Here is a 144,179-nt window from a genome sequence, read left to right on the forward strand (position 1 = left end):
CATTTGAAGTGTATTCTTTTCATTATCAGTATGAAAAGCCAATATGAGATTGTGCATCATTTTCAATCCATGTATGTAAGTTCTTGAATGTTTGAAAAGCATCAAATTTGTTCTTCAATAAATAAACCCAACACATTCTAGTGTAGTCATCAATAGATGTCATCATATATTTATTTCCATTTGTAGAAGAAACGGGCATTGGACCACATAAATTTGAATGAATGAGTTCAAGTTTTCTATGTGCTCTGGAATGTGAATCATGAAAAAATTGTTTGCTATGCTTTCTTAGAATGCAAGCATCACATTGCTTAAGTTTCCTAGGAATTGTAGGCAAACCAGTAACACCTTTTTTCTTCAACAAGCAGAGGTTGTCATAGTTCAAGTGTCCAAATCTAGCATGCCATAATAAACTTGATGAAAATGTACCTTCATCATAATGAGAATTGTATGAGAAATGTTCTGCAAGAGCAGAGATACCTTGCAGCTTGAGAAGCCTTTCTTCTTCTATCCCCGTCATGACAAGTGGGTGATCTGCTGCTTTTCTCACCTCAACCTTGCCATAAAACATATGAATGGAGTATTCTTGCTGGCGGATGTGGACTAAGGACAGCAAGTTTCTCCTCAGCTATGGGAGATATAAAACATCATGCAGAAGAAAGTCTAGAAGACCAAGAAATTTAAGCCTGATGTGTCAAGCCCAGATGGCTTGAGTTTTGATTTTTTTGCAAAATATACTGCTCCATCAACATTGTCAATAAATTCTTCAAAAAAATATCTTCTAAAGGTCATGTGGCAAGTTGCTCCTGAATCAAGCAACCAGTCATTTTTCCAAGAAGCAAGTGAAGTATTAAATAAGTCTTCATTTACTCCAATATTACAATGTGCCACAACATAATGAGCAGATTCAGGTGATTTACCTTTCTCTTTGTCAGTAGTTTTACCTTTGGGTTGGTTTCTTTCCTGCTCAATTCTGTCCCAAGGCAACTTGCATGTGGATGCATCATGTGATCCATCTCTATTGCAACATATGTAATGCAAATCTGACTTTTCTCCTTGAGAGTGTCTACCCCCCTGCCTCTGAAATTTCTTCTTCCTCTTCCTCTTCAACCACCTCTTCCTCTGGAAGAATCTTGAGCAAGATTCTTCTCTCTATGTGCAAGACACACATCCTCTTCAAAAGACTGAGGAGTTGTCTTCTTCCCAAAAGCTTTCTCTCTTTCAGCAAATTTTTCACAAGGGAGTCAAAGGTAATTTCTTTGAGGTTTCCATTTGCTTGCAATGACTCAAGATAATTTGAGTAAGTGGGATAAAGTGCCTTGACAAAAGCTATCAGAGGAATGTGCAGTTCAACATTAGTGACTTTGATATCATGCATAATAGATTTTACTTTTGATGCAAGAACAGGAGGATCATCATTTTGTAATTTAACGCTGAACAATTTAATCATGAGTTGAACAACTTCAAGTGCAAAGTGTGAGTCATAGAGTTCCTTCAATTTTTGTAAGGCTTCGAAAGAATTTGAAAATGGCGAAATATGGCGACTCACCTCTTCATTTACTGATGCTGGAATCAAGGCATAAGCCTTGTTGTTCTTATTTCCCAAATGGTGAATTCCTTGTCTGAGGTAGGTTGTTCTGGTTCTTTGTTTTCGTCTCTAACACACACTCTTTTCCACAACACATTAAAAATGAGAGTGTGTTTGATTTTCTGTGACCATTCTAGATAATTCTCCTTGTCGGTGAGAACCACTCCCACAATAGATATCAATGAATGCATTTTAAAAATCTGTGTACTGTAAAAATACTTATGTTGCCAATGTATAAAATTTGTACTTTTGGTGGTAAAAAAACAATTATAATATGATATGTATAGAGCAGAGGTATTACTGGGGGAGGGTATATTTGGGAGAGGGAGTATGTAGGGGAGGTATTAAAAAAATCAGGGGTATATGGAGGAGGGTCAACGTATTGATCGAACAGTGGAAGGGAGGTATTTACTATGCAATGGAGTAGAGGCAACGCATTTGTATGGTGGGACTGGAGTTGCGAGTTAAGAGGGAGCGGAGGGAGCGCTGCGAGTTAAGAGGGAGCGGAGGGAGCCCTACGAAGTTTTATAACAATGTGGAGAAACTGGAGTATCAACGGAGCAACAACAGGAGTATGGAAAATGGGCCAAGGAGTATGGAAAACGAGCCGAGGAGTATGACGGGGACTCAAGGCATGGCGTTATGCCACTGAGGGTGTGGTGCAACGGGGAGCCACAGAGGGTGGTAACCGAGAGTCGAACCGTGGGGAGGCACAGCGAGTGGTATGGCGGACACTGCAAAATAAATAGACAATCAGGCTAGCGAGGAGGGTGTTGAATTATATAACTGAACATATATGGAGGAGGGGTCGAGTAGCAGCGCAGTGTCGTAAGATTTTAACGTAGCGTATGGAGTGATGTGAGCCCTTTTTCAGTCCCTTCGGTATTTTTTTAATTGACCTGTGTAGCTATGAGAGTATTGCAGTGATTACTCAGAACCCTTACCATCTTTTATCGCTCCTAATTCCTTTGCCCAACTCGTTCCCTTCATTCCTTCTGCGGCAATGTACATCATTTCTTTCCTCACATCATTGTGTTTGACATCGCGGCCAGAGGGCTCTTCTTCTATTGAAGAAGGTGGCTTCCCTTCTGAAAAAAGGAGCCTCCCTCCTACGTGCTCTGTCTCCTATTGAAGAGGGTAAGGGTGATCTGTCTGAAAAAGGAGGTAGTGTTAAAACAAATGTGGATGTACACCAAAATTATCATGCGGAGGGAAGAACTCAGGGAATGATAACAAGCAGAGAAATTGACAGAAATGACAGATTTTGGAGTTGCCAGAAAAATGGCATAAGGGAGTTACTGGAGCAAAAAACTAAAAATAGTGGTTGGCTCTGATACCATGTCAAACCAGGAGGTAACTCCTCAAATGAGAATCTGTTTATTCATTTGGGTTGTTCATAGTTATATACATGAGGAAGTGACTCTTGAGTTTCATCTCTCGACGACTCTTCATATTCTCTTATTAATTATTTACACTATTTACAATTGTTCACCCAATCCCTATGATTAGGTGTCAACATATATGATAAATGGGGTTTTTACAGATCACAAATAATTACCATATGAACTAAAATTATAAGATTTAGCAATTGATATTACCCCTCAAATTGATTATTATTTATGATAATATATAATTTATATATTGTTTTCGTTAAGTGTAACCATAATATATACATTAAGTGGACCTACTAGTTAAGGGCATGCATTTTCTTCTAAGAGGTCACGGGTTCAAATCCAAATGGAGGTAGAGTATAGAGGCAGGTCCTTCGTCCCACAAACAAGGGAGGTTCCTAAACAATTTGCAGTCTAGCTTGACCATGACCTTAACTTTAAATTATTATTATTATTATTATTATTATTATTATTATAACTCTTAGTTACATTATGTAACCAAAAATATGTTTCATCATAGATATAAATACATATAAAGGTCTTAGAATTGATGTATGCATGTGTATTTTTCAAAGATATTGAAGCACTTACGGATCAGATGCCTCAAGCTATTTGTTGAAATTTTAAGGCCTAGAATTATTTGTAATGTTCCCCTACTAATATCACTAATTTAAGTTGCAGAAAACTTTCAAATTTTCTTCCAACGAACACTAGTGCCAATAATTCTTAAAAACTCCTTTTGAAACATTTTGAGGAACACTTCACATGAAGACATTTCGTCAAATATATTGTGTGCAAACAAAGAGACTACTATGGTAGAGACGTTTTTTCAAATTAACATTCAAATAAATATTTAACCCTCATTTACAAATAGCATAGTAAAACTCCAAGTGTACAAACAAAGAGGACTACTATGGTAGAGACATCTCTTCGCACACTTAACATGCAAATAAATATTAAACCCTCATTTAAAAATAGCATGAAAAAACTCCAAATGTGAAAACAAAGAGGACTACCATGGTGGAGACATTTTTTCAAACATTTAACATGCAGATAAATATTAAACCCTCATTTACAAATAGCACAATAAAACTCCAAATAACTCAGCGAATATTTATAAATCGTAATTAGCAAATCACATGTTGCATTATTCCTTTCTTGGCTACAAATACAATGGGTTTGGAACCTGTAAGCGGCTATGGAAAAAAATGGAGCTGAATAGATGCATGAGCAAAGCACTACACTAAAGGTATTAACTTGGCCTCTCCACAAATAAAATTCGACCTCCACAAGGAATAATTTAGCCTTAGCAATAAACTCAAACCCTAGCAAGTAAACTCGACCCCAACAATTGATTCAACCTCCTAAAACTAGAATTTGGCTTCTAGAAGGAAGTATTCAACCTCAGCAAATAAACTTGAACCCTAGCAAATAAACTTGGCTCAGCAAAATGAACTCAGCCCGGAAAAATAAATTCAGCTCAGCAACATAAATTCGGCCCAGCGAGAGAAATTTGGCCCAGCAAAATAAATTCGGCCCAACAAGAGAAATTCAACCTGACAAAAAAAAATATGACCCAACGAGATAAATTTGACCAAGTAAGATAAATTTGGCTTTTACAAATAATTCAACCTCCAAGGATTAGGGCTCAGCCTCCTTAATTTAATACATTCTTAAGAATTTGTTTTCAACACCTACTCTAATCAAACTCAATCTCCACAAATTGAATTTAGTGTCCCCAATCTCAATTAAATAGAGTTGTTGCAATGATAAATAATTTCTCCTTTAGCTCCCGCGATCTCTTGCAAATGAACTTCTTAGTCTGAGCACTTGTGAGGAATCTAGATGATCACTCCTTTTTAACCAGCTAGGGTGAATAGTTTCACTATCGAGATTTGAAACCAATCTTGATTAGCTAGGGTCAATGGTCTCTCCACCTAAACTAATCCAATAGCCCACTATATCAATTTTACAAATATCTAATACATGCCAAGAGTGTGCTCCAATCTTTCTTTTATTGACATGGATCATTAGAATATCATGGGTCCATATCATGGGTTATCCGAATAAGTTAAATTTTGCAACTAGGGCCAAACTCCATGTGGGTCTTCTTATTCATGGCAGCTGATATTTTTCTCGGATTCCTCTCGTCGAGAGGTGTAGGATTGATCTAAAGATCATCCAATTCCGACAAGTATTCATGGAGATATGAATTTATTTGTGTTATGTGACAATTCATCAAGGTTGGCCCACAACCAAATTGCCCCCACTCATCCTCAACGTTAAACTATAAATAGAAGAGGTTTGCAAGTCATTTGAGACACACATTCATTTCTCTTGTGATCTCTTCCTCTCCACTTGTTTGGGTCTTAGTGGAAGGAAGAGTCACTAAGAGTATACGCTGCCCTAATATGAAAGTCCTAACGCAGTCTATGGAATATCATAGAGAAGCATCTACGCTGCCCTAATAGAAAAGCCTAACACAACCTTGGAAGAAGCCTAAGACCTCTATATTACAGTCCTCTTGAAGATCCTACAGTAGCCCTAATAGCAGTCGTGATGGAGAACCTTCAACGTTGTTCTAAAGACTTTAATGTAGCCTTGGAATCACAGTAAGGAAAGGCATAACGTAGACACTAAGACGTTTTCCTTATATGCCCTAACGTTGTCCTAAAAGATACCTCTATTCGCAGCAAGGAGAAGCCCTAGTCATCAGCAAGGAGTGGGTAAAAACACAGGTCTATAAAAAACATCTAGATGTTGATTTAGGAGGGTCATATCATGCCCTAGCCGCAGAGAATAAGAGGGCTAATGACTATATAAAGGAGGCCTAAAAAGACAGGTTCTAAATGCTGTCAAGAGAGCTCCATATACATTGTCCTAAGGTGGCCTTAATCAGCAGCTACAGAGTTGCCCTAGCTGTTGTCTATCTAGCCCTTAAGAAGGGTCATGTAGCATTGACAACATAGTGATAGGGTGCAGTAATATGATATGATGGGACAACATAGTAATAGGGTACAATAGCAAGAATGTATTGAAGTGCAGCGTGAAGGATGCAACATGTGTATGATGGGTGCAACATAGTGCACAGTGATGGGTACAGCGATGACTAGGTGCAAGATAGTGCACAGTGATGGGTACAGCAGTGAATAGATGCAACATAGTGCACAGTGATCGGTACAACAGTAAATGGTACAGCATAGTGCACAGTGACAATGGTGCAGCACAGTGATGCATAGTGCAGCATGATGATGAAGAGCAGCGTGTTGGGTACAGCATGATGAGGTACAACTCAGTGATGGTGCAGCATGTTGCAGCACAGTGATAGGTACAGCAAGGTGATGGAATCCCCTGTGTTCGGATCAACTACCTCATGTGTCATCTTCTTAGAGAAGATCTCTGCTCTTATTATGACAAGTCAAAATGTTGACTTTTGATGTATATGTATTATCTCTCTCTGTTGAACTATTGAAGAACATAAGAAGAATTGATCAAGGGTTTCCCCACATCTTGTGTCCTCTTGTCTTGGCTTGTCTTTTGCGATTTATGTTTATGTTCTATCTGCATTTTACTAGGATGCTAAATGTGATTGCTAATTGGGAATTGATATTGAGCTAATATGAAAAATTGAAGTAAATTTGCTATCAGCATAGAACATACTTAAAATTAACATAATACCATCCCTTTTTTTTACGTTTTTCCCCTCAATAATAATATAAAGTGACTTTATAAAAGTTTCTTATTTTTCTCCATGATCACTCTTTAATTTAATTAATTTAATTACTCACTATCAGTTCTTCATGTTGCTCTTTAAACTTAATTGGCATTCTACATTATATTAATGGATCCCCTTTTTTCCCTAACCTACTGGAATAGAATAGGCCACTGAATCGGTCTTAATCATTGACATTCAAAATAATTTTTACAGTATATTAATGGATCCCCCTTTTTCCCTAACCTACTGGAATAGAATAGGCTACTGAAAAGGTCTTACTCATTGACATTCAAAAAAAAAGCGATATTACATTTTATTATTTGTGATCCCATAAATGAATATTTGTATGATAAATATTGATTTGAAGTTTCACTGTTCGAGACCAAGAACGTGTTAGAAACACATCACCACTCACCAAAAGTGCTTAAACTAAGATCTTGTGATACTCGTGAAATCTGATTTTGACAATCAGAACAGAGTGGGGGAAGACCGTGAAAATCGGGCTTATATAACACTCAAAGACGCCTATAAAATTTATTCAACAATGTGAATGTTGAAACGTGTATGTGGAAATTGAATAACCGAATTATGGCTTGAATAAGTTCTTCTTTGTTATTCCATAACATATCAAAGATGTTTTGCATTAAAAGTTCCAACGTTCTTGAATATTATGCCAATGTACTTAACAGGATATGAGCATGTAAAACTAGTATTCCTTGTAAAACTCTAAATGTGATTGACGTAACTTTCTTGAACAATAACGTCGAGTCAATTTTTTGAAAAGATTTGGAGGCAACATGAGCATTTTGATATCCGTTCACACAGTTTGTTCACTTTGTATTCAACTAACATCATGCCTTAGCATTGTGCAAGTTTCTTGCATGAGTTTACTATCATTTTGGTTTAAGTTGTCAAAAGTTTGTATTGAGAAGATTGTTGCATACTTTATCATCAAGATCTAAAACTTGCGTCATGAAAAATGCAAATGTAACATTTTAAATTACTAAATTAGGCGTGGAGAGGAGAGGAGTGTTTGCTACCAGTGATACACATTCTTATAATGAATATAAAGTATTATTGCAAATTATAGTACAACAATTCTAGACAAATACTTGTTTTCATTTTTTGCCTTGTTGAGATCCTACTTAGATGCGGTTCTCAAATTCAGACGAAGCTAAACAATTGGAATCACAAATGGGCTTCACCCTATTATGTTCAATATGAAGTCTCTCCCTTGTATTATCCTTGCCAATTGAAAAGCTCTTTTCTTAAACATGTTCATACACGCATTTGAACAGTAAGAGAATTATGTTCCATTCTCACAAGACTGCCATGAGACACCATGTCCACCAAGAGAAGTATCTATTTCAACTACAGTATTGAGAACATACCATATGACTGATCTAACAACTAACGGTTACCGATGTAGAACACAAAGAGTAAAAGGTTATCCAGCATCAAAAAACTGAAATCAATGATTTGAACATATTGGCAATTTGGGCTTGCTAACAAATATGGTTGCCACTACTGAATCAACATGAATGTAACATTGAACCGATCCATCTTCATGGACTTGTAGCTATTAAAAAAATTAATATAAACATAAAGCAAGTGCCAGGCTACCTTTTAAGCCTATTACTTACAAACTAAATCAGTGAAGATCGAAATTACCTTCCCACATTGGATTTCTTGCAAGTAATTTGGGGCATTAATGTCGGCAACCTAACAACTTATAAATCGATTATTAAAAAATAAAGAATCAAGTAATAATGAAATAAAACATCAAAGATACCTCTGTGGTCCTGAAAATGTGGCAATGGACCTGAAAAATAAATTTCATTGACACCACACCTATATGTGCCTCACTCCTTGGCAACTCGTACAAGTGACCCTGCAGGGGTTTGAACAATTTTGAGGTGGCCAGAACCTATCAAATCTCGCAGATGAAATCTCATGTCTAGTTGTGAAAATCTCAGGCGCCTTTTCTCTAAAGGTGACAACAACATTTCTTTGTACTTCCTCCGATTTAAAAAAGACTGGAGCTCCTTTCGACCCTGACAAGAAGATAGTTCATGAAGCATCATATAACCCTAATAAAGTGAAACAGCAAGAGGAAAATGAAACAGCGAGAGGAAAATGAAACAGCGAGAGGAAAATTGTTGAAATTGCAAAGTTGAGGTCCCGTTTAGAAAACAATAAGGTAAAGATTATCTTCTTTTGCCTCGCTTAGTATAACATGCCATCCATCTGAAGTGAGAAAGGAAAGGCCAAAAAATACCTGACTCAGGCTCTTTAGCAGCAATCCAATGTTTGGGATCGAAAACCAATATGAGTTTGAATCAACCAGCTGACGAGTCTGCGTAGAAATGAGAAACATGTTACAAAAATTCAAAGTAATCATTAGTCAAGAGTCAAGATTTGGGAAAGCCTGATACCCTTCCAAAAGGCACAAATCCTCTTTCAAACCTCACCATAATCCGTACCACTAAATGGCACACGGTATGCTCAGATACTCCCATGCAAAGTGCCTAAACGCATTTACCTTCACTAGTCCTTGGTATTAGCCCTTAAAAAGATATCATTTCAGGTAATTCATATTGTTGTTATTCACTTTATCAAAATATTTTGGTACAGGACTTGCTCAATGATATACTTATTTTATTTTATACTTGGTATATCATTCTTTCAGGGATCACTTAATGTCAATTCACCTCAGCTCAGATACTCCCATGCAAAGTGCCTAAACGCATTTACCTTCACTAGTCCTTGGTATTCGCCCTTAACAAGATATCATTTCAGGCAATTCATATTGTTGTTATTCACTTAACCAAAACATTTTGGTACAGGACTTGCTCAATGAATACTTATTTTATTTTATACTTGGTATATGATTCTTTCAGGGATCACTTAATGTCAATTCACCTCAATTCTACTGTTAATTTGTTTTCTTAATTGCATTAGTTTACCACATACGCAAATGAAGCCTTCACAGAATACATTGATTAATATATGAAACTACCTTTCACACATGATAAACACACTATTGTTGAAGCCCCAAGCACTTATATTACCACAGAAATATCGACATGAAAAATGTCTTTTGATCTACATATGGATATATTTTGACAGTCGCTCAGAAGCCAAGGCACAAATGTCACCATACCATATTATGTTAAGGAAAACTCCCTTTGCTAAAGATCATTTCCATGTCAATCTTGGTCAAATAACAAACTCACAACAATTTTTTTTTCAATTTGAAATAGGCCTTACTCTCTTCAGACCCAAGAAAGGAAATTCCCAATAGTTTATCTCCAAAAGGAAGTTTAAGCCAATATCACAGGGCTAATACTCTGCTGTTTTATCTAGTTCTCAAAAGTGCTTAATAATTGACAATAGTTCAACAAATTGCAAATCCAATAACTGCAGTCATGTTGAACTACAATCCACTTAGCGGTGGCCACCAGAGAAAGGAAATTAACAGAATGTTTGGATTCCTTAGAAGGTAATCAATCATTCACTTCAGTTATTATATACATTAATGACAAACAAAGCTTAAGTTGGTGAGACTGCTTTGAACTAGTTTTAAAAAAGTGATGTCCACTCCATTGATTCTCTACTGAAGATGCACCAGCCTCAACATTCTGGGAAGCAACAAACTAAGCACGACATCTTTAACCACATTGAAGAAAACATAACGCATGCATCTAAACACACGTTATAGCAAAAATAGATCTTTATGGTTCAAACAGATATCAAGACTGGCACTACTTTGATGTAAGCCAACCAAAACATGTTAGATATTAAACCCGAAGGTAATAAAATCTTCTATGATTAGTGCTGCAACTGCACTCGATTTGCAGTTGCAACTCGTTTTTCCAGTGTCCATTTCCTTAAAAGATCCTTCAAGGAAGAATCCTTAATTCCATGAATCCCAGAATCCTAAAAATTTGAGAATCTTTAACTGTAGCCAATCCCACCTAGACTTCTTGTAACCTGGGAATTTGAATCCTAAACATATGAATGATATTTAAGTTTTTAACACCATCTAGTTGCACGTGAACTATTTTTTTATTTACTATCAAAGTAGTAGTAGCTTACACATGATTGAGAATTGACGAAGGTTGCCACTATTTGTTTGAAAGACCAAATGATATTACCTGGAAACCTCTTGGAAAATTAATGTACGCCTAGTTAACTTCACAATCCTTCGAAGAATTCCAATTTCGAGAACATTCAACAAATTACATGGAACACCAAATCAATAATTCCTTAAACACATACAATGCACACACTCATGCTAACGGATGAAGCTACACAATGCCCTCAATATCATCTACCAGAATCACTTTCTAGACCTATTGACTGCTTACAATCATCATTGGACATTAATATATTGCCATATACACTCCCCGCAGGATAGTGCCTTCTGTACTTCCGTGAGGAAAAGTTGTAATTCACAAACTCATTTAACCACTGTCAATTATAAAATATCTTTCTTTACAATGACCTGTTTACACTAAAACATTAACTTTACCAATGCCTAAGGCCATCCAACATTGCTCCTTAGCCTACACCAGCTGGGCTCCAGAACCTGTCACATTGAGGGCTCCTAGGAGGACTAAATCTGCTGATGAGGGTCACCACTGCAGGAAACCTATTCAAAGATGCATTACTAGTTGCTTCCCTTCTACTAGGAGTACATTGACCCGCAATATTAGGACCTCTTCTACTTCTTCAGCTTCCAACCCGACTACCATCAGGAATGTTTTGATGCCTCATCTAGGATTACTCCAAAGGGCTATCAATCTAGACCACTCACCAGAGGAAATTAATTGGTAGGCACATGGTTTTGACATATGCACTGCAGATTTAGATAAGCAGAGCTAACTCCCCCATTGTCCTCTTGTGGCACTCGCACCTTATTTTTAGTGTATGTCCCTTTACTAGCTCTCCTTCCCTTTACAGGGTTTTCCTCTCTAGGAAAACCTACATGTAAGTCACATATTTCATGTTGTTTTATGTACTCATTTTTCATGTTAGTGTAATGTCCCCGATTTTGATTTTCCGCATTATAGACAATTTTTGAAACAGGAGACATTTCCGGCATTGGGACTTAGCAAGAAAAAGGAAAATTATAGCCTTAGTGGAATGTGGGGCCACAAGGAAAGAGAGTTTGACCCGAAGGAGGCAACTCACACACGTGAGAAGAGGAGGAGAGAGAAGAGGTGCGAATTAGAAGAGAGAGAGAGTGGGGACCACAAGAGAGACAAGAGGCCAGCAAATTAAAATTTAATAGAGCTTGAGGGCCTCACTTTTGGGGATTCTTGGTCATTTTAACTCCTTAACACAAGTTCTCTTGAGTTGCTTAGCCAAACTACTAGTGTTGTTTAGAACAAGGAATTTCCAAGCTGGAATTCCACCTCTACCTTCGGTGAACTTCGAGTATCACCCTAGGAGGGTAAGGAGTCCATCCCATGGCTTCTCTAGGAGCTACATTGCAGACTATTTCCATCTGGTGCATACTTTTCCGATGGCGCAGAAGGACAATTCGTGGGGCTGAATAGAGCCAGCAAGAAGTCGTGGTTAGGCCCGAGATTTTGCAGGAATTTGGAAATTCAGCCATAAGAAGGGCAAGTTTTCCTTTTCAATTTGCAGGACCGGAGGTGCAGCATTTTGGAGGGCTGAATTGTCCCAATTTGGGCCTGCACAGGGGTTATTGGGCTTCTTCAGCGCAGTCATAGAGAGCAGGTGATTTTGGGGAAGAGTTGGCTCGGAGAGATAAGGAGATTTGGGGAGGAGAAGTTTGCAGATAGAGGAGGAGAAATTTCCAGCCAAGAATTTTGGGGCTTTCTACAGCAGATTTTCTTCTTACAGCTCACACTGGCAGTCAGTAGGGCCATACACACACTTCCTGGGGTCACCAGGTGAAGTTGGAATCAACCCAAAGGATTTCTGGGTTTTTGTTAGTTTATTGAGAGGAGGCTCTAACTAAATTTACAGAATTTTCCGGGTAGTATTCGGGCCAGAATCCTACATTCTTATAGCAAGGTGTATTGCTAGTTAACTGGGAAGTTCACATCACTTTGTGAGTTCATTTCGGCTTGGATTTGGGCCAAACACTTTCTAGGTATTTCTGGGTTTTAAGAGAGGAGCATTTCGCTGCAATTTTAGAGTGATATGGGCGGTCCTATTTCAGTAGCCAGCCAGCAGCAGTTTATTACCTACGTTTATCTACATCAGCTTTGCAGAGCATTCCATCACTCGTGACAGCCATACATTTATGGGTTTTGCTCAGCTTGCTTGGCAAGCCCAAGTTCCATTATTATATCTCTGATGTACTCCCTTTTCATGGATTAATAAAATAAACCAGTGATTTGCTACTAAATTTTTAGTGTTATTAACTTATTTGTATCCAGTTATTTTGTGGTTTATTGTTGTTGTTTCAAGTTCATTTTTTGCACATTCACTGTATTTCCCTAAAAGGAACATTACAATGGTATCAGAGCATGATCTTGGTTAGTTGTGGGGAAGCCAGCGAGATCATGGAAGAGTTAGGTATGCATGCATAATGTTTGGTGGAGCCATAGATAGACCAATGATGCGAGGGAGAATACAGGAACTCTGGGACGGGATCCACAAGAACGATGAGATGTCGACATAGTTGAGGAAGATAATGGACTAGTTCCATCTTCATTTTTGTGATAGAGACTCTAGAGGTGTGCATGCCATGGGGGTGAAGCCATTTACACCATGTGGGGAAAGTCAACAAGTCAAGGAAACAGACCTCCTCAAAGGGAGTGGACAGGACGAGAGCAGTTACATGATGGGACCAAAAGGAGATCTTACTTTAGATTATGGGGCCTAGGACAGAGGTACACTAACTACAAGCTTGAGGAGGAGGTTGAGCATGAGGCTAAGGGCACGCAGGATTGTGAGGAGCATGTAGATATACCCAGAATGACACAAGAGTCACCCTTGTTGGAGATTCCTTTGATAGCTCTGACTGACACCTTGGGGGAGAGAGTAGAGCATACACCCATAGGGCCATCCGCTGACGAGGTGCCAAGAGACACACAGATGTCATCCATTGTTGAGGTATCCATTGATGAGGTGTCTAGGGTCGTGTCCAGGTTTTCAGGTGATAGCAGCCCACAGTATGTTGGTGAGGTGCCAAGAGATATACCCATTAATGAGGTGTCGATAGGTACAGAGGGATCCAAAATTGTGACAAATATTTTTGACGATCGCTGCCGACAGCAGATTCAACAGCGTAGGTCCAGCCTTCTAGCATTGGGGAAGAAGGCCAAGACAATCTGGGAGGCCATTCTACAGCAAAATGATGAACTGGAGGATATGAGAGCGGTTTGTGCCAAGTGGCCAAGCTAACTCGCGTTGGGGAACGATTGGCGTCCCTAACGATGCTGCTAGATGGGGCTTGCAACATTGTTGGCTTGCCTATGCACGTTGGTGAGAGAGAGGTTGTGTTACCTAGGTAGATTATATGTGTTGACTAGACTAACGAAACGAGGCAACATGAGCTGCGTAGGGTGCAGCATTCGCAGGATGGAGGGCTTGTTCCGTGTATGAGTGTTCGTGCATTCGATCCCTCTCTTGGGATTGGATGGCAAGAGATATTGAGTTGGTATCTGGTGGAGCCAGCTAGGTGCCTGGATATATCCATGGTTGGGATCATAGTCCAGCAGGGGCCGTGGGTTACCAGAGGAGCCCGAGGGCCAAACTGTTGTTGATATCTGGGTGGAATTCCACGCCACAACATGGGCTTGGTAAGTGACGGTATTAGCATTGCGATGGATCCAGTGACCGAGCGCCCACACACTTTCAGATCTCCATAAGCAATAGTGACGGATTGGATTGACAAGGGAGCAGGCCAACTCTGTGGGTTGTCCGGGCATGTTGGGTGTACATGGGACTGTAGGATGATCAGCATACTCTAGCATGAGTATGTCGGAGGAGGTGGCATTGCCAAGCCACCAGACAGTGCGTTGTTTGGGACCAAGGACTCTCCGCAATTAGTTGGGACACAACGGTCACTAAGGAGCAGCACAGTGGTGGCATCGCCAATGGAACATAGAGAGATTCACCTCTCAGGTCTCTCAAGGGGAATTTGGAGGGGAGATCCATACATCAGAGGGTATGGTGATGCGATAGTGGAGTTCGTGATACCGGTAGGGTGTGGACTGACACATACTGCCTCAACCTTAGACCAGGGCATCCAGTGGTGTGTAGGATTATGCAGCAATGAACAGTGGCCTGTGGAGGAGCACAGAGTGTATGGTGGAGTGTCGTGATATGTGGGCTTGCACTATGGAGTAGGAGGAGAAATTCACACCACCTCAATTTTCTGCATGGAGTGACAGCTAATATGTCACAGGAGGGGTGCCAGCGAATTCGGGATGATGTGGCAGCGGGTAGTGGTGTTCAACAGTGCACAGAGGTGTACAACTGGGTGCAGTCATGTGCCAAGGGGCATGGAGGTGCAGGGATACTTAGCCGTATGCAGTGTTTGTGTTGTTGGCCCGTGCGATTTTGGAGTGTTACCTCCAAGGAGATCACTTGATAGGGACGACAGGCATGCCATTGGGTGTAGCTTACCCAGGATTGACAGGTATGCAGATGAGAATCATTTGATGATATCCATAGGGATTCACATGTTTGTTTCTCCTCCACATTACTTGCAAGTGCAAAGGAGTTGGGTGTTGCCCATTGATGCCTTCGTCGCGAGTAGCAGGATGCGGGAGGCTCATTCGAGACAGTTGAATGGGACATAGAGTATCCAGAGAGAGACTTCCCAGTGGTGTCATTTGGTCAGGGCACGAGCTAACAGGTACAGCCTCGGTTAGTGCATGGTTTGTTGCAAAGGTAGAGTATGTTCCACTCCTGAGTTCACACTTAAGGAGGTGACCGTGATTGAGCTACAAGATGCACTTTTGGCAGGATAGCCCGAGGCGTTATGTGAGCATGAGGTACAGGGGATGGTAGTCCTCATTGGCAGGAGGATGCCTAGGCTCCAAGGAGTATCTGGGCACATCATCTAGAGATGGAATAACAAATTTCGTTGTGTGGTTTGGCAGGAGCAAAGCAGTTTGTCATACACGAGACAGATTCTTGATGCTCTATGCCCATCTATTGGATACAGACAAGGGTCAGAGACGAGGCACAAAGGGGTCCCAGCAGCAGGCAATGAGGATTGGGAGTTGTGGACCTCCACTATGGCTATGGGATCCAAGGATCCATATGATTGGTGGGACACTCCATTTCTTAGTGAGTACGATCAGGATAGCAGGTGATCTGGTTCATTCTCAGGGTGACACATGGGGGATCACCGAGGTCTTAATCATATGGTGAGGCAGGTTGTTGCTCAGGATTAGGGCCAGCCATGGGGTGATAGGCTTTGGCATTGTTAAGTCTCCTTGGCAAGTTGGGCATAGCCTCAATCATCACATATATTATGGTTGAGAGTTACAGGAGAGGAGGCTCTGGTACGAGCATGTTGGGCAGTCAGTCATGACTGAATGTTGCAGTGTAAACAAGGCAAGTTCATTATGTGACAGGCATGGGATCTTGGCATCGCATTATGTGATAGTTCAACTACCCTTAGGGGTGAGTTTGTTACTATAGGGGGAGATCATCTAGCTCTTCCACTAGATTTTAGTGATTCGTCATTGGCATGGGGGACTTCACCAACATGGAGGAATGATCTATAGGAGGAGATCAGGAGGAGCTCATGTGGGCGAGGGATCATCCCCACAAGGGTCGGATTATATCTTTAGGAGTTCACCCTTGGAGTGTATGAGAGGGATGACTCAGTAGAGTAGTTGCACAAGGAGTTGGTCGAGACTTTATATTATCATGATGCTCTACTCACTGACGGCATGCGGAGGCCTTTGGGTGCCTATACCAGGTTGGACAGTGAGTGGAGCAAGGGGTGCTTCACATTGATCAAGATGGCTTGGGATCCTGGTATCGAGGGACTTTTTAATGACAAGATAGTGTTGGGGAAAGAGATGAATCAGTGGCACAGCTGGGACCCCGGTATCATTTGCAATAGCCATTTGGATCAACAGATAGAGAGGGCGCTTGTTCAGGCATTGCTTGAGGACAAGCAATTTTTGGCAAGGAGGACTCTAATGTCCCCAATTTTTATTTTCCGCATTACAGACAATTTTGGAAAGAGGAAACATTTTCGGCATTGGGACTTAGGAGAAAAAGGAAAACTATAGCCTTAGTGGAATGTGGGGCCACAAGAATAGAGATTTTGACCCAAAGGAGGCAACCCGCACTAGTGACAAGAGGAGGAGAAAGAAGAGGTGAATTTGGAGAGAGAGGAGCCACCAAGGAAAAAGGGGGGTGCAAATTAGGAGAGAGAAAGAGAGAGTGCGGACCACAAGAGAGAGAAGAGGCCAGCAAATTATAAATAGAGCTTGAGGGCCTCACTTTTGGGGATGCTTGGGCAGTTTAACTCCTTAACACAAATTATCTTGAGCTGCTTAGCCAAGACTACCAGTGTTGTTTAGCACAAGGAATTTCCAAGCGAGAATTCCACCTCTACCTTCGGTGAACTTTGATTGTCACCCTAGGAGAGCAAGGAGTCCATCCCAAGGCTTCTTTAGGAGCTACATTGCAGACTATTTCTAGTTGGTGCGTACTTTTCCGAGGGCGCATAAGGAGAATTCGTGGGGCTGAATAGAGCCGAAAAGAAGTGGTGGTTGGGCCTAAGATTTTGCAGGAAATTCACCAATAAGAAGGGAAAGTTTTCCTTTTCAATTTGCAGGACCGGAGGTGCAGCATTTTGGAGGGCTGAATTGTCCCAATTTGGGCCAGCGCAGGGGCTATTGGGCATCTTTAATGCAGTCATAGAGAGCAGGATATTTTAGGGAAGAGTTGGCTAGGAGAGATAAGGAGATTTGGGGAGGAGAAGTTAGCAGATACAGGAGGAGAAACTTCCAGGCAAGAATTAAGGGGCTTTCTACAGCAGATATTCTTCTTACAACTCACACTGGCAACCAGTAGGACCATACACACTTCTTGGGGTCACTGGGTGAAGTTGGAATCGGCCCAAAGGATTTCTAGGTTTATTGAGAGGAGGATCCAGCGAATTTTACAGAATTTTCCGGGCAATATTCAGGCTAGAATCCTACATTCTTATAGCAGGGGTATTGCTAGTTAACTGGGAAGTTCGCATCACTGTGGGTGCAGTTTTGGTTTGGAGTTGGACCAAACCCTTTCTGGGTATTTCTAGGTTCTGAGAGAGGAGCATGTGGCTGCAATTTCAAAGTTATCTGGGTGATATTCAGAGCAGAAACTCATGTTTCAGTAGCCAGCCAGCTGCAGTTTATTAACTAGGTTATCTACATCAACTTGGCAGAGCATTCCGTCACTCGTGACAGCCATACATTTATGGGTTTTGCTCAGCTTGCTGGGCAAACCCAGATTCCATTATTATATCTTAGATGTACTCCCCTTTTATGGATTAATAAAAGTAAACCAGTGATTTTCTGCTATATTTTTAGTGTTATTTGTATCTAGTTATTGTGTGGTTTATTGTCGTTGTAGTCATTTCTTACACACTCATTGTATTTCCCTAAAAGGAACATTATAGTTAGGGATGCCTCTTACACATCCCTCTTTGACTTGGATATTATTTAAGCATGTGCAGGGCTTTCATAGCTCAACATTAAGATCTATTAATTTTTGAGGGAATAGTTGCATAGAGGATCAAGGCATTCAAGCATGACCAATCTCTCATGAGTAATAATCATAATGCCCAATTTCTCTAGTTTGTTTGACTTATTTTGGTTTTCAGTGGACATTAATACAAAGTTCTATCAAAAATTTCAATTCCAATATACACTCTTTGTAGTTTAGTTTAGGCAATTGGCCATCTACCCTATTCAATCTACATCTTTATCGCTATAAAATACTAACTTGAAGGATCTCCAATTATATACTCTTCCTTCCATATTTTTCTTCTCTAGTGCAATATCCAAAATTCAAATGCCTTGCTCTATTTGTTAAAGGAGAGCCACTTTTTTTTTGAGTGACATCCTTCATGGTCATGCAAACATCTCAACAAGATACAAGTATAATCCATAGGCTAGTGATCACAAATTTACACGTTCAACAAGGTTACGCTATCACAACACCCTATCAGTGGTTTGGTTTAATTGATCGATCACTCAAATTCTCCAATGGAAAATATCCTTGTCCTGTCATCATTGGTCATGGTTGCATTCCCTATTCAAAATAACCATTATGAGGGGTGTTAATGTAATGTTAAGTTGCCCATTTTTTATCACATCTTTCCCAATTGTATGTTAAGGGTGAATGTTGGAATGCGATATTTACTTGCTTAAATATATGAGTGATTATTTGTTTATGTCTTTAGTGATCCACTTGTGGTTTCAAGGTGTTAGGGTCCAACCCTAACCCCCTTATTTATGTAATAGGGTCAAGTTGTAGTTATAGTAATTATAGTTAAGTAAAGAGTCAATAAAGCCCATATTAATAATTGTAAGTGGTTGACCCGCATTTAAAGAAGGGGCCACAATTAGTTGCAAATGGGCCATGGTATTAGATAGATGGTATTAATAAGAACCATGGTATTGACCCATGGTATTGCATGTATGAATCCCATATAAAGGATAGAGACTCCCCTCGAGGAGCATCGTGTCTTATTTTGTAATTGAGCCCAGCTCTGTTGGAGGTTGCCCACTCGAAGAGGCAAGTGAACATTGCTTTCCTTTCTGAATAATAAAATACTTGTTGTTCTTTCTTATTGTTCTGTGTTCTGGGTATATTTCTTCGCATGTTTGGTATTCTGGTATCTTCTCGCAAGTCAAGAGCATAGCAAGTGGTATCAGAGTGCTTTCAAGGGCCGGTGGGATCTCCATTTTTAGAAGAAAAAAAATTGGCTAGAGACGTGTTCTGGTGTCTTTAAACCACGAGATCTGTCATTGAGCGCATAAACCTGCAGATTTGGGGAGGCATGCACACAAGAAATACAAGAGGTGGTCACGTTGGTTGGACTCCCTTGTAACCCCTGTGGGTACCCCTTCGAGTAGTAGCACATTAGACAAAACCGCGCACGGACTGTCTTCCAAGTACCCTCTGGGTATATCGGAAGCCCCCCTAGGCTCTCTTGAAACCTCGCCATAGATAAACCGTCGGTCGTCTTGCTGCTACAATACACTGAGAACAACACTCGGGGAGATTACTCGCGCGTATGATACAGTAGTCGAGTTGTACGACTAAGGGTACGGGTGATCCTCCTTGGTTAGTGCCCTAAAAGAATGGGCCGAGTACTACTGTCAAACCCTTATGTATATTGCGATCTGTAGCACCTGACAACTCCTTGAGACCATAGTTCCCTTGTCTCTCTCTAGATCATGCATCCTCTTTGCCAGATCCAATCTAGCAGGTGGGGTTCTGTCGCAGCCGCAACAATCAGTTCTGCCATTCAGATCTATCAGATCCACCATTCAGGTCTAGCAACAGGGGTTCGATCACGGCCACATTCCTACTCATACTCTGCAGCTAAGGGTTAGCCGACAGATCAGACTATTTGTGTGGGCTCCTATACTTGGGCGCGATTCTCGCAGGACATTGGGCAGAATTGACTTGCAGTATTCCTAAGCGAGGAGTAAAACTCCTTTCGGAGTAAGAAAAAAAAAAGTTTAAGTCTGAGAGCCTCCCGGGACGCTTATAAGAGACTTAGCCCATAAGAATCAGGTCGACGAGCTGAGCAAGGTGGTACCATTCAATTGTTAGCATCAAAAATTTCGGGCGGTCCCAAATTTTAAGTGCACCGGATCGGTGCATGGTACAAACCAAAGCTCAAGCTATGGCCAATGAGAAGATCGACACCCTTGAACACAAGTTGGACGCAGTACTGACGTCGCTCAAGACCTTAGCTGACACACTCACAAAGGGCAAGTCAAAGGAACACTCGAAGGCATATGCTTTCAATGAAAACATTGAGGGCGAGTCTAGCCATTCTCTTCACCTCTTTGGCAACCACCAACAGTCCCAGACATGACCACCCAAGCTGGACATGTATAAATTTGATGGCTCTCATCCAGCCACATGGCTAGCACAAATGGAGCAATATTTCACACTGAATCACATCAGAGATGATGCGACTCAGCTTAGTGTGGGTAGCATGTACTTGGATAATGAAAGATGGCAATGGTGGCAGTGGCATCAACGTTGCTATGGAAGGCTCGTGACTTGGCAGACATTCGCAAAAGCTCTTACGGATCGCTTTGACCATGAATCTAACTTTTTGGGTCGTCTTACTAAGCTCCGACAGACAGGAACAGTGAACGAATATATTACAACCTTTGAAGCCTTAGCCTTCCGCACAGGAGGTCTACATGATCAGTTCTACTTGGAATGTTTTGTCAGTGATCTCAAAGAAGCCATACAAGCCCACGTCCGACTGCAACACACAACCTCATGGCTGGATGCTTGCAAGATAGCTCGTGAAGTAGAAAGTGTGTTAGCAGCCCAGTCCAATTGCCCAAATTTCATAGCCAAGGGTCGCCCCATCCAGGCTCAAAGCACTACCCAAACACTCAAGGTTCAAAAGGTGTCACCAGCGGAAATGGCGGAAAGAAAAAAGCAAGGATTGTGTTACTACTGTGATGAGAAATACTCCCCCGAGCATAAATGCAAGGAGCCCAAATTCTTTCAAATTGATGCCACTGATCAAAGTTCAACAGAGGAAGCCCCACCACTTGAGGAACCAGAGGAGGAAGATGAGGACAACCAGCCAGACAATGTACCTAAAGAACCAGTTATCTCGCTTCATGCTTTGGCAGGGATTTCTTCTCCCCAAACTCTCAAAATCAAAGGCTTTATTAAGCATCGCCCTGTAGTAGTCTTGATTGATAGTGGTAATACACATAACTTTATCCATCAAAGAGTCGCTGAAGCAGTGCATTGTTTTGTTAGAGCAGTCTCTAATTTCTAGGTCCAAATTGCTGATGGGGGGACAATGAAATGTGAAGGCCGCTGTGAAAATGTCAAACTTCAAATGGGGGATTATCAGTTAAAGACCCACATGTTTTCCATACACATGGGAGGGTGTGACATTGTCTTGGGTGCCGAATGGCTTCGCACACTTGGACCAATCACAATGGATTTCCAAGAGTTAAATATGAGCTTTAAACAAAACAACCACACACATACCCTCCGCGGACTCCAGGTGGGTGCTCCCTCTATCATCAGCGTGCATAGGATGGAAAAATTGTTAAAAAAGGGCCACCATGGAGTTATAGCCCAATTTAATGCCATCAAGGCCTTCGAACCCACTTCTCTTCATATTCATCATGAGATGCAACAGATCTTAAACAACCATCTGTCGATCTTTGAAAAGCCTCATGAGCTTCCACCCTCGAGAGGGGAACATGATCATAGCATTACTTTGGTCCCAGGGGCCCAACCACCAAATGTGCGACCATATAGATATATGTTCGCCCAAAAGAATGAAATTGAAAAAATCATCAAGGAACTCCTGGAAGCAGGCGTCATTCATCCTAGCATTAGTCCTTATTCATTGCCTGTGGTCATGGTGCTCAAGAAAAATGGGGAATGGCATATGTGTCCAAACTTCAAGGCCCTCAACAAGTTGATAGTCAAAGATAAATTTCCCATCCCAGTTGTCAATGATTTGCTGGATGAACTAAATGGGGCTCAATTCTTTACTAAGCTCGACCTTCGCTCGGGCTATCACCAAATTCGCATGAAAGAAGTAGACATTCCAAAGACTACTTTCCGAACTCATGAAGGCCATTATGAGTTCCTGGTCATGCCATTTGGTCTTTGTAATGCCCCATCCACTTTTCAAAGCCTCATGAACCACCTGCTCAAACCATATCTCAGAAAATTTGTCCTTGTTTTCTTTGACGACATCCTCATCTACAGCCGCACCTAGGCCACACATCTTCAGCATGTAGATCTGCTCTTGCAAATGCTCCAGAGTTAGGGTGGACCCCAAAAAGATCCAGGCAATGCAGGATTGGCCTCAACAAAAGACCTTGAAGAGCTTGAGAGGATTTTTGGGTCTCACAGGCTACTATCGCAAATTTTTCCGCAATTATGGTCGCATTGCTAGACCCCTCACTCACCTTCTCAAGAAAAATTCATTTCTCTGGAATGATGAAGCACAACAGGGATTTGTAGCTCTCAAACATGCCATGTGTTCCACTCCCGTATTAGCACTACTCGATTTCACCAAATCTTTTGTGATTGAATGTGATGCTTCAGGTACGGGTATTGGGGCAATCTTAATGCAGGAAGGTCAACCCTTGGCCTTCACTAGCCAACAACTAAGTGGGACAAATCTAGGACAATCTACCTATGAGAAGGAGATGATGGCCATCTTACATGCAGTTGATACCTGGCGACCATACTTATTAGGACAACGTTTCCAAATCCCCACAGACCATCAAAGCCTTAAATATTTTTTGGAGCAACGCCTATCCTCGCCACGACAAAATAAATGGCTCACCAAAATGTTGGGATATGATTATGAGATAATTTACAAGAAAGGGCGCGAAAATGTCGTAGCAGATGCGTTATCACGCCAATTTGAGGAGGAAAGCACCTTGCTCGCAATGTCCCTTCCCATTCCAAAATGGATTGAAGAGGCTCGCAAGAAATGGTTTTCACATCCTTTACTCTCCCAACCCATTAATAAATTGCAGGCGGATCCAAATTCCACAGCGGGCTACTCTTGGCAAGATGAGATTCTTTGCTACAAGGACAGAGTCGTGATATCAGCAACATCCACCATCAAAAGTCGCATTTTGGCGGAGTTGCACTCATCTCCCACTGCAGGCCATTCAGGCTTTCAGAAGACTTATGCTCACACTCGACGTTCATTCTTTTGGACAAGCATGAAAAAGGACATTCTTACTTTTGTAGCTGAGTGCGACGTATGTCAGCGCCACAAAGGAGAAACAGTCAAATCCCCAGGCACATTACAGCCATTGCCCATCCCGGCCTCAATTTGGATGGAGGTTTCTATGGACTTCATTACAGGTCTTCCGAAGTCAGGCAACAAGTCAGTCATCATGGTGGTTGTGGACAGACTTTCTAAGTATGCTCATTTTTGTGCCCTACCCCACCCTTTTACACCGACTTTGGTAGCTCAATCTTTCATGGACCAGATCTTCAAATTGCATGGCATGCCCACTTCCATTGTGTCTGATCGTGACCCAATCTTCACCAGTAACTTTTGGCAGGAACTCTTCAGGCTACAAGGTACCCAACTACAACTCAGTACTTCCTATCATCCCCAAACTGATGGTAAAATTGAAGCAGTCAACAAATGTCTGGAGACCTACCTTAGGTGTTTCACTTCAGAAAAGCAACATCTATGGGTACAATGGTTACCTCTAGCCGAATGGTGGTATAACACTATCATTCCACCACCAAAATGACTCCCTATGAAGCAGTTTATGGTCAACTCCCTCCTTCCCCTACTTCTTATATCAAGGTATGCTCGAAGGTACAAGCAGTGGATCAACTCCTATAGAACCGCACAACCATGCTGGCCCACCTCAGAGAGAATCTACATCAAGCTCAAAACCGCATGAAGCAACAAGCAGATCAACATCGTTCAGAACGCCAATTTCAAGAAGGGGATCAAGTATTTTTGAGGTTGCAACCATATAAGCAAACATCACTCAAAGATAAGGGTTATCAGAAATTATCTCCAAAATTCTACAGACCGTATCAAGTACTTCAGCACATCGGAGAAGTCGCCTACAAGCTAGCTTTGCCACCCTCTGCAAAAATCCATCCAGTCTCCCATGTCTCATGCCTCAAGAAAGTGATTGGGAACTGTTGACCACTGGAGTGGCACCTGATGATTATGTGAAGACTCCATGCCCAAGGATGATCCAGAGGACACTTGTACCATCAGATATCATCAGTCAACAGAGTTTTTTAACTCTACTTCTATCTTCTCATCATCTTTCTTGTACCCAGATTCCACACCCTACGGGGAATTGTAATAAGTGATACTAGTTATGATGAGTTTTGAATTTGTAACAGGCCTAGGATGTTGGGACTCGATCAGCAAATGAGTACACCTTGGAGTGTTTTTTTTATCCGGTTAATTATCCCTTCTTTTTCAGAGGCGGATAATTTTCTGGATTTTTTCACTCATGTTTTACCCCAAAGCCGGGGTGACGGTTTGAAGATTGAGCCCCTGACACATCTTGGTGTCTAGAGTCGATGTATATTACCATACTAGATCACACAAAATGTTTCGTGGAATTTGGCTAGGTCTAAGTAGGATTTTTTAATAATTAAAAATTTCCCGCAAAACGGGATTTTTTTAATTATTTTCTATGTAATGGTGTAGATAAGTGGCCTTAGGAAATGTCTGGGGTGTATGACTACTCGAAATTCATCTTCAGAGGCCCAGCATTATCCTAAGACCCACTTTGGGGGTCAAAGAATGACTTAGAGCCCCTCAAAAGCCGATTTTTCAAATGACAGTGGCAAAAATGAGGAAAAAAATCAAAAAATTGAATAATTGGAAAAATTTAGAAATTTTCCATAGTCAAAATAAATCAAATTTTGACATGGAAAGTTAAAGGAATATCAAGGGTGATGCAGTAGCAATGTGGGGCCCACCACATGAAGGAAAATCAGTCAAAGTTCCAAGTGGCAAGTCAAATGATCCAACGTTAAGTTAAAGAGGCAACGTTGAAATATTACATATGGCTAAAGTTCAAATAATTTTATTTATTTCAATATGTTGGTGCAAATTAAAGTTTGAATGGGGACAAAACTGCCACATGGGACAGACTTTGTCTCCCACTTGTCCCCCACTAAAACTCATGGAGCAGTGAAGTTTATACGCAGCAGTTTATGCATATTTTAAGCTCACAGATTTGGAAAAGTTTGAGTGGGGACAGAACTGCCACATGGGACAGTTCTTGTCCCCCACTTACTCTCACTTGTCTCCCACTCACATACATATCAGCCCATGGGATCAGCGCAGGGATATGTTATTGCCAGCGAAAAAGGATGATACGCAGTTCAGTCCAGCTCCACGCAAATCAGCCAATACGCAGATTTTCATAACAGCTTACACAGCAGTTGGTTGGCTTGGCTGTTTGAGGTGTCAACAGCAGTTTAGAGGCAGCCAAACACACAACAGATTTGAGGATATTCGATGGACAGCCAAGGAATCAAGTTTTCTGCCTACAGCCAGTCAGCTTGCCACTTGTGATTTGATTTTCTACATTGGGATTGTCAATCCATCTCCACTTGTCATTGGAATTTTCCTTGGGATCATCTCCCATTTTCTTATTTATATGAGTCTTGAGCTCTCATTTGTCATCGATAGAATGAGCTGTTGGGCTTGCGGAGACACTGCTAGATTTTGTACTCAACTTTTATATAAATAAATAAAAGTCTTTGGGGTTACTAGCTTCTCTTGTGGTGCATTCTTTGGTTGATGAGGTATCCCTGTGTCATTTAATGTTATTATTCATTCGATTATACATTGCTATCTAGTTGTTTTTTTTTTGTGCATTTGCCTGAAGGCATTATTGTCCAGGGAGGAGAGATTTGCAGCTATCTCAAATCTCCTTTGGGCTTGGTATATTTTGTGCTCTTGTTGTAGTTTGTCATTTTCGGTTGAATGACAAACTCAACTTGGTCTCTATATGCCAAGTCTCTTTTGCGCTAACAATTGGTTTGCAGGCATTTTTGTGTTTCAAAGGATAGGTTGCCAACTCTATTGGAGTGTGAGGACTTCTTCGGTTGGAATAGTCACCTCCAAAGATATCAAAGGTCCCACAAGTTGTTCAAGCCAACAATCTCATAAGACATCAAAAGATTTATTTAAGAGGAGGTTTCCTGAGCCCTTTGTTTATTTTCTATCTTGAAAAATTATCCCATATTTTCTTCTTTCATTTGTGTGTATATTGGTTTTATCTAGCATTTGAGGCTGTATTTTTTATTTTTTTTTTATTTTTTTTGCACGCTAACTCTTTTGCTTGCTTTCCTACAGGTGTTCCTGGAAGCAATTCAAGTTTAAAGAAGAAAGCTAAAGCATAAGCTAAGTAACCCTTTTCCGTTGGGAAACCCAAGTCAAAGGTTATTTGGGCTTTCATTTGAAAGCATTTGACTTCATTCTAAGCAAAAATAAAATAAAAAATTTCATTTCTCAAATAGCAATACTTTGAAGGCACTGGTTGTTTATGTATCTCATGCTTATCTTATGTGTTTATGGTTATTGCTCATATCAGGTTTGCTTATAAATCTTAAATAAATAATCTATTTAGCTCTAACAATTCTCCTAGAAACTCACATCTTTGTTTTTAACTTAACTTTCCATTAGGGACCGCCCCCCTTAGCTAACCTAGGAGATAGCTCAAACGGAGAGAGTTGGGATTAGTGTGACAGCCCCTTCTCTGAGTTCCCTGCCACCAACCACACCTTGTGGGGTTGAAGGCTTTTCTCACTGACCTGTAGGTAGGTGTAGGCGGCAGGGTCAACATCTTTGGCGCCGTTGCCGGGGACAAGCTTTCTTGTACCTGGGAAATCGACTAACCTTTTGGTTTCAGCATTTTGAACTTTAGATTTAGATTCTTGCTCAAATGGCGACTCCACTCAATCCAAATTTTGCAAGAGTCTCTACTAGGAGAAATTCAAGTGGTCTAGTTAGCCCCTCTCCTGATCCTGAAAGGGTTTTTAGAGAGAGGTTGAATAGACTTTCTCGTAGTAGAGCTCTTGCTAGTCTTGGGCAAGAGGCTATTTCTGATATTCATTTGCTTTTTCAAGAACAAGTAGAGCCTAGCATCATAAATGATCTTTTTGCTCCTTGTGACTTTACTAACATAAATGGCTATCCTCACAATATCCCTGACAAGGCTATTGAAAAGTTGCCTTCCTTTCAAGGTAACAATGCCATTAGTGCTACATCACATGTGAAAAACTTTAATGTTTGTATCTTTAAATGGTGTAACACTGCTAATTATGAGGATGTGAAGATGAGGCTTTTTGTTTTATCTTTAGAAGAGGATGCTCTTGATTGGCTCACTGAGAAACCTGCTAACTCATATAACTCTTTACAAGCCATTCTGACTGCATTTTTAAATAAGTTTGGAGAGAAGAAGGAAAATAGGCATTTGATCAATGCCATTAGCAACATGAAGAAAAATGAGAATAAGACCATGGAGGAGTTTAACAAGAGATTCAATGAATTAGTAAAAAGCATGCCTGCTACTGTTAAACCTCCTGATGAATTTCTTTTATGCTCATATCTAGATGCTTTTGGGGTTGACACTGCCTATGAGTTGAGGAGGAAGGAGCCTACGAATCTGAGTGTAGCTCAATCTGAAGCCTTAAAGATAGAAAGGGCTAGAAAGCAATCAGGAAAATCTGAAATTCCTGGTTTCAATAGAGGGCCATCGAAACCAAACGATTCCATAGGCAAGTCCAAAGAAGAGACTACGCATGATCCTATTAAGGAGTTAACCCAACTCATCAAGAGTATGGAGGCAAATCACACCAGTCAAATGAATGCTATCCAAAATCAATTAGTGGCCATGGAAAGAAATCAAGGTGGGAGATTCCCAAATAGAGTAAATGATAGATGGCAAAAAATAGGACCTCCCAATGACCATAGGCCACCTAATCCACTCGAGTCTACAAACTTAGTTGATGATTCCATGCCTTATTGTAGACCTTGCGATGACATACATGATGAACTCACTTGTCCTTATGCAAGAAGGATCCAAGAAGGAGATATGATGGGAACAAGTGAACAAATCAATGTAGTTGGAAAAGAGCATCATTTGTCCTTGGAAAATTGGATGGGAGTTATGGAGAGTAGTCAGAAGGTAAATAAAAAGACTCCATCCTCCTATAGTATAAATAATTTTGAAGATTTGGATAGGATCACTGAATTATATGGAGAGAAGCCTTCATCAACTCAAATTTTAGAGATAGCCAAGAATAAAGAAAGAAATCATAGTAAAACTTTCACTCCACCCACATCGAAGTTGAATATTGACTTGGGAGGATGGATTAATAATGCTAAGATTTTAGTTCCTGTCACTGAAATCATGAAGATTCCCTCCCAAAGATATAAATTGTTGAAAGCCATTGATGCTCCCAATGGAAAAGAAATGTCTAATTTTTCTAAGGATAGATATGAGGATGCCCCTATCACTCTGCAAAGTAGTGATATGTGTAGAGATAACAGAGACCACCAACCCTTTTTCATAACTATGTTGGTCAATGGAATGCTTTTACACAATTGTATGTTTGACTCTGGGGCATCATCTTGTGTCATGACTAAGAAAGTCATGAATCAGTTAAATTTGAGGATTTCTAGACCCTACCACAACATTTGTGCAATGGATTCAAAGATCATTGAAGTGTGTGGTTTGATAAAAGATCTTCAAGTCCACTTAGCTGTACATCCTGACATTATGATCACCATGGATATTGTGGTGATTGATGTGCCTGATGCTTGGGGGATGTTATTGTCTAGAAAGTGGGGAGCTGATATTGGGGGTAGTTTGCAAATGGATTTAAGTTATGCTACCATCCCTAATAGTGAGGGCATCATGGTTAGATTGGATAGGGAATTGGAGAGAAAGTTTCATATAGAAAATCCCAAGGAGCCTCATAATGAAATTGTGTATGAATCTGATAACTTGGGAAACTATGCTATCCTGGCTAATTCTTTTCCTCCTTTGGAGGAGGAGGTTGATTGTAAAAAAGATGGAGTTTGGCACATGAATTTTGATGGTGCCCATTCTAGGTATGGTAAGGGTGCTGGAATTGTCCTTACCTCCCCTCTTGGTCACATATTCAAGTTTGCCTATAGACTGGAATTTGATGCGACCAACAATGTAGCAGAGTATGAGGCTCTATTGTTGGGTCTTGAGTTGGCAAAAGACTTGAGGATAAAGTTGCTTAGTATCAAGGGGAATTCTGATCTAGTCATTCTTCAAACTAAGAATCAATTTGCATGCAAGAATGATAGATTAAAGAAGTATCGAAATGCTGTTTGGGATAATATGGAATATTTTGATGCATTAGACCTTCAAGCAATTCCTAGGGAAGGAAATAAACAAGCTGATGAGCTGGCTGTTGCTGCATCTACATTACAACTTGGAGAGAACTTGGTGGATGATAAAATTAAGATGGAAATTATCTTTAGGCCATCAATTCCTGACAATCTAGAGCATTAGCAAATCTTTAATGATGAAAGCCAGGTGGTTCGTTTTTTAAATAACATGGAGGAATTTTCTGAATTTAAGGCTGGCTACAAAGAGGAAGGATCTGATTATGAGGAGTGTAATGTGGTGACAAATCCTACTCCTAGGGAACGTGTAGCCTTGGAGCAAGTGTTTGACAGACATGATGCATCAAAGAGAAAAGATGATAAGAAAATTGGCCCAGGGGAATTCATTGAAGTGAATATTGGTACCCCTCATGACCCAAAGGTTATTAAAATAGGCAAGGGTACCAATGAGCAAGAAAGGAAGAATTTGATAAATTTACTTCATGAATATAGAGATGTTTTGGCTTTTTCATATGATGAGTTGAAAGGTTATAGGGAAGATGTTATGGAACATACTATCCCTCTTAAGGACGAAAATGCCAAACCCTTTAGGCAGAAACTTAGGCAAATCAATCCTAAGTTAGCCCCCTTGGTACAAAAGGAATTGCAAAAGATGCTTCAGGCTGGTATTATTGCTCACACTAGGCATTCCACATGGTGTTCAAATTTGGTTATTGTGAGGAAGAAGAATGGATCAATCAGGCTATGTGTAGACTTTCGAAATCTTAATTTAGCATGTAAAAAAGATAATTACCCTTTACCTAATATGGAAACATTATTGCAAAGGGTAACAAGATCTGGAATGATGTCTTTGTTAGATGGATTTTCAGGATACAACCAAGTCTTGGTGAAAAAGGAGGATAGGCATAAGACAACATTCACCACACCATGGGGTACTTTTGAATATTTAAGGATGCCTTTTGGATTAACGAACGCTGGAGCAACTTTTCAAAGGGCTATGGACTATGCCTTTAAGGGTTTAATTGGGAAATTTCTTGAGATCTATCAAGATGATTTAACTGTTTTTTCTAAAAATGGAATTTCCCATATAAGCCACCTAAGGCAAATTTTTGATAGGTGTAGAGAGTATGGAATATCCTTAAATCCTGCTAAATCTATTTTTGGAGTGACTGAAGGGAAGTTGCTTGGTCACATCATTTCAAAGGATGGGATCAAGATTGACCCTGAAAGAGTTGAGGCTATTCAAAAGATTCCTTTGCCTCATAATATTAAAACTCTTCAATCCTTCTTAGGAAAGATTAATTTTCTTAGAAGGTTCATTCCAAATTATGCTGAGATTGTCAAACCCATCCAAACCCTCTTAAAGAAAGATGTTAAGTTTGTTTGGGGAAATGAGAGTAGAAAAGGTTTTCGGGAAATAAAGGATTCTATTGTCAAAGCACCTGTTCTAATAAGCCCTGATTATTCAAAGGAGTTTTTGATTTTCTCGTTTGCGTCCGAAGATACTATTGCTGGGGTGTTGCTTCAAAAGAATAATGAAGGGCATGAGCAGCCTATTGCTTTTATGAGTAGGTCCCTCCAAGGGTCTGAGTTGAAGTATAGCACCATGGAGAAACAAGCTTATGCTTTAGTCAAGTCTCTTAAACAGTTCAGAGTTTATGTAGGGTATTCTAGGATAATTGCATTTGTTCCCCACTCTGCTGTAAAGGATATTTTAGTCCAAGCTGATTGCTTAGGAACTCGAGCTAGGTGGGTCTCGAAGATTCAGGAGTACGATTTGGATATTAGACCTACCAAGCTTGTGAAAGGCCAGGGATTGGCCAAAATCTTGACTGAAGGAAATGAGAAAGCAATAGGAATGATTTGTCAAAATGATTTGGAATTAACTTCATCAAAACTTCAAAAATTGGGTCAACTTGAATGGTATAAAGACATTATTTATTATTTGCAAAATTTATCATGTCCTAACCATTTAGTTAGCCATAAGAGAAGAGCATTAAGGCTTAGAGCAACTAAATATTGCATTATGAAGGATGGTCTGGGTTGGAGAAATCCGGAGGGGGTAATACTTAGGTGTGTTGATGAAGTTGAAGCCAAAAAGCTTCTATCTGAGTTTCATTCAGGATTTTGTGGAGGGCATTATGCTGCTAAGACTACTACCCACAAAATCTTGAGGGCTGGTTATTTTTGGCCATCTATTTTTGCTGATGTGCACAAGTATGTTAGAGGTTGCCAAGCTTGTCAAATATTCACTGGGAAGCAGAAGTTAGCCACTGCCTCTTCAGCCTATGGTCGTGGAGGCTCCCTTTCAACATTGGGGGCTGGATTTTATAGGGAAATTTAATGAAAATTCGAGTAATGGCTGCTCATGGATTATAACTGCCACTGATTATTTTACTAAATGGGTAGAGGCCATCCCTACAAAACACGCCACCGAAAAAGTAGTGATAGATTTTCTTGAAGATAAGATTATCACTCGTTTTGGTGTCCCTGCCAAAATAACCACCGACAATGCCAAGGCTTTTAGCTCTGCTGAATTCTCATCATTTTGCTTTAAGTATGGCATTGTTTTATCCCATTCATCAAACTACTATCCTCAAGGTAATGGCTTAGCAGAGTCTAGTAATAAGAATTTGATAACCATAATCAAGAAGATAGTAGGGGATAACAAACGGGCATGGGATAGTAAAATTAAATATGTTTTGTGGGCTGATAGGATTACAAAGAAGAGTTCTACTGGGAAGAGTCCCTTTGAGTTAGTTTATGGCTTGGATGTTACCCTTCCTGTGCATTTGAGGTTACCAGCTTACCAATTGCTACAAAGTTTTACATCTGATAAAGATTTTGTGCAATGCAGGATTGACCAAATTGTAGAATTGGATGAAACCAGAAGAAGAGCATTTGAGCATTGTTGTAAAAATCAATCGAAAGTAAAAATAAATTTTGACAAATCATCTAGGAATAGAATGTTTTCTAACAATGATATGGTTTTGCTATGGGATCGCAGGAATGAAAAGCCAGGAAATTATGGTAAGTTTGATAGTTTGTGGCTTGGACCATACATTATCAGGGAAGCAGCTGGACAAAATTCCTACCATTTGAGCACTTTGGATGGAGAACCACTCGAGTTACCTGTGAACGGCCAACTGCTCAAAATGTTCTACAAAGAAATTATCTGATGCCATGGGGCATCTTTTTGTATCATATTTCTAACCTTATCTTGTGTCATTTTTGTTTAAGTAGTTTTATTTCATGAATAAATTGTCATTTATGCTCTTAGAATAAATTTCCATTTCTTCGTTTCTATACTTTATTTCATTTGATGATATTTTGAATGGATACTGCTGATATATGTCTTTTGTCAGTGGATGCAGATTCCAGGTTCTTGCACACTATCACTTCATATCTAGCATGCATCCCCATATGGAGCCAAATGTTGACCACTGGAGTGGCACCTGATGATTATGTGAAGACTCCATGCCCAAGGATGATCCAGAGGACACTTGTACCATCAGATATCATCAGTCAACAGAGTTTTTTAACTCTACTTCTATCTTCTCATCATCTTTCTTGTACCCAGATTCCACACCCTACGGGGAATTGTAATAAGTGATACTAGTTATGATGAGTTTTGAATTTGTAACAGGCCTAGGATGTTGGGACTCGATCAGCGAACGAGTACACCTTGGAGTGTTTTTTTTATCCGGTTAATTATCCCTTCTTTTTCAGAGGCGGATAATTTTCTGGATTTTTTCACTCATGTTTTACCCCAAAGCCGGGGTGACGGTTTGAAGATTGAGCCCCTGACACATCTTGGTGTCTAGAGTCGATGTATATTACCATACTAGATCACACAAAATGTTTCGTGGAATTTGGCTAGGTCTAAGTAGGATTTTTTAATAATTAAAAATTTCCCGCAAAACGGGATTTTTTAAATTATTTTCTATGTAATGGTGTAAATAATTGGCCTTAGGAAATGTCTGGGATGTATGACTACTCGAAATTCATCTTCAGAGGCCCAGCATTATCCTAAGACCCACTTTGGGGGTCAAAGAATGACTTAGAGCCCCTCAAAAGCCGATTTTTCAAATGACAGTGGCAAAAATGAGGAAAAAAATCAAAAAATTGAATAATTGGAAAAATTTAGAAATTTTCCATAGTCAAAATAAATCAAATTTTGACATGGAAAGTTAAAGGAATATCAAGGGTGATGCAGTAGCAATGTGGGGCCCACCACATGGAGGAAAATCAGTCAAAGTTCCAAGTGGCAAGTCAAATGGTCCAACGTTAAGTTAAAGAGGCAACGTTGAAATATTACATATGGCTAAAGTTCAAATAATTTTATTTATTTCAATATGTTGGTGCAAATTAAAGTTTGAATGGGGACAAAACTGCCACATGGGACAGACTTTGTCTCCCACTTGTCCTCCACTAAAACTCATGGAGCAGTGAAGTTTATACGCAGCAGTTTATGCATATTTTAAGCTCACAGATTTGGAAAAGTTTGAGTGGGGACAGAACTGCCACATGGGACAGTTCTTGTCCCCCACTTACTCTCACTTGTCTCCCACTCACATACATATCAGCCAATGGGATCAGCGCAGGGATATGTTATTGCCAGCCAAAAAGGATGATACGCAGTTCAGTCTAGCTCCACGCAAATCAGCCAATATGCAGATTTTCATAACAGCTTACACAGCAGTTGGTTGGCTTGGCTGTTTGAGGTGTCAACAGCAGTTTAGAGGCAGCCAAACACACAACAGATTTGAGGATATTCGATGGGCAGCCAAGGAATCAAGTTTTCTGCCTACAGCCAGTCAGCTTGCCACTTGTGATTTGATTTTCTACATTGGGATTGTCAATCCATCTCCACTTGTCATTGGAATTTTCCTTGGGATCATCTCCCATTTTCTTATTTATATGAGTCTTGAGCTCTCATTTGTCATCGATAGAATGAGCTGTTGGGCTTGCGGAGACACTGCTGGATTTTGTACTCAACTTTTATATAAATAAATGAAAGTCTTTGGGGTTACTAGCTTCTCTTGTGGTGCATTCTTTGGTTGATGAGGTATCCCTGTGTCATTTAATGTTATTATTCATTCGATTATACATTGCTATCTAGTTGTTTTTTTTTGTGCATTTGCCTGAAGGCATTATTGTCTAGGGAGGAGAGATTTGCAGCTATCTCAAATCTCCTTTGGGCTTGGTATATTTTGTGCTCTTGTTGTAGTTTGTCATTTTCGGTTGAATGACAAACTCAACTTGGTCTCTATATGCCAAGTCTCTTTTGCACTAACAATTGGTTTGCAGGCATTTTTGTGTTTCAAAGGATAGGTTGCCAACTCTATTGGAGTGTGAGGACTTCTTCGGTTGGAATAGTCACCTCCAAGGATATCAAAGGTCCCACAAGTTGTTCAAGCCAACAATCTCATAAGACATCAAAAGATTTATTTAAGAGGGGGTTTCCTGAGCCCTTTGCTTATTTTCTATCTTGAAAAATTATCCCATATTTTCTTCTTTCATTTGTGTGTATATTGGTTTTATCTAGCATTTGAGGCTGTATTTTTTATTTTATTTTTATTTTTTTTGCACGCTAACTCTTTTGCTTGCTTTCCTACAGGTGTTCCTGGAAGCAATTCAAGTTTAAAGAAGAAAGCTAAAGCATAAGCTAAGTAACCCTTTTCCGTTGGGAAACCCAAGTCAAAGGTTATTTGGGCTTTCATTTGAAAGCGTTTGACTTCATTCTAAGCAAAAATAAAATAAAAAATTTCATTTCTCAAATAGCAATACTTTGAAGGCACTGGTTGTTTATGTATCTCATGCTTATCTTATGTGTTTATGGTTATTGCTCATATCAGGTTTGCTTATAAATCTTAAATAAATAATCTATTTAGCTCTAACAATTCTCCTAGAAACTCACATCTTTGTTTTTAACTTAACTCTCCATTAGGGACCGCCCCCCTTAGCTAACCTAGGAGAGAGTTGGGATTAGTGTGACAGCCCCTTATCTGAGTTCCCTGCCACCAACCACACCTTGTGGGGTTGAAGGCTTTTCTCACTGACCTGTAGGTAGGTGTAGGCGGCAGGGTCAACAGGAACCATTGCCGAATTCAAACCAGTCTACCAGAATTGGATGAAGAAGGTTCAATCTGGCTCCAACCTGAACATGTTCTTGACACGCGAGAATGGCACCTCCGCAGCCACACGATCAAGGAAGTCCTCGTCAAGTGGAAAGACACCTCTCCGAAAGATGCGACCTAGTAACCAGCCACTGTCCTTCAGCAGTTTTCGCAGCTTCAGCCTTGAGGACAAGGCTATTCTTATGGGGGAGGGCATGTTAGGGTCCAACCCTAACCCCCTTATTTATGTAATAGGGTGGAGTCATAGTTATAGTAGTTATAGTTAAGTAAAGAGTCAATAAAGCCCATATTAATAATTGTAAGTGGTTGACCCGCATTTAAAGAAGGGACCACAGTCAGTTGCAAATGGGCCATGGTTTTAGATAGTGGTATTAATAAGAACCATGGTATTGACCCATGGTATTGCATGTATGAATCCTATATAAAGGATAGAGACTCCCCTCGAGGAGCATCGTGTCTTATTTTGTAATTGAGCCTAGCTCTATTGGAGGTTGTCCCCTCGAAGAGGCAAGTGAACATTGCATTCCTTTCTGAATAATAAAATACTTCTTGTTCTTTCTTATTGTTCTGTGTTTTGGGTATATTTCTTCGCATGCTTGGTATTCTAGTATCTTCTCGCAGGTCAAGAGCATAACACAAGGGTTGTCCTATTTCGACACCTTTCCTTCTTTGTGTCCCCAAAGTCATTCTTAAGGGGGTATGTTAGTGTTATAGTAAGTTAATCTTGTCTCGATGACTTGTGACCCTTTAATGGGTATCATGGTCCCAAGGGTTATGCTTGTAAATCCTTAGTGGTTAGTTTATGGTCACATTGGTTGTTAGTGTGTAGTTCTAGTGATCCCACATCTAGGGTTAGGGGCTAGGCATAATGTACCATAACACAAAGAGATCTCAACCTCATTTACAATCACCAAGGCTCAAATCAATTTATCATTTAATAACATTTATTGTAATGTATTACCTATCTTGGTACATATATACTCATGTATAAGATACATACGCAAGCTCATCTTTATCATTATGTCATGGATTTAATCATAATGTTAATGCCCTTACTTTAACATTTTATTCCCTTTGTCTGATAAGAGTACTTATCTAGTCATCGAGATAAAACATTGACATGTTAATGAATTAAGTTCAAATCCTAACAAGCATAAAACCTTGAATTATAAGCTCACCAAATTTGACAGATTCCATATAAAACATTAGTTTAAAAAAATAGTAGTAAATTATATAGTCTATCTCCAATAAGAAAAATATGAAACCCAATGCATATACATTGGTTGTTCACTGAGGGGCTACATAGCAATTATTAATTTCTTGGAAGACAATGAGCATTTAGTCAACTTTTGAAGACAATCCTATGTTATCAAGATTTTTTTTTAATTAGACTTGTGATGTGACTTTCTTTTCTATGTGGTTCATGGACCCCAAAGATTAGTGACTACTACGTCCATGGAAATTTTATACCAGCCAAATCCACCCAAAGGGATCACTTCATGCCAGCTCAACCACGGAGCCTAACCCCAAGAGTGTCGAGAGAATTGAACCCATAGCCAATCAATAGCAAAGGTGATTAACGTCAAAATCAACCAATTGAGGTAACCCTCAGGGCTCACGATGTGACTTATATACAATAGAAAATAAATAAACATTATTAAATATCACTAAGTTAGGTTATTAACTAATATTAAAATATATAAATAATTAATAGAAGGAAAGAAGGGGATCAATAAAGGACAGTGCATAATTTTTATTACAGATTATATTAGACCACTCATTCCAAATTGGGCATAACAGTGGTATCAAAGCAATGGTGATGATGTTTCTTACAGTGGTATCAAAGCAAGTGTGCCACACCAAGGGGGATATGAACTGATCACCTACCGACATGGAACAAGCCCAATTCCCAACATTGGAAACAACCAATTGAGCTAACCCCTGGACTATCCAATTATTATATTTTATGTATGTTAAACTATTCTAGTAATAGTAATTGTAGTTATGAACATCACATCAATAACAACCATTTAAGAATGTACATATCGTCAATCCTATAAAATATTTTTTTTAAGCTTAGAATTATATATTATAATGTTCTCTTTAAGCTTGACTGGGCCTAATGGTTAAGAGCATGTTTTTCCACCTAAGAGGTCACAGGTTCAAATCTAGTGGGGGATAGAGTATGTACACCTTTGTACACTTTAGTAGCCAAACCACAACGTGGAGGCAGGTCCCTTGTGCCATGAACAAGGGGATCTCATACAAGAATTTGGTGTCTATCTTGGCCATGACCTAGGTTTAGATTTGTATATTCTAGTGAACTTTTGAAGTGCACATAACTCAGGCACACTGCATCTCTTGCTTTTTCAAATACTTATAATTTATTTAGATTTTAGTATAGCTAGTGAATTATTTATATTTTTATTTTGGACTGGTCAAAATAGCTTTTTGTTATAATTTTACTGATTACTTGTGTTCTGATCTTTAACATTTAGTTTCTTATTGTTAAATTTCAAATAAAACTGCAAGCGTTAGTTAATTGTTAGTTTGTAAAGATTGTTCTTTTGTTTTTACTTTTATTTAGCTTAAGTGTTTTCTTAAATTATAGAAATCAGGGTACTGAATTTCTTACTTACATTTACATTTAACAAAAAAAAAAAATCCTTAGGAAATAATGATAAATGACCAAACATTCCAAGCAAATGTTATGAACATAAATTATGTAAAAACAGATAATAAATAATAACCATAATAATATATATATAATAATAAATAATAAGTAAATTAACTAATGGTTAGTTAGTTAATAATGAAAAGGCATGTCTAAAAGACATGCCTGTTCGTGAAAGGGTACTTACCTGGCTATATATATAGGACCCTCATTCTCATTTGTACTCATCATATATCAATTCTTTTATACAATATACAATTTACAATTATTGTCCTACGATGGATGTCTTTGTCTATGAAGTATTTTAAATATTTCCGCTGCGTATACGACTTTTGGTCATTACATTGGTATCAGCACTGTTTGATCCTTTGAACGTTCAACCACTAAAGAGAACCAGTCTGATCCGGCCTTTGGCCATTAATCCTTTGTCAACCTTGTTGTCGTCACAATTGAAGCGTTTTGCTACACAAAGTTGGAGTTTCTTTGTTTCGTCATTCAAGGCTTTGGCCATTAAAAAAAAGGAAGGAAAAAATAAGATAGTCAAAGAAAAAAATAAAATAAAATAAAGATTTAAAAAATATATATATAGTCCGATGTAAATTTTGAAATTGAACATTCATATATATAAAAAGGTTGTACATTATTGATAAAAAGTGCATGATAAACTTAAGAGGGAATCTTTCCAAATATCTTTAAAACTATATGTAAGAGAAGGAAGAGTAGATAATATTATCTTGATTCTTCATTAAGTGGTTTACAAACCTGTGGTTTTAGCAACCCATGATAATTGTCCATGGTATTTTCAAGGTAAAAGAAAAACAAAAGGAATACAAAAAATCTATATGTGAATGATAAGTTTTATTTTTTACATAGAGAAAATTAACCGAGTCAAAGGCACACAAGTGGACATATATTTTATATTATACCCCAAGGAGGTGAACAGCCACATTTCACTAGGGTTATAACTTTTCAAAAAGGAAAGAAAAGAAAAAAAAAAGTTATAAATAAAAGATATGTAAAGAGAAGTTTTATATTATAAAGGGGTATTTTAAAAAAAAATTCAAGTCATAAAATTATTGAAAATATATATAAATACAAAGTGGGTATTATTATAGAAGGTTACTTAAAAGATCCATATATTAAAGTATATTAAGGGTTAAATTTAGAACTATAAAGAGAAATAAGGATAACAAGTTATACCATTATAAAAGCATTATAATAAATATAAGGTGCAGTTTATTTAAATAGTGGAGCTATATTAACTTATTTTAAAGTGGGAAAAAATATATAATTGAGGAAAATAAAATTAAAGGAATTTATAAAGGTGTTCAAGTTTATCAAATAAAAGGGCACTTATTTTAAAGAAGAAGTCCATTTTTGAAGAAAAAAGTGAATGGAGCCTAATTCTAAAATGATGAAGGAAAGATGATTTTCCTATAAGGGTGTTTTAATCACACATAACAAGTTAATTACATTAAGAGGGACTATCCAAGGGAAAAAAGTTAATATTGCTATTAGTACAAGTCGCAAGGAAAATTACATCAATGTTAATCTAACAAATCAACTATTAATTCCAGAGTCAAACATAGGAGAAAGGAGATATTTGTGGAAAAAAAGAATATGAAATTAATGATTTACAAGTGACCATTGATCATTATGAGTACATATCTCAATTTAGTGTCGTAACTATGCTTGATGAAGAGGTTGACATAATTCTCGGTCGAATTTGGTTCAAAGAATTAAGTACGTTCATTTTAAACACTGAAAAAAATTATTGATGTTCCCTTACCAGAGGAAGATAGTGACATTCCAAGACATGACAACGAAATCAGAACTGATAATGCCTTCATCAAAAGATCTTAAGGATATTTCGAAACTAATGTTTCAAGAGATTCCAGAAACAGTATCAAGGAAGCAAAAAGAACTTGAAGAAGTCATATCCAACAAAAATAAAGAAAATTTGTGTTTGAAGGAGCATAATAAAAAACTACTTACGCAAGTGAGAAAATGTAACGCTAAGAAGCACAAATTAGAACAAGAAAAAGAAAATTTTGACAAAAAATTCAACGGAAGTCTATCAAAGAAAGAAGAGTAGAATTTATGCTTAAAAAACCTTAAAAAAACATTATTAGAACAAATCAAGTGTTTAAAAGACGAGAAGCTTGAAGACAAAAATAAAGTTGACTCAGAAAATGAAGAATGCTTACGTCTCAAAAATCATAACCAAAATCTGCTCAAACATATTAAAAAACTTAAGGACAATAAGAAATCATTGAAGAATAGGTTCGAAGAAATTGTCACAAAAGAAGCATCAAAATCGCTAGATGTAGTAGTCCAAGTTGGGGAAGAAGAAACAAACATTGATCCCACTAATCTCACAGTTCAGGAAAATCCAAATCCTACTGAAGTAAAGACGTACTCAGAGGTTGTCGTTCAAACGATGAACACTCCAAATGAGGATTCAGTAATCAATTCAACAACAACAATGCCTGAAGGAAATCAAGAAATTGCCATAAAAACGTTAAAGGAAGTTCAAACAAGAAAAACTCCTTATCTACATCCGAATCACAAGAGTAGACACCTTAATCAATCTACAAAACATAAACAACAAACTTATGTTCCGAAGAATACTGAAGTGAGCTCAATTCAATCTACTAATAACAATTCGTTACAAAGTTCCAGTGATCAGAAGATTCCACAGAAGGTTAATCTAGGCTGGTCTGATCCATTCTCAATACGACAATTTTATATATCACTTCAAGGATCATATCAACTTGTATCGACAAAGATGAATGTTCCGAGACGAGAAGGCATTTGTAGCAAAAAAAGAGATCAAGCAGAAGACATTCGTAGCAAAAAAAGAGATCAAGCCCTTTCATCAACAAGCTTTTTGAAGGAGGAGGCAATGTTATGAACATAAATTATGTAAAAATAGATAATAAATAATAACCATAATAATATAAATACAATAATAAATAATAAGTAAATTAACTAATGGTTAGTTAGTTAATAATGAAAAGGCATGCCTAGAAACATGCTTGTTCATGAAAGGGTACTTACCTATCTATATATATAGGACCCTCATTCTCATTTCTACTCATCATATATCAATTCTTTTATACAATATACAACTTACAATTATTGTCCTACGATGGATGTCTTTGTCTACGAAATATTTTAAATATTTCCGCTGCGTATATGATTTTTGTCGTTACATATATTTTTTTAAGCTTAGAATTATATATTATAATGTTCTCTTTAAGCTTGACTAGGCCTAATGGTTAAAAGCGTGTGAGGTCACAGGTTCAAATCTAGTGGGGGATAGAGTATGTACACCTTTGTAGACTTTAGCAGCCAAACCACAAAGTGGAGGCAGGTCCCTTGTCCCATGAACAAGGGGGTCTCATACAAGAATTTGGTGTCTATCTTGGCCATGACCTAGGCTTAGATTTGTATATTCTAGTGAATTTTTGAAGTGCACATAACTCAAGCACACCACATCTCCTGCTTTTTCAAATTCTTATAATTTGTTTAGATTTTAGTATAGCTAGTGAATTATTTAAATTTTTATTTTGGACTGGTCAAAAGAGCATTTTGTTATAATTTTACTAATTACTTGTGTTCTGGTCTTTAACATTTAGTTTCTTATTGTTAAATTTCAAATAAAATTGCAAGCATTGGTTAATTGTTAGTTTGTAAAGATTGTTCTTTGTTTTTACTTTTATTTAGCTTAAGTAAATTCTTAAATTATAGAAATCGGGGTACTGAATTTCTTACTTACTTTTACATTTAAAAAAAAAAATCCCTAGGAAATAATGATAAATGATCAAACATTCCAGGAAAACTACTTGAGGTCAAGGCTGATGTACAACACAATGTTGCTGCAATATGTTAACAGTAAATTTGTGACAAACCTTACTAATCTAAAGAATAGCCTTGATGCAAGTACTGATAATTTAAAGACCTAGATAGAGTCCACAAGGGAGCAACAAACCCAGCTAGACTTCATGATACATCAATAACATTCAAAATTAAGAAATGGATGTGGTCAGACATTATTAAGAAATGTTAGATTGGAAAACCTAGTAACTACAAAAACCTCCTGTATCGAAACAACCTAGTAACAACAAAGATACAATCCCACAAAAACCACCTACAAATAAAGAAAAACAGAAAATAGATATACAAAATTGTCAGATAATGTAGGAAAATTACAAGGAATGAACTTATCAAAAATAGAAATAAGAACATTTACGGCATGCACAAGCTAATTGAGACTTTTAATTTACACTACATACCAGAGGGGAAAAAGATAATGATAACTATTAACGACATTACACATTGATGTTGAGGCATATCAATGGTAGCAATAGATAACATAGAAAACAAAGTAAAATTATAAATATACTTGGAATATCTTTAAATTACATCCTACCCATCAATGCCTTCTTACCTACTTTGACCAATCGTTTTACCAGAAATTCCTTATAATCCTGTCCCCTCTCATTCACCATAATCCCTTACTATCCACTTCAACCAATCCTTTGACTAGAAATAAGGGAATAACCTTAAATCTGTCCTTCCCTTTATTTATGAAACTGATGACCCTATTGAGCAAAGTCCCTAGGCTTGACTCCGCATAAAGACCCATTTTAGCCAAAGGGTCATAGTTGCATAAAAACCCATTTTGGCCATACGGTCATAGTTGATTTTTTACTAGAAATTATAGAAATTATGTGCATTTTTCCAAAGTTGGCCAAAGGGTCATAGTTGATTTTTTACTAGAAATTATAAAAATTACGTGCAAATTTTATATTTTTTGTATGGAAAAATGCACATAATTTCCATAATTTCTAGTAAAAAATCAACTATGACCCTTTGGCATGTTGTTGTTGCCTTGCACACACACCTAAGTTAGTGATAGAAGACCTTAACCCCACAAGGTGTGGTTGGTGGCAAAATCAAGAGATGGGGTTGTCACTGTAATATTCCTACTGGAAATTTACAATGATAAACAAAGCAAATGCAACAAATTCAACACAATAAAAATGTGCACATATCAGGGAACCAGAAATGAGCGAGAAACACGCCAAAATGGGCCAATTTTATTATATAGTTGAAGGAGTACAAAATAGATTGGAGTGAGTGCACTTGGGCTTGCTTAGAGCAAGCTACAAGCCCCAAGTGGATGAATATCAGCTGCCCAAATGATGTAGAAAGCTCCCCAACAAATGACTGCGCTAGCCCTTGAAGAAGTACACTATTGGCTGGGTTGGGACCTCTATTTGACTCCTCAAATATGCCCAGAAAATTCTACCAAATTATTTTTAAGATCCTCGTCAAAAACCCAGAAAAACCCAGATAGGGTTTGCTCTAGTTATGACGCTCCAAAATTGATCCCAAATGAAAACTTCGGCGACCTCCTAGGACCACAAACCTGTAACTTGCACATTACAATACAACGTTTTGGGAGCAGGTGCAATGGGCGTAGGGTATCACCCATGTTTTTTGTAACAGTAATATTCCATTCATAAAAGTAAATTTATGCTAAGTGCAATTCTAATCTATATGCAATCTATTCTAACATGAGAGCCTGAGATGATGATAATAGCTATGCAAAAGGAATATGTAATGCTAGTATACAATGCATGAGCTAAGTATAGTCATATAGCCAATGTAACCAGCATATCATTAGATCAATATAAAAACACTTGTCCTTATGAACCATCATGAGGCAGAGTACCCAAATATCACATTTTCCATCGCAAGATTTACTTGACGAATGGTAAGTGTGGGAGGCAGGAACATATGGGGACTATGTATCAAGGATCATGGATGAGGAGGGAAAAGAGGAATCCAATTTGCGACACCTTCCCTGCAACGAGAGAATGGAGAATTCAATGACCAAGCTCATAAACTTTCAATGAAGAGCAAGAGGAGATAGATGGCTCATTCATATCCACAATCACATCATCCAAATTATCGAGGAAAGAACAAGGTGTGCTACAATCATCATATCTTGGAAGAACCATAACCCCCTACCTTCAGGTGGGCAAGCTCACCCCTCCTTCAAACTAGGGTGGTGACTTTCATCACATGCCTCCTCTTGGCTGTCATCATCAATGGTACACTGAATGTTATGTTGGTCAAACATGAATAAAAACACTCTCTCACTAACATCAAGGGGTTGAGGATCCTTCTCAATCCTCGCTATATATGGGTTGTCCATTGATTACCCGAGATGGTCATCAAACTTTTCTTCAACAATTGTAGCAAGCTGAACATCGCTTTGAAACATAAAGAAGATGCCCTTCCATTCGTTAGGATAAAACTCATGACTTGGCGGGCATTGAGAAACCTCATCTTAATTAATGTGGTCATCATCTCTCGGCATTTCCATAGAACTCTCTTCTTCTTGACCATCATAGTTGATTCCCCAACCAGCAGCCCAAAACACTTCCATAGATTCATCATTTGCTTGCCCATCCAGGGGACAATAATCTTCTTTGTTTGTGACTTCTTTAGGGTCACCCCAATCGTCCTCTGCCACATCTAGCTCTAGGATTTCTTCGGAAATGGGGTAACACTGTCAGTGGTTTTGTTGCGGATTTCATTGTCTTTCTTATACAACATCACACAAGATGTTAATTGCATAGTTCTTGTAAGCGAGCTCTAGGAGAAGGATGTCTATAGGATTCTCTTCATGTTTATGCCACATTTCATTGAGCTCCTTTCCTTGCTTACTACATAAATTCAATAGGAAAGTCTTATCCGTTCACTCCTCGACTAGCTGCCTGCAACACTACCTATATTCATTCAAATTCTCTTGAAGTATTTGGAGATTTTCAGGATTTAAAACCTCATCATCATCTTGGTCATCATAGGGAAGATCAAGTACCACTTCTTCATCACAAGAATCCCCCAGGGTTTCCCTTATGCGGTCCACTAGGACAATGTCAATTTGCTAATGGCTATGACCCTTGCCGATATTTGCAACTTCACTTTCTAAGGAGCCCCCTTCATCAAAATCCTTACCATGTGTTGAGAAATCAATGCTAGTAGGAATTAGGGTTTTGATTCCTCTTCTTGATAATTACTTGTGAATTATGTTGCCTTTTTTTACTTCTTTATTAGATTATGTTTCATCAAGCAATTACCAAATTATATGTGTATGAGGATCACAAGAACAAGAGACACAAGATGTAGGCGGATAGCCAAGGCAAAACCCCTATGAGGGGAAAACCCAGTCAAAACTCTTCCTTCAGTAGATTCAAAGACAAGATGAGATAATTCAAGACTCTTTGACCTAGACATAGACTTCCTCCAACCACCAAGTCATCCCTTCTTTTCTCTCCAAGTGATAGCTTCCCAGTAGCAACTTCAATCTAGAACTTCAACCTTACAGCAATAGAATTTCGACCTCCCTGCAACAGAACTTCGACCTGCAATAAAATTCAGATTTTCGACCCCTGCAAATGCCTAGTAACTTTGCACGTGTGAGAGATAGATGGCCCAAAACTTCGATTTTGTCTTCCCCTGCAATCTTCTTCCTTCTCTAGGAATTTCGCACTTTTTCTGCCTCTCTTTCTTGTGTATCAAACTTGTTGAGTGAGTGGTGCAAATGGATCGAAATGCCTCTCTAAATATAGCCTCTTATGTGGGTCGAATTGCCCTAATGTAGGACAACTTCATCAGGATAGGGCCAACTTGGTGTGGAGGTGTCAAATGACCTATTGGACTCAACAATAATTATTTTTACATGATACAAAAGCCCAAGAAGGGTCTAATAAAATTGACAATGACTCTATTGACTCAATATAAAACCTAGAAGCCTAAAATGGAGTCTTTGACCTAAAAATGAAGAACCAAGCATGAAATCCATGCTTTAATAAGTCACTTTTATTAATAATAAAATTTCTTTTGACAAATAAATTACATTATCCAATAATGAAGACCGAACCTAGTTACATTCTTCAACACTCCCTCTTAACTAGGGAGGTATTCATATATATATACAAGTACATGGAAGATCTCAAAAACACATGGACTACGAACAGTTCAGGCACAATCAAAGCCACGGACTAGATACCTGACCAGGGTTATCTATCCAGGTGGGACTAAGATGGACTAAAGCTTTCAGCCAGTCTAGGTACCATCAGGCTTACTAACTAACCATCAACCCAGGGATCTAGGTGTGTATCCAAGGTCAGAGCTCCAAGACCAACGCCACCCTCCCTCTTCGGGATCAGGACATCAAACACACAAGCCGGCCAAATGTCCTCCCAAGCATCCGCCATTAGATTCATCTCTCCTTATCAACTGAATTCGCAATGTCAACCAATCCAAGCATGCTTCTAAAATACTCAAACTTCTTATTCGGAAGAGACTTCGTCAGCACATCAACTACCTAGTCATTTGTTGGAATATACTATAGCTTTACAACCCCATCTTGTACAAAACTTCTAATGTAGTGGCACTTGTTGTTGATATGCTTTAAAGCAACTCCTTTCTTACATGCAAGTATTTGGAGTTATGTGGCAAGTTTAATTTAGTTGTTTAACAAATTTGCTTTCTTTGGGCTGCAATTGTCTCACTATAAGCTCATTTGTTATCTTGCTTATTTATTTTCCAAGCATACTTTACAAGCGAGCATTTACTTTTCTTTAACTTCATCTCATTTCCCATTGCTATAAGTTTATGGTTTGTGGCATTTACTTGGAGCAATTTACAATTTCATTTGCTTATGAAGCTTATGTTTATGTGTCTTGAACAATTTTGAAGTTGTATCATTGTAAGTATCTCCAATTTACTTGAGGCAGTTCCTCTTTTGCAAAGAAAACATACTTGCATCACTTTAATTCATTTTCAAGCTAATCTCCTTTTCCAATTGAAGTTACATTTGCAATTTACTTTGAAAACTATCTCATTTCCATTATATTGAAGCATTGCAAATCTCTCTTGGGAAAACTTACTTGCATTACATTTAGGCATTTTTAGCTAGTTTGCATTTTAACTCAATTAACCTCCAAGCATAAGCTTGGTTGATAGACATCATAGGGAAAAGACTTTCTTGGAAAATTCTTCCAACTGGTACGAAGTAAGGTAAAGAGTTTGTGACCCTTGCAGTTATGGAGGTGGTTTGTCCCCTTGTAGGCACGAAGGCACACGCTGGCTCGTAAGATTGAGGGGAAAGGTATCGTTAAAGACATCACCATGTCATCAGCCCCTCTTACTTACAGTCACCCCAAATTTTACCCTTTGGCAAGAGTTCAAGAGGAAAATCTCTCACTTAGAATAGGCATTTAGCTTAAAATTAACCAAGATAATTGCATCTAACCTTAGTTAAGTGTATTTCATATTAACACACTTTACTTTTCAAACGATTTTACTTGCAATTTATTTATATACTTGCCATGATCAAAATGCTTTGAATTGATTATTTTGTAATATCTCATTTGGGCAAGAACCATATCTTTCATTTTGCAAGTGAAGTTTTAGCTTGTTTCATTTTGCAATTTATTTTATATTGCTTCTTTACATGCTCTAGCATTGGGAATGGTTATACTTCAAAAACATTTCTTTGAAAGCAATTTTAAATCTTGCAAGTGATATCATCTTTTCTAACATCTATTTGATTGATAGGGTTACTTGTGTTTCACTTTGAAACATTTCATTTTTGGAGCAAGTGTTATTTATTTTGAAGTAAAATTGAAAGCACTGGTCATGTATGCTTATCTCTGATTTATGTGTTAATGGTTACTTCATTTCATATTGCTCGTTATATTTTCTCATAATCTCAAGTAATCCAAATTGACCTTTAACATCTCCTAGAAACATCACATCACCTTTTAACTTAGTTTTTCATTTAGGGACCACCCCCCTTAGCTTACCTAGGAGAGAGGATAAACAGGTAGAGTTGGGAAGAGGTGACAACTGCATCTCTTAAATTCGCCACCAACCACACCTTGTGGGGTTAAGGGCTTTTCTCACTGACTTAGGTGTGTGTGCAAAACGGCAACAACATGACCAACACTGACCTAATTGACTTTTGACATTTTGACTAGCGTTGACCAACAACAATGTTTGACTAGGTTTAACTGGTGATTTGACTTAAATGCTTGGCACATATTTCTAAACAAATTATGATTTGTAAACCTTGCTGAAAAGACTTTCTCCTAACAAAAGATTGTTGGGTTTTCTCCCAAATTGGGTTTCCCAAGGTAAAAATATTATGTCCATGGCTATCTTTCTATGATCTTTATTGTTTTCGATGCATTTATAGTTGAAATTTTATGTGTGTAATTATTCAATATTATCAATGTAATGAGAAATATTGTTTGAAAATTCATTAGGAAGTAATTATCAGAAAAGAAAATTGTATTCTACTTCACATGTTATAGAATTTCAACACCTTCAACCACTAGATCAAGTATGGCATGAAATAGAATCAAAATCCTTACTAAGGAACTTATTGTAGGGCCTAGCAAGAAGGATTAAAATTTTACCCAAACCAACAAAGTAGAGTGTGCAAAAAGAGTCTCCAGAAGTCCTCCTTCCAAGTGACAAAGTTTCCCTTCAAATGGATCAATCTTAGTAACCTTGTGGTGGCCTTAAGTAATCCCAATAATTTGTTTAATGATGTCGAAGAAAGGACAGCTTCTAAGTCAAAAACATTTACCACATAGATCATTAGGGGACTTTTGAGGTCTAAAATGGGCCTCCTAAGAAAAATGTACAACCAAAATAAACTTTATAAGAACCAATAGAATTCAAGATGATCATGTCAACCATGGGGGATGATTCACCATTTTTGGAGTAAAAAAGTAAAAAGATTAAAAAAAATAATAATAATAATAATAATAAAACTACTTTTTCAACTTATCTCCATATTGGTTTACTAAAATTTCAAGCGAAAACACTCATTAGATGCATAATTTGATCCCTCATCCAAGGAGTACCCATGTTGCATACTTTCGATGGACCCTGCTACACGAAAAATGAGAAATACATGAAAAACGTGATTGCAAATCACGTTTTTTCATGTATTTCTCAGTTTTTGTGTAGCAGGGTCCATCGAAAGTATGCAACATGGGTACTCCTTGGATGAGGGATCAAATTATGCATCCAACGAGTGTTTCTGCTCAAAATTTGAGTAAACTAATAGGGAGATAAGTTGAAAATACGAGTTAAGAAAATAGTTTTTTCTTTTTTCCATCTAAAATTTGATGATGTCATCTAATCTTATTTTATTATTTCCACTATTATTTTATAATTTCCTTGGGAGGCCCATTTTAGACCTCAAAAATCCCCTAATGAAGCCCTTAAAACCAAAAATGCTCCAATAAAGATATTTTTATTAAGCTCCAAGGAGCAGAGTGCTCTCACAATCCAACCATGAGACCAAATGAGGAAGCAATCCTCTATTGTAGAGTGAGATCTAACTTCCTTTGCAAAAAAATATCATTATTTCAATTGATTCCTTACATCTAGCCTAAGAAAGTTAATTCTAACTAACTCCTAAAATTAAGTAATCTAACAGATCATTAAAATTAAAGCGCTCAAGCCACATGTACAATGAAACATGGGTAAATCCCTCAAATAGAGGGGTTGATCCACCAAGGAAAACATAAATGGTCAAAACCACCAACATCTAGCCTCCACATCTTCCAAGGTTGTTGTAGATGGTCAATGACACTTGAAAGAAAGTGGTGCAAGACTCAAAACATGGTGAATGGTCCTCTTAATCCAACAAGGTCTACAACATCCCCTTTCATTAGTACAACGACCTAATGAAAAGGTGAGAATGTTTCATCAAAAGTGACAGCACCATGCTAACAGCTCCAAAAATCACATGAAATAATGGTCCAACACCTCTAAATCATGTCCCAAAGAGGACCCATTGTCATGGCTTGGGAAAAGGAACTCCATGAAGCTTATGAGATGCTTCTACAATTCAATATTTGGGTAATAAAACCCCATCAAGCTAAGTGACGTCAAAATACAATGAAGAAATCCTCCCTGTACTTTCTGATTTATTTCTTCCTACTTGTTCGGTTAATTAACAAGTTATTTACCATGTAAACACTGAAAATAAATACAAGTACAGTCTCAACACATACAGATCATCAACTGAAGAAAAAAAAACAAGCACACAAGTGACACCGTTATATTTGGACTAATGTCCCCGAAAAAAACCCAATGCGGGAAAATCAGTGTAGCTATCTGAAGGTTTTATTATTAAGCAGTTTCAGAATACAATCTGGGTGCCAGAAATGGCTCACCCAATAGAGAATGCTCTCGGCAATAGTACCTCTCAGTCGGAGACAGACATCAACCCTAATCTACCCCACGAAATCTCCTAGCGTCAGCCTCTCTGGCCCAGCGTCAGCCTCTCTGGCCCAGCGTCAGCCTCTCGAGGCTCTGCGTCAACCTCTAAAGCCTCTGTGTGTCCCACACTGGCCCTCCTCGGGCTCTGCACAGCTCCTGGCTGCCTCTGCGTGGCCTCTGGCTGCTTTTGCGTGGCCTCTGGTGGCCTCTGGCTGGCTCTGCGTGAACCCTCTCCCGGCTTCTGCGCTGATGCTCCCAGTACTATCTCTGCCTCTCTACTACTGCATTCACTGCCCCTCAGCTGCAACTTTGATCACTCCTTCGATTTCCTCAGCAAGCCCTGCCCCAGAAAATCGAATTCTTGATCAACTCGGTGTGTTCTCCAAGTGACCCTCAAGCCTCCTCTTATACTTTCCTCGTTGACAATTCAACGACTGAGATTAAGTCTCTAATCAACGGCTAAGATTAGATCTAGCTTGATCCATGACTTTTGGACCATTTTAACTCAGTTTTATATTAATTCACATTAATATTTTATTTTCCCTAATAAGTTTAGACTTAGGGACTCCATTAAAAATATTAATTATTTTAATATCTCCCAAACTGGTCACATTCTGCCCAAATCATTTCTGGGTATTGGAGATCTCATGTGCTTTAGCCTCTCCCCCAATTTTCATGGCTAGAGCACATTCAATTGTACCCCAAATCAACATTCCCTCTTAGCAAGGACTGTGCTCTAGTAATACTCCTTACTAAGCATCACCCTAATCATCCGGCATCGGTCCTTGTGCTAATGCTAGGCCTGCTGCCCAACATCCTTTGCACTGTTGCATCATGTACTGCTACCCATGGCCCTGCCACTGCCACTACTGCATCTGTACGGCAGCTCCCTCTGCATCTGTGTTGCTGCCCATGGCCCTGCCACTGCTGCATCTGCACTGCAATCCCTCTCATAATGCTACATCGTGATGCCCATAGCATTGCCACTGCTAACTGCTGCATTGCAACTCAGTTACTGAGAAGTAAGTAACTGATCTCCCAACTCTGACATCTGTCAGTCCTGCTACTCCTCTTCAAGTGGCTCCCATAGCAAGGTATAATCCAAGAGGTTGGGTACCTCGAGGATCTTTCCCTTCATCGCATGTAGTTTGTCTGACTACAGCTCGATGTCTCCCCACCTCTTCTCTCGAGGTGCATGAGCACTCATGGCACAGCCATCCTCTGTCTCCACTTCTTTCTCCGCCCTTGCTGGCGCAGCCTTGGTCTCAGAAGCCTCTCCCTTGCTCTTCTTCCTCGAACACTGGCTCGCATAGTGACCCAGTTCCCCACAGTGGAAGCATTTGACCTTGGAGAGGTCCTTCTTCTTCTGTTTCTCCTGCTTTCCCTTAGATGCTAGGGCAACATCCTCCTCTTCCTCCTTCTTGATTCTGACCCCCTTGCTGCTACTTCCCACCTTGGTTAGCCTTTTGATCTCTTCTTAACAAAGAGCCACCCACAGTTCCTCCCAATCTGGAAGGGTCGACCTACCCAGTATGCTCTGGACAAATACCTCCCAATCCTCTGAGACTGCATTCAATGCGGTCCTCACCATCATCTCCTCATCTGGCATGGCCCCTATGGAAGTCAGCGGATCCCAGATCTTCTTCAATCGACCGAGGAAGGTATCTATCTGTTCTCCCTTCTGCATATGATATGACCGTAGTTGATTTTCCAGTAGCATCTTCCTCTGCATGGAAGTATGCTGATACAATTTCGCCAAGGCCTCCCACATCGCATTTGTCATGTCCTTTTCGGCAATATGTGGTACTACATGGTCCTTGACCCCGTCAAGGATGATGCTCTTGGCCCTCGCCATTGCCTCCTGTTACTTTTCTTTCTCATCCGAGTCATCTAGGACTGCTATCGTGTTTAAGGCGAAGTGCTTGAAACTATTCCTGTCTAGAACGGACAAGATCCTGACCTTCCAGACTACGAAGTTTGAGGCTCCGTCCAGTCTATCCTGATCTCTTACCCCATTCACTGCTATTTCGCTGCTCCTCTTCCGACTCTTCTGAGTCTCTCTACTTCCCTCCTGGAAGTTCTCGGTGTGACTCCCTTTGAGCCTCGATTTCCCTCCTGGAAACCCCTCTGCCAATGTCGAGATGCCCCCACTCTGATCGTTAGTGCAGCTGCACCACTAATTCGGATTTCTTGGCTAGAAATCCTCGGCAACAACTCCCTCCTCCTTGGTCTTGCCCTGTTAGGTACTATTCTAACTACAGTACCCCACCAAATTCACTCTGCAGCTTAACCACAGCCTCCTATGCCCCAGCAAATTGAAGGTTAGAGCCTCTAGTCTCTGCGCAATCTTGGCACCAGCAAAATCCGCACCTCCTGGCCACGGGCGTCAATCTTTCCTCATTGAAAAAGATGACCAAGCAATGCGTAGGTCAGGTCTGCTCCTCTTGCCACTGCGTTGATCCTCTTCCCAGCTCGAACTGATGATGCAGGGACTGCATCACCCCTTCCTTGCTGCTTTTCCACTAGGAATAGCTTCTGTCACTCAGGACAGATGTTTCTGCTGCTGCTGCTCTGCTCGGCTGATGCCCTCAGTTATCCTGTGATCTGCAACCTCGTTCTCATACCATGTTGGAATTTCTAAGTCTAACTATTAGAAATCCTTCCTGTACTTTCTGATTTATTTCTTCCTACTTGTTTTGTTAATTAACAAGTTATTTACCATGTAAATACTAAAAATAAATAAAAGTACAGTCTCAACACATACAGATCATCAACTGAAGAAAAAAAACAAGCACACAAGTGACACCATTATTTTTGGACTAATGTCCCTGGAAACCCAATGCTAGAAAACTGGTGCAGCTATCTGAGGGTTTTATTATTAAGCAGTTTCAGAATACAATCTGGGTGCCAAAAATGGCTCACCCAACAAAGAATGCTCTCGGCAGTAGTACCTCTCAGTTGGAGACAGATATCAGCCCCAATTTGCCCCATGAAATCTCCCAGCGTCAGCCTCTAAGGCCTACGTCAGCCTCTCTGGCCCTGCGTCAGCCTCTGGGGGCTCTACGTCAACCTCTGGAGCCTCTGTGTGTCCTACATTGGCCCTCCTCAGGCTCTGCGCAGCTCCTGGATGCCTTTGCATGGCCTCTGGCTACTTCTGCGTGGTCTCTGGTGGCCTCTGGCTGGCTTTGCGTGCTCCTAGTACTATCTCTGCCTCTCTGCTATTGCATTCACTGCCCCTCAACTGCAACTCTGATCACTTCTTTGATTTCCTCAGCAAGCCCTGCCCCAAAAAATCGAATTCTTGATCAACTCGGTGTGTTCTCCAAGTGACCCTCAAGCCTCCTCTTATACTTTTCTCGTTGACAATTCAACAGCTAAGATTAAGTCCCTAATCAACGGCTAAGATTAGATCTAGCTTGATCCATAACTTTTGGACCATTCTAACTCAATTTTATATTAATTCACATTAATATTTTATTTTCCTCCATCAAAAATATTAATTATTTTAATATCTCCCAAACTGGTTAGATTCTGCCCAAATCATTTCTGGGTGATGGAGATCTCATGTGCTTTAGCCTCTCCACCAATTTTCGTGGCTAGAGCACATCCGATGCTACCCCAAATCAACAAAAGAAAGTGGTGCAAGATTCAAAACATGGTGAACAGTCCTCTTAATCCAACAAGATCTCCAACGTCCCCCTTCTTTAGTACAATGATCTAATGAAAAGGCGACAATGTTTCATCAAAAGTGACAGCACCATGCTAACAACTCCAAAAATCACATGAAATAATGGTCCAACACCTCTAAATCATGTCCCAAAGAGGACCCATTGTCATGGCTTGGGAAAAGGAACTCCATGAAGCATATGAGATGCTTCTACAATTCAATATTTGGGTAATAAAACCCCATCAAGCTAAGTGACATCAAAATACAATGAAGATAATCCTCATTTTTTCAAAATACTTCATTCAAGCTATGTCCACATCACATAAGGCATACCAAGATAGTGACATATCATCCACCTCACCCTTCCAAGTCACCGAAGAACCCTAGCATCTGCCACAAGTGTTGTAGGTGCAAATCAGCCCTCAAATGATGTCATAATCAGTCCAACAAGGACAATGATTCATATCCTTCCATGTGGCATGCTAAGGAGATGCCCAAATGTCCATAAGTAGCCCCAAAAATTCCTTGAAAGTGGGACCAATTCCTCGATATGTATGAGGTGTCTTGAACAACATGAACTGCCTTGGGAAATGTATACCTACCCAAAAAATCAGAATTCAACAAGATCATAAAGGGGGGCTATGCCATGCTACAAACTGCTCTACTCACCAAAATTTACTAGGGTACCACTGCGAAAAGCATGGGTAACAAGCCCCATGAAGGATTCGCATGGTTGGAGAGCACCCTATATGGATGAGGAGCATTGTGCAGATTGGAGGAGAGAATCAGACCATAATTGGCATGTGGTAGCTTGAATTCTTGTTTTGAGGATTGGAGGTGGCTCAGGGACACCTAGGGCTTCAATAATATTCTTACAAGGGTAACTGACCCATTGGAGTACATTGCTTAGGATGACCAATGAAGTCCATGGAGCCTTGTGATGGAGTGATGTCGACTTGCTTTACATAGCTGCAGCACCTTGGAACATGACATATGTACTTTAGAGTGTGGCATCTCACTTGTGTTGGCTTACAAGTGCTTGTAAGGGCAAGACCCACATTGTATTGTTGGCCTCCCTTCTCATATAAATAGCGGAAGGAGAGAGTCTTTCAATTCATATATGTCCATTCACTCTCTTGTATTCACTTGTGTTGAGACGTGATCTAGATAAATGTGTGCACTAGCACCTCTCTTCTCTAGAGTCTTTGTAACAAATAAAATATATATAAATAATGTAAAATAATGTATATGATAATAAGCATAAATAATTATTAGTTAACTAGTAATTAGGCTGAAGAGGCATGTCTAAATGAGACATGACTCTTCATGAAGAGACACTTGCCTGATATATAAGCAAGCCTCTCATTCTCATTTGTAAATTCATTATCATTCTTATTCTTATTCACACATTTAATATATAATATTTGTATCCTCATGGATATCTTGATATTCCAAGTCTTTTGGAGTAATTAATTTGTAGAAGGAACTTTGTTCACTTCAGTCTTCACATGTACTCTCTCTCTCTCTCTCTCTCTCTCTCTCTCTCTCTCTCTCAAGTCACAAGGATTTTTCAGTCTTCTAGGAGTATCTTCAAGGCCTAGAGTGAAGGGCATATCTCTCGGATACTGGATATTAAGGTTTTGTGATAAAATTCTTTGGTGGAATTTTCAAGAAGAAAAGGAGGAGAGGACGCCTTGCCTTGGAGGATGTGTTGATTGATTCTTGCAAATTGGATCTTATTGGTTGCTAGAGGTGCTAATCTGCCCTAGCTTGGGATTGGAAAGCTGAGAGGATTTGCACTATCCTTGACAAAAGGCTTTGGTATCTACACATAATATATATATATATATATATATATATATATATATATTGAAACTTGAAAAGAAAGCATTATAAATAAATGAGCAAGAACATTTAAATGACAATCATAAATGTCAAGCAATGTTCCACCATCACTTATATTGGGATTCTCATCATCAGTATCACCCTTTGGAAACACGGTTGAGAGCACCATCAATGCATGTGTCAAACCACAAAATCTCATCTGCTAGCTTTCTTCAAGCCGTCGAACAAGTCCCCAAGCGAGGCCTTCAAGTTTAGAATAGAAAGGATCAGTTCTAGAAAAAGCACACTAGATAAAAATCTCTTTGCCTAAAAGATCTCCTCATGGAGTGATCAACCTGCTCTACTAGGTCATCATAGGTTGTTCTCATAGGTAAACATAACCTGACGATCTATGTACAGTTCAATCACCTTGTTGCTGCTATTTTTAGATGTAATGCCCTAATTTTGCACTTTCTCAAATCACTTAAATTTTATCAGTTTTCTTTGCCATCATTGTATGACCCCATCCATGTATAGCACTTTCTAAAAATAGCAAGTCTAAAGACAGACTTTCCCTGATCACAACCAAAATTCAAACAAATGTTATTCTCCAAAAAGGGCAGAGAGATTCATGCTTAGTTTCCAAAAACATTAAAGCTTTTTAAAATAGAAGCCTTCCCAAAATAGCAGATCCAAAAATCAAAGGTTAACCTTTTGGAAAGCCATCGTATGGGTACTCAAAGCTGCAATCCATCTAAAAATAGTAAGTTTCTAAGGATAGAAACTTTCCCAAAGTAGCAAACTCTCAAAATGGAAAGCACCCTTTTGAAACAATCACCCTCCCATGCATGTCATCATTATACCAGAGGCCTGAAGTCTTTTGAAACAATGACCCTCCAGTAACAATCAATATTAGAAGTAGAAGGTTATTATTATCTACCATCTATGTTGGAAGAAAGTGTTCAACAGTCATTTAGATGAAAATTGAACAAGTTATTAAAATTCAACTAGAAGGTCATCATCATCTGCCATCTATGTTGGAAGAAGGCATTCAACAGTCAACTAGATGTACATTGATCAAGTTATTAAGACGCTAGTTCCACAGATTGAAAAAACACATGTTGCAAACTTTCACAACTCACACACCAAACATCACCCTAGGATTACTAGTCTTCAATTTCTTTAAAAGACTCAAAGTATATAATTTTCAAGATAGACTACATTTATTTGCAATACGTATGATAAAGCCTACACCCAGTGCATAGGGATGTGCATTAATTGAAATAACAAGGAAAGCATAGTTTTCTATTCAATTGGAATAACTGCTAAGCAAGAAACTCATGGGGTCAACCAGACATATAAGCAGCCTCCTTACCAATAGCCCTGCATTTATGAGAAGTGAGACATGTTTATCCTTCACTTCTCCTCCACTTGATAATAGCTCGCACTGCAAACAAGGTATTGTAACTGCCAAATAAGTTGTGTGTAAATACCAAAAAAATGAATAAAATGGTAAAAATAATGCAGTGAAACAATCTAAATTTCCAAGATATTTATTCCTTGTACAATGATTCTTGTACTCATACTTAGTGAACGTGGAGGGATATCCATAAATAGGTTACATTTTTATTTTTTCCAAAAAGGATTGTATGTCTAATTTGTGGATCACCCTTGCGGATATACTACTACTCAGTACCCACTTCCAGTCTAATACATAGTACCAGCTCTAGTGTCTGAATGCTCTAAAAAATATTCAGCTTGCAAAACCAAAGCCTTGGTTCTTGGTTTAACTTCAACACTACACAATGATCTTTCATTCAAGTTTTTTAATATCAAGATTCACTGATATAACTCCATTCCCTTGGCCATAGTGCAAACTACAGCTTTTCAAGGAGATAGGCAATCATGCAATTATGGTTTTCAAGAAAAGCACCCAGTTCTTACACATTGTCCAAAATTCAAATTCACTTGATTATTACAAATGTGCAGAAAATATTAACAGCATGCTTTCATGTTCTTGGCCCATGCATTAATCAATCCAATTAGCAAGTCCATTAAATCCTGGGCATGGTACATCAACCTAGTTGCCACTTCAACTACTCCTGCATAATAAAACTGCTACAAATTGAGGCAATCAAATAACACAAGCAAAAAATTGCCATCGCCACATAATAATCCACGCTTTTGTGAAATAATAAAGACATACATGCATCAAATCATAACATCATTCCACCACTCTAAACCATCACTCAATCATGTGAATACTGAACAAAAATGGTCTTTCAATCAAAATGTAATGTCCTCTTCTAATTAAATTGCCCAAGGGAGGACGAAGTAGCCTATCCAACCCCATAGGCTATAGTCATTTATAAAGGGGGGAACCCATTATTCAATGTTATTGGGGTAACATTGGGTAAATTGGGGTAATTGGAGGAAAACTTGTGGAAGAAGCCAAATTTGGGGCAAAATGGAGGGAAACTTGTTAGCCCCTCAAATTAAAATTAGGAGAAGAGACCCCAAAGGGAATCTATAAATAAGAGAGAGGAGAATCATTTTTCTCATCATGGATTGTTGATATTTCTGATTTGTGAGCTGAGGCTCTTGAGGGTTTTAAGACCCCTTTCTTTCTGATTGGTTTCGGTGGTGAAAGATTCCACCCTAGCCAATCCCTTCTCTCTATTCTGTTTGGCATAATTTTTTGAGGCATCTTTCATCTAGTTTTTGGCAATCAAGGGAGGACTCCTGTGGATTGATTGATCTGAAGAGCAATTCTGTGGCACCGAGGTCTATCTAAGACAATTCAAGGGCAGCGAAGATCTTATCCAGGCAGCAGGCATCCCTTTCTGTGGCAGCATAAGCCTGTTAAGACCATTACAAGGTAGTGAGGTTCTAGACAGTCCTGAAACAGCCCTAATCCAAGGCATGCGGCTACCTGAGGGAGGTTTCCTGTAGCAGCGAGGTTATCTGAAAGTTAGTTCTTTGGCTGCAGACTCCCCTAATACCCTGAATTGTGGCAGCGGCGGTCTTGAAAGTGATTTTTCTGTGGAAAAAAGAAGTTATTCGAGGCAACAAACTGAACAATGGTAGCCAACCACAAGGACCACAGCATGACTCTAATCAGGAGGAAAGAATTGCCCTGTGCTAAGACTTCTTTCTTTTTTGGATCTACATCTCTAAAAAATAAATTCCTTTTTGAGGGGGGCAGGTAATGTCAGAAAAAAATCCAATTGCTAGATACATGGACAAGGAAAAAGCTATCAGAAATGGAGTACAAGCATGTCGGCAAGTGGAAGAGCACATATTGACCAACCAGCGAAAAGGAAAGCAGATATATAAGAGAATATAGCCCCTCTAGTGTTGCATTTAAACCAATAGTGGCCAAGATTCTAAGCACAGTTATTTCAATCACCGTGATGTTCCTAGCATAATAATTTTGGGATTGCTTTAAAGTATGTTCATAGAAATGAATCAATTTCGGAGTTTCTTTAAATTATGTTCATAGAAATGGATCGAACATCAGAAAGAACCCACAAATTTTTAGAAAAAAAAACATTTTTTATAGTATAGAAGAGGGTGTGGATGGGATTAAATTTACAAGTTACGCTGTTAAATTGATATAAGGGGATGAAGAAGGTGAGGGCATGAAAGTTGATAGAAAATGTTTATAAGTTCACATGTGGTACATTCACAGTAGCATGGAATGGAGTCAAGGACAGGGAACGTGTTCCCAAAAAAATGTGCTTTTAGGTGTGAGGAGTCTAAGAAAAGGTATGCACGTTCCAGCTGGGTGCGCACCTTGGAGAAATCAACATGAATAGAAAGGGTGCAAAGAGTTGTGAAAACGAAAGAGAAAGACCCTACTTGCCTAGGCTGCTATCTAGCTCTAATTTTTTTACTTGTTACACAGATGTGTGTTTTAACAATACATTTCCACACAGGAATTGTAAATGGAATATATAGTCTTCATGTGTCTATTGTGCATCTGCAGAAAATGGAGGTTGTAGACTGAAAAGGAACAAAATAAGAAGAAACTGAGGTTAACCTTCAACATAAACAGTGCTTGGAAAGGAGTGTATAAACACACACACACACATGAGAAATAGTTAACATGCATAGGAGAGTAAAATGGATATAAATGAACTCACCAGCTCCAAATGGCTAACACCGACTTGATTCTTTGAAGGAAGAACAAAAGATCTGAACCAGCTAAAAACAACAACTTCATCTGGATGCTTTGCTTCTATCCGTATCCTGGCAGCTTCAACCTTCACATGATATGTTCAGAAATTTGAACCACAAAATTTTTATATCAATCATGCATTTAGTGTTCATATGTCTCTTTGCGTAATAAAAATTGGACAAAAAACATTCAAAGTGGGAAATATATATGACGAACGTGTTGGAAATTTTCCCTAAGCAGAAGACAACAATATACATGATGAATTCATTGAATAGCCACTATACCAATTCATTTAAACTAAGACGGGCAATAACCATCCATATAATCTGCAATACATTTCTGTTTTAATACAAAAGGAGAAAAGATGGAATAAGTCATAGCCAAGCAATTGTTTTTTGTAGGTAGCCCACTGTCAATCACAAAAAACCCAAGATGAATAAAGTCAGAAGATCAATATATCATCCCAGTAAGTTATGTTATTGCTCTTTAAATTTAAATCTTGTAAATCAACTAGAGGGGTGAGAGGATGACATACCAAGTTTGGAAGCATGCAGAATTTCTTAGAACTATGAATGCTCAAGACAATAGCTTGAGTCTCGAGATGCCCGACCTGTTATATAAATACTTTATATATCAAGTTGACCAAAGAATGAGTGATTTTATGCATTGCCTTCTCTACTCCACATGTAACACCCCACTTTTGACAGTCCGCATATTGCAACAAATGTTATTATTTTTTATTTCACATTAGCTGGCTGTGCTAGTTTATGAGATCTATTACTTTTATTATTATAATTTGATTAATGAGGCAATGCGCTAACTATTGGTTTGGGTTTCGGATGCACCTGTCCTCACTGTCAAGGACTGAGATCATGTGGATATAAGGGTGTTTTCTCCTAAGGAACAGCCTTCAATACTCCACTGTGTTGCATGATTTGTACATGTGGTTGTGTTTATGAGGCTGATTTTCATGCTTTAGTATTGATCTTGTTCGAGTCAGTGATTGTTAAAAGAAAAGCTATAGAAAATAATCGAGTGGTAAAAAGAAAAGGAAAAGAGTTTATATATATATATGGAATGCACATTTTTGGAGAAACCCTCCAAGTACTTCCCCTCATACCGAGGATGGTATTTGGGGTTAAGTGGACGTTTGTAGCTTTGGCAACCTAACCCGACAGGGACATCGAGTGAGGCCCAATAATATCAACATAGGCAGCCAGCCTACTTGACCCCATGACCTCTTACTTGTAATTCACAACACTTACCCACTCAAGCTTACCCACTAAGCTAGGAGTGAATTATAGTTACTGTGAGTTTTGAGTCTAATAATAAAAGGAAAGGAAAGAGGAGTAAACTAGTAGCTTAGTAACAAAAGAATTAGGAAGAAATCATAAAGAAGAAGAAAAGAAAAAAATGAAGAGAAAACAAAAGGAAAAAGAAAAAGAAAGATATAGAGATGCAAAAAAGATAGTGAAAAGGGGCAGAAAGGAAATGAGATTCATTCTACACACATTCTTGGGGTCTTGGGTAGGAGAAGAGAAGATAAGAGAGCACAAGGGAAACTCACTAGACATCATTGCAATTTGAATCATGGGAGACTCATGAATCCCCACAAGTCTGCTCAGTGACAGACTCACAGTCAATGTTGCAAACATTGTCACCGGGATAAAATCGGCAAGGGTCCAGAAAACCAAAAAATCGTAAAAATCAGGAAAAAAATGGCAAAAATCGACAAAATTAAGATACCATCAAAATATTGGTAGAAATCGGCAAATATCGGCTACACCAAAAAATTGCAATTTCGCATCGGGATGTTATCAAGATGTTTGCAACATTGGTCACAGTTAAGTCAAGTACTTGGCTGAGACTCAGGACTTGGTCGTTGTAATATCCCTGATTTAGTGAGTGCAGAAGTTACTAAGGAATTTGCCCAATTTTGATAATATTAATAAAGAGGCAAAATATTATTTTGTTAGAAAAGGCGGCAAATATGATTTTATTAGGAAAGGGAGGAAAATATTATTTTATTAAAAATGGTAGCAAAAACTCACTTAGTGAAAAGTGGTCCCCAACAATAAAATATTATTAAAAAAGAGTCTAGAAGCTCGGGGAGAACTCATGAACATCTTGTAGGAGGAGGTTGGGGATCAATTGCTATTCATTCTATTTTATCATTTCTCATTATTATTGAAGAGAAAGCTTGGGAGAACTCATGAACATTTTATAGGAGGAGGTTGGGGATCAATTGCTATTCATTCTATCTTATCATTTCTCATTATTATTGAAGAGAAACTCAAGCGAGTTTCAGATCGAGGAATTTCAAGCCTCGCCTAGTTTCGGTGGACCTCATTGAGGTCCACCGTAGCTAGTCTCTCCAATTTCGGTGGACACTATTGCCAACCTATTTGGATTAATTATCAGAGATTATTGAAGATCTAATCGTGTCTAATTTGCAGGCAATTTTGAGCACCTGGGTCATTTTTACAGGGATTTGAAGTTTATATTTTCTAGGGTTCAGTTCGCCAAAGCAGAGGACGAATTTCCCCAAATCTGAAACACAGCAGGATGTTCGAATTATTCCCTTTTCAGATTGAGCCATTAAAGAAGAGGAAGCCGAATTTACATTATTAAGGAAGGCCGAATTTTATCTCCTGGTGACAGAGGCCGAATTGGTGTTTCCTTAATCCAGTGATTCATCTATAACTCAAGAAATTTCCATCCCTCTTATTTCAGAAGGAGCAGGGGCTGAATATTTGAAGAATTTGTGATCCTTAAAGCCAAATTTATTGATTTCTCCAGTGGTCAAATTACTCTCTCAAAAAAGGGGCCAAGTTTTCCTCTCAAGGGCTGAATTTATGTGGCTTTAAATCACTCTCAGCTAGGCCAAGAACCTCCAGCACCAAGGGTCGATTTATATCTGGAAATGGCCAAATTATCCTAAGGCCAAATTCAGTATTTCAAGTGCCCTCTACTCAGCCAAGGACACAGCATCAGGGCCATTCATACTTCAGAAAAGAGGCTGAATTTATTTTATTGACACCATTGGGTTTATGATCATTATGACGACAGAGTTATTAAAATCCAGAGGGTCATCACACTCCCTGAAGTTTAAAGGCATTTCCAGCAAGATTAAAGTCATCATTATCACTGTCTGAAGAAGGCAGAATTCCATCCTATCAGAAGTCAATTTCAGCATGGCACTGGTTGGACGTTTTCATCATTTTCTGACCTTACTAGTTCTCTTATACATGGTATCCAGCATGTCTTTTATTGTTGGCTGAGTGTGGAATCTTATTATTTTTGGCTGAACATATATTTATACCTGATATACCTCCTGGTCAGCGTATTGGTGAAGTTGTGACTGCTGAAGTGTAGCAACGTGGGGCCTGTATATGGCTTATTCCTGGGCTGCCAAAAAAAAAACAGGTTCCTTTGATATTTTGTAGTGTGATCTTGCAATTGTTCAGTCAAAGAAAGTCCATGCCACTCATGTTCTTTATGTGTCGAATGGCTGATTTTCATTCTGTTGTTAAAGTGTGTTAAAGAGCCCTTCTTATTTGTCAGCTGTTGGGCTACCATTTGAGTCATTGGTGTTCAATATTCATGAGCATTTAAATACAAATATTAGAAGACACCTACAACTGTATACCATTAATATGTTTGACAAAAGTTCTTCACCGTAGAACTCCTCAAAACTTGGGAACGCAGTGATATTTTGGGGTGACTTTCCAAGTGGAAACATTACAGTCATACTCTTCAATACTCAACAAACTCAATGAAACTCAATCGAATTGGCAAGAGGATAAAATACTCACAGTAAAAACCAAATTTTCTGATCTAATAATTACCACCTAATGATCTTTAACAAATTATTTCCTGATCTAATAATTACTACCTAATGATCTTTAACAAATTATCTTTATCCCACTGATATCATTGAGCAATTATACAGAGAAAATCTCAACAGTAATGCAGCAAAAACAGTAACATCATAAAGAGACAGCCATGCACAACAGAAACAACAAATTTTCCCTAGGAAACCCAAATTTGGGAGAAAACCCAGCAACTTTAGGAGAAATTTTCTTCAACAAGGTTTACCAATCCAAATTTGTCTAGAAATCTGTGCCAAAATCCAAGTCTAAACACCAGTCAAACCTAGTCAAACTACCAGCCAGTCAACACTGGTCAAACCACCAAAATAGTCAATTCTCATCAACTTCAGCCTAGTCAACTTATATCCTGTGGTCAACTTCAGACCTGCGGTTGACTCCTACAGTCAGCTTTGAACCTGTTGTTGACTCCTGCAGTCAATTTCGAACTTGTGGTCAGCCCCTGTGATCAAACAGTCCACTTTTGTGATCAAACTCAGCCTATTTCTGTAGTCAAAATCAGCCTATTCTCTGGTCAAACTGGGCAAGATAATTCGGTCAAATAGCAGGTCAAATTTGGTCAAATAATAGCTCTGTTGACTTGGTCAAAGCTCGGTCAATTCGTCCTCCTTTCTGCTCCTTTATGTGACTGCTTGAGAAGATATGTTTTGTTGAGTGGTCAAAATGAGGAACTCTCATTGTATATATATACTAGTCAAATGAGGCGAATTTGACCAAGAGTCACACCCTTCCATGGTGGTGTCGACTTGACATTATGGAGCCTACATGAAGCCCAAAATTTAAAATTTTTTATTTTTATTTTCATAATTTTCCTAGGCCGACTTAGCAGGCCTCTTGGCATGCAGGAATACCTCCCAATGCTACACAACAATCAACACTCCCTCTTAGCGAAGGAGGTATTCTCCTTGGTTGCAATAGATTTCCCCTTAGCTGGAATTTCTCCTCCATTAGAAACATTCATGAGCTTGCTATGTTGACGTATGTCTATAGATAACTCCATCCTAGAGTGGCAATGTGAGTATCCAGAGCCTTTTACCTCTAGGCAAAATCCTTTATGGCTCCTTAGGCAAATGTATCAATTTCCTTTGGTCAAAGTACTTTATGACCTAGCCAAGTCCTTCTGGCAGCCAAATCCTTCTAGCTTCTCAAGAGAGAATCTACCATTCACCCTCAGCCAAAATCCTTAATGGCTTCTCAGGTGAATCACATCTATCTCCTCTGGTCAAAGCCCTTTATGACTTAGCCAAGTCCTTCTGGCTTCTCAAGAAAAGATTTGTCATGTTATCTCTTAGAGGAAACCCGGCTGCGGGAAAATCTCTAAGGTAACCTCAAACCTCTTTGAGGTTGTAAGCTGGCCCTTCAACCCGGAGAGGGATCTCTCCCTAACACACAACTACCCTAGGTCACTATATTAGTAGGCTTTACACTTTAAGCTCTATGGCCAGATTTATTTTGTAGGATGAAATTTGGTTGGGTTGTATATAAAACACACCATTGGGCATGGAGTCTAGTTTTATCAAATGATGCTACAAATCTAATGAGCAGGACACAAAAAGCAGGGTAGCAATAACTCCTTTGACAATTTGAGAAATTTAGAAGAAGAAGACTGAAAAGAAAACAGAATTATAGCTGACAGAAGCAACAAGTACTAATGACTGAGAAATACGAGAAAGGAGCATGAATGAATCCCAATCTCAGATACTAAAATTTTCCAGACATGAAGAAGATTTTTCATAAACAGAGAAATAACGGACATGGAACTACAACACATGAATTTTTTGCAAATGCTCATCAAACTGTAATATATTTAAGATCTGCTCAAATACACCAGAATGCTAATGTTTTTACAATAAAAGCCAACCTTTTTCCCTTCTTCAGAAATTGTCTTTATAGACATTACATCAACTAATCACGAGATTATAGTTTCAAACTTAATTACAATAATCAAAAAATATCAAAATATTCTAAGTTCATGCATATGGAAAATATCTTTAATTACATTAAGTTTTTTCTAAAATAAAATATTTGCTGGAATATATGCTAACATATAGGCGAAGAAGAATATTTTCAGAATATCTTCCTCGAAAATAGAAATAGGTCCCTGACTGATAAAACTGAATCCTTGTTGGCAAATAGGTCCCTCTGCAAACAGGTTCATTCTTCACCACAAGTGCTTTTCTGTTATCATTCTGTTCCCTCGAGCTTCTTGGTGAAATTTGTTGACACTGTCGTTGTCAGCGTCTTTGTTTTTCTGAATTAAACCTTTCGGTAACAGACTGACTGTCAACATTTTATTTTTCCCTGTTTCTAGAATTTGCTGACAACGGATATGTCAACGCTCCCCTTCAAAATCGCTAACAACGAAGATGTCAGCATATGTTCCTGAAAATTGCTGACAATGGAGATGTCAGCACCTGCTTCTTTCAAAATCGTTGTCAATGGGAATGTTAGCTCCTCCCTGCTCTACTGTATATAAAAACATTGTTAAGCATACTGTCAGCAAAAAAGGCAAAAACGTTGTTTCTTAAGATCATAACCAAAAATTTCAAAATGACCCCAAGCCTCTTAGCCGAGGGTGCTGGCTGCTTTAAGAAACACATCCACCTTCTCCAACCTCTATTTCTTGCTTTGTCTTGTCTCCATAGGACCTTTTCTTATAGTTTCTTTGTCTTTTCTCTTCTTAGAGCCTGCAGTCTTCTTTCTATTGATGATAAGGTCCTTCAATGGCAAATTATCTACATCAATTACCTCCTTGGGTTGTTTCTCAGTTTAATTTTAAACCTTAACTTGTTTGTTGGCCTTGTATGGGGCCTTTTGCCTCCTTTAAAAGTTTTAAACAATGTTTCCTCAACTTGGGTCTCAGCTTAGACCTCTTTGCCTTTAATAATCTTTGGTATAGTTATGTCTGCAGGGGAAGCTTCAACAAATGAACTCATGACCTGGGGAGAAGTGATAGCAGAAGGTAAGTTTGCAGGGTATGCAAGGTCTAGTTTACTAAGCCTGGCACTCTTTCTTTGGTAAACTTTGGGGATTTTAGGGCCAGAGGATGTAGAAGGGACCTCTGTGTCTTTCTGGCTAGGAGTTGGCTCAATAGGGGCTGTTTCTTGAGTCTTTTTCCCCTTTTTAACAGTTTTTGGCCTTCCTCTTCGATTTTTAGGGGGTTGAGGTTGAAAACCTCCCCAAAATAGGAAGTGGCTCCAGGTTCTTCCTGCCTTGGCCAACTGGTTTTCAATCAGCAGTTTAATGAGGGCTTTATGGTAGACAAAATGGGGAGAAGGGTCAGTTCTGGCTCTGAAACGAGCTTCCATATGCCTGAGACTCTCCAATAAATAGAAACAGGCGTTCATCCTAACCTGACCAGCTAAATGTGCAAGAAAATGGAAATGATAGAGGTTTACCTGGTTGAATCTTCCTTCGCATGTGAAATACTACTTTGAAATGCGAAGCAAGCCATGTCGTTTGTCTTGTAACTAGTCCCTCTGAACCTTGGTTCTCCAATTACGATTCTTGAATTCTTCCTTCAGAAAGAAGGGCACATCAACCCCTGCCAACATGTGGCTTCTAAAAACTCGTTCCCTGTCTGTTGGTAAGGTTGGAACCTCTGACATTAGCTGCTCTATAACAAGGAAAGAGAGCCCACCGACTTCCACCCGGTTCCCATCGAAATTTTGAGCGAATGAATGAGCCACGACATCGTGGTAGTTGGTGCAATGGTTGAAGAACTCACTCCAACCACCCTGTTGAAACTGTTGTTGGATATCTGGATAAATGTCCAACAGATCTGGTGCTTTAGGCTTGGCCCAGTTAACCTTGCCGCCTTTCCCCATCGCAGTCTTTAGCTAGAAGTTGAAACCACAGGATTTGATCCTGGATCTTTGTAGGAGATACCGGATGATATCTTCCCAGTCATTACCAAATAAACAGCAAAGTAACCAAACTTACAAATGGAAATACGAATTTGCAAAATGAAATGAGTTTAACGGTGGAGAAATGAAATCATTACAATTTTGGGAAAATCATTATGATTTGGGAAAACACGTTTTAAACCATGATAAGCCGACAAACCATACACCAATGGCAGTGGACAAATCTTATGATTTAACATTACACTTACCTGTGGCACGCTTGCAGACCTCGTCATTGACATTGACCACGTCAGCGTAATTCCAAATTTTAAATTTTAAATTTGTTTTTGGCATTGACATTCGGCCTGTCAATTTTATCGAAAATGCTGATAAGCCCATTGTCAACGAATTTCTTCAGAAAACATTATCGGAACACCTAAAACATCGATAGGCCCACTATCGATGATTTCCCTATTTATTACAACTAAAATGCTAACACTGAAACTGTTAGCATTTTCTGAAAAATTTTAAAAACAGAGTTAATGTGATAATAGTTGACTCCACGGGGATGTTGTTGATCAATGATGGTAGCAAGAACCCCATAGACCAATTGCCTATTTATTACAAAAGGATTGTTAAAAACAAAAAATTTGCTGACTAAAAAAATATAAAGAATTCATCTCTTAAAAGATGTTCATTTTACAGACGCTGAATTTTTTTTTAAACATAACTGATTGTAAAACAACTTATTCTTTTGATAAACACTATCAGAACCTCAGGGCCTTCTCTTCGAGCTTCAAGTTCCTCAAAATGCTCATCCACACCTGCAAGCTTTTTCAAACAAAATATACAATATGTACAATGAACTTTGAAAATTATCCTTCATCTTTAGGAGATATAATGTTTCAGAAATCATCCATTGACTGGACCTCATGATAGCACTATTCCTTGTAGATCTTCTAGAATGAAATTGTTCTTACCTCAGAAATCTGCTATTATGTATGGTCCTTTCCAAATGTTGTCAAATTTCCCATGCTTACCCTTGTCCTCAATACGAGCATCCCATTTTAAAACTAAGTCTTGGCATTTAAAGTCATCCTCCTTAGTCTTCTTGTCAAAAACTTTCTTGATCTGATCTTGAACTTCCTGAGATTTTTCATACACTCTCTCTCTCTGTTTTCTTGTACCTCAATTAACTGATTTATCCTCCTCTGCAGATGATTTGGCTCTTCTCTTAATTCCTGTAAATATCTCATAACAGGGATGCCAATTGAAATAGGAAATGTAGCATCAACACCATACACTAACTGAAAAGGAGTAGTATCAATTGACCTTTTAGTACTAATCATGTCTGCCCATAAGGCAAACTTGAGTTTTGTATGCCAAGCCTTCTTATTATCTTCTAACAGTTTTTTAATAACTCTGATCAGGCTTTTATTTGAGGATTCAGCCAGTCCATTACCTTGAGGGTAATAGGTTGTAGAATGACTAAGTTTGATATGGTAATCATCACAGAATTTTACTAGCCTCTTAGATTTGAAACATTGTGCATTATCAGTAATAATTCTCTTCGGACAGCCAAACCTAGAAAGAATATTTTCTAGAAATTGAATAACCACGAGATCAGTGGCTTGCCTGCTTGGGAGTGCTTCAATCCATTTGGTAAAGTAATATGTTCCCGTTAAAATCCATCTGTGTTGCGCTAAAGATGTCAGATGAATTTCGCCTATGAAGTCAAGGCCCCATTGCTGAAAAGGTGCCTCCACAGAAATAGGTTTCAAAGGTAGAGACATTAATTTTGACTTACCTTCAAACAACTGACATTTATGATAGGCTGCCACTTCTTTTCTAATATCAAAAAAAATGGTTAGCCAATAGAATCCAGCTCTCAAAATTTTATCTGCAGTAACCTTCCAGTAATGATGTCCTCTGCAGGCTCCTTCATGGAAATCTTTACTCATTGTTTTAGCTTCATCTTCTAGCAAGCATTTTAATAAGATACCCTAAGGATCTTTACAATACAAATAACCGTCTAAAAGACAATATTTGACAAATTTCAATTTCAAAAATTTAGCTCGATTCTTATCCATCCTTGATGGTGCTTGTAGATTTTGTAGAATGTAAATAATATCAGCATACCACACACATTCTTTGAAACGATCTTGTGCTTTAACCACTAATTCTTCATTTGGCAAATCTGATAATTCCAAAATCAAATTCACACTAAAAGTGTCAAGATTTGTTTCATCCATAAGTCTAGCCAAACCCTGTCCTTTGATTAGTTTGGTAGGCTTAATCTCTAAGTCAAATTCTAACATCTTAGCAATCCATGTCCCTCTTCTGCCATCATTCTCTGGTTGTACTAAAATACTTTTAATTGCAGCATCTAGCACATAGGCAATCACATGAGAATGGAGAATAAAAACCCTAAAATCATTAAGTGACTTGATCAATGCATATCCCTGTTTGTCCAGTATATTGTATTTCATTTCAGCATATCTCAATGCCCTGGTGAAAAAGGATATTGGTTGTTATTGACCTTCCTAATATTTCTGAAGTAAAACACCAGAAATGGTGTGCTCGGAGACAAATGAAAAAAATTATAAAATCCTTAAAAAATCTGGACTAATGAGTAGAGTTGCTTGGCCTAAAGCTCTTTTGATATCATTAAAAGACTTCTTTGCTTGTTCGGTCCACTTAATCTCGCTCCCTTTCTTAAGCATATTTGACATTACTTTTAAAATTTCTGCAAAATTTGGAATAAAACGCCACAAAAAAATTACTTTACCTAAGAAAGATTGCACCTCCTTCCTGTTTCTTGGCTGCTCAATCTTTTGGATTGTTGTCACTCTGCTGGGGTCTATCTAGATGTCCTCCTTTGATACTATGTGTCCCAACAACTTGCCTTCCTTCATGGTGAAATGGAATTTTTTCGGATTTAGAGAAACTCTGAATTTCCTGCACTTGTTAAAAACTATCCTCAAATGTTTCAAATGGGCAAATTCAGATTTTGAGAAAACAGTGATGTCATCTAGATAAATTACCACGAATTTATCTCTTTCGTCAACAAAGGTTATATCCATTGTGCGCTGGAAAGTAGCTCCGACATTCATGAGTCTGAATGGCATCTTGGAATACATGAATGTACCCCATGGCATGGTAAAAGCAGTATTTTCTTGATCTTTTGGGTCAACCAGGATCTAATTATATCCTGAAAACCCATCCAGCATAGAAATCCTTTCTGTGCCAACCACCTTCTGCAGAATGTGATCCATTTTTGGTAAAGGATAATTATCCTTCAATGAGACTTTATTCAAATTTATGAAATCTACACATAGGCGAATTTCCCTGTCTTCTTTCTCACTAGCACCAAGTTTGCTATCCAATTTGAAAATTTGAGTGGAATGATGATTTTTGCAGCTAACAGTTTTTTTACTTCCTTCTCAGTCAGTGGCAGTAGCTTTGGATTGATCCTTCTTAACTTTTGTTTAAAAGGGTTCTCATCTTCCTTAAGTGGTCTAGTGTGTTGGATGATGGTCTAATCATAAATCTTCAAATCTTCATATCTCCAATCGAATATATTAGCAAACTCTTTCAACAATTCTGCATATTTTGGTTTCTGCTCCTTTTTCAAAGTATTAGAAATTTTGACCATTTTTGGGTTATCGTCAATTCCCAAATTGTAATCTTCCATCTCACCATCGCTTGGCAGGATTCTTGGCTTAACTACTACATCATTGGAATCAAATATGTAGTTTCATCTTCATGCCTGTCAATTGGAGTGCTAAGAAATTCATCTGTTCTTTCAAGAAATATGTTAATTTGTTGATTGTCTTCAAACACCTGCCAGTGCCTAGTATTATCCGGAATAGAAGGCATGTGTTTAACATTGATCTCATACTTTTCATTGGGATAAATTGGAATCCTGAATGCACTAGAAGTTGTTGCTAAAGAGTCTACAATTCCATCCTCCTCTCTTGGTACCAGCGAGATTTCATGTTCAGAAAAGAAGTTAAAAAATAAATCCCATACCTCATTTTTGTAGGTTCTCAATCTCAGATGCTTAGTTTGATAGGTACCTTTGACTTGGTTCACAATCAACTCCGAATCTCCAAAAATGAGAATTTCCTTCTCCCTTTGTTATCTTAACAGATTTAGCCCAATAATGAGAGCTTCATATTCTGCCATGTTATTTGTACAGTCAAAAAACAATTTAAATGAATGTAATCAGCTTCTACAATCTCGCGGAACAATCCATATTCCTGCTCCATAATCCTTCTTGCAAGTGGAGCCATCAAAGTACAATTTCCAGACTTCATTTGAAAATTTCTGAACATGTTCTTGTTGAACAGTAGTCTCATCTTTTGTTGATATTTCTCCCTCAAAACAGCAATCATTAAAGAAAATATGTGATCCCAATTCCGTATCTACTGCATAGATAGGATGATTATCCGGTTGGATTCTACTGCTCACCATATAGGCCATTTGGACCTCTCGATATAATCTTTTCATTTCACCAAACAACGAGATGGAAGCATAAGACATGTTCATCTACAAAGTTCCTCCCAATCTTGCTTCTCAAGATGGAGATAACAACATGCCAAATCTAGCTGGAATGTCTGCTACCACTATATCCATCATTACACTCTTAGCAGGAAGCTGAGCGAAGGTGACAACTAAATCCTTTATAAGCCCTAGATATTTCACTTTTCTGGAATCAAAAGAGAACAAATCTTTGTAGGGTTTGGTAATTTGGAGTCCTAGATGGTCCATGACTGACTTAGGCATGAGGTTATGTGAAGCTCTAGAGTCTAACATGGCATTGTGAAGGATCATATCGTGTATATTCAAACTTACATAAAAAGGGAGAACATCATCGTTTATACTGGTGACATGTGGACCAAAAACAAATTTAGGAGCATCATCATCTAAGTTTAAAGAATCTTGTGAATTTATGTTGACTTGATCGGTTCCTGAACTTTTAACCATAGTAAAAATCCTTTTCCTATACTGCTCATTTCTTAAAAGTTTAGCAAAAGGAATGGATGCTTTCAACTTACTGATTTTAGACACCAGATTAAATGTTGATTGTGCTTTTTCTGAATCCTTGATCTTCTTTTTTGCTTCTTCTGCTTTTCTCGGATTGTCCTTCTTAGGCTCCTCTGGTTTCTTCAATATCTCTTTTCTAGGTTTAGCTTGTTGTTCAACTACTATCTTTTGTGGCAGAGTCTTGATAGGAACATTCTGGCTCCTAAGATTGTACTGCCTTTGAAAATCTGCTACTGCATTATTATAGCCCTGTTGATAAACTATTGAATCACAAATGTTAATGTTGTCCTTCTAGCCTGAGCATCCAGCAGAAAGGTCATGCTATTCCTTGGTGGCAAATACTTGTGTATCTTTATCATCAAAACACCCAATCTGATGATCTTCTTCATCAATGGCATCCTCATCAACGAAAGATTCTGGAAAAGGAGACCGAACAACAGGTTGTTGTTCTTCAGGACCTTTCTGCTCTTTAGGACGATTTTGAGCAACTTGGGCTCTTCTGAAATTTGGATTCCTGACTTGAGGTTGATTTTCAGTTCCGAGGGGAGTTTATTTATCCACCAACTTCTCCAATGTTTTCAACATCACATCAAACTTTAAGTTGAGAGATGAAGATGATTCTTCTTTGAAACCTACTCTCCTTTCGATCTTCATTTTTGCCTTCTTTGCCAACAAATTGGCTTCTACCCCAATTGCATTACTTTGCATTGCCTCTAAAGTAGCAGGATTTCTCTCACAGAGCTGATAAGCCAACTCGGCATCAAAGCCATCAGGATAGTGTAACAAAGCTAATCCAGGAGGGGGTTTGATCTCAGCTGGAATAGAATTATAGACCTTATTAAATCTAGTTGTGAATTCTTGGACAGATTCCCCTAGATTCCTTTTAAGAGCGTCATATTCGGCTAAAATCTATGAGATTTTTCTTCACCTTCCATCTGGCGAGAAACAACTGTTCAAACTGCTGGAAAGTATTGATACTTGTTGTAGGTAAAGATCTAAACCATTTCTTTACCTCTCTTGATAGACTTTGTGCAAAAAGTCTCAATTTGACGTCCTCATGGTCAACCTCCTCTAGATCTATAAAGTCGTTAAGCTTGTCTACATGCTGTTGAGCTGTATAATATCCAGTACCATCAAACTAAATCAGACGTTGTCCATAATTTAAAGGGAGGTCATGTATCTGACCTCCAAGATCCAAAGGAGCATATGATGTCAGAGGCACTGAGACTATTGTGATAACAGTTGATGGAATAGGATTTTGGACACCCATAGAGGACAGATGAGTAGTTGAGGCAAATAAAGATGGGATGAAATAAGGAAAAGTTGGAGATCTAGCCGCAGCTTCCTGAAGTTCCTAGACTTTATGTTCTAATTTCTAAAAATGAGACCAAATCTCAAAATCTTGTGGTAATAGCTCTACTTCTGGGATAGAGGGCCCAGGGGTAAAGGTCTTAAGATCTATTGGATCAAGAACAGTATCTAATAGACTACTTTCAGACTTAGATCTGAGTAAATTACTTTCAAATTTAATATCTAACACCAAGTCTTCAAAAGCTTCAATCTTTGTAGGTAGAGAAAAAGACCTTTCTAAATTGACCATACCTGATTCCTTAGGAGCTTTTTTCCTGAATAACTTTTCTGGGCTTGACAAAATCTGGGGTGGATTTGGATCAAGGTTCCTCCGAGTATAAATGCCTGTATGAGCCAGAACTACGTCAATAAGAACACTTCAAATTGTAATGTGGAGTCGCCAGAGCAAACATCTTGCAGCCAAACTGATACACAAATATTTGTTTGCCCTCAGAGATTTGATCTTCAACAATCAAATCGTTTGGGGAAAAAATATGCCTTTCGTTCCCTGGCAACGACACCAAAATGTTATCTCTTAGAGGAAACCCAGCTGTGGGAAAACCTCTTAGGTAACCTCGAACCTCTTTGAGGTTGAAAGCTAGCCCTTCAACCCGGAGAGGGATCTCTCCCTAACACACAACTACCCTAGGTCACTATAGTAGTAGGTTTTACACTTTAAGCTCTATGACCAAATTTAGTTTGTAGGATGAAATTTGGTTTGGTTGTGTATAAAACACACCATTGGGCATGGAGTCCAATTTTATCAAATGATGCTACAGATCTAATGAGTCGGACATAAAAAGAAAAGTAGCAATTACTCCTTTGACAATTTGAGAAATTTAGAAGAAGACTGAAAAGAAAACAAAATTATCACTGACAGAAGCAACAAGTACTAATGGCTAAGAAATACGAGAAGGGAGCATGAATGAATCCCAATCTCAGATACTAAAATTTTCCAAACATGAAGAAGATTATTCATAAACAGAGAAATAACGTACAGGGAACTACAACACGTGAATTTTCTGCAAATGCTCATCAAACTATAATATATTTAAGATCTGCTCAAATACACCAAAATGCTAATGTTTTTACAATAAAAACCAACCTTTTTCCCTTCTTCAGAAATTGTCTTTATAAACATTACATCAACTGATCACAGGATTATAGTTTCAAACTTAATTACAATAATCCAAAAATATCAAAATATTCCAAGTTCATGCATATGGAAAATATCTTTAATTACAATAAGTTTTTTCTAAAATAAAATATCTGCTGCAATATATGCTAACATATAGGCAAAGAAAAATATCTTCAAAATATCTTCCTCGAAAATAGAAACAAGTCCCTGACTGATAGAGCCGAATCCTTGCTGGCAAACAGGTCCCTCTGCAAACAATTTCAATCTTTACCACAACTGCTTTTTTGTTATCATTCTTTTCCCTCGGGCTTCTTGGTGAAATTTGTTGATACTGCCGCTGTCAGCTTCTTTGTTTTTCTGAATTGAAGCTTTCGCTGACAAACTGACTGTCGGCATTTCCTTTCTGATTGTTTTTAGAATTCGCTGACAACGGAGATGTCAACGCTCCCCTTCAAAATCAATGACAACAGAGATGTCAACGTTTATTCCTGAAAATCGCCGACAGTGGAGATGTCAGCGCCTGCTTTTTTCAAAATCGTTGTCGGTGGGAATGTCAACTCCTCCCTGCTCTGTTGTATATAAAAAAGTTGTTAAGCATATTGTCAGTGAAAAAAGGAAAAAATGTTGTTTCTTAAGTTCATAACCAAAAATTTCAAAATGACCCCAAGCCTCCTAGCCAAGGGTGTTGGCTGCTTTAAGAAGCATATCCACCTTCTCCAACCTTTGTTTCTTGCTTTGTCTTGTCTCCATAGGACCTTTTCTTATAGTTTTTTTTGTCTCTGCTCTTCTTAGAGCCTGCAGTCTTCTTTCTATTGATGATAAGGTCCTTCAATGGCAAATTATCTACATCAATTACCTCCTTGGCCAAATCTAGGTTGTTTCTCAGTTTAATTTTAAACCTTAACTTGTTTGTTGGCCTTGTATGGGGTCTTTTGCCTCCTTTAAAAGTTTCAAACAATGTTTCCTCAGCTTGGGTCTCAACTTCGACCTCTTTGCCTTTAATAATCTCTAGTATAGTTGTGTCTGCAAGGGAGGCTTCAACAGATGAACTCATGACCTGGGGAGAACTAATAGTAGAAGGTAAGTTTGCAAGGGATGCAGGGTCTAGTTTACTAAGCCTGGCACTCTCTCTTTGGTAAACTTTGGGGATTTTAGGGCCAGAGGATGTAGAAGGGACCTATGTGTCTTTCTAGCTAGGAGGTGGCTTAATAGGGGTTGCTTCTTGAGTCTTTTTCCCCTGTTTAACAGTTTTTGGCCTTCCTCTTCGATTTTTAGGGGGTTGAGGTTGAAAGCCTCCCCAAAATAGGAAATGGCTTCAGGTTCTTCCTGCCTTGGCCAACTAGTTTTCAATCAACAGTTTAATGAGGGCTTTATGGTGGACAAAATGGGGAGAAGGGTCGGTTCTGGCTCTGAAACGAGCTGCCATATGCCTAAGACTCTCCAATAAATGGAAACAGGCGTTCATCCTAACCTGGCCAGCTAAATATGCAAGAAAATGGAAATGATAGAGGTTTACCCAGTTTACCCTTGTTTAGATCTCGGCTAGCTATTATAGTTGCTGCTAACTCAAATCCGCCTTTAGTCTTATCTACCAGATCTAACCTAGCCCTTACTTCCATCCCTTAGGCTATCAACCTCTTTGTTAAAGCTTAGCCAACCTTGAGGCTCTCGACCTATTTATCAAACTTCAAATATCTTAACAGACCCTTAATCTAGGTCTCGTCCAATCTTGATCAACTTGTGCTAGGCATGTTCCACATCCTCAACCCTTCTTGTCCAAGCATAAATAGATCGTAGGCCTCTCTTCCTATAAGTTGAGCATGCCATGTGGCCTCCTTGAACAGATTGCAGCCACACTTATGGCCTGCGGCCAACCCTTTGTCTGGTCCTCAACCTCCTTTTATTAGCTGCCTTTGGCTTCTCTAACAGCGACACCTCCAAGTAAACAAATATAGACCTTGTGGATGGCCTTACCAGCCTTCTATCAAACCTCAACCCCATCTTAGACAACCCTAAACCATGTTGCACCCAAAATTCAATGGCTCAGTCCTCTTAGAATAATCTTCACAATCCTGCAGTCTCTCCTTCCATAGTTGCAGATCCCTTCCAGCACCATAGATAGACCTTTCTCGAGCTTCAACGGGCCTCCAAGTAACTTGGCCTACTTCTCTTGGATGTGGCTCCCTCTAGGACTATCTCTTGCACACAAAATGTGTCCTTCACAAATGATGTCCATCATACTTGTCTTCAGCGGTTGCTCTCTCAACAAAGCTCTAATACCAGGCTGAATTTTCTACAAGACGAATAGTAGAAACCAAATTTTATGATCTAATAATTACTACATAATGATATTTAAAAATTTATCTTTACCCCACTTGTATTACTTTAATTGTAATCAAGCTAATTCCCATTATTTCTCCAATTGAAATTATAGTTGCAATTTATGTTGAGCATTCTTTCCTTATTTTGAAGCACTTGCAAGCTAATATTTCTTTGGGAGAATTTACATGCATTCCATATATGCATTTTAGCATAGATTGCATTTCTAACTCAATTAACCTCCAAACATAAGCTTGGTTGATAGACATCATAGGGCAAAGATCTTCTTGGAAAATTCTTCCAACTGGTACGAAGTAAGGTAAAGGTGTGTGACCCTGCAGTTATGAAGGTGGCTTATCCCCTTGTAGGAACAAAGGCACACATTGGCTCGTAAGGCTGAGGGGAAGGGTATCGTTAACAACTACTAGTGAGTCCTCGGCCCCTCTTCCTTACAATCACTCCAATTTTTACCCTTTGGCAAGCGTTTAAAAAGAAGCTCTCTCACTTAGAATAGGCATTTAGCTTAAAATTAATCAAGATAATTGCATCTAGCCTTAGTTAAAGTGCATCTCATGCACTTTACTTTCAAATTATTTTACTTGCAATTTATTTATATGCTTGTCATGATGAACATTTATTGAAGTAATTATTTTGTTGAAGTATCTCATTGAGTAAGTGTACTATCCTTTTGTGCAAGTAAAGCTTTAGTTTATTTCATCTCATATTGCAAGTTATTTTACATTGCTTCTTTACATGCTTAGGAATCGTGATATTTTGACTTAAAAGCTTTTCTTTAAGAGCAATTTTATATCTTGCAAGTTGATATCATCTTTTCTAACATTCATTTGATTTGCAAGATTACTTAGTGTTTCATTTGAAACATTTCATTTTTGAGCAAGTGTTTATTATTTTGAAAGCAGTATTGAAGGCACTGGTTTACATGCTTATCTTTCATTTATGTGTTGATGATTATTGAGAGCATATTTTATTTCATGTCTTGTATCATATTTGTTGAAATTTGCTCATAATCCTAAAGTAATCCAATTGACATTAATATCTCCTAGAAACCTCATATCTTTTTTTATCTAACTTTTCATTAGTGACCACCCCCCTTAGCTTACCTAGGAGAGAGCTAGGAATAGGTGACTGCCCCATCTCTTTATTGCCACCAACCACACCTTGTGGGGTTAAGGGGCTTTTCTCACTAACTTAGGTGTGTGTGACAGGCGGCAACAACACAACCCACTTGAAATGAATACCCAGAGATGCGGCCTTCTCAACAAAAGATACACCTCACTAAATTCACTCCAAAACACACCATAAACACTACCCAGACCTGTGGCTGCCTCTCTGCTTCAAGCTTGGACCTGTGGGAGAGAGTATACACCAAAACAGACCCAACACTTGTCGTCCTAGCTCCTCCAATCTGTGGCTACCTCAGAGATGGTTTTCTATGAGAAGATGCTCATTTTGGATGGATGAAATGAGGTTGGGTGTCACCTCTATTTATACAAATCGTTGAGGGTCAAGAGACATGTCGCTTGGGCTTCATGAGCCTACATGAAGGTGTGGCCGACCTTGATAATTTGCATATGAGTGGGGCTTTATTTCAAAAACATATTTCTCCTTATCCAAATTTAGCGATCTTTAGGTCGTCGATTTTGGTTCTCTCAAAAAGAGGAATTCAATGCAATAATTATCTCCATCAAATGAGCTTTCCAAAGTGGAATTTGGCCCTAGTTACCAATTTTAACAATTGGATGTATCCAATTAGCGAATTTATCCAATTCTTCTTTCCCGTGTGGTTAGATCACATTGGTATCATCGCCATATCATTTCCATACCTTGGGCTTAAGAGAGTATGCATCTATGGCATTGCCTTCAAAATACTCCATGATGAGGATTTCCACTATTAGGGAGAATCGTGAATCCAAGATCAACCTATTATTCTTCTCATAGAACTCGCCAAGAAAACTGTAGAATGTCAAGCAAAGGTAGACCTCCATAAATTTTTGGTAGTACTAGGATTAGTGACATTCCTTATGGCCTCCATAGTGTCATTAAGGGGGGATCTTTGTAAACAAAGATACCATGGAGAACTAATGATAATGTCATTTGGTTTAAGAGTAGTGTTCTTTAAATTAACAAAGTCACTTGAATCTTTTATGTAGGAATTCATCTATCCTTCTCAAGGTTTCAACACTCCGTCTAGTAACTTGGCTAATTCATAAGTCAAGGAAGCAATCAGTTCACAATTAGTCTAAGAAGGACCCCATTTTTGTGGATTTTAGGTAACCCATAATTGTTGGGAATAATGGGCCAACAATTATATGAACATCAAATGGGAAATCTTAAGGGCCTTCTTTACCTCATTGGTATCCATATTTAAAGGGTTTCTAACAAGTTTCTTATAATTCACTCCTATTGAGAGATGTTTTATCATCTTATCATGGTAATCTTGCTTATTTAAAACCATCATTGCCCCTCTTTTATCGGATTTCAAAATGACAACATCGTCCTTAATGTTTCTTAACGGCTTCATATCATACCAATGACTCTTAAAGGCTTCATATTCTTGTTCATTGATGTTATTTTTAGAAGGTTTTGCTTGCCTTTGAATAACAGCTACATCCTGCCTTAATTCTTCTTTAATGTTATCAAGGATTACTTTAACACAATACTCAATGTGGCAAATGGTTTCCTCTACAAAGATAGACTTCAAGGCAAGGGCAAAACCAGGCCCTTTTTCAACCCTCTTAATGTGGCTTCTACCAAATCTGTTTTGGAAAGATTACACCCATCATCTTATTATCTTCCAACTCTGATCTTTCGTGTTGTTCTCTACATGGTGAAACTTTTTTATTATTTTTCCCTTGAAAGTTTGGTTGATCCTTTGTGCATTGAGGGTAGAACATGCATCTACCTTATCCCACATATCTGGCTGGATGGAGTTGGACAGTTTTAGATGAAGGTCAAGCAATTCTTTCAGCAGCAACTCCATCTCAGCCCTTGTTCTTTCGATCTCCCCTCAAACCAGCACCAATCTTAGTCTCTAATGCACATTAGCATTCCATCTACTATGGATTTGATGCCTAACAACAATGAACCTTAGTATCAAGTTATTGTCCCTACAACATTCAAACAGGTTATATCAGCCATCCTCTTCTTGATTTTAATATGCAGCCTTTCAAGACAGCGATTTCATCATGAATTTACTCCATATATGGCAGAAATAGTATCCTTTAGACTTCTACAGTCTAATCAATCATCCATGAATTCTTTGGGTGAACCTGAATCAAAGAGATTTAGCCAGCATTTCATTTCAAACCTGATTCATCATAAAGACAATCAAAAGTCGAAGAAGAGAAGTGTTGATCATACGCTATTAGTAATGCTTATGTAGCAATGATATGCCTTCAAAAACATGTCCATTATTATATTTTAGAGAAATTATTATCTGTTTTAGTGAAATTGTTACAAGGAAATCTGTTTCTCATTGTTATTAACTTCATTATTATTATTATTAATGAATTATTCATATTATTATTTAATTCTTAATTCTAGTTATTATTGTTGTTATTGTAGTAGCAGTAGTACGTATTATTACTTCATTACTATTGTTATTATTTCAAAGACTTTTTATTGTTTATATTTATCATATAGTTATGCATGTATGATTTATATTAATTATGTTGTCAATGTTGCTTTTCCGTGTTGGTGAAAGTGGGGCATTGTTAATGCCACCACCAGGGTTCAAACTTCAAGCCTCTCCAATGACACATTCATGCTTTGTTCTTGTGTTAGCTGTACATAAGAACTTGCGATTAGGGTTGGGACTAGATGGAAGTCCAGAGCATCTTTGGTAGAATAGAAACCCATCACTTGCAGCTTCTTAGCCAAAGGATTCTAGTTGGAACGTTGTTCACTGCACTAACTCCTAGGAGGACTTAGCTACAGTCACCACCTCATGATAGGTAGAAACCACTTAACAAAAAAAAATTATTGATTAAGTGCATTCCTGAGTTATCTAAAGTAGCACTTGACGACCTCTCCAAGATCTCAGTCCAAATAATCTACATTTTCCTTTCTTTTGTCTAGCAAATAGTTTTTCCACTGTTCAAATTCTAATGTTCCAAAAGAAATTGTTGGGGACTCTTGTAATTTCCTAAGATTCCTTGCTTGGAAAACCCAATTTATAAAAAATAATGGTTGGGATATCCAATGTGTGACGATTTGTTGTGCTTCAATCCATCAACACTCTCTTCATCATCGGAAGACTACAAAGAATGGCATTGATAAGGCAGTAGGCATTTTCATCATGAGTTCAATCTACATCCTCCATGGCTTCTCTCATTTACTTACAATTGCTTATATGTTCTTGATTAGTAGTAGAGTCTTCCTATCACATTGCAAGATGGTTAAGTGTAAAGATAATTAAATCTAAAGACTAGTGTCAAAGTTGGTAAACATGGTTATGATACCAAATGTAATGTCCAAATATAATTAAGTTGCCCAACTCTTCCTATGAGTCATGTGACTCAACCCTTCACTCATATTTATAGCATTCATTTACATTGTATTTGAACATCATCCATCATTCTTATTCAAATAAATACATATTTGTATTTCTTGTGCAATAATTATCTTTGCTTGTTGTGCATTAATATTTCAGGGCCATAACACTCTATGGATTGTGTGAAAGTGAATGGTGTAAGTCTTGGGCTCGTAACCCTTTGTGAATTTAATAGTTTAGTACTTACTTTGTTGTTTTACCTTGGATACTTGATTGCACACCTCTGGGAGAAACCATATCATAGGGATGAGCTAGTAAACAAGGTTTCACATGTTACCCCTCATGTTGCATGAGGTTTTACCTTGTGATTTTATCACCAATGAATGGGATTTTAGCACGGTACCTATGGAAGCCTTTAGTGGATTGGGGGTAGACAATTGAATGGAGCTCCCTAGATAGTACTATCATTGGAATAGGTTGGCGTTTTGGTGGAGGAGACACATTTTTATCCTTGGTGGATGATCATGTTTGAAGGTCATCTAGTGGTACTCTTCATATTGCATGTCTTTGCTTGATGGATCACGTTCTTGTGATATGCTTCATAGTTGTTGACTACTTCATATGATTTATATTTGCATCGTGTTTTTCTTGGAGCATCCTAGTGATTATGGATGGTGGTGTTATATTAGTGGTTTGTCCATCTCATCCCTTGTTCTTTTGATCTCACCTAGAACATGGTCCCTTTTTGTTACAATCACCACATGCCTAGGTTTGCATGACTTGATGATATTTGGACCTAGTAGATGTGCACACTAGCACTTTGGGGATCTATTTCACATGTGTGTTACACCTTGGTAGGGTTGGCATCGTCTTCAGAGTGCATTTGCCTTGGTTTAGGGTGTTCTTCATGGTCTAAGCACCTTTGCTAGATTGGAGATATTTAGCACAAACTATTTTATGATGATTTTAACATGTCTTTAGAAGAAGCGCTCCCTCCATTGACACATAGTGTCACATGTTGAGGCATATTCACAATCATTACATTGTTTTATTGTTGGTAATAGGGTGGGCCCCTTCCTTGGAAGAGTTAGTTGGGCATGGTGGTGACCTGCAATATTAGTATATGATATTTTGACCTAGTCTTCCTTCAATCTATCAACTTGCAAATTATTTAAGGAGTTGTAAACGCCATGCAGCCTATTTTATTATTATTTGGAGGGCTTGACAACATCAAGGACCTTGAATACTAATTGGTTACAGGTTGGAAAGAGAATATTTCTATGACAAGTTTTGGGTATCTAAAGATAATTGACTAATCAAGGGGAGTGAAGTACTCCACCTATGAAGTATCACTTGCACACTTGTTCATAATTTGTTGATGGTGCACTCCCCAAGTTGGCATCATTGCACTTTCATTCATGTAACTACTTATGCACATCTCCCTAGGGCATAATGCTATTAGAGCATATTTTATATTGGTTGGTTTTGTCAACATGGTCCTATGGTACATTTCTCTAAGGCACATTGCTATTTTCGAAGTTGGTTGTGTGAAATTTTTATAGTTGTTGCAGTTAACTATTTATTATTCTCCTATCAATTGATTATTTGTCTTCTGCAATTTCTTTGCGGCCAATACTGAATAAAACACTACTGCAACTTCACAAAAAATTAAATAAACCACAGGAACTAAGAAAATTAATGCACACACACACATAATGAACACCAATATTTTTGGACAAACGTCCCTAGAAAAACCCCAATGTGGGTAAAAACAGTTTTGCAGATGAGTACTTTTATTAATTCTTCAACAAAATCTGTGATGGAGAAATTACAACAATTTGTCATAAATTAGCAAACCTCCAAAAAATTATTCCATCCACTTCTGCAAGTCGATTTAGGCCCCTAGAAACAATTTGGCTCCTCTGATCCAATAGACCTCCCTCTAGCTCCTGAATCAGTCACACGTTCGGCCCTGGCACTTGGCCCTTCTCTGGCAAACTCACACTGTTGGAAAATAAACTCGGCCTCCTTAGAATTCGACTACAACTGGCAAACTCGACTTCCCTATGCAAATTGATCACTTTGGCAATCTTTCTCCTTGCTCCGGCAACTCGGCCTCTCTAAAGCAACTTGCGCCACTAGGAAACTCGGCCTCTTTGCAGAAAAATCGATGTTCCACAAAGTCTAGAAATCGCTATAGCCTATGAAGAATCTCCTCTAGCAATCTTGTCTCCAATCACCACTGATCTCGATCTATTGGTGCCCACATGCTATCACTATGCCCCTACTATCACTCCAAATCTGTGTCTCAATGTCTCTAATGTGTTCTCCAAGTGCCCATCGATTTCCTCTTATAATCTCCCGTTGAGCAATCAACGACCACGATCTAATCTCAATCGATGGCTAAAATCATCTCAACCCCATCAAATGACTTTTCTAAAAGTCACTAGAGGTAAATCAATTTACCTCAATTAATCCCGATTAATTAAGCCATTTACCTAAGTTACTTGATATTTCTAGGGTTCACAAAAACTACAAAACAATTTGCTTCAGTAGATAACTACTTCCAATGACCAGTTAGCATCAATATTTAATCTATTATCATTAAGCAGTTATACAAAAGAAAATATCAACCAATAAACATAAAAAAGCAATAGAAAAAAACCATGAGACAAGAGACAAAGAAATTAGGCTTGAGCCCAAGGAAAAACCCAAAAATCTTTCCTTATGAGAGATTTCAAATTTCATCAATACATTCAGAAAAACAAAACATAATAGCTTACCAGAAACAAGAGCCAAGTCTCCCTGAGATTGTTGGCCTCCTCCTCCCTCCTTCGCTAGAATAGAGACAAAACTATAGATCATCAATATGCCAAATGAGGAGGAGAGGCTCACATATTTATAGTCTTCCAAAGGGGTCGAAAGGGTGCCTCAAAGAGGCCCAACAGACTTGGGGCTGACTTGAGCAAATATAGAGTTATAAATTCAAATTTAATTCCTTTTTCTTTCGTGATGAAAATATCGACCATGGCTACTATATTTCCAACACTCCCTCTTAGCCAGGGAGGTACTTTTCATTCTCTCTAAAGATCAATCTCCGAAACCAATCCATAGGTCTCTCAGCCACAGCCCAAGGGAGAGATCACGAGTACAAGTCTCTCTCCCTATCAAGATCAATCTCCCTGACCAATCCATAGGTCTCTCAGCAACTGCCTAAGGGAGAGATCACAAGTCTCAACATAAGGGAAGAAGCATAGCATCCAACACATCCCATAAGCCAAAACCCAATGGCATCCAAGTCAATGCCCAACTGACCAATGGGATCAATCAATGAGGCCAAACCAATCATATGCACAGGGTAAATCTCCCCGACCACAAACAAGGTCTCTTAGCCCACGACCTAAGGGAGGAATCCCTATCTCAATCCTCGACTTTGTAGTCTCTCGGTCCACGACCTAAGGGAGAGAGTCGAGATCAATCTCCCCGACCAATCCATAGGTCTCTTAGCAACTGCCTAAGGGAGAGATCACAAAAATAGTGTCCCCGACAGAATTGGTCTCCCAGTAAAAACCTAAGGCATCACTTCAAGCCTCATAATCAAACTCCCCAACATGCCACTACTAGAGGAACCTTTATAGAAATTAAGAAGCCATGCTGATACCAGCAATATGTTGTGGCTATGAACTCCATCATACAGGTTGAACCACACACCTTTGAAGAAGCGGTGAAAGAATAGGTTTGGAAAGATGTTATGGCCGAAGAATACAAACCCATTATGAAGAATGATGTGTGGGAAGTGGTTATGAGACCTACAGGGAAGTCTGTTGTGACTTCTAAATAGTTGTACAAGATCAAACATGGAGTTGATGGGTGTATTGAGAAATATAAGGCGAGGTTCGTGGCTAGAGGCTTCTCCCGGAAAGAGGGAGAAGATTATGATGATATATTTGCACCTGTCGCCCGCTATACCACTATTAGATCTATTATTGCCGTTGTTGCTAGCCAAGGATGGACACTTCACCAAATGGATGTGAAGACTGCATTTCTTCATGGCATACTACAGGAAGAAGTATATGTTGAGCAACCACAGGGCTTTGAAATGCATGACAGGAAGACTCACATTTTTAGGTGTTATGAATATAATCTATATAAAAATAATGTAAACATATTAATGATTAATTAGTGAACATTAATTAGTAATTAGTATTGAAGAGGCATGTCTAATGGACATGACCTTCCACGAAGAGGCACCTACTTAGGTATATAAGCGGGCCTCATTTATAACAATCACACATCTTTGTACATTCAACAATTCTTATATAGTGTATTATCTGTTCCATGATGGACATTCTTATATACCAGATATTTTGAGTATTCTATTGCATATACGAACTTTGTTCATAACAATGGTATCAGAGTTGTTCGATCCTCTGATCGGTCAATCGCTGCAAACAACCAGTCTAATCCGACCTTTGGCCATCAATATTTTGTCAACCTTGTTGTCGTCGCGAATTGAAGCGTTTTTCTAGACAAATTTGGAGTTTCTCCTTTCCCCATCAGGGCTTTGGCCATATAATTAATAAAAAATAAAAGAAAAGTCATATATTAAAAAAAAATTAAAGAAAAAAAAAGAAAGATCAATTGGGAAAAAAAGGAGAATATAAAAAATTAATAAAATAATAAAATTATATATTTAAAAAAAACACAAACTTACCTGGCAACTGAAGTCGCCATCTGCATTGAATCATCATCGAGTTTTTTTGTGACACACTTCCACTAAAACATGACGCCACACAACCGACGCTATCCAATTGCCATTGTCGCCCGACCAAGACCATCCAGTGTTGCATTTGCAGCTCCTGATTGTTCGTCGCTATCGACAATGCTCATGTCGCCTCTGCATGAGTAGCCACTACCGTCCGTGAGTAGCCATCGAAGCCCATCTACTGTACTATCGAGTTTCAAGCTAGCACAAATCACCCTGGCTCATCGACCGATCCACGCTCTAATCACTCATTCGTCGCCTGACATTACTGCGCCCTTGTCACCCGACACTTCCCATCGGTCGTTGTTCCTTATTCCCCATCAAACGTCGCATACCTTATCAACCCTGACTTCCCATCATGTCATTTCAATTTATTTATTCTTTTAACTATATAATTTATATATATAATCATATACGATTTATATAACTCATATAAATTATATAATAGTTATAAAACAAAATTATTTAGACTATTATATAGCATTATATAATTATATAAATTATAGTATATAGTTATATATACTAATAATTATATAACTTTATATATATATATATTATTTTTCTTAAAATATTAAAAAAAAAGAGAAAAAATATTACAGTGTTGATTAAAAAGAGAATGGAGTCTAGTTCAGAAATAAATGGAGGACGATTTTCCTATAAGGGTATTTTAATCACACATCAAGAGTTATTTACATTAAAAAGGAATATCGAAAGGAAAAAGGTTAATATCGTTATCAGTACAAGCAACGAGGAAAATTACATAAATATTAAGCTGGTGAATCACCTATTAATTTCAGAGGCCAATGTAGGCAAAAGAAGAGATATTTTTGGTGAAAAATATGAAATTAATGATTTACAAGCTAAGTTGCAGGAAACGTTGGAGAAGGGTTCGTTTCCGGCTGGAGACGAGGAAACTCGTACTGTACGGCCTGGAAACGCGTTCCTGGCTGTACTTGCCTGTTTCTCGAGGAGGAAATGTGGCCAATACGGATGGAAACGAGTTTCTAGGCCATACGACGGAGTTTCCTCTTCTAACTTGACTTTTTCTTGTATTTGTTTTTAATTTTTTCACTTCTAATTTTTTATTGGGTGACTAAAATATCTTCTAAATAGTTCTAGATGCCTCTCAAGTTATAAAAAGAGGATTTTTTTGAGTGGGGCAGCCTAATGTTCAAGCTTATGGACCTAGTGTTGATATGCAGTTCATGGTAATATTAAATTCTTAAAGTAAAAGGATGAAAATGAAAAATAAAGGAGAATGTCACTATGAAAAATAAAGGAGAAGTCATTTTTACTTAAATTTTTAACATTACCATGAAATGACTCAAGATGTTTGAGAGTGGTTTCACCCTCATTGGATTTCATATGGAGAAAGTAAAATTTTAGATCTCACTCAAAATCCAGCAGACTTATCTATTTTTCAGGATTTCAGGATTGGGGGGATTGCAATGTTTCCATTGGATTTTGTCATGTACTAGGATATGGAACTTATAATTAATCAAGAGAACCAAGCCCTCTATGCAGGGGAGACTCCCAATAATCAAGAGCACATAGGGTACTAGGGTATGGAACTTGTATTTAATCAAGAGCACTAAGGTCGTTCGACTATGTAGGAGGAGACTCCCAATCAAGCACGAGACAAGAAATTAGAAATTTCTCGTGGCTGATTTTGGATATTTCTATTTTCATTATGTGATCATTAATGAGTAAATGTGATGTAAATTTGGAGACTTATAGTTTATGCATTGACAATTGACAATTTAATCATAATGTAATAAATTAGAATGTATCTATATGCTCTATGATTGCACATATTTCTTAAATGTCCTAATATATATATATATATATATATATATATATATGCGTTTCCCCGTTTCCAAAATTTGGGGGAGTCATATTTCGTACCCGTGCCCATTTCGGAAACTCGTACCCGTTTCCCCGTTTCGTGCAACTCAGTTTACAAGTGACAGTAGATCATTATGAGTACATATCTCAATTTTTGTTGTAACTATGTTTGACTGAGAGATTGACATAATTCTTGGTTGAACTTGGTTTAAAGAATTGGGTACATTCATGTTAAACATGGCAGAAAAAAATTTGATGTTTTCTTATAAGGAAAAGATGATCACATTTCAAGACACGACAAAGAAGTCAGAATCGATAATGCCCTCATCAGAAGACTTTAAAGTTGTTATGAAATGGATGTCTCAAAAGAATCAAAGCACAATAATGGAGAAGCAAAAAGAGCTTGCGGAGGCCATATCCAATAAAAACGAAAAAAATCTCATTTAAAAGATCATAACCAAAAACTACTTGCACAAGTCAGGAAGTGTAAAGCTAAAAAACATAACTTAGAACAAGAAAAGGAAAGTCTCAAGAAGGAATTCAACAAGAATCTATCAGAAAAGGAAGAAGAAAATTTACGTTCAAAAACCCTTAATCAAGTTATTAGAACAAATCAGAAATTTAAAAGATGAGAAGCTTAAAAGTCAAAACATTGAAAATAAGGTTGATGAATCAGAAACCAAAGAACTCTTACATCTCAAAAACCATAATCAAAATCTACTTACTCAAATTAAGAAACTTAAGGATGATAAGAAATCATTGAAAAACAAATTAGAAGAACTTCGCACAAAAAAAGTATCGAAATCTTCAGACGTAATAGTCCAAGTCAAAGAAAAGAGAACAAACACAAATCCCATTAATCTCATTGTTCAAACAAATCCAAATCCAACTGAAGTGAACATGTACTTAGAGGTTGCAGTTCAAATGATGGAAATTCCAAGTGATGATTCAATAGACAACTCAACAACATCAGTAACTGAAGAAAATCAAGAAATTACCACACACATGATAAGGGAAAGTCAAACCAAAATAACTCCTTATCGACATTGGAATCACAAGAATAAACATCTCAATCAGTCTACGTATCTGAATTACTCATAACATAAACAACAAACTTATGTTCCAAGGAATACTAAAGTTTATGCAATCCAGTCCTATGATAACAATTCATCAAAAGTTTCCAATAACCGCAAGGTTCCACAGAAGATTAATTTAGGATGGTTAGATCCCTTCTCAGTTCGACAATTTTATTTATCACTCCAAGGATCTTATCATCTTGTATCAATGAAGATGACAACTCAAAGAATTTCGGAAGATGCAAGACAAAGAAATAGATGACACGCCTTGTCAGCAATAAGCTTTGAAGACAAAGCTTTTTGAAGAGGAAGGCAATGTTATGAATATAATTTATATAAAAATAATGTAAATATAGTAATGATTAATTAGTGAACATTAATTAGTAATTAGTACTGAAGAGGCATGTCTAATGGGACATGACCTTCCATGAAGAGGCACCTGCCTAGGTATATAAGTGGGCCTCATTTGTAACAATCACACATCTTTGTACTTTCGACAAGTCTTATATAATATATTATCTGTTCCATGATGGAAATTCTTATATACCAGATATTATGAGTATTTTGTTGCGTATACGAACTTTGTTCATAACAGCAAGCTGAAGAAGGCACTTTATGGATTGAAGAAAGCCCCCAGAGCCTGGTACGCCCGTATTGATAGCTACCTGGTGAAGCTTGGATTAAAGAGAAGCAATGTCGACTCCAACCTCTACTTCAAAGTGGTCCAAGGTATGCACTTATTTTAGTTTTATATGTTGATGATTTATTCTTGACATGTAGTGAGCCTCTAATGCTCGAGTGTAAGAGGGAGTTGGCCTCTAAGTTCGAAATGAAAGATCTTGGATTGATGCATTACCTCCTGGGAATATAAGTGTGGCAAAAGCCAAGAGAGATTTTCCTTTCTCAAGGAAAGTACGGTGTGAAATTGTTGGAAAGATTTGGAATGGTAGAATGTAAGTCCATGGCCACACCGTTGGAAACGAACTTCAAGAAGTTATGCGAAGATGTTGCAGGACCTAATTTGGCGAATCCCTCTGAGTATCAAAAATTGATTGGGGCATTGATGTTCCTTGTAAACACCTGTCCGGACATATGTTTTGCAGTTGACACTTTGAGCCAATTCATGACTAAGCCTCTTCATGCACACTAGGTTGTTGCCAAGCATGTGCTGAGATATTTGCATGGGATGATTAATATTGCTCTGAGATATACTTTCGGAGTTATAAAGCTACATGGATATACTAATGTTGACTAGGTTGGAAATGTTATTAATGGGAAAATCACTTCAGGTTGTTGTTTTAACCTTGGATCTGCCATGATATCTTGGATGAGCAGGAAGCAAAAGTCTGCTTCACTTAGTATTGTCGCGGCTGAGTATATTACGGCCAGCATGGCGTGTTGTGAGGCTATATGGTTGACGAAGTTCTTTGGAGAGTTGTTTGAGCAAATACTAAATACAATAGTGATATATTGCGACAACAAAAGTGGGATCCGATTGGAAGAGAATCTCGTGTTTCATGATAAGTCCAAGCATATTGAGATCGTGTATCACTACATTCAAGATCTGGGACAGAGAGGAGCAGTGAGACTCCATCACATTTCGAGAAATGCGCAAATAACGGACATTCTTACCAAGGCTTTACTGAAAGGGAATTTCTTGGTCTTCAGAGAATAGCTTGGACTGATGGATGTGACCCTCCCAAGTAAAGGTCCCAGCTAATTAAGGACACTGAGCTATGCTATTCCCCCTTGTCTGAGCTCCCAGGGAGAGGAATTGAGTCAAAGAGCTCCTAGGGTTGACGGAATCTCTAGACAATAGGATGGTTGTGATCCTTATCCCTTGCGGTAAGTAGTATCTCGCCTATTGTGACCATAGGGTGTGTGTGATCCTTGTCATTTATGCCAAGTTGGGTATCTCCCCCTATCATGTTTTGGACTAGACAGAGTATACCCCATTAAGCATCCTACCCACAAGTTGGGCTTCTTGAGATTGTTCCTCCCCATCTGGACAATGGGTTGAGATGACTTGAGACGCTTCTGATCCTTGCCTCTCATGGTGTTAAAATTGGCAACTAGGGCCAAATTCCACTTTAGACAGCGCCTTTGGGGAAGATAATTGTGGCATTTAATTCCTCTTTTTGAGAGGACCAAAATCAACCTAAAGATCATCAAATTTGGATAAGGAAATATATTTATTTATTTACAATAAATTCTTTAAGTCATAACCTTATCAAGGCGGGAAAATTGAAAATTTGAAATTCAAATTTGTCTCCAAGTGTCAAGGTTGGCTTCACCTTAATAAGGACAAATTTTCATATATATATAGGCAGACTCCATCTTCATTTGTATCATCCAAAAAGGTCTCCAATGTATGTCTTAAGGCAGCCATGCTCAAGGAGGACAAAGGTCTGTTCTTTTTTTGGGTTCATCTTCTGCAACTAGGCCAAGATGCTTCACTTAGGGTAGTTGTTGATCTGATCTCTTTCGTATGGGAAAATTCATCATTGCAAGTCTCATTTCAATAGCTGAAAGGTGGGCCAAATTTGAGGACTGGCTTGTGGATAATAAAGAGGCAGAATCTCCCGCCAAAGTAAAGCCGCATTACAGATATGTTGCTTCAGTCAGGGGCCACATGAATTCATCCTCATAAAGAGGCTGAGATACATGTCTAGAGTTTTGTCCAACCAATGAAGGGTACCATCATGTTGACCAAGGTAAGCCGCAGTTGAGATGAATGGTTTTTGGAACAGTTAAGTAGATCAGCAGCGTCTTACAAGAAGCCCTAACCAGATCTTCAGGAAGGTATCATATGATCTCTGTGACAGAATGTCCAAATTGCAGCGTATTGATTAGGCCATCCTCTTGCTTGGGACAGGGACTCTGGATCTCCTTGCTGGCAAGTAATTTAGACTTCTAAATATTGTACTCTCTCTCTGTTGAACATTTGATATTGATAATAAGAAGAATTGTTCAAGGGTTTTCCCCACCTTGGAGTTTTTCCCTGGCTTGAGCCAAATTTTTGTGTCCTCTTGTCTTGGCTTGTCTTTTGCATCTATGTTGAATGTTACTTCATCAGTTATTGTCATATGTTAATGGCTAATGTGATTGCTAATGGATTAATGGAGTTAATTATGGGATAATGAAGTAACTGTCCTAAGCAAAGAACATGTTATCTCAAAATTAACATGGTATCAGAGCACAGGAGAGGACAAGCCCAAGAGTAAAGAGTTATCTCAAAAGGTTTATTCAATTCTCTGTGGCATTGTTCATTAATGAACCAAGTCTGAGACTGATCTAGATCTACATTATGGACTGTTCCAAGGAAATTGCAGCCCTATGATCTGTCGAGTGACTTTGGTGAAGGAAAAGGTCTTGGCTTCTTTGTACGTTTCTTTGCTCAATCGTGTTTTTTTGTCATATGGATGAGATTGCACGGGAGTCGTTTTTCATTGTGAAATTCTCAAATAGATTTCAGTATCAAACCCCCGCCAAAGTTTCAAACAAAACGATCCAGATTTCCCTTTGTGTCTACCCTCAAAATCTCTGCCGAATTCGATCCAACGATTGGCTCACACAGGGGGGAAGGAGAAACGCGATATTTGAATTGGCAATATCATCCACTGTTCTATTACTACCTTCAATCAGACTCTATTTTGTATGTTTGAAGTGAGGGTTTTATTAAGGTTTGATTTAACCCCGGATTTGGCCAGTTGAAATGAGAGGATTTAAAGGATCGAGTGAGCGCTTGCTAGAGCTTAGCCCAGTATCTAAAGAATGGCTTTAGGACCGGGGAGAGGTCGAGCAGATTATGACTATCTCATAAAATTGTTGTTGATTGCTGACAACGGATTTGCTAAGTTACAATCACGAATTAGTTTCGTTATGCTACTATAGTCATGCATTGTTAGTTACAGGACTCACTTCAACTTCAAGTCTCGCACAGTTTCACATTGGACACAACATCAACATGTCTCTCGCTCCTCTGCATTAACACTCTGCATCACTACTGTATATTCCTCTGCATCAATATAAAGTATCTTTCCTCTGCAACATATGGTAATCGCTCCATGGTTCAAGACATTGCTGTGATCACAGTCTCCCAATGGCTTGACACAGTGCATACATAAGACACCACTCCATTTGCATATGTCTTATGGATGGCTCAGTACGTATATGACTTGCTATACAATATATATATTCACAGTTCGACATTGTCTCATACAGTCTCGGCACAGTCTCCGCGATATATATAATATAGATATACAGTTGGTCTCGATACAGTGTTCGTATAGACTCGATCTCGACACCTCTATAACAGAGTACATATATTGGAATCGAATACAGAAAGATGGTCTATGATCTCTGCAATATATATAGTACATGCTCTGTGATGTATGACTTAGTAATATCTATATATAGTTTCTGTATGGTATCAGCTCTCAAGTATGGTGTCTTTGGCATCTCAGTTCCTCACAATTGTTTGTATGGCCTTACTGCAGTTATGAGCAGTGATGGTATGTATATATATATATATATATATATTGCAACCTTATCGACAGTATGACAGGTTATTTCAGAACAGTATTGTCATTAGTGTAATGAAATGGCATCACAAAACTATAATGGTATGGCAAAACATCTTTATACTATTTTGTGAAGGATTTGTCTCTGAGACTCCAGTGAGGTGCTGCTAAAACAGTATCTAGAAGAGGATTTGAGTGGGCCAAGAGGCCTAGAAAGGACCTCATGCTTTAGTCGCCATCATGATTCTGTGTTCTAGAAGGAGTTTCTTATTCTGTTCTGGGCCACAGAGAAGGGTTGTCGTTACAGCAGCTTAAGAAGTCTGGTTTGGAGAACTAGCTTAAATCCTCTGCCCTGGTCGCAGTCATCTTGGGGAACAATGCAGTTAGATAAGCTATGGATAGTTGATCAAACTGATAGTGGGCAGAGGCCAGATCCATTTCCTAAGACAATGACTTAAAAGGAATCTACAGGAAACAAAGTCAATCTGAAATATCAATAGATCCAAAGAAGTACTTCAAATCGATTAGCAAGGATGTTGATTCAATTGTTTGCAGAATTCCAGTCTAGAGGAATTTAACAAGGTAACTTCAGTGTACAATGCTTTAATGATTTGTTATATTTGCAATAGTCCTACGAAGAAGTCACTGCCATTATCCAAAGACATGAAGAAGGATACAATGTCTATACTCTTGTCTACATTTAGGCATTCGATGGAAATGGGTGATTAAGCAATTAAGGATGCAAGTCACACTCCCATTGTTGGTTATGTGACTGCTTGGATGTGAAATGAAATAGAATGAAAGCAGAAGTTGAGCTACAAATTAAAGAGAGCCATATCTACTCCTAAATAGACAGAGTTGGCATCTCTTTGTTTCCTGCGTGCTCTGGAAGTGACTGATAGAAGTGGGCCTCTCCCTGGTACGAGTTCAGTCCATTGCCACTCATTCTTGGGCTGCGTACTATCTCAAGGACCAAAACTGGATTTTTCTGTGGAGTATTGAAGTTGCATATTCAGGGGTGACATTGAAGAAGAAGAGCAGAATAACCAGGACCAAGTCTAGAGATCAAATCGAATTAAATATCAGTCCACCTTGCAAGTTGATTGAACGTGGAAGTTGTTGGTGCAATTTGCATATGACTGGGATGAGTTATAAAGGAAATAACACTGCTGGACGTGGCCAGTTGAAAGGCTGATATGTATGATAGTATTCCCTAAAAGATTATAGGTCTTGTTTAGATATAATTTTAACAAGAGCCTGTGCACATGCAAGTCTTACACTGAGACTTTACAGTCATTACTATACTAAAATTCTGGTTCAGCCACAGTAAAACCCGGTGTTAAAATAATACAATGAATTTAGAACAACGGATTGGAATTGTATTGAAAGCAAAAGCCCAGACCTTGGAGAAAGATGTGAAGACTCCCTGATTCCTTACTAATAGGATAGGATCATGATAGGATCCTCTCATGAATTATCGATTACTAAGGATGAAGCTCTTCTAAAGCTACCATCATATTTTAAACAAAAATGAACGATTACATATTCTGATCTTGATAAATATCTGATGGAATAAAGGCATGCCTATGACATTTGGTTTTATGAGCAATTTACCTCTAACATGGATGTCTTATTTCTTTAGTCTTAGAGGGAGTCGTCTGTTGAACTCTCCCAGCCAGTATAGGACATTCCTATTTATGGAAATGCACTGTCAGAACCATGGCATGTTTGATTATCTTCAAATTTAATGGATCTCATGATGAGCAGATTGCCAGATGGATATTTTGCACCTTATCAAAGGGAAAGACTGATCATATTGTAGAACCATCTATGGAGAGATAAGTTGAGGCTTCTGGTCTCCCTGAGTGAGAGGGAGTAAGAACAGTTAAGTGTCTTCCTTAACAAGTTTTGATATCCCGAATTTGCAGGAATCAGAGGATTGCTAAGTACCGCTAAGATCTATGTTGCAAGAATGACTAATTGTAAGTTAGTTGTGTGCCTTCATATATATATATATATATACATCTATATGCTACTGGATGGAGTAATGAGGCTCCCATTGACAAACCGGTCAGAAATAGCCACGTTTTTGGAAAGCAGCCTGGCACTATTCCCTTTATGAAAGGATCTTTGGTTAAGATGGAACATTGAGCTCTGAGAGCTCCTGAGGGCCTGGGGTACTTCTTGAGAACTATGAGCGACCATAGGGTGAGTGGTTCACCTTCCCCTATTGGTGCGTTGTGTACAGGGTGAGTGGTTCACCTTCCCCTGTAATACCCATGATGATTGACATGTGTGTAGGGTGAGTGATTCACCTTCCCCTATGATTGATGAAGATATGCATTGGATGAGTCGTTCACCTTCTCCTATGGCATATGAGCAGGCCCAATGAAAGATGCATTCAGGCATCTGCTTGCAAACATGTTGGTGGGACATGGTTCATCCTTTCCCCACATGTAGGATGCTAATTCCCTACAATTGATGGTTGACATGTCGGTGGGACGTGGTTCACCCTCTCCCCAGGTGTAGGATCCTTCCTACGATTATTGGTTGGCATGCATGTAGGATGTGGTTCATCCTTTCCCTACTCTTGGTTTGCATGCATGTAGGATGTGCTTTATCCTTCCCCTACGTATGGTTGTGACGTGTTTGTAGGATGTGGTTTCTCCTTTCCCTACGTATGGTTGTGACAAGTGTTTGTAGGATGTGGTTTCCCCTTTCCCTATGTTTGGATATGAGCAAGATGTGATATACTCTTTCCCTGCTAGTGTTCCTGCATCATCCTACCCATGTAGTCCGGGACACATGGGAAGTACCTCTCACCTAGCCAATGAGTTGGGAAAAGTGGATAGGGACCATAGCACTACCGATGGATGCATCATGTACTCCCGTACTCCCCATGTCTAGGATGTTGATGTTCAACAAACTTGATCACTTGAGATCAAGTCTGATTTTGTTTCTTGTTGATTTTAGGTATGTTCTATGCTAGAGCAATTTATTTCAATTTCTTTTCCACATTAGCAATCACATCAGCGTAAAGTAAACTACAGATAGAACATAAATATAAATCGCAGAAGACAAGCCAAGACAAGAAGACACAAGATGTGGCGCTAGCCAGGGACAAACCCTACAATGTGGGGAAACCCTTGATCAATTCTTCTTTTATGTTCTTCAAAGTTCAGCAGAGAAAGTGAGAGAGATAGTACATTTACAATAGAAGTCAATCACTTTGACTTTTGATATCGGCATGAGATCAGTTGAAGACATATTGCTTCCACTGATTCTCTAAGGTGACTCGTTCACCTATCATAGTGTTGCATCTCGTCTATTTGTTGCACATTACCGTGTGACACCTTGCTATACTGTCACATGTGTTGAACCTTGATGACTGAGTTGCTCTCATCTTCATGCTGCTCATCATGCTGCATCTTCCATGGTCTCGCCCATGCTTATGATTACATTCATCATGATGTTGTCCATGCTCCATGTATCATTGCGCTGCCCATGCACATGATCTCATACATCATGCTACCCATATATCTCATGATGATGTCCATATTCATCATGTTGCCCATATATCTCATGATGCTGTCCATGTTCATCATGCTGCCCATATATCTCATGATGTCCATATTCATCATGCTGCCCATATATCTCATGATGCTGTCCATGTTCATCATGTTGCCCATATATCTCATGATGCTGTCCATATTCTACATAGAGTGTCCTTCATGCCATGCCATGCCATGTCATTAAATATGCTGACACAATTCCACTGAAGATTGTTACAGTCATACCATTGAATGCTATATCAACATTGCTGCCCCTCAAATATGACACCGTATATGTTTGGCACCCTTATATTTGACTATGGCTCCCATTGCGGCTTACCCTATAGCTTGATTGTGGCCTCATGTCCTTATGATTGCGGCTTCCTTTACTGCGTGAACATATTTCCAAGTGTCCCTTATGCCAGCGTATAAGTGTCTCTACAGTTGCGTTTAATATCTCTCCACTTCAGCGTGTATATCATTGACAGCGTGTATATATATCATTGACAGCGTATCTACACTTCTCATTTGCATATCTTGGTTGTGTTTAAAGTGTCTATAACCAGCGTATAACATCCTCTATGATCAATAATGAACAGCGTATATATCTCTCCATTACCTGCGTGTAAGGTCTCTTGTGTCTGCGTATAGATGTTTCCAGAGACACAAATTAGGGCATCATGTTGACTGTAATTAGGGCTTCATCTACAGCTATGGCATAGTGTCTCTCCTTCTCCAAAAACCCAAGACGTGGAGAGGAGGAGATCACTTAAGAATGTGTGTGCAAATGACATCAAATCCTCTTCTATTTATACCAAAAATGTATAGGTTGAATAGACATGACGTTTGGGCTTCTTCAGCCTACATAAGTTGCAAGTCGGCTTGATAATAATTACATAATCAAAATAAATTCATATCTCCATAAATACTTATTGGAATCGGATGATCTTTGGATCAATCCTACACCTCTCGACGAGAGGGATCCAATAAAAATATCAGCTGCCATAAATAAGCTGACCCACATGGAGTTTGGCCCTAGTTGCCAATTTTAACAGTTCTTCACATGGTTATGTGGACTGACCCTTGTCAGTAGAGAATGGTAAGGTCTTGTGACTCACTCTCGATCGATTCTTCTTCATTATCTATATCAGTGTTCAACAGAGTTGAGACGAGATACAAAGATGGTTCATGGCGACAAAATGGCATGATAATCAGTGACAATGGCTAATAGTTTGACAGGTGAAATTCTCCCTAGTTGAGAGGGCGTGTTAAAATTGGCAACTGGGGCCAAATTCCACTTTAGACAGCTCCTTTGGGGGAGATAATTGTCGCATTGAATTCCCCTTTTCGAGAGGATTAAAATCGACCTAAAGATCATCAAATTTGGATAAGGAAAAATATTTATTTATTTAAAAGAAATTCTTCAAGTCATAACCTTATCAAGGCGGGAAAATTGAAAATTTGAAATTCAAATTTGCCTCCAAATGTCAAGGTCGGCTTCACCTTCATAAGGAAAAATTGTCATATATATATATATATATATATATATATATATATATATATATGTAATATTCCCTAGTTTTGACCCTCCAAATTTGGCCTCCCACAGCTTGGCCCTCCTCCAAAACCAGAAATCTACACCTATAGCCGAGTTTGTCGTTTCCTGCTCCCAAAATGCTAGAAATCCCCTCCAAATAAGCCTCCAACCAAAATCCCAACAACCCAACTCCTCAATCCTCCGGCCAAGACTCTCTCCGGACAACCCACACCAATGACTGTGCATTCTTGTAGGTGATGATGCAGTCTTTGAGCACAGAAAATCGTTCTGAATGTTATGCTCTCTCTCCTGCTGAAGATTCACTCCTCTAGGTTGGAAATTGGTCAAGAGACACTCCGGAAACACTTCACACCCAATCCCCAACACCTTTGCTCCTCCAAGACTGTGTGGTCTTCTCTACAGTGTCCTTGTTGAACCAGAACAACGTGATTCCCTGTAGGATATGTCTCCCCCGGTCTCCAAATGAAAAGGAAAACCTTCATGGGGTGGCACTCGAGGTCCACCGCGAAAAGGGTGAGCTTCACTCCTTTAGAAGCTCTTGTGCTAAATAACACGTTGTGGCTCAACTGAACAGCCAAAGCAACAATGAGTTTTCAAATTGTCAAAAGGCCCCAAATGATGCTTCTCTTCTCCTATTTATGCTTGTTGGCCTTGAGTCTCATGTGGGTCCCATCTCTAATTTCAACCTCACTTAGGAAAATCGAATTGCTTACCATGGGGTGTGTATTATTTGTGGGTAAGTGCCCCCCACATTCCACTAAGATGCTCATCAACCCACTTTTCCTAAGTTTTCGTCACCAAAAATTGCCTTAGACCAAAAATGACAAAATTGACAAAATTGTTCCTATCACCTTAGGAAAATAATTAGGAATGGGCATTACATTTAGCCATCGTTCTCCATGACCTAATCAATCTATAGCAACAAAGACGCCCTCCAAGGCACATACAACTAGATACACGGTTTCAGTTGCCCAAATTTTCGAGCCAAATGAATGGAGAGGTTGTCGATTCTTGGATCTGCAGTCTCTCCACCTATTTCAAAACATGTCCTAAGATGGCAGAGGACATGAAGATTCAAATCGTTAGCCTACAGTTGGAACGCATGGCGCAAGCATAGTGAGATACCCAGTTAGAGAATGCATCCTTGGTCATTGAACTCAGAGAGATAGAAGAGACTAGTCATGCTTGCATCACATCTTGGGATGACTTCTGCCAGGCATTAAGATCACACTTCTATTCCCCAGGATATCTCCAAAATCTCCTTGCAAAATGGTTGCAACTCTGCCAACTACCGATTCAGCCAGTACAAGCCTACATCAAGGCCTTCTACAAGTTGCGCATTCAGCTACATATCTCCAACCCGAAAGAGGTACTCATTGTCAAATTTAAATCCGGTTTGTTAATTGTTTTTCATTCAGAAGTTGAATTATTCTATAGTCCTTCCTTGGACAAGGACTTTCTTCTCAAGAGTTTCATGGGAGGTATTAATTTCTACAGAAAAATTCTCTCATTTTCCCAGTTCTCCAATCAAGCAAAATTTCTTTGGGATATCGAGGCTGAGTGCCATTTTGCTAAGCTCAAGAATGCCTTATGCTCTACTCTTGTTTTCTATTTGTCAAATATGCATCAACCATTTGAAATAGAAAATGATGCCTCTCAATTCACTATTGAGGTTGTTCTTAAACAAGGAGGTCACCCTGTAGCATACCATTCTAAGACTCTTGCAGAGGCTAAAGCTTATGTATAGCACCTATGACAAGGAATTATATAGCTTAGTGCAAGCATTGAAGCAATGGCGCCATTATATTCTTGGCAAAGAAACCATATTCCATACCAATCATCATCCACTGATCTTCGTTAACTTGCAAAGCAAGATTCAAGAGCAATGTCGTCTAAAGTGGGTTGCTTGCATTCAATGGTTCCATCTTGTAATTAAATATAAGAAGGTACAGCTAATAAAATGGTTGATTTGTTAAGCCAACCACCTACTCAGGTCCTGCACATTCTAAAGGTCCGTTGTGCTGTTTTTGATGCCTAGAAAGACATGTATGCAATAGATCCAGTATTTGGTGAGATATGGGAAGCTTTGCAATAGCCTTTATCAACCAAACTCCCTCTCTTGATTATACCATTCGTGATGGTTGGTTATATAAACTTAACCAACTATCTGTGCCACAATTTGATGATCGTCTCCTTCTCATCCATGAAGCACATGCCTCTTTATGCAGAGCATATTTTGGCAAAACCAAGACCATTCTCAATCTCCAGCACCACTTCTAGTAGCCTGCCTTACCCAATCAAGTAGAAAAAATCATTCAAGCATGTTCACTTTGTTCACAAAGCAAGCCATCAAACCATAATCATGGCCTGCACCAGCCTTTACCTGTGCCCTCTCGCCCTTGGGAAACCATTTCCATGGACTTTTTTAGTGGCATTGGTAGAAATTTGGGGCCTTGTAGCCCCACCCGGTTTCAATTTGTTTTACACATGAAGTTTAATGCCGAAACCCCATGGTTAATAGCTGGGTTTAAACTTCAAATATTAAATTCAATTAAAACACAGGGAACTACCACTACTTTTTCACTTTCAGCTGATAAGAAATTTCACAAGCATGCACAGAATTTAAGACACTTGATTTTTGGTCAATCTCAGGCCCTGGAAAAACCCCTAAGGAAAACTAGTTAGAAGAGGATTTTTATTTTTCTTTTCTCAGAGAATTATTACAACATTATATACACATCAACGATACTTATCTCCCTCCTTGAATTGTGTGCCTTCTCCTAGAAAATCAAACTGTTGTTCTGGAAATTAATGCCAGAGGTCAAACTTCCAGTGCCTCGAATTTTGTGCCACTTTTAGTAGACTCTACCCTCGATTTTTGTGTTATTAGACTGACACTGCTCGAAAATCAAGCTCTAAATCCTGCAATTCCTCCTCGAATTGTGTGCTAGACAGACCCAAAAATTTTGCCTGAAATTTCGTGCTAACAGACTTGCATTAAATGCGCTGACCTTTCCCCAAAATTCGCACTAAAACTGCCTGCAATTTCTGGTATGCATGCCACTATCTCAGCCTGGAAATGCATGCTTGTTCTCCTTGATTTTAGGCCTGGCAGACCCGCATTAAATGACTTGTAGCTACCTCGAACTCAGCACTAGAACCTCTACCGTCTTCCTTGATATTCGTTCCACTATCCCAGCTTAGGAATTCCGTTGGACACCTAATCCTCAATAGGTTAGTGTGGAAGCGGAATAGACAAAAGGAAGTCCAAGAGACCTTGGGATGTGAAACCCAACAGTCAAACCATGTACTATAAATGTATATCTCTTGTTAATAAAAATATATTCTCATGTTTTATCTTTCATATTTGTTGCTGCCATGTGTGTGTTTAACATGGTATCAGAGCAGGCGTATTCTTGCCCTGCATAATTAATTTGAGCCATTTGTTTTATGGCCTTTCTGTGCAGGTTATTTCTGCCATGACTTCTGCATTTCATAAATATTTTCTCAGCTAAATTCTAGCTGCAACCTCTGTGATTTCTCCAGCCCTATTTTTACCATTCCTAAAATTGGTTGTAACTCCTTGTATCAGTTTTTCTGCCTATTTTCCTGTTCTGCCCATATTGCAGAACTGACATCCCAGGCCCTGACCTGGTAACAGCGTTCCATTGCAGAGGGTTGTTTTCGAAAAGCGTAACTGACCGCCTTTGATTTTCAAAATGCTGGTCGCAGTTGATTGAACTCGTGCATTGAATGCTCTGTGGATTCTCTGTCTTAGTAGCAGACTCAGATCAATCTGCATGTTGTTGGCATAGTGTTTTGCTGGACTACATACCACAACATTGTAATTGATACGTTGTCACTGTGCATTGGTTTTCTATGGCCATCGGCTTTGATGGAGCGGATAGACTGGTATGAGTAATGCAGATTTTCACGGAAGGAGCAGTTTGATTTGTGATAATCGGTTGCTGCTCTATGAGATGTTTAATTTCTGTGCCGTGGTTATGAATTCAATCTTGCGCTGAATATTTACTATTGCATTTGGTTGGTGCCTCCACGCATTGAGTTGGAGACTCTTCATCTAGACGCTGGTCAAAACTCTTGAATGCTGGTCAAAATTCCTATTGAGTTGTATGCTGCACAGGCGTTGTTGGTGATCGGGGCATTCTTCGTCATAAGATCGCTGCTACGGAAACGCTGGCAAAAAAAATCCCAAGCTAACAAGATGTTTAAAGGCTTATCGAGATTGCCTAAGTTTGTAGTTCCGCGGCGTTATGATCTGGAGTTACTCCTGGAGTGATTTTGATTACAGAACAAAATTACAAAATATAAACATAAGTGCGGTTATAAATTATCATGATGACTCGTAGATATTGGCGCATTATGCTGATAAAAAAAAAATGAACATCAGTGAATGATCCTCTTGTCCTAAGTCGCACAAGCTGCATTTTCAGATCACTGATCCAGTTGTCCAAACAATATAAATCGCATTGACAGATGTCATGAATGTTTTCTTATGCATTCTCAGAAAATGCTCCAGTTGTATAAGTCATTTACGTTAGGCGGCTTCCTTGTAGGTTGGTCGGTTTCCACTTTCGGGCAGAGCAGTGGCCTTGTGGGATTGGACAACGACCCATAAGGCTTTGAAAGCATCGTAATAACGTTGGCCATTGATGGGCAAAGATTTACATCTGTTTGTGTACATAGAAAACCAACATGAATGCATCTAGTGGTTTCCTCCATATTGCATGATTGAATAAAAAAAAACTGCTTTTTATTTACAGAAACAACATTCGAAATTAAGCCGCTTTAACCGTGCGTTGGAATTTCCTCTAATTTTGTGCGCGTTGAAGGATTTCGATTTCAATGGGAAGAAATTCGTGTAGTTTTCATGGAATATCTGTGGAATTAAGTGAATTTTATCTTCTGAAGGATTTCATCGGTTGAGCTTGTCTAACTCCTCCGAATGCGTTGTTTTATTTTCAATTTTGGAGTGTTTTGCATCTTATTTGGTGGATTCTATCTGTCGACTTCACATTAGTAGCAGGAAACAGAGGCCTTTTCCTTTTTACCCTGGTCGTGGGTTCTGAAGGTTACAAGAATGGGCGACAAGTCACTCTTAAATACTTTTTCATTGTTGTAGATTCATTCTGGGCTGCATGCTACCCCAAATACTAGTTTGCATTGAACAGAAAGAGGACGAGTTACCTAACATATTGCTGTTGGTTGCTCTGTTGGTATTTTGGGTCAATTTTTGCGATACCAGAATGAGTTTGTCTCAGTTTGGATGCCAATTAGAGGCTATTTGTGTGGCTATATATTCGTTTCACTAGATGATATTGAAGTGTTGATATACGTTGAAGAGGTAGCCAAAAATCTGCCAGTAACTTACTCAAATCTGGTATCTCAAATGTTGAAGTGGACTGTGAGTTAATGCCATCATAGACAGTGCATATATATATCATATTTTGTTTGTGTAAACTTTTTTATATATTTCATTCTGGAATATGCTCTCTTAGCTCTCCATAAATTCTGTGTGATATACGAGGGCAGATTGTTTTCTTTGAAGAAAGTGGCAAGACCAGAGAATATTTGCTCGTACCCTAGTCAAAGCATTTATATATGAGCATTCAAGTCCTGTCCATGACATGGTACTATAGTTGTTGAAGTTTTGATAGCCATCATTTCTGCTTTAAAAGTGAAGGAGTATTTGAAGGATCCAAGCAAGTTTGCAGTTGTTGTTGCCCCAGTTGTGGCATTGTATTTAAAACTCATTATAGTTTCTATCTACATATATATGCATTGATTCCTTGATTCATTTGCTGCACATTTATAAAGGATATTGTTGTGTACTGTGAGTGGGTATTACTTTTCTGCATTGAGTAGTAGTTGTGATCAGTTTTTAAGGTGTAAATCAGACATTGAAGAAAAAATGGCCAGAATTAGTGAAGTATTAGAGTTCCTTAAAACTTTGATATTGTCTACTAATCATGATACATTAAAAGTCAGCAAAGTTTCTCTCACAGACATTCAGGTCTGTCTACAAAATGCACAAGAGAAAATTGATTTTTTGCAGCTCGAATCTCAGCTACAGCAAGAAGAATTAAAACAGAGGAGTCATTCTGAACATGTTTCTGTTCAGAACATTGAGACTACAACCCATCAAAAGCAAGTCAATAATGTTACAGTTGGTTCAGATTTAGTACCCAATAAAGCAGCAGTTGTACATGCAGATGCAGAAACTCAGTCTGCACTTCCCAAGCCCATCATCAGACCTTGGGAATAGCTTGTCCACAACAAGCACAAAACTGGTCTTAGATATGAGAAGGACTTGTCCTTTCATATTCCAGACTACTCAAAGCCCATTCAGTTTCAGAGTGTTGGATTCCTTCATGACAGTTCACATCCAGCTGTTCCAGATTCTGCCCCTCTTCCACAGCAACAACAACAACAACAGATTGCGAAATGCCAACACTATGACCGAGTTGGCCATTTGAAAGATCACTGTTTTGATCTTCGTCCATGTAAGCACTGTCATAAAACCACCCATTCTTCAAACAGATGCTTCAAAAACAATCGTCCTGCAAGAACAAAGATTCGTCTTGGATGGATCGCTTCTTGGCAATGGGCATCAACAGCCAAGAAGACATTCCAATCACATGTCAGAACTTGTTCCAGAGTATTGAACAGTCTTGCAATTGAGTTTTATCCATCATCTCACCTTGTATCTGACAGGGGGGGAAATGATGGTCATCTACAAGCTTCAAAGTCACATCAAGCGAGCCTGAGCCACAACCTACCACACCAGTTTCAGAGTTGTACCCAAAGACAAAGATGCCCCTGAGCATGCCTTCAGTTGGTAAGCTGGGACACTTCCTCTAGCATAAGACTTTAGCTTCTTGCCAGTTTCGAAAGAATTCCACGAACAAAATTGGGGACACTTCCTCTAGCAGAAGACTTCATCTTCTTCCCAGATTTGGAAGAGTTCCAGGAATTGCATTAAGCATTCCAGAGTTGTTGGTCATCCTTAAACCATCACAGGTTGAGACTTCCCTTTTCAAGTTGAAGTTCTCCCTTTTATGCGAGGTGAGACCTCCCTTTCATGGTTGAAGATTTCCCTCTTCAAAACAATAGGAGCACTTCCTCTAGCAGAAGGCTTCAGCTTCTTGCTAGTTTTGGAAGAGTTCCAAGAACTGCACTAAGTGTTCCAATGTTGGTGGTCATCCTTAAACCACAGCCCTTTATACCAACATTTCGGAGAGCACATTCAGCCTAGTGTTGCCATGCATTTTTGCACGTTTTATATTACAGCTCCTTTTTTGGACTCATACATAACCCTTCAGATTAAGGGGGGGAATGTTGGACACCTAATCCTCAATGGGTTAGTGTGGAAGCGGAATAGACAAAAGGAAGTCCAAGAGACCTTGGGATGTGAAACCCAACGATCAAACCATGTACTATAAATGTATATCTCTTGTTAATAAAAATATATTCTCATGTTTTATCTTTCATATTTGTTGCTGCCATGTGTGTGTTTAACAAGTTCGAGCCATTGTCTTGATTTCTCCTTGCTGTAAATTGGTCTCTCCTTCAACAAACTTCTGTTATCTCAGCATTCACTTCTTCTCCTCTCCTCCTCTCTTCTCCAATTGTACACTTGAAGAATGAGCTCTCCTCTTGCCTTTTTTCCTCCTTTTTAGTCTGTTTAATGATGAGAAGCCCTATCCCTAAGATCAAGGGTTGAGATTAGATCTCAACTTTTCTTGATCAAGGGTGGAGATCTAATCTCCCATTGACCCCTCTATGTTTCCCCCTTCATTAATGAGCCCCTCTAGTCACTTTAATAACTTTGATACCATGTACCTTTTTCTCATAAAGTCACTTTACTATAATAAAGTACAATGTACTTTTAGAACCTCGTAAAGTGACTAAAAAGTCACATGACTTTAATGACCACAAAAAGTCACAATAAAAAGTGGGTTCACTTTTCAACACTCCCTCTTACTGAGGAAGGTGTTTCTCACCACTCCCATCTTATCCCTGAAGTAGACATGCTTGCCCCTTTGCAAGGATTTCGTAAGAATGTGTGCAACATGTTCATTAATGAGTATGTACTCTAGCTTCACTACCCCTCTCTAAACACAATCACGGTTGAAATGGTACTTGATCTCAATATGCTTTGACCTGTCATGAAACATTGGATTTTTCGTGAGTTCAATACAACTTTGATTATCATGGTATATTGTAGTTGGTCTCGGCGGCTGACCAAATAGCCTTGCAACCGACCTGACTAGCTGCAACGTACTCAACCTCTACAGAACTCAGTGCCACTGATCTTTGTTTCCTGCTGAGCCACGACACCTTTACCGAACCCAACATGAAACAAAATCCAGATGTACTCTTCCTATCACTAGCAATGCCTGCCCATCCGAGTTTGTACAACCTGTCAACCTAACTCTATCCCCTTGGATATAGTCTAGTCCATAATCCACTGTGCCTCGCAGGTACCATAACACATGTTTCCCAACCACCTAGTCCACCCTCCTAGGCCCCATCATAAACTGACTCAGCATGTTGACCGTGAAATAGATATCTAACCTAGTGTTGACCAGATACATCAATGACCCGATCAACTGACAATATAAAGTGGGGTTTACCAACTCGGAATCAAAAGCATATAGCTTCTTCCAATTGGTAATCATCGGAGAGGCCATATGCCTGCAATCCTCCATACAAAATCTCCTCGATATGTCCCCTGCATACCTGCCCTGGCCCACAAAGAGATGCCCATTCTCCTACCAAACCTCCAACCCCAAAAAATAGTGCATCAGTCCCATATCGGTCATCTCAAACTCTGAAGCAAGGTCTCCCTTATAGTGCTCAATGAGACTCTCCTCTCTTGTAATAAACAAACCATCTGTATACAGTACAAGAATGAGCGGATCCTCACTAACCACAATGTAATATAGGTTTGGATCTACATCACTCTTTTGGAAACCAATGTGTTGCAAGTAGGAATCAATCATCTTGTACCATGCTCTCAGTGCCTGCTTCAAACCACATAGGGCTTTCTTAAGCCTACACACATGAGACTCTCTCCCATGCACCTCAAAGCCTTGTGGCTACTCAATATAAACCTTCCGCTGTATGACCCCATTGAGAAAGGCAGTCTTCACATCCATCTGGTGAATCTTCCAACCCATCTCTGTAGCAATCTAGATCACTGCTTTAATCAAGGTATATCAAGCCACTGGTGTGAAGGTCTCCTCATAGTCAACTCCCTCCACGTGTGAGAACCACTGTGCCACAAATCGAGCTTTGAACTTCTCCACGCTACCATCTGCAGCATGTTTGATCTTGTAAAGCCACCTGGAGGTTGGAGGTCACCACTGACTTACCCTCAGGTCTCGGCACTATCTCTCAAACATCATTCTTCATGATGGAAGCAAACTCTTCCACCATGGCATCCCTCCAATCTGTTGACTCGCAGCGTCCTCGTAGCTAGATTGCTCAGTCTCCACAACACTCACCACATAACCACCCAACTGCTCTGGTGGTATGTTCTCCCTAACTAACCACTTGGGTCTCCCCACTGACTCTTGTGCTTCCTTCAAGGTCTCATAAAGCCATCTTGGCTTGCTCTTCCCTAAAGTAACCTCCTGAACTAGTGTGGGAACATCCTCCCTTGGAGAAAATCCTGATGAGGATGCCCCTGTGGCCTACGGTGAACTTGTACTCTGGGACTTTGTGCCCTATGATCCCTTGTACCTTTTTTTTAGGTTCATCTTTTGCAACTAGGTTGAGATGCTTCACTCAGAGTAGTTATTGATCTGCTCTCTTTCGTATGGGCAAATTCATCATTGCAAGTCTCATTTCAATAACTGAAAGGTGGGCCGAATTTGAGGATTGGCTTGTGGAAAATAAAGAGGTAGAATCTCCCGCCAAAGTAAAGCCGCATTACAAATCTATTGCTTCAATCAGGGGCCGCAAGCATTCATCCTCATAAAGAGGCTGAGATACATGTCTAGAGTTCTGTCCAACCAGCAAAGGGTACCATCATGTTGACCAAGGTAAGCCTCAGTTGAGATGAAGGGTTTTTGGAACAGTTAAGTAGATCAACAGTGTCTTACAAGAAGCCCTAACAAGATCTTTAGGAAGGTATCATATGATCTCTGTGACAGAATGTCCAAATTGCAGCCTATTGATTAGGCCATCCTCTTGTTTGGGACAGTGACTCTGGATCTCCTTATTGGCAAGTCATTTAGACTTCTAAATATTGTACTCTCTCTCTGTTGAACATTTGATATTAACAATAAGAAGAATTGTTCAAGGGTTTCCCCCACCTTGGGGTTTTTCCCGGGCTTGAGCCAAATTTTTGTGTCCTCTTGTCTTGGCTTGTCTTCTGCATCTATGTTGAATGTTCTTTCATCAGTTACTGTCATATGTTAATGGCTAATTTAATGGAGTTAATTATGGGCTAATTAAGTAACTGTCCTAAGCAAAGAACATGTTATCTCATAATTAACACATGGCAAGTGGTATCTCGCTCAAGTCATGGGATGCAGGTGTTCTTGGGATGGATGTGATCCTTACCTCTCATGGTAAGTTGTATCTGGCCCATTGTCACTGGACGATAGGATGGATGTGATCCTTACCTCTCATGGCAAGTAGTATCTCGCCTACTGTCTATTGAAATGTGTAGCTTGGAAGGTATTCTACAAGCCCAAATCTAGTGTTTTTGAGAATTTTGGTCCCAAAAGGACTTTGTGGGCAAAAGACCCAAATGAAGTGGTTTTAGACCCAGATGGGGTTTAAAATTCTAAAAGGACATTAAAAGGAAAAATTAAATCCTAAGTCTAAGTGTATAATTCCTCTAAGATCTAGAGGGTTCCTAAGAAGGCTTATGGAATCTATTTAAGGAAGGACTTGGGACAAGGCTAAGGCATCAAGCGAGAGGAGCTCACTTGGTAGAGCAGGGTTGCTAGGAATGTCGCTCCAAGGGAGACCGAACTTGTAGGCCAAGGAAGGTGACAAGGGAGGCCGAGTATTCCATTCATCTGCATTCGCTCAAGAGAAGGTTCAGCCAGAGGTGCTGCAGACCTAATATCCTAAGCCAAAAGCAGTAGGAGGGATGACTTAAGTGCTCTCCACATGATTTGTTTAGGGTGTGAATAGGTGATCTGTTGGTCGTGTTTCTCTCCGAGGGTTTGGGAATAAAGTGGGTAAAAACCCAAGTAAATCAAGCTGCTAGATTTATGTTCAGTTGGAGGAGGTCGAGACCAATGTTGCACTAATCGTTATCGGGATTAATTCGGCGTGGGGAAAAAATCAGAAAAAATCGTAATAATCGGGAAAAAATCAGTAATAATCGGGAAAAAAATCGTTTGGTACAAAAATATTCATTTTTTTTCAATTTTTTTAATATCTAAACCATCTACAACATAAAATAAATACATTGACACATAAATATGATAAAAGAACTAATATATAAGATGTTTAATATCATTTCTAGTGCTAAAATCACACATAACAGTTAATCATGTGCTGAATAGTAAGTCCTGAATCCTGAGTCCCAACTCAACCTCAAAATATCAACAAAAAATATAATAATGTATCTCATGAGTCATAATGTCATATACAATGAAATGAACAAAATAACTAAAGTCTAATACTATTGATTTCCTCTGCCCCTCTTGTGAGAAAATGCCATAGCTTTCCCTTTGCCTCTAGATGTAGATGCTGGTGCTGGTGGAGTTCGCAGTGGAATCTGCTGTGCTCTAGAAGCTGAAGAACTAGAAGTAGGAGCTATAGGAGGTAGACCACATCCTCTGCTGGTGGCAAAGGTAGCCCGGGCAGGTGGTGTCACCTCCTCCTCCTGTTGCTTCAACTCCTCCTCCTCCTCCTCCTCCTGTTGCTCCAACTCCTCCTCCTCCTCCTCCTCCCCCTCCACTACATCCTGCACTAACCAATCATCAGCAGACTCCATGAGAGGCCTCTCGGCTTCAACCCTCCATGCAGCAGTGGTGTCAATCCCATCCAATGAGATGGCCTCCATATCAGGTGTCCTCTCAAGTTGTCTCACCCACAATCGAAGATTGTAGTAGACGTAGACCATGTCATTAAGTCGCTAGGATTCCAACCTGTACAAAGATTATGAAATAATAATTATAAAAAAATATTGTTTAATGAATTCAAAAATTTATTTGGAAATTTGCAATATTTTAAATTTTTAAGTGTTAACCTGTTGCGCTTCTTGTTGTGTATTTTTTCAAATACACTCCAGTTGCGCTCACATCCTGAGGAGCTACATGTTTGGCTGAGGATTCGAATGGCAAGCTTTTGCAGAAGGGGTACCCTGGCACCATACATTCTCCACCATGCATCTACAACAAAATTACAAATAAAATTTTAAATAAACATAAGAAAAAAATGGAATTTGAAGAGACAATGAAATTTGAAACAAACTAAAAAATACTTGGCATTTTAATCGTCCTATCAGTCACAACCATGTCAAAGCCAAATGTGCCACCTGCCATCCTATATGTCTCAATTTCTTTAGAGATTTCTGTACGTTCTGCTGGAGATCGCACCATCCTCTGGACACAGGTTAAGAATCCATCCATGATCTCAGCATCAAATACGAACCCACATGCATAAGAAAATGCGGGGTTCAGGAAAATCCCAGCAGCATGAATGGGACGATGGAGTGTGTTGTTCCATCGTTCATCAATCACTCCCCATAGGAGTTGTCTCTGAAACCCCTCATCTCCCTTATCATCATAGTAGGCCCGAATGGCTTCTTTGGCCCTGTCCATGGCCTCATACAAATAGCCCATTGCGGGCTTCTCACCATCAACTAACCGAAGAACCTTTACCAAAGGTTCAGTAACGGCGCACACCTCCTACACTCCCGCCCAGAAGTCTTCCTAGTATGAAACTAGTCTGCATATGGCCTCTCCCTCTGGTTTGCGGCTCATTGGCAAAGCACATCACTCCTCTGACAGAAACATTCTCTTCACATCCCATATAGAATTCAAGAGGGATTGAAGAGATATGAAACTGGTGGAAAACCGTGTAATGGCAGGGCACACCAACTCTTTGTTGTTGGTGAATCTTCTCATCAAACTAACCATAGATGTATGATTATATATAAATTTTGTAATGCTTTTGGATGACTCAACAATATCTTTGACAAAGGGAATTTTCCCTATGTCCTCCAACATCAAATCAATATAGTGTGCAGCACAAGTTGTCCAAAATAAAGCAGGATGCTGTCCATAGGCATCCTGCCAGCAGCAACATAATTTGCAGCATTGTCCGTTATGACTTGAACAACATTTTCTGCACCCACCTCCAAAATAAACACATCCAGCAAATCACATAAAGTTCTTGCATCTTTGATTTGTGCAGATGCATCAACAGATTTGATAAACATAGTCCCTTTGGGACAACTAACCAAGAAGTTTATAAGGGTTCTCCCCTTTTGGTCAATCCAACCATCTGACATCACAGTGCATCCTATTTGTGCCCATGATCCCCTAAAATCCCCCAATCTTTTGGTGTAGTCAAGCTTTTCATTTTGAAGAATCTGGCCTCTCATGTCATGATAAGAAGGGATTTTGTACCCTGGGCCAACAGTTGCAATAGCATCAAGAGCAGGTTAGAAAAATGCATTATTCCTTACAATTCTGAAAGGAATATCACTCCAAAGGAGAAATTTTGCCAACAACTTGTCAGCTTGTTCTTTCTCAGTTTTTTTTAGCATTGAACTGATAGATGGCTGTGAACCAGGTGTGGTTCGAGGAAGAAAAAATGATGAGGCAGCTACCGGGTTGGTTGATGCTGCAGTAGAACCACTGGCACTTCCTTGTTTAGCTGACTTTTTTAGTTGCCTCTTCATTTCTGCTTTGGCCTCTCTATTGTGGTCTAAAGTTTCCAATGCTTTCATGGCTCTTCGGATGAGTTCAGGATTTGTCTCTGTGCAAGGCCCTACATCAAATCCAGGGATTTGTGCAAGGTGATACTTCAATCTATACACCCCCCCGGACATATGGTGCCCACACAACTTGCAAGACAAGTTCATTCTATCATTCGGAGCATCAGGGTCACCAAATTCCCGGAAAGGGTCCAATTTCCTTGGCATGTTTGATTTTGAACTTTGAAGTTGAAAACTTGAATGGTGTTTCGGTGAACCTATGGGAAAATAAGGATTACAATTTAGTATTTACAAGTTACAAACTTACAATTTAGTATTTTACTATTTACATTGTACAAAAACTAAAAAAAAATTACATACAATTTAAGAAACCCCATTCCAAACCCAACCAAAAAAACTAAAAAAAAATACATTGGACAAATGTGAAAAACCCCATTCCAAACCCAACCAAAAAAAACTAAAAAAAAATTACATTGGACAAATGTCAAAAACCCCATTCCAAACCCAACCAAAAACATAGAAAAAAAACAAAAACCAAGTTACAAAACAATGAAAACACAAAACGTTGGTGCCCATACCGGTTTTATGGAGATAATGTGTCTCCTCCTTAGCTCACTCTTCGATTTTCTCCTCCAAGTAGTTGATTTAGCTCCAAAATCTCCAAGTCTCCAAACCCCAGTGCACCCTCTGCTGTCCAAATGAAAAAAAAATCGCGTTTTTCCTAATAAACACGCGCTGCCCAACGGAGTGGCAATTTTTACCGAAAAAAATCGGCTAAAAAAAAATTCTGTGATTAAATCACCCAATTTAATCGTTTTTTTGAAAAAATCGTGATTAAACGATTTAATCACGATTTTTTCCCGATTAGTGCAACACTGGTCGAGACCTCTATATCAGTGTTTCTAGAGGGCCACAAGGCTTGTTGGGCATACAAATCAAGGCCACACACCTCAAAGAACAACGCAGCTTGAGAGAGAGAGTTTTTACCAAGTTTGGGAGGTCTGTACAGCCTATGATGGGGCAGATCTGAAGTTGATCAGATGCCCTAATGGAGAGTCGTCCACCTCAGAAGGCAAGCCTAGATCCATAGAATTTGGGACTGCTACAAAAGGAGTTATCAATTGAGAAAGAATTGATCTTCAAGATGGTGAATGCATGGTGATGGGAGGTTGTTCCAAGGGTTTGGAATAGCGGAGACTCAACTCCTAAGTATAGTGAGAAGAAGTGTGTCTCATCACTGTTAGAGGAGCAGTTCTAAGGGATTTAGGACTGAGATCATTGAACCATAGTGTAGGGGAGTGTAATAGAGGCAAGTTCTGGGCAAATGTTATTGTGAAATCTCTGTGATTTAGCCGCTACAGTATTGATCCTTACAGGAGGGCCGAAACTCCTGAGATGGGCCTGTTTAGCATGACCATGAGGGCTAGCAAGTCAATGGAGTGAGGCCGCATCAATTAAGGAATAATAGCAGACTGTACAAGAGCTGAAATAAAGATCTGTTGATGGGCTGAGTTAGGATACTTCTGCATTCATGACAGAAGCCCTAAAAGAAAGACCCTAACCTCAGGAATGGATGTCCAGAACAGCAGTAAAAGATTACCTATCAAGTTCTATCCCTTGATGTCGAGATTTGTGCTCTTTCAGTGGACACAGATGAGGAGGGATACATGTGAGGGCAGACTTAGAGCCCTACATCTGGAAGGGTATTCAGTGCTTGAATAGCAGTGTAAAGAAGCCCTAGAAGAGGGCACTAGATCAAATAGATGTTAGTATAACAACCCAACTTAAGCATAGAAATTACATGGAACTCGGAATGGTATTTATCATGAGAATGTGCATGCTACAGCCATTTAAATATTTGTTTCTCCATTACACATTACACAGAAATGTATATATCAGCAGGGATGCAAGTGTCTCATAGTCATTTAATTCAAAATTACATAGAGCATAATGGACAGAAGGACCTGGTATAATTCCCTCAATGAAATCAGCTTCATACAGCGAGTATACTCCAGCAATGAACCTTTGAATATGCAGCTCGAAATTCTGGTTGGCACTCAGCTCATAAAATTGATTACACACCAGCAATAAGAGTACCCAAGACAGCATGGAACCCAGTCTTCTCTAGCAGCCACGCAATGGTATTATTTGTGGTGATTAGCACAAATTTTGGAAGGTGACCAATTACCAGAAAATGAAACAACTCGTCCTCTTGAAATTCAATTATTCTGCCACTGAAAATCCTTCTTTAAATCAGCTCCCAATTTCTGAGTACAAATATATCAGCACAGCTTCACTAATGGCAGCAATAACACACCCTTCTTGGCACTGTGAACTCATGGCACAAATGAGGCTGGAATGCAACCCAGTCTCCTGCTCAAATCTAATAACTCAGCCTCTAATTGGGGCAGCAAAATAAATCAATCTCTACAAGTCCGTTCGGCCTTTTAATCTGGAAAGATCCAATTTTGAAATATGGCAGAGAATTTGTCCTCCAAATTATGCAACTCAACCTTGGTAATGGCTTCAGGTATCGGCCCTCCAACCCTTAGGTACTCAGCCCTCTCGGCCTTTTGAAGATTGTTTGACCTGCAATAAACACCAATGGAAGATCTGAAGTAATCTTCCCCTAAGCTAACTAGGGTGGCACTCGAAGTCCACCATAATTTGCTATTGAGTTTTGCTTGAAACTCCTGAAACTCGCTCGAGCTTCTACTCAATGTCAAATAGAAATGATAGAATAGAATTCATTCCAATTGAGCCCAATCCTTCTAGCTTCTAGATTCCCCTTTTTCCCTATTATTTTATTGGTGGGGCCCATTTTCCACTAGGAGACTTTTTGCCACCATTTTAAATAAAATAGTAATTTGCCTCATTTCTCAATAAAATATTATTTTGCTGCCATTCTCCAATAAAATAATAATTTTCCTTCACTCCCCAATAAAATATTAGTTTGCTGCCATTTTCCATTAAAATAATATTTTTCCTTCCTCCTCCAATAAAATATTATTTTGCTGCCATCCCATTAAAATAACAATTTCTCCCTTCTCTCACAAAATAATATTTCCCCTTTTTAATATTTCCAAAATTTTGCAAAACTCCTAAGTGATTTTTGCATGCACAAAAATTGGGAACATCACAGTGATTGCCAGCTCATTTTGTGAAGTCAGAATGTCAACCTTGGAGGTGCTTACATCTACTTGTAGGCAAGTCTTGGGGCAGTTTTGAAGGGCTGCTTATTTGAAGGAGTATTCCCTTTAATCGTTTCTTTGCTATGACTTGAGGGCTCATGTATCCACATGACTTGGAGCTAAAGCATGCACTTTGGAGCTCACTTGCCCACATTTGAGGGAGCTTAGGGGCTGGTGGATGACAGGTTGGAAGATGGCTTGAAGATTGACTGTGGTTGAGACGGCCTTTGGAGGCCAAATGCTGCACCAAGAGCCACTTGTACACCTTCATTATTGAGAAAGGTCACCTTTAGAGGGCTTTGTGCCCCTAGATATTGTACATGGTATTAAAAGCCCATTTTGTTTTATTTTATGATAATTAATTGTTGAACATGGCTTCTTGCCCCTCCATAGGCTAATTTAGGGGATTTCAGGTTAGAAAAATAATATTTTATTGTGAGAGAAGTTGAACACCTTCTATAAATAGAGGTGCACTTCCTCTCATTTTCTCATGCAATTTGGGGGAGAAAACCCATAGCCAGTCTGAATTTTTTTGCGATCTCTCTTGTAAATTGGCTATGGGTATTTTAAGTTGAGCGAAATTTCCTGGGGAGGATATGTTGATTGGATGGTTCTCTCTCTTGGATGATTATTGGTGATTCTTTGATGAAATGTGCTACTATATTATTCTCATCAAGTTTCTCTTGAGGAACCTAAGCATATCCTCCTCCCTTTCAATCTCCAAAGAAGATAGAGGGAAACTAGGGTTTAAGGAATTGAGGAACCAATGTGCAGCTTCCTCTCTCTCCTTGAAATTGCTTCCATCGATCCTCTTCCATAGATTTACTCCTTGACTGACTCCATATGCCCAAAAATTCATTGCTAAGGCATTGATTCTTCATTCTCCATCGCTTTATAGGTTTTGTAAATCATTCAAAAAGTTTTCCTAGGGTTCCACTCTCTAGGGAATCTCGTGATTGTGTATGTTTAGGGATATTCCCTTTGAACTATAACACTAATCTCCCTAAAGAAACCTAGCAATTCTATCTTCCACCTAACCCATAAACCTGGCAATCCTATCTTCCACCTCACCCTAATTGGTTAAATCATTTAATTGGAGTGTGAAGTAGAAGCTCTTGAAAGCTCTTGACTTGGCTGGACTAGGCTATTTGATCTCCAAGATCTACAAGGAAAACACCCAATGAGCCAAAGGAGAGTTGGCCAGAAGCAAGAAGAGGGTTGGTGAGGTGGCAATAGCCCCCCCTCTAAGGTGTAGTGGGTCTCACATTTGAGCTTTTGGACTTTATCTCAAGAAGTGCGAGATTTTACTGTAATAGTACCACAAGAATATGGTCAATTTAAAGACTAATAACACCTTAGTATTAGACCAAAGGTAAATTGGAGAAAATTGAACTGCCTTGTGCATCACAACCATTTAAAATTGAAGGATGAGACTAGTAAACAATATGTATTGTTTGCTAAGAAGGTATGAAGAGTAGTTATAGGTCATCTCTTTGTAGTGTACTAACAGTTATACTTGTGTGACAGCCTAAGAGACCTGCTACTTCATTTTCAATTTTAAAATGTATAGTGCAGATTTATGTGTTAATTTTGGTGGCACCGAGAGAGTGCTACACTACATAGTATTGAACAATTTGTTCAACAACATTCTAAGCATAAGAGGATACAAAACAATAGGACTTCATTTCAATCTAGATAGAAATTACTACATATTAAAGACTGATATATGAGGCTATCTAGCTAGTTATTTTTTGAGCCAAAAAATGTATCTTTGCTTTATCAATTATAATACACCATTGTTTGGCAAATTTTGACAAGTGTACAACATTATCAAAATAAAACAAAACATGAACAATGTAGAAACAATAGAAATACCTGTTTGAGATAATCATCGATGAACATGATGGCGTGATCATCTTGACCCGTATTCAATTTGAATATGCGTAGAACCTCCTCTTTTCTCAAAGCCTACGAAAAAAACAAAGAGTCATTAAACATAAATCTAATCCATGCACTCTAACAAATCAAAAAAGGAAAGATCTTAGAGTTATTTATATGTGCATTTATTATAAAACTATGCACATGTACTGAACATCGTAGCTCGTCATGGACCCAGCCTACGGATGTTCCTCACATGCTATTGTTAGACTCCTCTCCTACAAGGAAAATTTTAGGGGTTGATATTCGCTTTCCATGGTTTTTCCAAAAAAAAGATTTGCCAATTTCCATTTTTTCTAAAAATGATTCACCCAAATTTTATAGGATAAAATTATTTTACCTTAAAAATCGCCAAAATCTTATAGAGACTATATATAATCATTAGAAAGTTGAATATTTTACAAAAATATTGTTGACGCAAAATCTAGCAGGCCTAGGAGAGGGATGCCCTACTAGGCTTAAGCCTTAAACTAGACCAAGAGACAACAATGGGGTAATGGCCCACTGCAACCATAGCCAAAACCCCTTGCTCTTAATGGATTTTCATCAATGGGAGGAGTCCCAATATGTGGAATTTCACCTAATAGGTATTCTAGGTTTGAGTTGTGAGGTGACACAAAGAGATCTACAATGGAAAGCCAATATTAGGCTTGAGGCTCCAGGGGGAGGCAATACGCTTTCCTTAGAGAGACCAAATATAAGCATACCAAGACCTAGGGTTTTATTAATGAGTTGATAGTTGGGGCGGCCAAAGGTCTTCAAATGATGAAAAAATGATTCAAATAATGATTTTCAACAAGGAACATGAAACCCTCAAAAAGCCCCAAGTTGAAGCTAAATCCAAAAATAGGGTTAGCTTAGGGCTAGTAACTACGACAAAGAATTTTATGGACGAAATTGAAGTGAATGCCTACCAAAAGGAGGGATTTTTTAGCAGCCACTATCCTCTTGGTATTTTGACTCTCCAACTCCGAAAATTCCTCTTCCCTAGAAAATTGCACCAAGCCCTAGCTTGGTTGTTTAGCCTTAAAGGGGCCGAATTAAGGCAAAGAGAAAGGAAAATTTATGGATAAAAGTTAAAGTGATCACCAATGAAGGAGGGTCAATGCCTTATCCTTGGGTGAGTGGAGTCTATAATGTGATAGGTCATCCAATAAGTTTTCAAGGAGGTCGAGATTTTGGATGCCCTAGTAACCAAAATCTCAACGATTACCAATGCAATGTATAAAGGATTTTTCATGGGAGAGCCAGCAGGAGTTCACCAATCGGACAATTAATTTACATGTTATATGAGTAATGCATGCAATAGATCATCTAGATAACATTAAGTATATCTTCAACAAATTAGGAAAGAATTAGCATAACCTAAAATGAACATTATTCCATACATTAGACATGAAGAAAATAGATATTCAACAATTAGGTGCATTTACAAGATAACATGTAAAGATTCCATCTATTTGTCCAAAGAATAGCTCCAAATATCAAAATGCATTTATAGATCCAATCTCTACAACAAGAAAAGAGGGTCGAAATTTCTCTAGAGAGAGTGTTATGAATAAAATATATAAAATAATATAAATAAATAATAATCATAATAATAGTTAACTTAATAATATTTAGTTACTGAAGAGACATGTCTCTTAGGACATGACTTTCATTAAGGAGCACCTACCTAAGTATATAAGTGGGCCCTCATTTGTAACGATCTCATATATCTCATATCAATTATTTTATACACTATTAAATATATATATTTCTATCCTCAATGGATGTCTTCGTGTTCCAAGTGTTTTGAATATTATTGCAAAGTACGAATTTTGTTTGTTACATTGGTATCAAAGTCGTTTTCTCTGTCCCAGCCATTGGCCAAGCTTTTACTACATACTCGAAGATTTTGGAGTTTCTCCTATAACTCAACAGTCAGTTCGATTTTGGCCCTTGGCCACCAAAAGTTGAAGTTGACTTGGTCATTGCATTTAAAAAATTAAAACTAAATAAATATATTATGGCCTTTGGCCATTTAAAAAATAAAAATAAATAAACAAAATTATATAGTTTTAAAAAAAAGTTGTATATATATAAGTCAAAAAATAATTAAAAAAACTATATTAAGAAAACATTGAAAAAAAAATATATTAAAAGAAAATTATAAAAAGGGGTAAAATAATAATTAAAGAAAAAAAAGGTTGCATAGTCAGTGGTAACCGTTTGCGGCATCCTACCGCCGTAGTGAGCCACCAATCCAGTTGTTGTTACCATCACCATAGACGCCCGACACTACGCCCGTTGTCGCCTGTCCCACCGTGCTCAATCTTGACCTCACCTGTTTGCCCCGTCGTTGTGTCAATCCGCTCCCATCCCTTGTCCCTATCACTACTTGATCGATCATTTTGTTGTCCCTATTCCCGTTGTCCCTATTTCCCATTGTCTCACCGTAAAATTGTAGCTCCACCAATGTGTCCATACAATTGAATTAGTGAGTTTGACCAATTCTCAATTTCAAGGGATAACCACCACTGAGTAAAACAATTATCTTCTTTCGTATAGTGAAATTAATTATAGCAAGCCAAATTGTTGCAACCATACTCCAAGCTAAATTTTAAAATCGTACTCCAAGTTAAATTTGCAAGTGACCATCCGTACAGTCACGTCTTCTCATCACAATTTGAAGGGGTGAAAGGGTATATATTAAAGTGATTTTTAATTTGGGTAGAAGGCTTAAAAGTGAAAAAAAGGACTTGAAATATATTAAATTATAAAACAAAAGGTTTTTAAAAGTACAAATATTTTTAGAGGATATTGGAATACACAAATTTAAAAGGGAAAAATTCAAACAAGCCCCAAAGTTCTGCATCAAAATTAAAAAAGATAAAAATCGCAGTGTCTTATTGTTCCATTACTAAGTCAATAAAAAAGATTTATTTGAAGTATAAAAGTACACATTAAAGGAGAATAGTTCAAAAAGGTATTTTTTAAGTCAAACAGGGTGATATATAATATGTAGACTCTAATATAAAGTTTATATATATACATAAAAGGGGGATTTAATAAAATATTACCTTTTATTAAAGTGCAAAAGAATATAGAAGAAGAAAAAAAAGGGAGTCAAATTATAATCACTATTAAATCACTTAATTAAGTATAAAAAAGTATAATTATAAATATTAGAAAAGGTTACCTTTAAACCCTAAGCTCATAAACGAACACAAAATGGAGTCAATCATTGAAGAAAAAAGAACGGGTTCTAATCTTGAAATGAAGAAAGAAAGATTCTCCCATAAGGGTCTTCCAATTGCAGTTTTCAGATTATTTACATTAATGGGGAGTACCCAAAGAAAACGATTAATGGCATTATCAGCATAACCGACAAAGAAAACTACATCAATATTAATTTGGTGAATCAACTAACAATTCCAAAGCCAAATATTGGTGAAAGGAAAATATTTTTGGCGAGAAAGAGTATGAAATTAATGATTTACAAGTGGCAGTAGATCATTATGAATATATATCTCAATCCAACATCGAATCTATGTATAATAAAGAGATTGACATAATTTTCGATCTACCATGGTTTAAGAAACTAGGTACATTCATGTTAAACATAGACCAAAAAAATTATGTTTCCTTATAAGAAGAAGATGATCACATTCCAGAACATGACAATGAAGTTAGAGTCGATAATGCCTTCATCAAAAAACTTTAAGGACATTTTGAAACTGATGCTTCAAGAGAATCAAGAAACAATATCAAAGAAGCAGAAAGAGCTTGAAGAAATCATATCCAATAAAAACGAAGAAAATTCTCGTTTGAAGGATCATAATCAGAAACTTCTTGCACAAGTCAAAAAGTGTAAAACTACGAAGCACAAATTAGAACAAGAAAAGGAAAGTTTTGAGAAGAAACTCAACGAAAGTCTATTGGAGAAAGAATAAGAAAATTTGTGTTTAAAAAACTTTAATCAAAAGTTAATACAACAAAACAGAGATTTAAAAGATGAAAAGTTTGAATGTCAAAATACTGAAAATAAGGTTGACAAGCAAGAAACTGAAGAACTCTTACGTCTCAAAAAATCATAATCAAGGTCTACTCACTTAAATTAGGAAGCTTAAAATTGATAAGAAATCATTGAAAAACAAATTAGAAGAACTTATCACGAAAGAAGTATCGTATTCTTCAAACATAACAGTCCAAGTTGAAGAAAAAAGAACAAATATTGATCCAGTCAATATCACAACTCAAGGAGATAACAAATCAGTTGAAGAAAAAACATATTCAGATGTTGCAGTTCAAACGATGAAAATTCCAAGTGAAGATTTTGTAACCAACTCAACAACATCAATACCTAAAGTAAATCAAGAAATTGCCACACGCATGATAAGGGAAAATCTAAAAATCAAATCATAAGAACTCCTTATCGACATATGAATCACAAGAGCAGACATCTCAATCAGTCTGCTTTCTTGAATCACTTAAAATAGAAACAATAGACTTATGTTATGAAGAATACTGATGTCTGCACAATCCAGTGTTATGATAACAACTTATCCCAACTATCAAATAATTGCAAAGTTCCACAAAAGATTGATTTAGCATAGTTAGTTCCCTTCTCAGTTCAACAATTTTGTTTATCACTCAAAGGATCCTATCATCTTGTATCATCGAAGATGACAACTCGAAGAATTCTGAAAAATGTGAATAGATTACAAGACAAAGAAAACTGATGACACACTTTGTCAACAATAAGCTTTGAGGACAAAGCTTTTCTGAAGAGGAAGGCAATGTGATGAATAAAATATATAAAAATAATATAAATAAATAATAATCATAATAGTAGTTAATTAAATAATAATTAGTTATTGAAGAGGCATGTCTCTAAGGACATAACCATTCATTAAGGTGCACCTACCTAGGTATATAAGCGGGACCTCATTGTAACAATCTCATACATCTCATATCAATTCTTTTATACACTATTCAATATACATATTTCGATCCTCAATGGATGTCTTCGTGTTCCAAGTGTTTTGAAGATTATTGTGAAGTACAAACTTTGTTTGTTACAGAGAGAGGCTGAAATCTCTAAGTGTGTGATGCTAAGATGTTACAATGAAGGCCTCCTCTATTTATATGAGGAGGTTGAGTTCCTATTTAGCCTAGAAACCCCTCTAAATCATAAAATAATGTGCTAGGTCACAAGCTAACCTAGTAGCCTTTGAAAAACAAATTAATTCTCCACATGTGTGAGCCAAAATAAGCAAAAGTGTTGACGTCATGCAAGCGTAGGCCCTTCTAGGGCTGACATTGAGGGCAATGGGTGCTATCATGTGTGTAGAAGCCCTCTAAAATCAACCTCTAGGGGTTGGCCCCTAGATCTCTAACATAATCCATCTGTGGACCCCAATTTTGGCTTTGGGGCACAAAAGTGATCTCATGGGTCTCCAAGTGGCCAAGATGTTTGTCTCTACTCCAATGTTGAGGGCTCTCATGGTGTTGCTAGCCCTCCCATGTCTCAATGTATGAGACCATCCTCATCTGGGCCCTGGATTGGCTACCATCCATCTGATCAATGCTAAGCCAATTGGGGGCATGTTGATCCAAATGCATTACCCCATAAAAGTCAACAATGTGGGGCAAAGTGCTAGAATGTTGTGGGTGCTAGAGTTTATATGTAAGAAGAGAAGGAGAGAAATGAGGTCTTCAAAGCATTTGGAGACTAGACTTGGTGCTTGGTGGGAATAGAGCTTCTTTTGTGTTGAAGAATGATGAACACTCCAACCAAGGAGAATCCAACCTTCAAACTTGAGGCACCTACAACTTCTTAAGATCTTGCCAAGAGATTAGTTAAAATAGGTGAAGCTTTGCATATGGAAATTGAATAAACATGACAATCAAACTAGAAGCACATGTGAATTTCAATTCCAAAATACAAAACAATCAAAAAGACAAACAAACAACCAAGATTTGTTTGTCTTTTCCTATGGGCAGCAATGCCCTTCAAAGGCCTACAATAACAAATAATTTCAAAGCAAATGCAATATAAACAATTATACCTCACATGAGATTCAAGCCACCACACAAAGATCAACACACCATGTAGCCTCCAAAGCCTTTTTTATTCAAAAATGATAGAGCAATACAATAGCAGCAGAGCTTTCCCAAGAGTTCCAACTCTTCCACACTAGCTTGCACAAGAAGCGAGCACTTTGATTTATAAGAAATGAGGGAGGAGATCCCAAAAGAAAACATGGATCCCAAGAAGGAGAGAATCCCAAGGCAAGTGACAATCCCAAGGAGAGTGTCCATCTCCCAAGAGGCCATGCGTAGGGGCAAGTGGAGTGCATGTGCATCTAGGGAAATGCGTGTCATGGAGATGGATGTGAGTCATCAAGATAAGGGTGTGAGTTCCACTAGAGAGAACTCGTCTTAACTCGCCCTCACCTTGAGTCTTAACTCACACTAACCAAGAGGCTTGGCTCAGCACTCAACTCATCAGCCTCTAACTCGCACTCATTGGGAGCCAACTCGACCATCCAAACTCGACCTCTTGACTTGGCCTCCATCTCACTTAACTTGCACTTCAGTGCTTGCTCAACTCCACTTTAGTGGTTGAGACCCTCAGTTTGACTAGAGACAAGAAAATCATGTTCTTGACATGTTTTTTATTATTTATTATCCTAATTTTTTTGTATTTTTCTCATCTTTTCAAGTAAATAATTGATTTTCATGAGGAAAAATTGATATTTTCCACTCAAAAGGGGGTACTAAGGTATTGCTGGTACTTTGAGGATAAAAAACGAGAACTCATATACAAACCTTCCTAGTATCACTTTTTTATTTGTTATATAAATTTTAACTAAAAAATTCCGCTATGCCAGAAATTTTTAATTATTAAAAAATTCTATAAAAACCTAATGCAATTCTGAGAGACTCAAGATAATGTCTAGCATGGTAATACACATTGACTCTAGACTTAGAAAACACACTCAAGGCCTAGTTATTAAGACACACTCCAACTTTAGAGGATGTAGGTGAAAAAGCTCAATTAATTATTTATCACTAAAAAGCAAAAATAATTAATTAAGTGAATAAAACACTCTAAAGCAACTCCCTTAGTAACCAAGTCCTAAGGGGTTAAGTATTTTACATAAGTTCATCATGTTAGCAACATTTTTTATAATTTCCCCATGGGGTATCGAAATTGCATAAAGAAAGAAGAGAGAAAAAGAAGGGACAAATTGCCCTGCAAGGCTTCTAGACTTGAAAATTTGACCCGTGCCTTGTCCATCTTTGATGTTATTCTTCCCATCTCTACTAGGTACATTTGGCAGGTAACACCTCTATTGCATAGTTCACTAAATGTCCCTATTGGGTCAAGCACCATAATTAGTGCCCATGAGCTGGCAACGGATGCCATCCGTGAATTCACAGAAGTGCCCATTCACGGAAGTGCCCAAGAGCTTCCCAATGAGATGTTCCTTAGAAAGAAAGAAAAAAAGGAATTCAACCTATGTTGCACTTGTTTTCAAGATAGGGGAATAGCGTGGATGGTGGGACATGTCCCCCAAATGGCTAGAGCACACCCCCAAATTATTTTAAATGGCAAATTGGGGGCATAAATTTTATATATATATATATATATTAAAAATTAGAAATTCACCATAAACATTTGTAGTCGTTTGTAAGCCTAACAAGTTATACTATATAGTATTATGCACAATCCTTACACTTGCCAATTTTGAAAAGCTTTAGGAAACCTAAGTGTAACTATCTGCAATTTGCAATAAGGTTATAGTATCTCGGTTAAAATTTCTCAGGATTTTTACTTAAGAAAAATTTGCCATAAATTCATCAACTAAATTACACAAATTATTCCATTAAATTAACGCCAATCTAAGAAGAAATATAATTTGCAACTCAAAGTAGACAAGAGATACATGCAGTGAATCTCAATCTTATTTTATTTCTAAGAAATATGAAAATACATGTTAATACAGAATAACAGGAAAAATTATGAGATGAACCTCTCCAAATGAAACTGCAACATATAAGAGCTCCTATGAATTCTGGGTGAACTCACCAAGGGATGAGACTGGTTTTCGTCCAATCTCACCGAATAACCCAAGGGTTTTCGTCCTAAGTGATCTAGGTGGATATTGGTCGCCACCCTCCTATTCCACTTGGACCCCAACACTGTCTCTTTCAGTTTTTCAGTTTCCTTAATTGTAGCAAAGTTTACTATTTTTGGCAATTTTTTGGGTCCTGAACTTTCGGAGCCATTTTGAGGCCCTAAACAACTTTTTTAGTGAAAACAAAGAGACCGGAAAAGTCCCAAACAAGTTTACCTATTTGTTTCCGACCTACTCTTTGAGATCTTTGAAACGAGGTATTATGATAGTCAAACGAAGATCGTATGCCAAAGTTACAACCCCAGGAAATTGATGTACCAATTTACCCAAACGGGGCCCACAGTTTTGGCACTTCATCTCCTAGGGTTAGGTTTCTGGATGTTTAGGGTTTTCCATTTTTTCCCAATAATAAATAGGCATTGGAGCCTCATTGTAACACAATTCAAAGGCATGTAGCCGCCACATCTCTTCTCAGAGATAAGCTACCATCGCCCGAGCTAGTTTATTTCCATTCTGTTTATAAGCATATTTCAGTATTCTAATATTAATGAAATGAAGTGTTATTTCTGTTGCATTTCTGTATTTATGGTTATATCTATAATTTGTTGCGTTCATGTTTAAGTTCAGATCAGTGGTATCAGAGTAGTCTGCTCTTTCTCTGTTTTTCTTTGCATGTCCCCAATGAGGTCAAGGTATAAGGAGTTAGGGCTCGATCTGGTTGAACCTTTGCAAGACCAGCCTCGCAAACCCTAATGGCCTCCCATGGCGAAGAAAAGAAAGACGAGGGGGCAGGAGATCCTTTCAAAATATTGCTCGAGGAAGCCCTCGAGCGATAGAGGAACGCAATGATGGATAACTTTGCCTAGATCCTTCAACGACTACCCACAGGCGATGCATCTTCATCCAGCAACCACTCTGGAGGCACCACTCCTTTTAAGGTACAAGTTAACTTCGATATTCCCATATTTGAGGGCCAAATAGATGCAGATGCCGTAGATAAATGGTTGAATCTGTTGGAAGGATATTTTTCAGTTCATGACTTTTCCAATCAGGAAAAGATTACTTTTGCACTTCTCAAAGCTACCCCACACATCAAGGACTAGTGGGAAACCTACTGTGAACAAAAGGACGAGAGGGAATCCTCACTGTTTTCAGCCGCACCCACTTGGGATTCTTTCTGAGACGCCATCAAGGAACAATATTACCTTATCAGGAGCTATGAAGATAAATACATAAAGTGGACCATGCTACGGCAAGGAAGGGACCAAGATGTGTCGGAGTTCACAAATATTTTCCATACCCTCCGCACTAAGTTGGGTATCAAGGATTCTGAGCGGCATTTGGTACTCAAGTACCGCAGCTGTCTACACAAGTACATCCAGGACGAGATGGAGTTCCTAGACATCTCTTCACTCAGCACGACATACCGATACGCTGCCAAGATTGAGAAGAAGTTTAAACAAAAGAAGCGAGACTTTGGATCTGCAAATCCGAAGCAAGGAAAAGGCGCCCCCAAACCACAGAGCAAAGGCCAAAGCCAAGGTGGGGCAGCCTAGGACAACCCACTGAAGCCACAAGCAAAGAACAACACCACGAAGACAAAGAAGGACACAGGAAAATGGTGTGAGTTCCATAAGAGCTCCACTCACAACACAATTGAGTGTCGAGCCAAGTAGTCACTGGTAGCTGAGCTGAAGTCTTCTAAATCAGATGCATGTTCCAACTCTGAGTCGAAACCCGACAAGGGGAATGACAAAGGGAAGCAAATCATTGACGTGGAACCCAGTGCCACCGTGGCCACCACCAAAATCCAGAAGAATAAGCTTGAAGATCCAGAGAAGGGGTAACGCCTCTTCCACTCATAGATGTGGTGAAAGGTTCTCTGCTGCAGTTCATTGTCGACAGTGGGAGCCAAAAGAACCTCATTTCAGCAGAGGTCGTGAAGCGGCTGGGCCTACCGACGACAGCACATCCGCAGTCGTACACCATCAGGTGGCTTCACCAAGGACGAGATCTCCACGTCAGCCAGCAGTGTCGCCTTCCCTACAGCATCAAGCCCTTCACGGATGAGGTATTGTGTGATGTTGCTCCTCTTGAAGTTTGTGATGTATTATTAGGACAACCATACTTGTGGAAGCGGCATGATGTATATGAGTCTAAACCTCGCTCTATGATTATTACTTTGGGCAATAAGTTGTACAGGATATCAAAGGTAGCCCCGCCTACCACCATCTCTTTGATCACTGCAAAGCAATGCAGTAAGATCATTTCCTAGACCAGGAAATTTGTTTTCCTTATGATTCGCCCTCAAGGCAAGAAGAAGGTTGTGGCCACGACTTCCAGACAGGGCTCCTCTGCACAACAGTAGCAGATGGACAAGGTCGTGGAGGAGTATAGGGACATTTTCGCCTCACCTACAAGGGTACCTATGCACTGTCAGGTCAAGCACTCCATCAATCTGACCCCAGGTGCGTCACTACCCAATGGACCGATCTATTGATGCTCTGTTTTGGAGAACGATGAGATCAAGAGGAAGATTCAGGAGTTGTTGCAGAAAGGGCACATCAGGCCAAGCTCATCACCCTGTGGGAGCCCGATTGTATTGGTACAGAAGAAGGACAAGACCTAGAGACTCTGTATTGACTATCAGGCGTTGAACAAGATCACTGTCTGGAATAGGTACCCAATCCCATGGATTGATGACCTTCTGGACCAGCTCAAGGGGGCAAAATATTTCAGCAAGATTGACTTGAAGTCCGGTTATCACCAGGTGCCTATCGAACCCTCTAATGTGTGGAAGACTGCCTTCAAATCCAAGGAGGGCCTTTTCGAATGGTTGGTCATGCCTTTCGGGTTGACAAATGCCCCTGCAACCTTCATGAGATTGATGGACGACATCTTGCGACCCTTCACCAATGCATTCGTGGTGGTGTATTTAGATGACATCTTGATCTTTAGCCAGAGTTGGGAAGAGCACCTCCACCATATTCGACAGGTCCTTCAAACCCTACAACAATACAAGTTGTGTGCCAATTTGGAGAAATGCAATTTTGGCATGACCTGGGCTCAATATTTGGGGAACATCATTGATGAACAGGGTGTGCATGTGGACCCAACCAAGATACAAGTCATTCGAGATTGGCCAACCCCCATCACTCTAACAGAGCTCTGCAGCTTTCTAGGTCTTGCCAATTTCTACCACAGTTTCATGTTGGGGTTCTCTCATATCACCTGGCCTTTAAGTCAAGTCACCAAGGGCGGAGCGAAAGCAAAGTTGTTTTGGTCCAAACCCCAATAGAAGGCATTTGCCGAGTTGAAGAATCGCCTCTGCTCTGCACAAGTGCTCACATTACCAGACCTACAGCAACCATTTGAGATTGAGATAAACGCCTTCGACTATGTTATTGGTGCAGTTCTTACTCAGTAGGGGCATCCACAGTCTGAAAGTATCCCACTTACGACAAAGAAATATATTCCATTGTGCAAGCATGTTGTCAATGGAAGCATTACATTCTGGGGAAGGAAATGGTCATCCACACAAACCACCGACCCCTACAATTCATACAGACACAAGGGAAGTTGTAGAACGATCGCCATCAGAAATGGTCCACATACCTGCAACAATTCCATTTGAACATTAAGTACAAGAAGGGTAGCACCAATAATGTTGCAAACTGCCTCAGCCGCCACCAGTCATGGTGTTGATCATTGTGCTCAACTCCTGTGGGCACAAGACTTCGGGGTGGCCACATCTTTACAAGAGCAATCCAAAATTCGGTAACACATACCAAACACTCTTGGAAGGTAAGCAAGTTCCAAATTTTCACCTCCAGGATGCACTGTTATGCCACCTAGGACACATTTGTGTTCCTTCAAGCGAGCATGCCAAGATGATTTGGGAGGTGCACTACAATCGAGTCGCTGGACATTTCACAGTAGAGAAAACAATGGCAGTACTACAAAAGTACTTTTATTGGCAGAACCTTCGCAGGAATGTTGGGAGGTACATTAAATCCTACACTGCCTGCGCCATTGCCAAACCAACCATCAAGAAGCAAGGCCTACATAATCACCTGCCTACTCCTAGTCGACCTTGGGGATCCATATCCATGGATTACATGTCGGGCCTTCCTTCTACTAAGCACGGCAAAGACTTCGTTTTCGTGGTCGTTAACAGATTCTCCAAGATGGCCATTACAGCGGCTTGCAAGAAGAGTATCACAGCAAAGGCCACTGCTAATCTCTTCTTTGAGAGAGTGTGGGAACACTTAAGGATCCCACAATACATTGTCTATGATCGGGATAGCAGATTCCTAAGTGCATTTTGGTTAAGTCTTTAATCGATGTTGGATACCAAACTCACTAAGTCCACGGCTTTCCATCCCCAAACTGATGGCCAAAAAGAAGTTGTCAACAGGATGATCATACACATTTTGAGCATGTACAACTCAAAGCATCCACGCACATGGGATGAAAGCCTTCCCTATGTCCAGCATAGCTACAATAGAGCTCTCCACAGCTCAACGATCCACAGCCCCTTTCAGGTATGTTCTATGCTAAAGCAATTTATTTCAATTTCTTTTCCACATTAGCAATCACATCAACATAAATTAAACTGCAAATAGAACATAAATATAAATCGCAGAAAACAAGCCAAGACAAGAGGACACAAGATGTGGCGCTAGCCAGGGACAAACCCCACAATGTGGGGAAACCCTTGATCAATTCTTCCTTTATGTTCTTCAAATTTCAGCAGAGAAAGTAAGAGAGATAGTACATTTACAATAGAAGTCAATCACTTTGACTTTTGATATCGACATGAGATCAATTGAAGACATATTGCTTCAACTGATTTTCTAAGGTGACTCGTTCACCTATCATAGTGTTGCATCTCATCTATGTGTTGCACATTACTGTGTGACACCTTGCTGTACTGTCACATGTGTTGAACCTTGATGACTAAGTTGCTCTCATCTCCATGCTGCTCATCATGCTGCATCTTCCATGGTCTTATTTATCATCAAGCTGCCCATGCTCATGATTTCATTTATCATTATGCTGCCCATGCTCATATCATCATGTTGCTTATTATGCTGCCCATGATCTGAAACATCATGCTGCCTTCCTTCAGAGACAGATGCTCCAACTATTTTGGCAGTTCCCAATAGTTCCGGCTTTTCCAGCAGTTCTGTCTTTTCCAGCAGTTCCGACAGTTCCGGCATTTCTAGCTTTTTTGGCTTTTCCGGCTTTTCTGGCTTTTCCGGTATTTCTGGCTTTTCCGGCGTTTCCGGCTTTTCCGGCAGTTCCAACTTTTCCGGCAGTTCTGGCTTTTCCGGCTTTTCCAGCTTTTCCGACTTTTCCAGCTTTTGAGGCAGTTCCAGCTTTTCCGACTTTTCTGGCTATTTCGGCTTTTCCTTAGGATCTCTCCTCCTACTAAAACCCAAAGACAAGTAGAGAGAGGAAGAGATCCAAGTGTGTGTAGAAATGACTTGAAGTCCTCTTCTATTTATACTAAAACATAGAGGTTGAATAGACATGACTGTTGGGCTTCTGAGCCTACATAAGTTGCTGGCCGACTTAACAATTTGTCCATAACATAAATAAATTCATAACTTCATAAATACTTATCAGAATCGGATGATCTTTAGATCAATCCTACACCTCTCAATGAGAGGGATCCAATAAAAATATCAGTTGCCATAAATAATATGACCCACATGGAGTTTGGCCCTAGTTGCCAATTTTAACACTCCCTCTCAACTAGGGAGAACTCCATCCGCTGATCCATATGTCCAACTGTACTATCTCTGCCATCAGTGCCCTGCACTGCTCTGCTCAGCTCTGCTGGCTCTACTCTGCTCTGTTGGCTCTGCTCTGCTCAACTTAGCTCTGTTGAACCATGAAGAAGAAGAATTGATCGAGAATGTGTCATACCATTCTCCATTGACCCGAAGTCAATCTCAGAGTGTGTACCACTGGTCCCAGACCAGTCCTCAACCAACCTGAAGTCAGTGTCATAGTAGGTACAACTCCTACCACTAGTCCCAGACTAGTACTCTACTGACTCGAAGTCAGTCTCAGAGTATGTACCACTGGTCCCAGACCAGTCCTCAACCGACCCGAAGTCAGTGTCATAGTGGATACAACTCCTACCACTGGTCCCAGACCAGTATCATTGATCCCAGATCAATGAAGGTCATCCTAGCATAGGGAGTATGGTAGATACAGCGATGCGTCCATCAGTACTACTATGGTCCCTATCCTCATTTCCCTGCTCATTGATCAAATGAGAGGTACTTCCCATGAGTCCCAGACTGCATGGGTAAGATGCCTCGACAGGATAACTTAATCAATCCTATCCTCATAGGAGAACTAATCATCCTGCTACACAATCGGCATGGAGAACACATCATCCAGGCCTCACAGGAGAATTAATCATCCTGCTACACAATCATCATGGAGAACACATCATCCAGACCTCACAGGAGAATTAAGCATCCTGCTACACAATCATCATGGAGAACACATCATCCAGACCTCACAGGAGAATTAATCATCCTGCTACACAATCGCCATGGAGAACACATCATCCAGGCCTCACAGGAGAATTAATCATCCTGCTACACAATCGCCATGGAGAACACATCATCCAGGCCTCACAGGAGAATTAATCATCCTGCTACACAATCGCCATGGAGAACACATCATCCAGGCCTCACAGGAGAATTAATCATCCTGAAGAACACATCATCTAGACCTCACAAGAGAATTAATCATCCTGCTACACAATCGTCATGGAGAACACATCATCCAGACCTCACAGGAGAATTAATCATCCTGCTACACAAGAGAGCGAATCATCCTGTTCCACAAAAGAGCGAATCATCTTGTCCCACAAGAGAGCGAATCATCCTGTCCACAAGAGAGCGAATCATCCTGTCCACAGGAGAGCGAATCATCCTGTCCCAGTGCGCACCACCAAGGGAGGGTGAGTCACCCTGTGGTCATATGTTGCTCCAATAAGAACTGCAAGCCCCCAGAGCTCCCAGAGCTCAATGTATGCAACATGCAGGACCCTTTTACAAGGGTCTCTCGACGACTCCAAGTCGTTCGGTAAAATCACAAATTTGATCTTTCCCCAGGGCTCTGACAAAGTGTAGCGACCTGTACATCATCTCAGTGCGATGGAGCCTCCTTGCTCATCGACTTACCATATCCCAGATAAGGCAGTATTTGATGTCTATCTGCTAGAGCAATCATTGAATATGGGATTCCTCAATAATCGAATCCCACCTCTTGTTGTCACAGAGAATCACAGTGGTATTCATCATGTGTACTCACTGAAGAGTTTCCACAACCAAGCAACTTCATACGAGGTCATACTCGTAGTTATGTATCCGGTCTCGGCAGTACTTATAACAACCGATTTCTGCTTCCTGCTCATCCATGATATCGAAGCAGAATCCAAAGAGAACCAGCACTGAGAAGTGCTCTAGTGATCCTCCACACTGCCTGCCCAATCAGCATTCGAATAATCATGCAGTTTTCATATTTCCAACAGTGTATCTCAATCCATGAGAGATTGTGCCCCGAAGATATCTCAGAGGATTCTTGGCACCAATCCAGTGAGACTCAACCAAATATGAGTTCACCATGCTAACTGCAAAACATATGTCCGGAGTTCCCCAAGAACATCAACATGATTGAGTTTATGAAACTCAGAGACATTTCCCAAATCTACTCCGACATCACTACCATATAACTTCTGAAAGTTAATATCCTCGAGGTAGTCACAAGCTTGTAGTTTATCATTCCACATTTGGAATCCAACTCCCTCTTACTTCTGCAAATGAGAGGGTCTGCACCTGTCAGAAATAGGTCATCCTTATGAGGTGCCAGTATGAAAGGTCTATCATCCACAACCTTTGGGTAATGGTTTGGATCGGCGTCACTCCTAGTGAATCTCAGCTTTATCAAACAACTATCAATCCTCTCATACTACGCCTGGGGGTGTTTTGCTTCAAGCCATAGAGGGCTTTCTTCCACCTGTATACATGAGATTCCCGTTCATGAATCTCAAACTCCACAGGTTGTTCCAAACCTGTGGACCTGCTACATGAGGGGAATGGTCCCCTTGTAAGATTTTCCTTCGGTACATCTCAGACATGTACCTTCATGCTCTTTTTGAATTCAGGCATCCCGGTCACCATCTGACTCATAGACCTCCGATGTTGAGTCAATGGGCATGGTCCCTAGTGAACTTGATACAACCCTGAACTCTAAAACATCTTTGAAAAATCTATTTTCAAACACGTACCTTTCCATCGATGAGTGCCACCCTGAAACCTTAGACTTCCATTTCCGAGATGGACACCAGGTTCTTCTTGCAATCAGGTACATAAAAGAGATTCTGGGGTTCCTTGCTTTCTTTGAAGAGTCGACCATTTCCTTGATGACCTGCATTACTTATCATTCCTCTGATCATTGAAGATGTCCCTGGAATGATTGTTATCTTCATCAAGAGATGTGTCTCTGCTATTCGAACACTCCTTTGCATGATGGCCGAACTTATTGCAACCAAGGCATCTGCCTTTCCTTCCACCCTTAGATCTGAACTTCCCAATGAAGTGATCTTCTGCTGTGCCATTCTAATAATATTCTCTGCTTCCACTTCACCCTTAGCGAACTTAGAAGAGAGATGTGGAACTCATTGATCCTTTTGTCTTGTCCCTATTGTCTTTGGTGATTGCTCTTTCACTCTTGCTTGGGCATTGTCTTCACCTCAACTCTAATACCATGTTAATTTTAGGTATGTTCTATGCTAGAGCAATTTATTTCAATTTCTTTTCCACATTAGCAATCACATCAGCATAAAGTAAACTGCAGATAGAACATAAATATAAATCGCAGAAAACAAGCCAAGACAAGAGGACACAAGATATGGCGCTAGCCAAGGACAAACCCCACAATGTGGGGAAACCCTTGATCAATTTTTCCTTTATGTTCTTCAAAGTTCAGCAGAGAAAGTGGGAGAGATAGTACATTTACAATAGAAGTCAATCACTTTGACTTTTGATATTGGCATGAGATTAGTTGAAGACATATTGCTTCAATTGATTCTCTAAGGTGAATCGTTCACCTATCATAGTGTTGCATCTCGTCTATTTGTTGCACATTACTGTGTGACACCTTACTGTACTGTCACATGTGTTGAACCTTGATGACTGAGCTGCTCGCATCTCCATGCTACTCATCATGCTGCATCTTCCATGGTCTTATTCATCATCAAGCTGCCCATGCTCATGATCTCATTCATCATTATGCTGCCCATGCTCATATCATCATGCATCATTATGCTGCCCACGCTCATATCATCATGTTGCTTATTATGCTGCCCATGATCTCATACATTATGTTGCCTTCCTTCGGAGACAGATGCTCTGGCTGTTTCGGTAGTTCCCGGTAGTTCCGGCTTTTCCAGCAGTTCCGGCTTTTCCAGCAGTTCCGACAGTTGTGGCATTTCCAGCGTTTCTGGCTTTTCCAGCTTTTCTAGCTTTTTTTCCGACTTTTTCGACGTTTCCGGCTTTTCCGGCAGTTCTGACAGTTCCGGCTTTTCCAGCTATTCCGGCTTTTTCGGCTTTTCCTTAGGATCTCTCCTCCTACTAAAACCCAAAGACAAGTAGAGAGAGGAAGAGATCCAAGTGTGTGTAGAAATGACTTGAAGTCCTCTTTTATTTATACTAAAAGGTAGAGGTTGAATAGACATGACTATTGGGCTTCTGAGCCTACATAAGTTGCTGGCCGACTTAACAATTTGTCCATAACATAAATAAATTCATAACTTCATAAATACTTATTGGAATCGGATGATCTTTAGATCAATCCTACACCTCTCAATGAGAGGGACCCAATAAAAATATCAGCTACCATAAATAATATGACCCACATGGAGTTTGGCCCTAGTTGCCAATTTTAACAATAGCAGATTCCTAAGTGCATTTTGGTCAAGTCTTTAATCGATGTTGGATACCAAACTCACTAAGTCCACGGCTTTCCATCCCCAAACTGATGGCCAAAAAGAAGTCGTCAACAAGATGATCATATAAATTTTGAGCATGTACAACTCAAAGCATCCATGCACATGGGATGAAAGCCTCCCCTATGTCCAGCACAGCTACAATAGAGCTCTCCACAGCTCAACGATCCACAACCCCTTTTAGGTAGGGCTGGGATTTTAGCCATTATGTCCCATTGATGTGGTCATACCATTTGCAGCTACTCAAGCAGATTCGACTCATGTCTAGTCCAAAGCCAACAGGGCTAACAGCTTCATTGAGCGCATTCAACACATCCACCAACAAGTCCATGATATATTAGATAGAGCCAATGCTAAGTACAAGCAGTGCCATGATCAACATTAGGTGTCACACAAGTTCCAAGTGGGCGACAAAGTTTGGCTACATTTGCAGAAGGAGCACCTCGTTAGACCCCATCGCAAGCTTCGCCCACTCCGATATGGGCCATACACCATCACCAAGGTTGTAGGGGACAATGCCTTTGAGCTCAACATTCCACCGTTCCTTGGTCTACACCTAGTGTTCAATGTAGACCGCCTTCGGCCATACTTTCCACCATTGTTGGACACATCCGACATTGCAGAACAACTCACACCAACAGAGCTAAACCCAAACTGCATGGAACAGGCCACCACTGATCGGATCATGGACACACAAATCAAGAACACTCGCCAGCAAAAGATCCAATTGTATCAGGTTTGTAAAAGTTGGCCAACTCCTGCACCAAGGCAAGTGGCTCACCAGGGACCAAGTTCAGCAGAAGTTTCCCCATCTCATAGAGGCACTCAATGCAATGGGGACCATTGCTTCCTAAGGGGGGAGGACTAATTCAAGTGGATATTGGTGGCCACCCTCTTATTCCACTTGGACCCGCAACACTATCTCTTTTAGTTTCCTTAACTGTAGCACAGTTTACTATTTTTGGCAGTTTTTCGGGTCCTGAACTTCCGGAGCCGTTTTGAGGCCCTAAACGACGTTTTTAGGGAAAACGGAGAGAGGGACATGTCCCAAACCAATTTATATCTTTGTTTCTAGCATACACTTTGAGCTCTTCAAAACGAGGTATTATGATAGCCAAACAGAGATCGTATGCCAAAGTTATGACCTTGAGAAATTGATGTACAATTTACCCAAACGGGGCCCACAGTTTTGGCGCTTCATCTGCTAGGGTTAGGTTTCTGGATGTTTAGGGTTTTCCATTGTTTCTCAATAATAAATTGGCCTTGGAGCCTCATTGTAACACAATTCAGAGGCATTTAGTTGCCACATCTCTTCTCATAGATAAGCTACCATCACCCGAGCTAGTTTATTTCCATTCTATTTCTAAACATATTTCAATATTCTTATATTAATGGAATGAAGTGTTATTTCTTCTGCAGTTCTGTATTTATGGTTATATTTGTTATTTGTTGCGTTCCTATTTAAGTTTGGATCACTAGGGCTGACTGAAAATAAGAAGTTAGAACCAAGTTTTGGAAACCTCTGACAAAGACAATACACAAATCCAAGATGTCCCAAATGATTAGCTCTCCCTCCTTTTAAAGATTGGATGGAACTCTCTCCAACCTTCTAGAAGCATTTTATTTTATTATTTTATTCCTTCTCTAGAAGCCTCTCCCTTTTACTTTATTTTAAGTGACTTTTATTTTATTTTATCTAAGTCACTTTTCCCCTTTTGGCCTTTTCTTCACTTAAGCAATTTCCCCCTTTTTATTTAATTGACTAATTAAAGTCACTTTTAATCTAGGAAAATGGTAAATTTGCCTTCACGATTTCTCCGGCCACCGAAGGTCACTTTTCACCATCCCATCCTGTAGATCTCCTCATTTTGGTTCCAACAAACTATTACACTAAGGTGTTTCTCCAAATAACCTGCTCCCAACAACATCTTTAGTGTATACAATTAAAATATATTGAAAATAACTCTGTTTTAAGGGAGTCGCCAGAATGCGATGGAACCAAAAACAAATTGTGCGGAACTACCCCCAACACAAAGTGAGCGAACTCTATCGAACCCCATAAAACACCTCCAAAAAATTCTAGGTGCTCCAATGATGTAATCTCGGTCCTTGTAAACTGGTTGCCACCAACCCTGGAAGTCCATCCTAACTGCATCACAAGGGAACCTGAAAATGCGAACGTTACAAAAGTCCATGAAGTATCTATGAGATAAAGCACTATCTCTATAACAACTTTTTTCCTTAGGTTTCTTGTTAATGATGGTTTGTTAAAAATTAAAAGCAATTACGATCTCAATAGGTTCTGCAGATATTTATGGTAGTGTTTAAAACCACTATGCAACACTTTGGTCCTTTAAAGAGAATAGATTCATATTTCAAATTAAGAAATTGATTGAATAGGAATTTATTCAAACATTTAGAACCCAATCAAAGTCACTCCAATATGATTGTTTTCACAATGCTTAAGTTTGGGTTGGTGGAAGAACTGGACTTGAATGACTCCTAGAAACACATGTACATGTTTTAGCTTAGATGACCCTGTTGTTGTCACCCTGCACACACACCTAAGTTAGTGACAAAAATCTCTTAACCCCACAAGGTGTGGTTGGTGGCAACACTAAGAAATGGGGTTGTCACCTATTCCCAACTCTCTCCTTTTAAGCTCTCTCTTAGGTAAGCTAAACGGGGTGGTCCCTAATGAAAAGTTAGATGAAAAATGATATGAGGTTTCTAGGAGATGTTAAGGTCAATTGGATTACTTTAAGATGATGAGCAATACAAGATATGAAATGAAAGATATTCTCAATAACCATCAACACATAATTCAAAGATGAGCATGCAAAACCAATGCCTTCAAAATTGTTTTAAAATAATAAACACTTGCTCAAAAATAAAATGCTTCTAAATGAAATACCAAGTAATCCTGCAAAACAAATGAATGTTAGAAAAAGATGATATCAATTTGCAAGATATATAATTACTCTTAAAGAAATGCTTTAAGCAATGATACTATCATTCATGATTCAAAAGCATGTTAAATAGCAAATGACTTGCAAAAATGGAATGAACACAAACTTTACTCACCCCAAAAATATATTGCAATTGCTCAACGAAATACTTCAATAAAATGATCACTTCAATGGATGTTCATCATAACAAGTATATAATAAATTGCAAGTAAAATACTTTGAAAGTAAAGTGATCTAAAATGATATGCACTTAACTAAGGTTAGATGCAACTATCTTGGTTGTTTTTAAACTAATGCCTATTCTAAATGATAGATCTTCTTTTAAAACTCTTGCCAAAGGGTAAAAATTGGGGTGACTGTAAGGAAGAGAGGTTGAGGACTCACTTGTAGTCGTTAACGATACTCTTCCCCTCAGCCTTACAAGCCATGTGTGCCTTCATTTTTACTGTTGGAAAAAGTAACTATGTTCGGTCTTCAATAATGTACTTGAGTCATTATGAAATGTACTTGTCAAAAGAATAAAGAAAAGAATTTTTATTATTATTATTGTGACTTATTAAAGCATGGGTTTCACGCTTGGGTCACCATGTTTTAGGTCAAAGTCCCCATTGAGGACTTCTAGGATTTATTCTAAGTCTATAAAATTATTGTACATTTAAAGAGACCCTTCTTGGGCTTTTGAATCATGTAAAAAGGTTTAGTATTGAGTCAAATATGAATTATGGAACCTCCACACCATGTCAGCCTAAGGGAAGATCAAGTCGGACTAAGACCCTATTCGACCCCACAAGAAGCCTATAAAAGGAAGGACATTGAATTCATTTGGAGCATCACTTCTCATCAAGTTCGAATTCTCTCTACTGGGCAGAAGTGTGAAAATCTTATTGTTGGGCAGAAGTGCGAAGTGGGTAGCTGGGAAAGTCTATTGTTGGGAAGCCGAAGTGAATGCGAGTTTGGGTGAGTCTAAGGAGTCAAGGAAAATTGAAATTTTGGTGGTGGTCTCTCTCTGTTTCGTGCTCTAGATTGGGAGATCGAAGTCTTCCAAGTTGGATTGTTGCCGAAGTTGTTAGCTGCAAGTTGTTGCATAGTCGAAGTTGCTGGGAAGAGGTCAAACTTCTGGAGGCTGACTTGGTGTGGAGGGAAGGTCTGGTCTTGGTCTAGGGTGAAGAGTCTCAAAGAATACTATTGAAAGGAAGAATTACTTTGACTAGGTTTTCCCCTCGAGGGGGGTTTTGCCTTGGCATGTGCCTACATCTTGTGTCCATTGTTTTATGTGCTGCTGCTTTTGGTAATTGCTTGATGAACTAAAGAAAGAAGATATAAAGAATCGTAATAATAAGAAACATCACAAGTAATTATCAAGATCAAGAAAATCTTTACTGCCTTTCTGATTTTCCAACATGGTATCAGAGCTTTGGTGAAGAAAGAAGAAAAAGGCAAATCCATTCATAGGCACTATTTCAGAGAAGGAAGCTATTATATTCAAAGAGGATTTCTAACTCTATCAAGGGTGAGAACAAACTTGAAGGAGCATTTAACTTCAGATCCTGGAAGAAGAGGATTGACCTAATCCTTGAGAATAATAAGGTGTTGGATTTGGTAAAAGGAAATGTAAAGAAGCCAGTGATGCCAACAAAGCGAAGTTTAGGGATTTAGAATTAGTGGCTATGACTCTGATGGTAGAAGGGATAAAAGACAATCTTGTCCCATTCATAGCTAACATCGATCATGCTTAGGAGATGTATGAAGCCTTGTCGAAGTTGTTCACTATTAAGAACATTGGTCAAGTAGCAAGTTTGAAGAATGAGCTGAGGAATACGAAAATGACTAAAGAAGATATTGTGGCAACATTCTTTGTGAAGATAGCTAGACTCAAGGATGATCTTTTGGCCATCGATGAGATTGTTCCAGACAAAGAATTGGTGATCACTGCTATATTAGGATTGCACCCTCTTGGGGTGCATTTGCTTCAAGTCTCAACAGTTGGAAGGTAGCTCCCACCTTTGAAGAATTATGGACTACATGTAGTCAAGAAGAATTAAGGATCTCAATGGTTGCCAATCCTGAAGGAGTATCAAATGCTTATGTTGTGTTGATTTGGGGTAGCATCGGATGTGCTCTAGCCATGAAAATTGGTGGAGAGGCTATAGCACATGAGATCTCCAAGATCCAGAAATGGTTTGGGCAGAATCTAACCGGTTTGAGAGATATTAAAATAATTAATATTTTTAATGGAGTTCCTAAGTCTAAACTTAGGAAAAATAAAATATTAATGGGTATTAATATAAAACTGGGTTAGAAGGGTCCAAAAGTCATGGACCAAGCCAAATCTAATCCTAGTCGTTGATTAGAGATTTAATCTCGATCGTTGATGGACCAACGAGAAAAGTATGAGAGGAGGCTTGAGGATCAATTGGAGAACACACCAAGAGAGATCAAGAACTCAATTTTCTGGGGCAGGGTTTGCTGAGGAAATTGAGTGAGTGATCTGAATTGCAGCTAAAGGGTAGTGAATACATAGCAAAGAGGCAGAGTTAGTACCGGGAGGATCAGCGCAGAAGTCGGGAGAGGTTGACGCAGAGCCAGCTAGAGGCCACGCAGAGGCAGCCAAAGGCCACACAGAGGCAGTCAGGAGCTGCGCAGAGCCAGTGAGGGCCAGCGTGTGAGACGCAAAGGCTCCAGAGACTGATGCAGAGCCCCGAGAGGCTGACAGTGGGCCAGAGACGTTGATGCAGGCCTTAGAGGCATCACTGGGAGATTTTTGTGGGACAGATGTTTGGAAAAGACATTTTTGTATTGCTTTAATTTTGTATCTCATGTCTTTTCAGTTTTGGATTCATGTACTCATCTAGTTTTGATTATATTAAATACTAATCACTTTTCTCCCTCTGTTGTCTTGACTAGAAAAACATTGCAAGAAGGAGGATCTCTCAAGACAAGGTTAGTCAAGAAACAAAGGTATGCTTTGAATAAATTGATTGAAAGGATTATTCACTTGATGATATATTACTAGCTTTGTTATGACTAGCTGTATTGAATCTTAGTGACTCTTGTTTGGGTGATTCATCTCTTGATAAATCTACCAACCCCACTCATATACTTGTTTGACTATGTAGAACCCTAGACAGGTTCTGGAAAACCCTGACCGAAGGGTATGCTAATGTGAATGTCTGAAATCCTAAAGTTACTTAGGGTGATTGTGAAATGCTAGCTGAAGTTTTATCGATGATGCCTTGTTTGGGATTTTGGTGTGATCGGGAAATCCTAACTTGTTAGGATTGAGTGATAAGGACTAAAATCCTGGAACCTTTGAAGTTTTGGTAATATAGGGTTTGTTATGTTTCCGTATTAGAACCCTAGCTCATTGGGGTTTGGTGGAATGTGTGTTGTACATTGTAACCCTAGCTCATTTGGGTTTGGTGGAATGTGTGAGCAAAAACCCTTATATTGTCTTAGAAATGTTTCCTTTGGTATGTGTATGTTTGTCTGATCAAACCTTAAGTGTAATCAAGATGAGCGTGTGTCGAACTCTTTCTGATATTTGTGAAGTACGGTTTGACTAACACATGATATAAAAATTAAAATATATTTACATGATGATGAAATTTAGGCATGTATAGATATGTCCTTTTGGTTGGAAACCCTAGCTTGGTCTAGGTCAAATGTATTAATGTTGTTGGACATATGATATGCTTATGTATGGTTATGAATTCCTAGATATGTGTGCTAACCTAGTCATTGATGGTCAAGAGTCTTAGAATTTAATAGAAGTCCTTGTCTAATATTCTAGGATGATGATAACTGGAAATCAAGGGTGTTATAGCTAAACCCTAGTGAAGTTAAATTGTCTAGTATGTGTGATATAACAATCTAAAATCTATTAAGTGATTGTTGGAAATGAAAAATCTAGGGTTTTGCAGTTAAATCCTAGTAGTGACATTGTCTAGTGTGCAATCTAATAATCTGAGA

General features: G+C 38.9%; 1 protein-coding gene across 1 annotated transcript; it reads right to left on the bottom strand.

The window, feature by feature from the left end:
* Window positions 1-8,128: 8,128 nt before the first annotated feature.
* LOC149228285 (Serine/Threonine-kinase) lies at window positions 8,129-119,121 on the bottom strand. The gene is made up of 5 exons (XM_089375664.1): window positions 119,014-119,121; window positions 60,555-60,674; window positions 57,785-57,856; window positions 8,970-9,047; window positions 8,129-8,745 (listed from the first exon to the last, which is right to left on the bottom strand). The coding sequence occupies exons 1-5, from the start codon at window positions 119,038-119,040 to the stop codon at window positions 8,554-8,556; spliced, it is 489 nt and encodes a 162-aa protein (XP_089231790.1). The 5' UTR covers window positions 119,041-119,121; the 3' UTR covers window positions 8,129-8,553.
* Between the last annotated feature and the right edge of the window lie 25,058 nt (window positions 119,122-144,179).

The sequence above is a fragment of the Pinus tabuliformis genome, chromosome J (assembly GCF_031772625.1).
Source record: "Pinus tabuliformis cultivar Carrire ecotype Pingquan chromosome J, CPIR1, whole genome shotgun sequence".
Lineage (NCBI taxonomy): Eukaryota > Viridiplantae > Streptophyta > Pinopsida > Pinales > Pinaceae > Pinus > Pinus tabuliformis.

Excerpts from the sequence above, each read along its gene's own strand:
- LOC149228285 (XM_089375664.1), bottom strand. The coding sequence starts at position 119,040 with ATGTTCATCGATGATTATCTCAAACAG. Across the intron at positions 57,857-60,554 it reads GTGTTAGCCATTTGGAGCTG|TGCGAGCTATTATCAAGTGG; the intron begins GTGAGTTCATTT and ends CCTTGTTTGCAG. Across the intron at positions 9,048-57,784 it reads TCATAAATGCAGGGCTATTG|ACTCGTCAGCTGGTTGATTC; the intron begins GTAAGGAGGCTG and ends ATTTCTACGCAG.